The following is a 110169-nucleotide window of genomic DNA, read 5'->3' as shown; positions in this document are numbered from 1 at the left end:
TAAAAAAATTATAATAATTAAATAAGATAAATAAAATGAATTAAAATGAATTTGAAGACTTTGTATTCAAACTAGACCTAAATCAATATGATTAAGATTAAAAACTTTATATATAATTATTTTTATGTATCATTTATACATTCTATTAATATAATTAATTAATTATTTTTAATATAAAATAATTATTTTAACGAATCACATCACTAACCCTTTGAAACATAACTCTTTCAGGAAACCGCAACTCCTATAATTACACGTATGACACTGCTTGTCTACCTCAAAGATCATGGCCAACTTTTCAGCACGTGGGCTCCACATGCAAAAACAAGCTAGCTTGTGTACTCTACGAATTTTCCTTTAAGGTTGAGAATTTAGATTGTTTTAACTTTTCACCACGTGTTTCGACTCTGAAAATTTTGATAATTTAATTTTTAAATATCATTTACATTAGGGGTGGGTAGCGTGGCGGGACCTCTGCTGTCCCACCCCGCTTCCGCTCCGCCCCAGCATGACTGGACGGGTAACCCTAATCCGCATCTAAGACCCCTAACAGGGGGTGAGTGGCGGGGAGGGCCCAACCCCGCCCAACATTTCCCCAGCCCCGCTTACATTTATATATATATATATTACATACATATATATAAATATAAATATATATTTATATTTTATAAATTGTGTATATATAAATATATATAACAATTTGTTAGATTTGTTCACAAAATATGCATTAACAAATTTAAAAATTACGTAATTTAAAAACTAATACACTATAATTTCACAAAATATGCACTAAAAAATTTAAAAACTACATAGTTTTTCAATTATAGTCATATTTACAAAATTTAAATTTATAATTTGGATCTAAAAATGTATTTTTAATTATTTTTACACTTAGAAATAATTTTTAAATCAAATAAATGTAATTTTTTTTTTAAGTGAAAAGAGGCAGAACGGATTGAGAATCTACCCCGCACCCCGCCCACCGGGCGGGGTGCCCCGCCCCCGCATCTCGGGGGTAGGGGACGGGGGTGAAAACCCCGCACCCCTGCGGGGCGGGGAAGGGGTGCCCCCGCCCCGTAGAAGGCGGGTAGCACACCTAATTTACATATAAAATATTTTTTAATTTTTAATTTTTAATTTTTTTTGTCTAATTATTACATAATCATTATTCAAACATAAATATTAATACAACTTTTATAAATCTAAAAATAAAACATAAAAATCAACACAATTTTATAAATTTTAAAATAAAAACTATATTAAAAAATTATATTCAAATAATTTTATAATATTTTTATTTAACTTTTTCTCTATCATTCCCATAACTCAATAAAATATTTTCCCTAAAGCATTTTACTATTGTTCACAAAATTATAAGATACTTAGGTCTTGTTTGGTAACAAGATATTCTCGGATATTTTCAAAATTTCTCATAATTTCCTTCTTAAATATTACTCAAATACAAAACATTTTTTAATTTCAAATCTTCAATATTTTTATTTAATCATTATCCAAACATAAAACCTAGGGTAGTGCTACATCCAGAAACTCGCTATCAATCCTACACCACAATCTGGGTCCCGAGACTTATAATCCTTTTTTTTTTTCATGCATTTTTTAATCTCATTAAACATTTTAAAACTTGCATCGGCCATGTCAGCCATGCACCAGTGGGCAGTACCAACAGGCAGTAGGGGTGCTACCCGCCCCCTTCCCTGCACCCTGCCCCGCATGGGGCGATCCTGGGGGCGGGGTGCGGGGAGGATTCTGGAATCCGCCCCGCCTCTTTTCACTTAAAAAAATACTATATTTATTTTATTTAAAAATTATTTATAAGTGCAAAAGTAATTAAAAATATATTTTTAGATCCAAATTATAAATTTAAATTTTGTAAATATGACTATAATTTAAAAACTATGTAATTTTTAAAGTTCCTAGTGCATATTTTGTGTAAATTGTAGTGTATTAGTTTTTAAACTATGTAGTTTTTAAATTTGCCAATGCATATTTTGTGAACAAGTATAACAAATTGTAATATATATTTACATATACACAATTTGTAAAATATAAATATATATTTATGTTTATATATATGTATATAATATATATATATAAATGGGGGCGGGGGCGGAGCGGAAGAAATGCGGGGTGGGGTTGGGCCCTCCCCGTCACCCGGCCCCGCTAAGGGCCCTAGATGCAGGGCCGGGGGGGGCCCTCCGGCGTGGGCGGAGCGGAAACGGGGCAGCGGGGGTGGGGCCCTCTGCCCACCCCTAACAGGCAGCCCCACACCCAAGCCCATGCTTAGGCCATGCCAACCACATGCACAATGCCCATGGCCCATGCCAGGGGCCAGCTTAGGCCACCAAGGGCCAATGACGTGGGCTCCACACTACTATCACTTATTTATTTAATTATTTATTTTATTTATCAATGGACCTATTAGAGTTTCCACTTTGTAATCTCTATAAATAGGACCTTTAGCGCCTTAGTTTGCATATTTTGGCAAATTTCCTAGGTGGGCAGATTATTTGTTATTGAGATCACATTTTCGGTGCTTGGCACTTGGGTTACTTGGGTGACATTCGTGAATCTCTAGTAGATGATCATCACCTTGCAATTCGTGAATAGGCGTTGTCCATTTACCAATCTTTGATTCATCACCTTGTAATTTATGAATAGTTGTTGAATCGTTTATCTATCAATCTTATGAGTATTTCTTTTGTTCCATTCAACTATCTATCCTTGTTCTTAAATTTCCTAGCTTATTCATGTATACTTTTTTGCATATCAAAATATCCATATAAACCAAAAAGAGTCTTCATATTCCTTTGTTGAGTCCATTCATCCTTTGTTTATACAATTTTCTGCGTGTTCATAAATATTTCCATTGTTCATACATTGTCTTACATTTTCTCATCTCCCAAACACTTCCCACGCCCACCTCATTGTTTACCCTACTTTTCATATTTGGCCATATCCCATATTTACCCTTGATTCAATCCTCCATTGACCTAGCCGAAATCCCTTTGTCTCCATCTTTCCATAATAGACCTAGCCTCAATCATCTTCGTAAACCCTAGCCGAAACACTTGTCTTTTATAAACCCTAGTCATCCCTCAAGAGTCTCACTTGGCAATTTCCCTAATTTTAGGAAAGTTGACTCATCTCAATCGCACCCCTTAATTCTAGGAACTTCCTTAGAATCACTTCATTCCTAAAATCCCTCAATTCCTAGAATCTTTTAATTCAACCAAAGACTTCCATCTTCTTGCCATATTCAAATCTCATATACCATATCCAATCCCTTAAATCTCTCATTTCTTAATATCATTCAATTCTTTAAATCTCTCAAATCCTTCAATCCATCTAGTCAACCAAGACCTTCTTCCTATTGCCAAAACTGAACCACCTTCCCATATTTGATCCTACAATTTAGGAATCACATTAACTACTCCCCAAAGTCGACCAACCCTAGCCTCACTCTTCCACATCATTCTCAAACCCTAGCAACTCATCCTACACTTCAACATTAAGCCAACTCTTCCCAATCTCGAAATCATCCTTAGCTACCACACAAAACCCTAGCTACACTTCACCATACCAACCATAATCATCATCTAAGTGGCCCCAACATTAAGGGCACCTTCAAGCCGTCCACATTGCATCAAACACTCATAATCATCACTTAAATCATCCAAACTCATCATCATCATCATTCCATCACTAAACACCATACATTCATCAACCTAAAACCCCCATCATACGTGCCACTATTGCTCAAAGACCAAGCAAGAGGGCTAAGGCATTCGGTCATCACAAGGAGAACCAAGGCGAGGACAACACAACACAATGTTTAGGGACTAGACCAGGGTCCCTAACAAACTGCTCCTCCTCACGGAACACCAAGATGTCTTTGCCTGAAATCATGAGGACATGCCTGGAATCGACCCAGAGATCATGTAGCACCACTTGAGCATGGATCCAAAAGCCAAGGGAGTAAGGCAAAAACATTGAAACTTCAGCACTGAGAAGAATACCGCCATCGCCATAGAAGTCAACTGATTACTCACGGTGGGCTTCATATAGAAGGCACATTATTCGGATTGGTTGTCCAATGTGGTGTTAGTAAAAAAACAAAACGGAAAATGGAGAATGTGTATTGACAACACTAACTTGAACAAGGCTTGCCCGATAGACAGCTTCCCGCTATCTAACATCGATCTGATTATCGACTTCACGACGGGTCATTGCATGCTTAGCTTTATGGATGCCTACACCGATTACAACCAAATCCGCATGAAGCAGAAGCGAGTCATTGCATTCATCACCGATCAAGGATTATACTGTTACTCTGTCATGTCGTTTGGATTAAAACACATAGAGGGCCACCTACCAGCATCTGGTTGACCGCATGTTCAAGAATCGAATAAGAAGAAACATGAAGGTCTAAGTCTATGATTTGCTGGTCAAAAGTAGAGCTCCCAAGCAACATCTTGACAATCTCTGTGAAGCCTTTACAGTATTGAGGCAGTACTAGATGAAATTGAACCCCGCGAAGTGTGCCTTCGGTGTAATCTTCGGGAAATTCTATGGGCGTCAAAAAAGTAAAGGTGCGAGTTGATTCACAGGTAGTGTGCTCAATTAAGTACGAGGGGAGTTCGCTATGAAAATCGAGAAATTGAAAAAGTATCTTAACACTGATGGAAGGCGAGCGTGCCCACTTTAGATACTTTCAGATCCAACAAGTGTCGAGAGCCAAGAATCAAAAGGCAGATAAGTTGGCGTGAGCGACATCCAGGCAAGAAAATTCTCCTCTGCCAGAACAAACGGTGATCAGGACTGTCGAGATACCCATCGTGAGAATTGAAATTGTAGAAGTAAAGCCGGGAGCTCTAGAATGGGCATTAAATATTATCAAGTACAGAGATGCCAATGAGTTACCCGACAACAAAAGGGGAAGCTAGAAAGATAAAAAAAAAAATAGAGTAGCATGTTACACTCTACTCGAGGGGATCCTGTATAGAAAGGGGTACTCCACACCTCTCCTGAGGTACGTCTCATTATAAGAGGCCCAATACGTGCTAACAAGAGTACACGAGGGAATCTGCAACGACCACTCTAGGGGAAAGGTGGCAGGCAAAGTAATTAAGGCGAGATACTACTAGCCTCACGCCCTCCAAGATGCCGAGGAGTACATGCGAAAATATAGGAATACTCCAAAGTGCCTCATTGCCAACCAGAGGAACTAACGTTGATCACATCACTACGGCCCTTCGCTCAGTGGGGAATTGACCTAGTGGGTCATTTCCTAGTGGGTCATTTCCCAAGGGTAAAGGAGGGGTAAGATTTGTAGTAGTGGCGGTGGACAACTTCACTAAGCGGGGTAGAGATCGAGGTGTTGACAACAATCACGGCAAACAACATCACGTGTTTCTTATGGAAGACTGTAATTTGCAGATTTGGCATCTCCCGTATCATCATATCGAATAATGGAAGACAATTTGATTCTGACCACTACCGAGATTGGTGCCGAGAACTAGGGATCAAATTTCGATACTCATCTCCAGGACAACATCAGTCCAACGGGCATTTGGAGGCCGCCAACAAGACATTGATGGGTATACTAAAAAAGAAGCTCAGCGACAAAAAAGGCACCTGGGCAGGAACTGTTTGAAGTTTTATGGGCATATCGAATCACGGTAAGGACCCCGACGAGAGAAACCCCTTTCACTCTCACATACGAGCATGAGGCGATGCCACCGATCTAGGTCAGGATTCCTACCTATAAGGTGCAACACTTCAAGCAAAACTCTAACAACAAACGACTAAAAGAGTAGCTTGACTTGTTGGAGGAGGTTAGGCTTGAAGCAGAAGTAAGGACAGCCATTAACAAGAGGAGACCGAAACGATGTTGAAATGGGTATGCCCAAAGGCATTCAAGATAAGGGATCTCATGCTAAAATAGACGGAGATGACCACTCGAGATGAAATGGGTATGCCCAACAACAGCCCGAGCTCCTACTAGCTCTGAGACTCCCAAGGGAATGAGTTGCACACCCCTAGAACATCGTCGACTCCTCTAGCAACGTAATCTTCATTGCCCACAACTTACCTCTTACCTCCGTGCGAGGCCTCAAAGGGATGGATTATGCTTAAAGGCTGTTTTATCCCTCTCACGGTGGAAAGTGGGCCTACCCTCGGCTGCCCGATATTTACCTTCCTCGTGAGCATTAACAAGTGGGAGTGTTCTAGTCCCAAACTACCTGATAACTTACCTCTTTGTGAGGCCCTAAAGGATGAGGTCATCTTATTCCTCCCGCGACGTAGAGCAGGTTCAGCCTCTCGATTACCATGAAACATACCCCGACCTCCGCCACGATGTAGAGTGGGACCAACACCATCCTGACTTAGCACTTACATTCAGTGTCAACGGGCGGGAGCAGGTCCAATCCCAAACTGTTCGGCAACATACATTCTCGTAAGACTTAATAGGTGGGCAGGCAGCTCTCTCCCTCACGTGGGAGAGCAGGTCCAATCTCTAGCCACCCAACAACTTACCTCGACCCCCATCACAACGAAGAGCAGACCGGCTACTCAGCTGTCCAACACTTACTTCCCCGCAACATTGATTACTTTAGCGCTTCAAAAGAGAGCAAGTAAATATCTTTGGGTACTTTGAGAGCAATTAAGATAAATGTAAAGAAGCCTTAGTTTGGTAGCCAAGACAAGACTTACAAGAGTCATACATGAAGTATTTTGAAACCTAATTAAAGCAAAATGTGAGATCTTAGATAAGAGCTAGACTCATAAGAAACATGGCTTCAAGAGTAAGAGATGGGTTCCTGCTCCGTTACTATGTGAGCTGAAAAAGTAGTGGTTTTCCCAATCACTACACCTAAAGGGGGGTGAATAGGTGTAAACCAAATTTGTTGGTCTTTACAAAATTATAAACAAACAAACAGTTAATCAGATAACATAAATAATCAACACAATGATTTTGGTCACGAAGTGAAAACTCATTTGAAGAACGTCTTCAAAATCTAAAACAATTCCGGGTGTAAGCCACCACCTAAAATCTACTATAGAAAAAGTTTATTACAACCAATTTAGAGACACTCACAAAACCTTTGTAGTTCCTAAACTTGGCTTGCAATATCATGAGTGACCCACTCGATCTCTACACGCATGTAGTGTCGAAACTCCGACCTTTCTATAGCATCCCACGAGAACCTCTCGATCTCTGCATCAACAGCAGCTGCGGAAACCTTCCGGCCAAAACAAAACGTCCACTTCAATGGACTTTGAATAATATTTGATCTTGAGTGTGGTGTGGTGGAGATGTGTTTGTCCAAGAGGATTCAACAATGTGGAAAAGCTTCTCTCTATGGCACTTGAGGCAACTAGGGTTTTTGCTCTATTTCTCCACACCAAAGAACAGAAATAACCTATTCTATTTATAGTCCCAGCAAGACACGACGCTCAAAATTAGGTTGTCTTGAACATTGGCTCGAGCGAGGTGTCGAGTGAAGGTCGAGCGCACGTTATCTTCTGAAACCACTCGAGCGAGACGTCGAACGCACATCGAGCGAACCTCTCTGGATGAGTTCTGCTCGAGTGCCACGTCGAGCTCACCTTGAGCGAACCACTATGAATGGGTTCTGCTCGAGCGCCACGTTGAGCGCACCTTGAGCGAACCTCTCTGGATAGGTTCTGCTCGAGCGCCACGTCGAGCGCACCTTGAGAGAACCACTATGGATGGGTTCTACTCGAGCACCATGTCGAGCGCACCTTGAGCGAACCTCTCTGGATAGGTTCTGCTTGAGCACCACGACGAGCGCACCTTGAGCGAACCACTCTGGATGGGTTCTGCGCGAGCTCCACGTCAAGCGCACCTTGAGCGAACCTCTCTGTATGGTTCCGCTCGAGCGCTGTGTCGAGCGCACATCGAGCGAATCACTCTGTATGGGTTCCACTCGAGCGCTGAGTTGAGCGCAAGTCGAGCGAACCTCTCTGAAAGGTCCCGCTAGAGCGCCAGTCGAGCGCCAGTTGAGCCATGTTGAGCACACTTCAATCTTTTTCATATTACACTGATTCAACACTTGTTACAACTCAATTTTACACAGGTTTTCACAAGAATATGACAATCAACTAATTTTTCCCTCAACAATCTCCCCCTTTGGCATTTCTGTGACAAAACCTCTAACCTCTATACATAGGACCTAATCCTGACACAACCCAAATAGGATTCCCATGATTTAGACAAAATCTTGAACATGTTGAGAAATTTCTGCAAACACTTAGCAAACGGTTAAATGAACCACAAAAAATATGCAAGAAATAATCTCATAAGCATAAACGATGTCAGTTGCACAGTTTTCATAAAAAACTTTTCATTAAGAAATTAATCAGACATTGAGTTCAATAGACAAACAATAGCAGCATGCAATTAACAACAAAAGCTGCTCTCCCACAAAAACAATGTGATACCATTACTGTTGAGGGAAAAATGAGTTAATTGGTATATTCTTGTGAAAAACTATGTAAAGTTGAGTTGTAACAAGTGTTGATGCATTGGTACATGAAAAAGATTGAAGTGTGCTTAACATGGCTCGACTGGCGCACGAGCGGAACCTTCCAGAGAGGTTCGCTCAATGGGCGCTCGACCTGAACCTTCCAGAGTGGTTCGCTCGATGTGCTCTTGACTCAGCGCTCGAGCGGAACTCAGGCAGAGTGGTTCGCTCGAGATGAGCTTGACGTGGCGCTCGAGCAGAACCCATCCAGAGTGGTTCGCTCGATGTGCGCTTGACTCAGTGCTCGAGCGGAACCTAAACAGAGAGTGTTTCGCTCGAGGTGAGCTTGACGTGGCGCTCGAGCGAAACCCATCCAGAGTGGTTCGCTCGATGTGAGCTCGATGTTGCGCGTGAGTAGAACTCATCCAGAGACGTTCGCTCGACCTTCGCTTGACACCTCGCTCGAGCGGTTTCAGAAGATAACGTGCGCTCGACCTTCGCTCGACACCTCGCTCGAGCCAATGTTCAAGACAACCTAAAGATTCATGTTTTGAGCGTCGTGACTTGCTGGGACTATAAATAGAACAAATCATTTATGTTCTGTGGCGTGGAAAAATAGTGCAAAACCCTAAGTGTTTCAAGAGCCAAAGAGAGAAACCTTTTCCTTCCTTGTGAATCTCTCTTGGACAAACACATATCCACCACACCACACTCAAGATAAAATCTTATTCAAAGTCCATTGAAGTGGACGTGTTGTTGGCCGGAAGGTTTTCGAAGCTGCTGTGATGTAGAGATCGAGAGGTTCTCGTGGAAAGCTATAGAAGGTCGGAGTTCCGACACTACATGCGTGTAGAGATCGAGTGGGTCACTCGTGATGTTGCAAGCCAGGTTTAGGAACTATAAAGGTTTTGTGAGTGTCTCTAAATTGGTTGTAATAAACTTTTTCTATAGTGGATTTTAGGTGGTGCCTTACACCCGGAGTGGTTTTAGAATTTGAAGAAGTTCTTCAAATGAGTTTCCACTTCGTGACCAAAATCATTGTGTTAATTGTTTTTGTCCATTGATTAACTGTTTATTTGTTTCTAATATTGAAAAGACTATCAAAATTAGAATACACCTATTCACCCCCTCTAGGTATAGTGATTGGTAGAACCACTGCTTTTTCAATTGGTATCAGAGCGGGTTCACTCCGCTGGGATTAAATTTCTGAGTGTGATCCTGCTGTAGTGGTTAAAATGGATAAGTCACAATCTCTCACATCGCCACCTTATTTTGATGGAAACAACTATGCTTATTGGAAAGTTCGAATGAGAGCTTTTCTAAAATCTGTGGATGAACGAGTGTGGGTTTCTATAACAAAGGGATAGAGAGAACCAGTCACTATTATTGAAGGAGTTCAAACTCCCAAAGGTGTGGATAATTACTCTAGGGATGAAATTAGTGAGTGTGGTTGGAATAGCAAAGGCCTGAATGCGATTTTCATGGCCGTGTCCCAGGAGGAATTCAAGCGAATTTCCATGTGTGAGAATTACAAAGAAGCTTGGGACATTCTTGAGGTCACCCATGAGGGTACCAAGGCTGTAAAGAATTCTAAACTTCAAATGCTGACCATAAGTTTTGAAGAACTTAGAATGAAGGATGATGAAACCTTCGATGCCTTTTATGCCAAACTAAATGATGTCGTCAATTCTCGTTTTAATCTAGGGGACAGAATTCCTGAGAACAGAATTGTGAGAAAAGTTCTCAGATCACTCCCTGAGAGGTTTCGTCCTAAAGTTACTGCTATTGAAGAAAGTAAAGATCTAGACAGTATGAGAATTGAAGAATTGGTAGGCTCTCTACAAACATATGAACACACTTTTCTTGTGGATAAGAAACACAAGTCCATAGCCCTCAATACCATTAGAGAAGAGTCAGATGAGTCATCCGATGAGTCAGCTATGAGTGACAGAGAAATAGCATTTTATGCTAAGAAGTTCAGGAAAATGTTTGTGGCTAGAAACAATAAGAACCAGAGGCCAGAGAAGAAAAAGTTTGTAAGATATAATAGAGGCTCAAGTTCAGGGAACAAGGAGAGAAGCACTGAGAAGTACACTAGAACAAATAAAGACAAGGTACAATCAAGGGTGCAGTGTCATGAATGTCATGGATTTGGACACATTCGTCTGGAATGTACAAATTACAAAAAGGCAAAAGAAAGAGCTAAGATTGCATCTCTAAGTGAGAGTGAATCAGAGTGGAGTGAATCATCAGATAACTCTTCTCCAAAAAGAAATCTTAACTACATGGCATTCACTACCTCTATCAGCAGCAAAAGTCAATGTAGTGAATCAGTGTCTGATGATGGGAGCATATCTGGAAATGAATCTGGGTATGAAGATCAGTTGCAAGAAGTCTACGAGAAGCTGTACAATGAATGTATTAAATTGAGAAAACGCAACAAAGCGCACATTGAGGAGATAGACTTCAGCAAACGAGAAAATGAAGAGCTTCAAAGCAAATTAAATGAAGCCATTGGTTTAACTGATCAGTTGAAAATAAGGAATGTTTCTCTAGAAGAGGAATTAAAAAATCAAGAAAGTGAGATGATTCTGTTGAAGGATGAACTGAAATCCTTATCCACTAGGAAAGAAAAGCTGGATGAAATCCTGAAGTCAGGAAAGCCTCCTGGTGACAAGAGTGGACTAGGATATAATACAGAGAAATCTGATGCAGCTACTACCTCAAAAGTCTCCTATAAGAATGAGAGGAAAACTGTGTTTGTTCATGAGTCAATTGCAAAAGCTAACCCATCTGACAAGGGTAAGAAATCCTCTCATGTAAATATGGGTGTTCAGTCTCATGATAAGTCAAGAGTTCGAAATACAAGTCCTGTGTGTCACCGCTGTGGTAAGACTGGTCATGTTGTAGGAGACTGTTTTAAATTGAAGAGATACACCATGTATGATCATACACGCTCTCAAAGTAGAAGTGTGTACTCACCAAAAATGGGTAAAAATCCCATAACTGCTCCTAAGTATGCCTCATCCTTCAGGGGACAAAGAGATCGCAAAGAGAATTATGTGTGCCATAATTGTGGTAAGTCTGGTCACATTCGACCAAACTGCTATGAGCTTAGGAGGAATCCTATGAGAGATGGAAATAGTAAATCAAGAAGAGGGCATTTGAATCTTTGGAGTCAAGTCAGGGCCCTAACTAGACAAAATGAGATGCTCAATGTCAAGATAGACCAACTGTCAACTAGCAAAAAGGACATCTCTCCAAAAGTTAGAAAAATGTGGGTCAGAACTGGAAAAAGACACACTTGCCATGTGCCACACATTGCTCTAAAGACCAGAGACACCTACATGTGGTACCTTGATAGCGGATGTTCTCGCCACATGTCAGGTGATAAAAGTCTATTTAAAACAGTTGAAGAGTACAAATGTGGAACAGTAACATTTGGAGATGGCGGAAAAGCTGATATAATAGGAAGGGGTGAAATTGAAATACCTGGACTGCCCATCTTGAGAGAAGTCCTATTTGTTGATGGATTAAAAGACAATCTCCTCAGTATAAGCCAAATGTGTGACAATGGTGCAGAAGTCCGTTTTTCAAAAGATATGTGTATTGTTTCAGATAATAATGGAAATTGCATGATGCAAGGAACAAGGACATCTGATAATTGTTATGGCATTGTCCCTAAACCTCAGCATAGTTGCAATAGTGCTAAGAATGAGGCTACTGACCTCTGGTATCAAAGACTTGGACATGTGAATCACAAAAATCTGTCTAAGATTGCCAAGAAAGAGATAGTGGTAGGATTGTCTAAGCTGGGTAAAGTAGAGACTCCTGTTTGTAGGTCATGTCAGTTGGGAAAACAAGTTAGAACAGCTCACAAGAACACAACGGCTATTCTGACCGAACGATCATTAGAGTTGCTGCACATTGATCTTATGGGACCCTCTAGAACTGAGAGCCTGAGGGGAAAGAAATACATACTGGTAATGGTAGATGATTTCACCAGATACTACTGGTAGAATTTCTGAGAGAAAAATGTGAAGCACCTAATGTGATTAGAACTTTGTGCAAGAAACTTCAGAATGAGCAAGAGAAAGCAATAGTCAGAATTACGAGTGATCATGGAAGAGAGTTTGAAAACTCAAATCTTGAGAGTTTCTGTGATGAAGAAGGTATCAATCAAGAATTTTCTGCCCCTATCACTCCACAACAAAATGGAGTGGTCGAAAGAAAGAACAGAGTTATTCAAGAAATGGCACGGGTCATGATTCACAGTAAAAATGTACCTACTCACTTCTGGGGAGAAGCTGTGAACACAGCATGTCATATTGTGAATAGAGTCTATCCACGACCAAACACTTCCAAAACACCATATGAGATGTGGAAAGGAAAGAAACCAAATGTGAAATACTTCCGAGTGTTTGGTAGTAAATGCTACATTTTGAGAGATAGGGAAAACTTAGCTAAGTTTGACCCTAAGAGTGATGAGGGAATTTTTCTTGGATATTCCAAAAACAGTCGTGCGTATAGGAGCTACAATCTACGCACCCAAACCGTCATGGAATCCATAAATGTGGTGGTCAATGATGCTCCTGGAGAGGAGTTGAACAAGGAAGAGCAAACTCACACACTGAGTGAAACTGGACAAGAAGATTTTGGTACTCTAAATGAGAACTTAGAGACCTCATCAAATGAAAAAGTGAGTTACCAAAAGGAGCCATCTTCAAGAGTAAAGTTAAATCATCCTCAGGATAACATCATAGGACACATTGATGAAGGAATGAGGCTGATGAGGAAAGTGATAAATCAATTGGCTTACTCAAGCTACATCTCACAAATTGAACCAAAAAGAATCGAAGAAGCCTTAAATGATAAGAATTGGTTGAATGCTATGCATGAAGAAATAAACCAATTTGTGAGGAATAATGTGTGGTACTTGGTGCCAAGACCAGAGAATCACAATGTCGTGGGTACTAAGTGGATATTTAAGAATAAGTCGGATGAGAATGGTACAATAGTGAGAAATAAAGCAAGATTGGTTGCTCAAGGGTATGCACAGATGGAAGGAATAGACTTTGACGAGACCTTTGCTCCAGTTGCCAGACTTGAATCTATCCGGATATTATTAAGCATTGCATGCCACATGTGTTTCAAGCTGTATCAAATGGATGTCAAGAGTGCATTTCTGAATGAGATCCTCCAAGAAGAAGTGTACGTCGAACAACCAAAAGGTTTTAATGATCCAAAATATCCTAATCATGTCTGTAGGTTGAAGAAAGCCTTATATGGTTTGAAACAAGCTCCTAGAGCTTGGTATGAGAAGCTTACTTTATATCTTGAAGATCACAATTTTCTGAGAGGAAGTGTTGACAGAACACTGTTTATCAGAAAAGTTGGAGAAGACATAACAGTTGCTCAAATATATGTGGATGACATTGTATTTGGATCATCGGTTGACGCCCTGGCTCTTGAGTTTGCTGAAGAAATGAAAAATGAATTTGAAATGAGCATGGTAGGTGAACTAACCTTTTTCTTAGGACTCTAGGTGAAACAGTTAGACAATGGGCTGTTTATATCTCAATCCAAATATGCAAAGGAATTAATCAAAAATTTGGATTAGATGGGAAAAGCCATGCCAGAACCCCTATGAGCACGAGTGTTAAGCTTAGTACTGATGGGTCAGGCAAGAATGTTGAGCAATCCTTGTATAGGAGCATAATTGGGAGTCTACTGTATCTCACTGCAAGTAGACCAGACATTGCTTTTAGTGTTGGGGTCTGTGCTAGATTTCAAGCTAATCCTAAGGAATCACATTTAGTAGCTGTCAAACGCATACTTCGCTATGTAAATGAGACAGTCAATTATGGGATCTGATATTCTAGAGACTCTAATACTGAGCTTGCAGGCTATTCCGATGCTGATTAGGCAGGTAATGCAGATGATAGAAAAAGTACTTCTGGTGAGTGTTTCTATGTCGGCACAAACCTTGTTGCCTGGATGAGCAAGAAGCAAAATTTCATATCGCTGTCCACGGCTGAGGCTGAATATATTGCTGCAGGCAGCTGTTGCACGCAATTGTTGTGGATGAAGCAAATGTTGTGTGACTATGGTATTACTCAAGCTATGATGAGCATTTATTGTGACAATACTAATGCCATAAACATTTCAAAAAATCCTGTCCAACACTCTAGGACCAAACACATTGACATTAGACATCATCTTATTCGAGAGCTGGTAGAAACACGTGTGGTGACTCTTGAGTACATTCCCACCGAACACCAACTAGCCGACCTTTTCACTAAACCTTTGGATGGGCTTCGGTTTGAATTACTTCGAAAGGCTATTGGTATTTGTGCATTGACCTGAGGGTTGAAACATGCATAACATGCATTGCATGCTTTACCTGCATTTTTTTTGTTTTGTTTTTGTTTTTGTTATTTTATGATTATTCGTCCTCTTATACCTTTTTTTTGGTATTACTGCCTTTACATGCTCTCCTTGGTTGTGATATTAGTTATTGGTGGTCTTAATTCTAAAAATCTAGATGCATGTGTCTTTTGAGAATTGTATCATATTTCTATGGCTTACAAAGGTTTGGAAACATGAGTATCAGTTGTAATCTATGACTAGCTTCACACACTTCACTCCATGCTTAGTCAATCGACGTTTCACCATCGTGAGTTTTTGGGGAGGTAATCAAAAGTGTTAGGAAACTCTACCTACACACAGAATTGATCACGGGCTAGACAACCTCATTATTGCTCCCTTGTGCAAAAAGAAAAGAAAAGGAGATGATGTTGTTTATCAAAGAAAAAGAAAAAGAGATGATGTTGTATGTCACTGAAAAGAAAAAAGGATGTTGTTGCATATATATATATATATAAAAAAAAAAAGGGTAAACAAGTATCTTAACATTGATACAGATAATCAAACAGAAGCATCTAGGTTCTAGCAGCATTGGGTTTGACTTTCTGCATCTTGGAAGAGTTTCTCAAACACTTGTGGTTTCTTGTACAGCCCAACCCCGCTCACACCTTTTGGTTGAAATTTCTTGATTGAGCAAGGAATATGTTAACACAGCTGTCTTTATTACTTGTGATACTTTGTGTTTATTACCTGCGTATTTTATAAGGACATGATGCCTTTCTACATTTGATGTGTGTGAATGATTTAAAAATTAACTTCATTAATAGTTGGATCACACTGAATTTCTATAGGCAGAAAAGTAAAATTTCTGGGCATCCGCTCGAGCGAACTTAAAAGCCGCTCGAGCGAACGTGTTTTAAAAACCCAGCGCCCCTTTTCTTTTTCCCCAGCCCGTGCGATAGCTTCTCTCCCCACCCCGTGCGATAGCTTCTCTCTTTCTCTCCGTGTGGTTTCATTCATTTTCTCCCAAGAATCTTGCTTCAATCACAGTAAGTCTCTTATTTCTCCCTCTTCTCAATCATTTTTTGTCATTTTTTTTTCCATTTTGCATCATACATCTCCATACATATGCATTTCAGAAATTAGGGCTTTAGATTTGGGGATTCCGAAATGGAACATTTTTGTTGGTTTGTTTGGTGTTTGAATGGACCTCTTGGTTGTCCATTCCTCTTCTCTTTGTATTTAGGAGGTTCTTAGAACCCCCAAGGGGTTTTTCATTTGGTTTGTACTTGGATGCACTCCAAGTGCTCGGTGAATTGCTTCAATGAAGTTTGATTTCCTATTTTCATCATGCTTTGGTATTGCCTTGTCCCCATGGTCATTTTTGTCTATTCTAGTGTAGGGATAGTGTTTGGCATTGAGGCTTGGGACTTCCATTGGGTTTAACCAACATTGGCTTAGTTGCACTTGAAGTGCTCAAAATGCCAAATGGGTTGTTAAATTGTGTTTTTGGGCATGTGCATTGTGCATTTTAAAATGGTTTTTGACAACATTCATGACTTGTTTTTGAAATTTTTTTTAACCTAAGTTTGGCTTGGTTCAAAATTAGGCATGTGCATTCATCAAGCATTGGGCATTTCATATTACCTTTAGCCTTGTCTAACTGTCACTGATTTTGTCCAGCTTCTGTCATGTCTCGAAGAGTTCGTTCACGCCAAAATCCTCCAGCCCCCGCTCAAGCACATTTCCGCAATCCTCGTGCAAGAGAACTTTACACTCAAAATTTTTCTACCCGTTCTCCTATTGTCTAGCGGGAAGTTCTCCTTGGTGAGCTTTCTGAGACTGTTATTCCCCTCATTTTTTAGTCTCGCCAGTGGCTGGCCTTGACCATTGGTCATCCCACTCTTTCTGTGGAGTTGGTCAAGGCGTTTTACTCCAATATTGCTGCCATCTCTGATGATGCCTCTTTTGAAGTCAGTCTTTGGAACATTGTCTTCCGGGTGACTCCGGGCATGGTTGCGGACTTTCTAAATGCCCCGCGAGTGGCAAACCCCACATATCCATATACACGGACTTCTCCTCCTAGTCCGACTGTCATTGTTGAATATTTAATCGGTCCATTTTCGAGTTGGGATGGTAAGTCACCCATTCTCACCTCACGTTTTACACCCGAGTTTCTCATTCTCAGTAGGATAGTCCTTACAAACCTATATCCTACTGGTCATCAAAGTGATGTCGGTCCTGACCGCGCCACTTTTTTGTATGCATTGATAAATGATGTCTCCATTGATCTGGGGAGTCATCTCTGTCGGGTTATGCTTGAGGCGTTTAATTCCACGAAATTACGGACTGGCTTGCCTCTCGCCTGCCTCATCACTAGGATAGCCCTCTCTCAGGCTGTTATGCTTCTTCCTAATGAGCCTAGAGTTCCTCTTAAGGCTCCTATTGGGCGTAGGACCATGCAGCTGAGTCGTGCTCACACTACCCCTCACCCACTAAATGTTGAGCATCCTCCTGCATCCTCCTCCCAGCCATCCACGTCTCAGCCATCGAGCTCTCAGCCTTCAAGCTCACAGCCTCATAGCTCGGTACCATACATATCGGCACCTGGTTTGACCGAGCCCAGCCTTCAACAGGTCGTTGAGTATCTTGCCCGTCTTGAAGCCCGGTTTGATGCACGGTTTGATAGCCTTGATGCTAAAGTTAACAACCTGCAGCAGCTTGTGACTCAACGCTTCAACGATATAGAGGAGCGCTTTGATAATGATGGCAGTCAGCCTGATGGTGATGATGATGGCAGTCAGCCTCATGGTGATACTTGATACCCTTGGCGTTTGTGACAAAAAGGGGGAGTATAGATTAAGGGGAGTGGTATAGAGATTTAGGGGAGTAGCAAGAAAGCTGTTGGGGCAGCTTTTGTTTTTGTTTTGTGGGGGAACAGCTATTTTTATTTGTATCACATGCTGCTCGTGCTAATATTGTTTGTCTAAATTGAAAACAATGTCTGATTTAATTCTTAATGAAAAGTCTTTTCTGAAAACTGTGCTACAGATGTTTATGCTTATGATTATTTCTTGCATATTGTTATTGGTACGTTTAACCGTTTGCTAAGTGTTTGCAGAAATATCTCAATGTGCTCAAGACTTTTTGCCTGAAAAATGGGAATCCTGATTTGGGTGTGTTAGGATTAGGTCCTATGTATAGGTTAGAGGTTTTGTCACAGAAATGCCAAAGGGGGAGATTGTTGAGGGAACAATGAGTTAATTGGCATATTCTTGTGAAAACCTATGTAAAGTTGAGTTGTAACAAGTGTTGATGCATTGGTACATGAAAAAGATTGAAGTGTGCTCAACATGGCTCGACTGGCGCTTGACTGGCGCTCGAGCGGAACCTTCCAGAGAGGTTCGCTCGATGGGCGCTCGACCTAGCGCTCGAGCGGAACCTTCCAGAGTGGTTCGCTCGATGTGCGCTCGACTCAGCGCTCGAGCGGAACCCAGGCAGAGTGGTTCGCTCGAGGTGAGCTTGACGTGGCACTCGAGCAGAACCCATCCAGAGTGGTTCGCTCGATGTGCGCTTGACTCAGGGCTCAAGCGGAACCTAAACAGAGTGTTTCGCTAGAGGTGAGCTTGACGTGGCGCTCGAGCGGAACCCATCCAGTGTGGTTCGCTCGATGTGCGCTCGATGTTGCGCGCGAGCAGAACTCATCCAAAGACGTTCGCTCGACCTTCGCTCGACACCTCGCTCGAGCGGTTTCAGAAGATAACGTGCGCTCGACCTTCGCTCGACACCTCGCTCGAGCCAATGTTCAAGACAACCTAAAGATTCATGTTTTGAGCATCGTGACTTGCTGGGACTATAAATAGAACAGATCATTTCTGTTCTGTGGTGTGGAAAAATAGTGCAAAACCCTAAGTGTTTCAAGAGCCAAAGAGAGAAACCTTTTCCTTCCTTGTGAATCTCTCTTGGACAAACACATATCCACCACACCACACTCAAGATAAAATCTCATTCAAAGTCCATTGAAGTGGACGTGTTGTTGGCCGGAAGGTTTCCGGAGCTGCTGTGATACAGAGATCGAGAGGTTCTCATGGAAAGCTATAGAAGGTCGGAGTTTCGACACTACATCCGTGTAGAGATCGAGTGGGTCACTCGTGATGTTGCAAGCCAGGTTTAGGAACTACAAAAGTTTTGTGAGTGTCTCTAAATTGGTTGTAATAAACTTTTTCTATAGTGGATTTTAGGTGGTGCCTTACACCCGGAGTGGTTTTAGAATTTGAAAAAGTTCTTCAAATGAGTTTCCACTTCGTGACCAAAATCATTGTGTTAATTATTTTTGTCCATTGATTAACTGTTTATTTGTTTCTAATATTGAAAAGACTATCAAAATTGGAATACACCTATTCACCCTCCTCTAGGTGTAGTGATTGGTAGAACCACTGCTTTTTCAATTACTAACAAAACAAAAACTGCCCCTACAGCTTTCTTGCTACTCCCCCTATATCTATACCACTCCCCCTGAATATGTACTCCCCCTTTTTGTCACGACAAGCCAAGGTCTCAAGTATCACCATGAGGCTGACTGTCATCATCATCACCATCAGGCTGACTGCCATCATCATCAAGGCGCTCCTCTATATCGTTAAAGCGTTGAGTCACAAGCTGCTGCAGGCTGTTAACTTTAGCATCAAGGCTATCAAACCGTGCATCAAATCGGGCTTCAAGACAGGCAAGGTACTCAACGACCTGCTGAAGGCTGGGCTCGGTCAAACCAGGTGCCGATGTGGATGGTACCGAGCTATGTGACTGTGAGCTTGAAGGCTGATAGCTCGATGGCTGAGAAGAGGGTGGTGGAGGATGCTCAACATCCAGAGGTTGAGGGGCAATGTGAGCCCGACTCAGTTGCATGGTCCTACGACCAATAGGAGCTTTAAGAGGGACTTTAGGCTCATGTGGAAGAAGCGCAACTGACCGAGAGAGGGCTAACCTAGTGATGAGGCAAGCGAAAGGCAAATCAGTCCGTGTTTTAGGAGAATTAAAAGCCTCAAGCATAACCCGGCACAGATGACTCCCCAGGTCTATGGAGACATCGTTGATCAGTGCATACAAAAGAGTGGCACGGTCAGGACCCACATCACTCTGATGACCAGTAGGATAGAGATTTGTAAGGATTATCCTACTAAGAATGAGAAAATCAGGTGGAAAACGTGCCGTTAGACTTACCATCCCAACTAGAAAATGGACCAATTAGACACTCAACAATGACTGACGGACTAGGAGGGGAAGTCTGTGTATAGGGATACACAGGATTTGCCACACGCGGGGCATTTAGCAAGCCCGCTAACATGCCTGGAGTCACCCGGAAGATAATATTCCAGAGACTAACATCAAAAGAGCCATCATCAGAGATGACATGAATGTTGGAGTAAAACTCCTTAACCAACTCCATAGAAGGAGTGGGATGACCAGTGGTCAAGGCCAGCCACTGGCGAGATTCGAAAATATGTGGGATAATAGTCTCAAAAAGCTCACCGAGGGTGACTACCCGCTCGACAATAGGAGAACGGTTAGAAAAGTTCTGAGCGTAAAGTTCTCTTGCACGAGCATCGTGGAAAAGTGCTTGAGCGGGGGCAGGAGGATTTTGGCGTGGACGAATACGTCGAGACATGCTTTTGGCTGTGGACATAATCAGTGACCGTTAGACAAGGCTAAAGGAAATGTGAAATGTCCAATGCATGTCTAAAATGTCCAATGCATGATTCAAACCAATGTATACTTTGCCAAAATTAGGTTATAAAAACCCATTTCAAAACCAAGGCATGAATGTTGTCAAAAACTATTTTAAAATGCACAATGCACATGTCCAATATCATTATTTAACAGCCCATTTCACTACCCAACAAAATAAAATTCCAAGGTTGGGTTTTAAAAACCCAATGGAAGTCCCATGACCCTCCTAACACTAGGATAGACATTAAATGAGTATGGGAACAATGTTACGTTGATGCATGATGAAAATGAGAAACCAAACCTCATTGAGGCATTTCACCTAACACTTGGTGTGCATCCAAGCAAAAATCAAATGAAAGACTTCTAGGGAGTTCCATGATCCTCCTCAATACAAGAGTGAGAGAATCATTCTCTACACCTAAATAATAATCAACAAACACCCCAAAAGAAATTCTCCATTTCGAAATCCAAAACAAAAATCCTAATTTCTGAAATACATGTTTATGGAAATGCATGATGGAAATGGAAAATAAAAAAACCCAAAATGATTGAGAAGAAGTAAGGATGAGAGACTTACCGTGATTAAAAATAGATTTCTTGAGAGAAATCAAGTGAAATGTACAGGGAGATCAAAAAGCAGAAGTCGCACGAAGTGGGGAGAGAAAAAGTCGCAGAGGAGAGAAACAGGCTGGGGAAAAGAAAGTGAAGCGGGGGTTTTTAAAACACTTTCGCTCGAGCGTAGTTTAAGTTCGCTCGAGCGGAGGACCAAAATTTTCAATCTTTACTTAAATCAGTGTGATCCAACTATTAATGGAGTCAATTTTCAAATCATAAGTACATGGCAAATGTAGAAGAGCATCATATTCTAAAAAATACGCAGGTAGTAAAAGCAAAGTACCACAAGTAATAAAGACAGGCGTGTTAACAGGGTCCTTGCTCAATCAAGAAATTTCAACCGAAATGTGTGAGCAGGGTTGGGCTGTACAAGAAACCATAAGTGTTTGAGAAGCTCTTCCAAGGTGCAGAAAGTCAAACCTAATGCTGCTAGAACCTGGGTTCTTCTGTTTGATTACCTGTATCAATATCAAGATACTTGTTTTCCCTTTTTTTTTTTTTTATTTGCAACAACATCCCTTTTTCTTTTCAATGATATACAATATCATCTCTTTTCCTTTTTCTTTTCACAAGGGAACAATAATGAGGTTGTCTAGCCCATGGTCAATTCTGTGTGTAGGTAGGGCTTCCTAACACTTTTGATTGCCTCCCCAAAACTCACAGTGGTGAAACGTCGATTGACTAAGCAGGGAGTAAAGTGTGTGATGCTAGTCACAAATTACAAAAGATACCCGTTTCAAACCATTGTAAGCCATAGATATATGATACAATTCTCAAAAGACACATGTACCTAGATTTTTAGAATTAACAGCACCAACAACTAATATCACAACCATGGAGTGCATGTACAGGCAGCAATAACAAAAATGAAATAAGAAAATGAATAACCACAAAACAACAAAAAATAAATGCATGTAAAGCATGCAATGCATGTTATGCATGTTTCAACCCTCAGGTCAATGCACAAATACCAATAGCCTTTCTAAGTAGTTCAAACCGAAACCCATCCAAGGGTTTAGTAAAAAGGTCGGCTAGTTGGTGTTCGGAGGAATGTACTCAAGAGTCACAACATGTGTTTCTACCAGCTCTTGAATAAGATGATGTCTAATATCAATGTGCTTGGTCCTAGAGTGTTGGACAAGATTTTTTGAAATATTTATGGCACTGGTATTGTCACAATAAATGCTCATCACACCTTGAGTAACGCCATAATCACATAGCATTTGCTTCATCCACAACAATTGTGTGCAACAGCTGCCTGCAGCAATATATTCAGCCTCAGCCGTGGACAGCGATATGGAGTTTTGTTTCTTGCTCATCCAGGCAACAAGGTTTGTGCCAACATAGAAACATCCACCAGAAGTGCTTTTCCTGTCATCTGCATTACTTGCCCAATCAGCATCTTAATAGCCTGCAAGCTCAGTATTAGAGTCTCTAGAATACCAGATCCCATAATTGACTGTCTCATTTACATAGCGAAGTATGCGTTTGACAGCTACCAAATGAGATTCCTTGGGATTGGCTTGAAATCTAGCACAAACCCCAACACTAAAAGCAATGTCAGGCCTATTTGCAGTGAGATACAATAGACTCCCAATTATGCTCCTATACAGGGATTGCTCAACATTCTTGCCTGACCCATCAGTGCTAAGCTTAACACTCGTGCTCATGGGGTTCTGGCATGACTTTTCCCATCTAATCCGAATTTTTTGATTAATTTCTTTGCATATTTGGATTGAGATATAAACAGCCCATTATCTAACTGTTTCACTTGGAGTCCTAAGAAAAATGTTAGTTCACCTACTGTGCTCATTTCAAATTCATTTTTCATTTCTTCATCAAATTCAAGAGCCAGGGCGTCAATAGATGATCCAAATACAATGTCATCCACATAGATTTGAGCAACTGTTATGTCTTCTCCAACTTTTCTGATGAACAGTGTTCTGTCAACACTTCCTCTCAGAAAATTGTGATCTTCTAGATACGAAGTCAGCCTCTCATACCGAGCTCTAGGAGCTTGTTTCAAACCATACAAGGTTTTCTTCAACCTATAGACATGATTAGGATATTTTGGATCATTGAAGCCCTTTGGTTGTTCGACGTATACTTCTTCTTGGAGGATCCCATTCAGAAAGACATTCTTGACATCCATTTGATACAGCTTAAAACACATGTGGCATGCAATGCTTAACAATATCCGGATAGATTCAAGTCTGGCAACTGGAGTAAAGGTCTCGTCAAAGTCTATTCCTTCCATCTGGGCATACCCTTGAGCAACCAATCTTGCTTTATTTCTCACTATTGTACCATTCTCATTCGACTTATTCTTAAAAATCCACTTAGTGCCCACCACATTGTGATTCTCTGGTCTTGGCACCAAATACCACACATTGTTCCTCACAAATTGGTTTATTTCTTCATGCATAGCATTCAACCAATTTTCATCATTTAAGGCTTCTTTGACTTTTTTTGGTTCAATTTGTGAGATGTAGCTTGAGTAAGCCAATTGATTTATCACTTTCCTCCTCAGCCTCATCCCTTCATTTATGTTTCCTATGATGTTATCCTGAGGATGATTTAACTTTACTCTTGAAGAATGCTCCTTTTGGTTACTCACCTTTTCATTTAAAGAAGTCTCTAAGTTCTCATTTAGTGTACCACAATCTTCTAGTCCAGTCTCACTCGGTAGGTGAGTTGGCTCTTCCTTGTTCAACTCCTCTCCAGGAGCATCGTTCACCGCTACATTTATAGACTCCATGACGGTTTGGGTGCGTAGATTGTAGCTCCTATAAGCACGACTGTTTCTGGAATATCCAAGAAATATCCCCTCATCACTCTTAGGGTCAAACTTAGCTAAGTTTTCCCTATCTCTCAAAATGTATCATTTACTTCCAAACACCCGGAAGTATTTCACATTAGGTTTCTTTCCTTTCCACATCTCATATGGTGTTTTGGAAGTGCTTGGTCGTGGATAGACTCTATTCACAATATGACATGCTGTGTTCACAGCCTCTGCCCAGAAGTGAGTAGGAACATTTTTACTGTGTATCATGACTCGTGCCATTTCTTGAATAACTCTGTTCTTCCTTTCGACCACTCCATTTTGTTGTGGAGTGATAGGGGCAGAAAATTCTTGACAGATACCTTCTTCATCACAGAAACTCTCAAGATTTGAGTTTTCAAACTCTCTTCCATGATCACTCCTAATTCTGACTATTGTTTCCTCTTGCTCATTATGAAGTTTCTTGCACAGAGTTCTAATCACATTAGGAGCTTCACATTTTTCTCTCAGAAATTCTACCCAAGAGTATCTGGTGAAATCATCTACCATTACTAGTATGTATTTCTTTCCCCCCAGACTCTCAGTTCTAGAGGGTCCCATAAGATAATGTGCAACAACTCTAATAGTCGTTCGGTCAGGATAGTCGTTGTGTTCTTGTGAGCTGTTCTAACTTGTTTTCCCAACTGACATGACCCACACATAGGAGTCTCTACTTTACCCAGCTCAGGCAATCCTACCACCATCTCTTTCTTGGCAATCTTAGACAAATTTTTGTGATTCACATGTCCAAGTCTTTGATGCCAGATGTCAGTAGCCTCACTCTTAGCACTATTGCAACTGTACTGAGGTCTAGGGGCGATGCCATAACAATTATCAGAGGTCCTTGTTCCCTGCATCATGCAATTTCCATTATTATCTGAAACAATGCACATATCTTTTGAAAAAGGGACTTTTGAACCATTGTCACACGTTTGACTTATACTGAGGAGATTTGCTTTTAATCCATCAACAAACAGGACTTCTCTCAAGACGGGCAGTCCAGGTATTTCAATCTCACCCCTTCCTAATATGTCAGCTTTTCCACCATCTCCAAATGTTACTGTTCCACACTTGTATTCTTCAACCGTTTTAAATAGGCTTTTATCACCTGACATGTGGCGAAAAACATCCACTATCAAGGTATCATATATAAATGTCTCTTGTCTTTAGAGCAATGTGTGCCACATGGCACGTGTGTCTTTCTCTCGTTCTGACCCACATGTTTCTAACTTTTGGAGAGCTGCCCTTTTTGCTAGTTGACAGTTGGTCTATCTTGACATTGAGCATCTCATTTTGTCTAGTTAAGGCCCTGACTTGACACCAAAGATTCAAATGTCCTCTTTTCGATTCACTATTTCCATTTCTCATGGGATTCCTCCTAAGCTCATAGCAGTTTGGTCGAATGTGACCAGCCTTACCACAATTATGGCACACGTAGTTCTCTTTGCGATCTCTTTGTCCCCTGAAAGATGAGGCTTACTTAGGGGCAGTTATGGGATTTTTACCCATTTTTGGAGAGTACACACTTCTACTTTGAGAGCGCGTATGCTCATACGTGGTGTATCTCTTCAACTTAAAACAGTCTGCTGCAACATGACCAGTCTTGCCACAATGATGACAGATAGGGCTTGTATTTCGAACTCTTGACTTTTCATGAGGCTGAACATCCATTCTTAAATGTGAGGATTTCTTACCCTTGTCAGATGGGTTAGCATTCCCATTTGCGGTTGATTCAGGAACAAACAAAGTTTTCCTCCCATTTTTATAGGAGATTTTTGAGGTAGTAGCTCCATCAGATTTCTCTGCATCATATCCTAAGCCACTCTTGTCACCGGAAGGCTTTCCTGACCTCAGGATTTCATCCAATTTTTCTTTTCCAGTAGACAAAGATTTTAGTTTATCTTTCAGCAAAATCATCTCATTTTCTTGTTTTTTTAAATCCTCTTCTAGAGAAACATTCCTCGTCTTCAACTGATCAACTAGACCAATGGCCTCAGTTAATTTGCCTTGAAGCCCTTCATTTTCTCGTTTGCTGAAGTCTATCTCCTCAACGTGCGCTTTGTTGTGTTTTCTCAATTTAACACATTCCTTGTACAGCTTCTAGTAGCTCCATCAGATTTCTCTGCATCATATCCTAAGCCACTCTTGTCACCGGAAGGCTTTCCTGACCTCAGGATTTCATCCAATTTTTCTTTTCCAGTAGACAAAGATTTTAGTTTATCCTTCAGCAAAATCATCTCACTTTCTTGTTTTTTTAGATCCTCTTCTAGAGAAACATTCCTCGTCTTCAACTGATCAACTAGACCAATGTGCGCTTTGTTGCGTTTTCTCAATTTAACACATTCCTTGTAGAGCTTCTCGTAGACTTCTTGCAACTGATCTTCATACCCAGATTCATTTCTAGATATGCTCCCATCATCAGACACTGGTTCACTACATTGACTTTTGCTGCTAACAGAGGTAGTGAACGCCATGTAGTTAAGATTTCTTTTTGGAGAAGAGTTATTTGATGCACTCGACTCTGACTCACTCTCACTTAGAGATGCAATCTTAGCTCTTTCTTTTGCCTCTTTGTAATTTGCACATTCCAGACGAATGTGTCCAAATCCATGACATTCATGACACTGCACCCTTGATTGTACCTTGTCTTTATTTGCTCTAGTGTACTTCTCAGTGCTTCTCTCCTTGTTCCCTGAACTTGATCCTCTATTGTATCTTTCAAACTTTTTCTTCTCTGGCCTCTGGTTCTTGTTGTTTCTAGCCACAAACATTTTCCTGAACTTCTTAGCATAAAATGTTATTTCTCTATCACTCATAGCCGACTCATCGGATGACTCATTTGACTCCTCTCTAATGGTATTGAGGGCTATGGACTTGTGTTTCTTATCCACAGGAAGAGGTGTTCATATGTTTGTAGAGAGCCCACCAACTCTTCAATTCTCATACTGTCTAAATCTTTACTTTCTACAATAGCAGTAACTTTAGGGCGAAACCTCTCAGGAAGAGATCTGAGAACTTTTCTCACAATTCTGTTCTCAGGAATTCTGTCCCCTAAGTTAAAACGAGAATTGACAACATCATTTAATTTGGCATAAAAGGCATCAAATGTTTCATGGGTGACCTCAAAAATGTCCCAAGCTTCTTTGTAATTCTCACACATGGAGATACTCTTGAACTCCTCCTGGAACACAGCCATGAAAATCGCATTCACGCCTTTGTTATTCCAACCACACTCATTTAATTCATCCCTAGAGTAGTTATCCACACTTTTGGAGATTTGAACTCCTTCAATAATAGTAACTGGTTCTCTCCATCCATTTGTTATGGAAACCCACACTCGTTCATCCACAGATTTTAGGAATGCTCTCATTCGAACTTTCCAATAAGCGTAGTTGTTTCCATCAAAATATGGTGGCGATGTGAGAGATTGAGACTTATCCATCTGAACCACTACAGCAGGATCACACTCAGGAATTTAATCCCAGCAGAGTAAACCCGGTCTGATACCAACTGAAAAAGCAGTGGTTTTCCCAGTCACTACACCTAGAGGGGGGTGAATAGGTGTAAACCAAATTTGTTGGTCTTTACAAAATTATAAACAAACAAACAGTTAATCAGATAACACAAATAATCAACACAATAATTTTGGTCACGAAGTGGAAACTCATTTGAAGAACGTCTTCAAAATCTAAAACCACTCCAGGTGTAAGCCACCACCTAAAATTCACTATAGAAAAAGTTTATTACAACCAATTTAGAGACACTCACAAAACCTTTGTAGTTCCTAAACTTGGCTTGCAACGTCATGAGTGACCCACTCGATCTCTACACGCATGTAGTGTCGAAACTCCGACCTTTCTGTAGCATCCCACGAGAACCTCTCGATCTCTGCATCAACAGCAGCTCCGGAAACCTTCAATGGACTTTGAATAATATTCGATCTTGAGTGTGGTGTGGTGGAGATGTGTTTGTCCAAGAGGATTCAACAATGTGGAAAAGCTTCTCTCTATGGCTCTTGAGGCAACTAGGGTTTTTGCTCTATTTCTCCACACCAAAGAACAGAAATAACTTGTTCTATTTATAGTCCCAGCAAGACACGGCGCTCAAAATTAGGTTGTCTTGAACATTGGCTCGAGCGAGGTGTTGAGCGAAGGTCGAGCGCACGTTGTCTTCTGAAACTGCTTGACGAGACGTCGAGCGCACATCGAGCAAACCTCTCTAGATGAGTTCTGCTGGATGGGTTCTGCTCGAGCGTTCACCTTGAGCGAACCTTTCTGGATAGGTTCTGCTCGAGCGCTGCGTCGAGCGCACATCGAGCGAATCACTCTGTATGGGTTCCGCTCGAGCGCTGAGTCGAGCGCAAGTCAAGCGAACCTCTCTAGAAGGTCCCGCTCGAGCGCCAGTTGAGCCATGTTGAGCACACTTCAATCTTTTTCATATTACACTGCTTCAACACTTGTTACAACTCAATTTTACACAGGTTTTCACAAGAATATGCCAATCAACTAATTTTTCCCTCAACATGAGCCCTAATGCCCTAATGGATCAATAAATCAATCAATTCCTATGCCATTGAACCATGTCATGAGATGAAAACCTAATATCACTACTGTATCATGTTATCTCAGGGTCACAAATAATACGATTTTGTTGAATATATTTAGGGAATTGGTCTAGTCTAATTGAGTTGACAATGAGTGTTATTTTATGACTCAGCTTGTACGAATACATCATTTTGACGATATATTATAATACAAGATCGATAATTAGTTATAAACTCGTGAGTGATTAAGGATCCTACCATAAACAGTCTGTGGCACGAGTGATCTACTATGTTAGTTAGATGGTAACTTAATATATAACTCTTACCATTTGCCTTATCTGAGTCGCACGCTTCATTTTTTGTACGAGGGATAATTGGTTGAGAGATCGGGAAGAGATTTTCAGTGGGGAGCACCCATTGTGGACAAGTGAGAGATATATTAGTAAATGAATACCTCATAATCCATTTGAACATGGGTGGGGGAAGTTGCAAGTAGCTAATTAACTCCCACTACAAGAAGTTAATTAGCTCCCCACCAAAAAGAGTTAATCAAGTCCTCAGAAGTTAATTATCCCATAAGAAACATAGAGTTTAAGGTTTAAGTATTAGGGGTTTAGGTATTAGTGGTTTAGGGTTAGGGTTTAGGAGTTCAGGGGATTAGGGTTTAGGGTTTAAAGGTTTTTGGGGTTTAGGGGTTAGCGGATTTAGGTTTTAGGGTTTAAGGTTTTAGGTTTTAACGTTTAGGGTTTAGGGTTAGGTTTTAGGCTTTAGGCTTTAGGCTTTATGGTTTAGGCTTTTAGGGTTTTATGGGTTTTGGGTATATGGGGTTTGGGATTTTAGGGGTAAGGGTTGAGGGTTTGGGGTTTGGGTTTCGGGGTTTCTAAGTTTCGACCTTTTTGGGTTTCCAGGTTTCGGGTTTTCAGGGTTTAAGGCTTAGGGGTTTCGAGGGTTGGGGTTTTGGGTTTAGGGGTTCGGGTTAGGGTTTGGGGTTTGGGGTTGCGGGTTGAGGTTGTGGGTTTGGGATTTTGTTTTAGGGTTTAGAGTTTAAGGGTTTGGAGTTTAGGGTTTGGGGTTGGGTTTTCGGGGTTAGAATTTGGGTTTTAGGATTTAGGTTTTAGGGTTCAGGTTTTAAGGTTTGGGTTTAGGGTTTAGGGGTTTAGGTATTGGGGTTTTCGGGTTTCGATTTTGGGGTTTTAGGGTTTTAGGTCTTTAGGGTTTGGGTTTGGGTTTTGGGTTTTACAGTTTGGGGTTTTTGGGTTTGGTTTGTATTTTGGGTTTTTTGAGTTTTGGGTTTTAGGATTTTAGGGTTTTAAGGTTTATGGGTTTGGGGTTTTAGTGTTTGGGATTTTAGGATTTTAGGGTTTAAAGGGTTTAGAAAAAGTGAGTGAATATAGACCTATCATTTCCCTCTCTACAATCACAACACAGTCACAACATAGTCATGCACCTTATAACCACCACCAAGGATCCTCACCGAGAAGGCAGAATTTGTTTTTTTTTTTTTTTTCAATTTTTTTTTTAAATCCTTTAAAAACTTAAAAAATTAAAAATTAAAAGGTTCATTCAAAAACACTTAAGAAGATCCTCGGTGGCCCAAGCAATATTCTTAACTAAACCTAAATAATCAATTTTACGGCACTTAATGAAGCAGGTAAATGGGAGATTTTACAGACCTCTGCTTTCTTGTAGTTTGCAAGTAAATCTACACTCAAAAACTGCAAGCGAATTCTTTTTATCACAGCTATCTATGTCAAAAACCGGCTCTTCAGCTCTCTTCCATTTCTACCTGCAGGGATTCAACTGTTGCACAAACCGAATTAAACCATCAATGGGATTCAAACCGAAACTTTTACATAGAAATTGCAATGAAGAGGTTGGAACGGGCAGAAAATACCATCCGATCGATCTCCTCCAGCATTGCTTCTGTATGTTGCAGAATCATTGGCACATCAATAGACGCCCTATAGTCTTCCACATCTCTTATGGTGCAATCTTCAGACTCACTATAGTTTTGGACCAACTGTTGTGGTTTCTTAGTTTCCTAAAGCAATCACACATCAATCTAATCTTAAATCAACCCTATGCGCTTAAATTAACCATCTTTGATGTATACAGAAATAAGACATCAGGTATAAGTTGCTCCTTGTTGGACATCTGGGCAGCAAACTTACTGAAATTAAAGGAAACCAAGCAAAATTCAAAATCCGAAAGAACAAAGAAATCAAAACTTTTTACTTAAGATACATTTTAGAGGGGATAACTAACCTTTAAGTTGTAATTGGCCGATGTGCCGGAATTGAGGGTTTCTTATTGCGATCAGCATCTTTTCTGGTGACCAAGCGGATCGTCTTATTTAAGTTTCCTACTTATATTGAATTGATCGACTATGCAAAGTAACAGAAAACAAAAAGACAACATTTATTCGAGTTTTCCCACAGCAACCATATATACATTAGGGAATGAGAACCTACTCTGAAAAGAAATTTTTGTTGACAGCATAAGGATAAGGAGGCGCTCCTATTATATTCCGGTCAATGCTGCTCAGCGCTCGCCGGTTGTGTCCAACGCCCAAACCCCATTTTCCACCTCCAGCACGAAATTCAACTTCTAATTTCCACATGTTTAAAACACAAAAACAAATCAACCCAGGGTTTCCAGCGTAAACTTGTAAATTTCACAACCAAATCTGGGTCAAATACCTTGAAGATTTGAGAGTCCGATCACGCCCGGATTGTTCTCGTCTGATCCAACCATTTCTCTATTAATAAAAAGAGCAACCACCATAACAAAAAATCAGAATCCAATCACAATCACAGACCCTAATGCCAATCACCAATCGCAGAGTTAGGAAAAAGAGCACTGAAGCCCCTCGATCGAAAACCAAATAAAAGAAAGGGAAAAGAAACCGCTCAAGAACTGAGATAAAAAAGCAATACCCAGGTCGTAAATTGCAAACCCCACTAACAAAGACCAAGAACTTCACGGATTACCTTTCCAGCAGAAGATATCCCAAATCATGGTACACCTTTCTGGCCGTAATACGATCTTTCTTGAAAAAAAAAAAAAAATGCAGAGAGAGACTAGTCAGAAAACTCCATTGAGACACGGAGGGATCTCTCTCTCTCTCCCTTCAGCTTTTTAAGGGTTAATACGAAGGAAAAATAATTTTTAGAGGAAAAAGGGACGAACTGCATGAGGGAAATTGTGACCGAAACAGCGGATATGTCCGGACATTGGTCCTCTATACCATTTTTAAATATAACGGCTAGTGAATCGTTGCCGTCGGATCTCCCATATGAAAAGTTGCGTTGTTACGTGTCCGCCTTAACGGCTACCTTCGCATGTCATGTGCTTTGAACCAAAATGCATGCATGAGTAATTAAACTGTTGAAATCATTAGCAGTACTTGGGATTTCGAAGTGTTGTTTTTTCTATGGATTATCTTCATGATCACCTGCTTAAATACAATCACAATGCTTGAAATTGCAATTTCAAATGGTCATGATGTCAACTCCACAAATTAATTAAACAAAACCCAATCCATCTGATCATATGGTTGCAGATAATTTGGTTATCCTATGTAAGTACTTGTCAAGCCATGCATTAAGCCTAGCTCTCTGCCTTCTTTGAATAGTTCCATCCCAGTCCATCATATATGGTTGCAGATTTGGTTATCCTATGTATGCTGGCATACCATGCATTAAGCCTAGCTCTCTGCCTTCTTTGAATAGTTCCATCCACTCCCCCGTGTTCCTGGGCTGGAACCATATATTTGATACAACAAATATTTTGCCAGGGTGAACATGTTGGAAGGATATAAATGACATCTTTGAACACTTGGAATTCTTCAAGATTTTGTTAATAATAATGAAATAGTTCGAGTGAAGATGTTTTATTAGATTTCAGAAAATGATCAGAGATAAAAAGTTGAATAAAAATCTTATAAAGTTAAAAAATTGTATTGATTTATTTTAAAGTTTGTAAAAGTTGTATTAATTTTTAGATTTGAGTAATGATTAAATACTGATTAATGAAAAATTTGAAATTGAAATGAGTTTTATATTTGAATGATGTTTGAGAAAGTAATTATGAGAAATTTCGAGAATTCTCATAATGTCCAAACTTGCCTAGGCTTAAGTACATGAATTATACAAACTGAGTGAAGAACATAGCTTTCTTATGTTTTGTCATGAGATATATATTACAAATTGAGTATTCTACTCTCGAATAGCACCTTATTAATTGTGTTCTATATACTGATTTGATAATATAATTTTTCTTTTACATTTAACTAGTTTAATAATTGAAGATGTTTGAGAAATTGGATGAGATAATAAATCTATGAATAGTAGTAACATGGTTTCAGTTAAGATATTTTATTATGATTAGGAAATGAGAAGAGATAAGAAATTTGTTAATAGTAATGAAATAGTTTGAGTTAAAATATTTTTTTACTATTTATAGATTTTTCATTACTATTTATAAATCATTTCATTACTATTTATAAATTTTTCATCTCATCTCATATCAACATCTATGCGATGCCAAATGTATCTTACCCATGTTCGAAGCATTGCAAGATCACCAAAATTTGAAGATATTAAAATGTTGTGTGAACGTTAGTATGGAGTAATATTTTATTAAGTAATTTTAAACTGCTCAAAAATCTAAACTAACAAAAAGAAATAAATTTAATAATGTGAATTATATTTTTAACACTGGTCTCACGTGTCGACAGATTCTCCTTTAATAATTTTAAAAGAAATACTACATCTACAAATAAATTACACAAAAATAATTATACAAACTGACATGACTTCATCTGATCCGTTAGATTTATTTTATAATAAAAATAATTTTATAATCTAACAAATTATATCAAATTATATCAATTAGTGAGATTGTATTTGTATAATCTAAAATATTTTCCTAATTTTAATAATTCAGTGCCTCATATTTACTCACAACTATCTAGCCGTTGGTACGAGACTAGCTAACAACCTTTCAAAAAAGTTGGTTTCTATTTTAGGCTCCGCGGAAAGCATCTCCTCACGAAAAGAACAGAAACCCGAAAAGCCCGCGAAAACCTTCTTTACCACCCACCAAAGAAGCACCGCTGCCCTGTAATTACACACTGGATATTAGGGTTAGGGTTTTCTTTCTCTTCTCGTTTCTCTTTCCCTCAACCTTCCTGACCACGGCCATTATTATGCTGTGGTAGAAAGGAAGGAAAATAATTAGAACATCTACTTCAGTGGCAGAGTACTTGATATAAAAACCCCAGAAACCCCAGCTTTCTGGGTTGTCCATTGGCTGTAGATCCATGACAATGGATGCCAAGCGAAAGGAGGGAGAAGGAGGGGTAGTGGAAATTGTAGAGGAAGGTAACGTGCTTGGCGCTTCGAACCAACCGGACAAGTTGGATGTGGTTGAAGAACTAGTGGGGGTGGTTGAGTCAGTGGCTCGGTTTGGAGATTACCGAAGGACGCAGAGGAAAGAATGCTGTGGTATAGTTAGGCGCATGAAGGTCTTGTTGCCGCTTTTTGAAGAGATCAGGGACCTCGAAAAGCCGCTTCCGGAGGCTGGTGTTGCTTGGTTGTGCAATTTGAAGAAGGCTTTTCTCATGGCAAAGAAATTATTGAAAACCTGCAATGAGGGTAGCAAGATCTATCTGGTTAGGACTTTGAAACTTTTTGAGAATCTTCTTTCATAGAAGGTGTAAACAAGATAATTGGGATCCTTTTTCTCTCTTGTCATTTTTTTCATATATTCTGGTTTGCTGTCAATTTAGGCATTGGAAAGCGAGGCGGTCACAGTCAAATTTTATGCCGTTTATGAAAAATTTAGTCAAGCTTTGGATGGTTTCCCTAGCGAGGCGCTTGAGGTCTCGGATGAAATGAAAGAGCAGGTCTTTTCCATCAGCATCGCCCTTTTTTTTCCCAATATGAAATTATATTCTGTCAAGTAATAGCGTACATCTCGTTCTTATCTTTGTTGGCTTGGTGAGAAATTATGAGCCTTCGGTCTTCGAAGAATTATCCATATAGCCTATAGGCTACTAGTTATGATTTTAAAAGTAGCTCATCTGTCGTCTGTTCTGAACTCTGTACAAGGCAATGGAATGTATTTTACATAGAAAAAGTTAATTTATTGTCTATTATTTGTGTTTTCAATTAATACTTTCGCTAAAATCTTGAAAAAAAACTACACAAATCATTCGAAGTATGTAGCATAATCTGTTCAGAATATTTGCATTGTCAAGGTTTTTCTTTCTTCTTTTCCCCTGTTTTTCTTCTGTAGGCCCTTATAGGCTTTCGATGTTGGGAACTGAAATGTAATTGAGAGATACAAAGACATGAAAGGGTTTGAAGAGATTTAACAAAGTAGTTTGATTGCAATGATGTAGATCATAAGTTTATATAATCTAAGCCAGTTCTTTTAACATTGTGTGAGATAATATTGTTCTTCGCTTCAAATTTCTAAAAGTTGTGCTTATGCTGTGGTTCAGATTGAGCTAATGAGTGTGCAACTTAGAAGAGCAAGGAAGCGAACGGATACACAGGACATAGAACTAGCAATGGATATGATGGTGGTGTTTTCTAAAACGGATGACCGGAATGCTGACAGTGCCATAATAGAACGATTAGCAAATAAACTGGCGCTGCATACCATTGAGGACCTCAAGATAGAGACAATAGCTGTGAGGAACCTTGTTAGAGAAAGAGGAAGGCAAAATGCAGAGACTACCCAACAGATCATTGATCTTCTTAACAAATTCAAACAAGTTGCAGGCATGGAAGTCACAAATGTTCTTGAAGATCCTGTAATGCCTAAAATGCTTGAGAAGTGCACATCTTTGATTATCCCTCACGAGTTCCTTTGCCCGATCACACTTGAGATAATGACGGATCCTGTTATTGTTGCAAGTGGACAGGTAATCTCTAAGTGCCTAATCCCCTTGTATTTGCATTTTCTTTGTTTGGGCAAGTAGAATACTTTAATTTACCATTTAACCAATAGTATTCAATAAGTTACATTAACATGGAATGTAAGTGGCACAAGTAGATAGGAAGAAAAGGGCTGTATTCAGTTGAATTCATTTTTTTTTTTTATGGAAATTAATATTTAGTTTCTATTTTTGTACCGTTGTCTCTCTGGCTATTAATCAAAGACATACGAGAGAGAGAGCATACAGAAGTGGTTCGACGCCAACCATCGGACCTGTCCGAAGACAAGGCAAACTCTGGTTCACCTATCTCTAGCACCAAATTATGCTCTTAAAAATCTGATCTTGCAGTGGTGCGAGAAGAACAATTTTCAGCTTCCTAAGAAAGACATTTGTGAGTGCCAGGAGGACTCCTCAGCACAACTCAAAGAGGAAGTCATGTCTTTGGTTGAAAGACTATATTCTAATCTGTTGGAAGTGCAGAGAAAGGCTGTAAAGAAGATCCGTATGCTCTCAAAAGAGAATCCCGAGAACAGAGTTCTAATTGCTAAGAGTGGAGGAATCCCGCCATTAGTGCATATCCTGTCCTATCCAGATTCTAAAATTCAAGAACATGCTGTAACAGCTCTGTTGAATTTATCCATTGATGAGACTAATAAGAAACTCATATCTAGAAAAGGAGCCATTCCATCTATAATAGAAGTCTTGCAGAAAGGAAATATTGAGGCCAGAGAGAACTCTGCAGCAGCTTTGTTTAGCTTATCAATGCTGGATGAGAATAAAGTAACTGTGGGGTTAGCAGGTGGCATTCCACCACTGGTTGATCTGTTGCAGAATGGGACAATTAGAGGGAAAAAAGATGCAGTCACTGCACTTTTCAATTTATCTCTCAACCAAGCAAATAAGGCCAGGGCCATTAGTGCTGGCATTGTGCCCTCCTTACTCCAGTTACTCAAGGACACAAACTTGGGCATGGTTGATGAGGCCCTTTCCATTTTCTTACTTCTTGCATCACATCCGGATGGAAGACAAGAGATAGGAGAACTCTCATTTATTGAAACTCTTGTCGAATTCATCCGAGATGGAACCCCCAAGAACAAGGAATGTGCAACATCAGTTCTTCTTGAGTTGGGATCAAACAATTCTTATTTCATATTGGCAGCACTTCAGTTTGGAGTATATGAGCACTTGACAGAGGTTGCAAAGAGTGGAACCAATAGAGCTCAAAGGAAAGCAAACACATTTTTACAGCTGATAAGCAAGAGTGAACAAATTCCATAAAATCTCCAATGTGGTTATTTAGCTTTTCTTTGATTGAAGTACCCATGTTCGTATGAATGCCTGCAGAGAGCATTTGTTATTCAGTGTGTTATGTATATGAAGTGATAAGAAGATTGAACATATTCCGTAAAGTTACAGTAGTTCTTTTTCAATTTGGTGATTTTTTGCTTTTCCTTGATTAAAGTATCCTTGTTCATATTGAATGATTGCTGTGCGCATTTGTTATTCAGTGTGTGATGTATATGAAGTAAAGAGCCTAAGATATGTAATGATTAGGTTAGATGAGATGAGATTGATTGCGTAAACAAACGAGGCTTAAGATTCACAAATCCATTGTAGTCTTATACATCAAACTATTTTCTTTTTTATTTTTGTTGCCTTTCTTATATTTGACAAAATCGTGTGTAACAGTGTTTTATATTATCTCTCAGGGATTCACATCGTTTGACAGCAGAGTACCATTCATTCCCTTCAAATTACTCTCATGTTATCTCTCATGGATGTACGTAATATATCGAGATCATTGATTGTCATCCTGCACATCATAATTCACAGCTAGCGACATTCTTTTCCTACGACTGCAATGTTTTGCACCAACAGAACAACAGTTCAAGAGACGTTTTAATGAAAACTGATCCTTTTAAAAAAGAATTGAGAACAATTTTATATTATCGGCCGGACGTAGCCCAGAAGTATGCATGAGATCCCATTTACCTGCATTTTCACCAGTCCCTACAGCTTTTCTTGTTACCTTGTCCCCACATGTAGACCCATCTGTTTCTATATATGCTGGTTCTGCATCCGAGGTTCGGAGAATCACTACGCCTGTGGAAATGAAACCTTCGTATCTGCGGAAGCTTCTGAAGCAGTAGTACTTGATGGGCCAGTGGTGCTGCTTTAGAACGTTAATTTATCTATTCTATCTACTTCTTTTTCAGTTCTGATCAGAGTACTAAAAATTTTGCTTATAATTTTTTCGGTACCTCGCCATTTATCTCTTGTTCGAGACCTTAGCAGATGTGCCGAGGAGTTGGAGAAAAGAAACATTTACTATCGGCATAGAACCATCAAAAGCGCTATGTTCAGTGCACAGTACTTGCCTGCCCGTTAGACACGAAGGAAGCTTTTGAATTGAAATCCCTCGTCTTCAGGTGGCTAAGTTTTATCGAACAATGACGTTACTTCTTTTGTTAGTAGGGGCTAGTGAAATTATAATTTGTCTGGACTCGGAGATATGAGATCTGTTTTATGTGTAGAAATTTCAATCTCGACGCTGTCAAGCTTCCCAATTATCAGCATCTTTTCATTAAATAATTAAAAATTATTTATTATATTTTATTTATAAATCTATTATCTAATATCAGGAAAGATAAGAAGAAGATAAAAAAAAATATGATTTATTCCGTATCTACTACAATCAGACAATGTACATGTTGGAGGTCCAAGCCAATGCACAAGGCCCTACACCTCGTCAAGTGGACGCAAGCTTCTCGATCTATTTGGACAGTAGCTACAAGTTTGTCTGTACGAAGTAGTGCACTGCTAGATGGTGCGTGCCAGCTCACTTTGTCATAAAATAAATAAGAAGATGGGATTAGACTCGGCAACTGAAAAAGGCATCTTAACATGGCATCAAGTTGAGAATATTCGAGATAGATTAATTAAATGATTAATATTATATGTAATTGTAGAATATATAAATATTGTATAATTATTTTAAAAAATATATATAATTTATTATTAAAAAATTAATTTTTTTATGTGAATCTTGTATATATATATATTTTTTTAAATGATTATATAGCACTTACACATTCACGACTGTTACTATTATTTTTCTTATTAAAAAATATGTATACGATTTTTATTTCCTTTAAGAATATTTGAGATTTATATAAAAAAAAATTATATTTAATAATGGGGTCACACTTTTATTTTCTAAATAAAATGCATGTAATTTGCACATATCAAAATTACATATAACACAACTCTTATTTATTTAATCTCAATTGATTGACAGTGATAGAACGCAATATGTTGGCAACATCACCCTTAATTTAGCATTGTATCAAATGTGGATACTTATATTATTCCCAAAAGACGCCTTGCCATATGTGACATCTCATCGTAACCTAACTTCAAATGATTATGGCATCCTTAATCGCCTAAATCCATATATGATAAACAGAAAATCAATTTAATCATTCTATATTTGGCATCTATTCTAATTCTCTATATTTTCTTTTGCTCCCTGTTATCCCTTTAATAGTAAAGTGTTCGTGTTCAAAATGAGATTATAACTTAATAATGTTATATATAATTTTAAGATGTATAAATCTCATGTACTCTTATTTTTAAAAAAAAAAGATTTATTTTTGAAAATATGATTTTTTTATTTTTTTTACATAAGCTTTAAATTTTGTCAATAGAGTGTACAAAATTTACATACAGTAAAATTACAAATGTTATTTTTTAATTTAAAAAGTATTCATCGAACTCATCAATTTAAAAAACAAAACTAAAATCAGTTTAAATTCAAATAAAATGTAGAGAATCTAATCTAGACAAAAACGTAAGAGTGATATTGGTTTTTAAAATGAAAAATAAATGAAAGAAAACAGCCGAACGAGAATCGGTGGAGTCAGGATTCAACGATTTGTCCTGGTTATGACCCAGTCAAGTGGCGCGTTGTCACGTGGTTTGAAATTCTAGCTAACCACCAAAATCAACCGATAACCAGCCTTCAATCCCCACCCTCTCCACTATCTCCACAAATCTCTCAAAATACGGAAGAAAGCAGCACGTGTCTAAAAGTGGGGCCCTCTCCATATTTTTTAACACAAAAAAAAAAAAAGAAAATCAAAGGATAAGGTTAGACTTTGCTTTCTGCGCAGGATAAGGTTACTGATGCTGTGAATCTGTCGTACATTAGTCAAGAGATTTTTAGATTATTTATTTCTGCCGTTTGGGACAGGTTAGCGAAACGATAATAAAAAAACAGCGGTGGGGTCCATTAGTGAATTATTTCGCTCTCCAACCAGTACGTTTCTCAGTTGAGTGGGGCCACTCAATTATTCCAACCCCAAACACAAAGGGTAAAAGATAAGGAAAATGACAGATAATCGATTGAATTTTTCATTTTTTTATTTATTAATTAAAGAAGTGAAAATAAATTAGGGTTAATCGTCGCTATCTTATTGGTCCCAAGTCACGCGTATGAAAATAGACCATCTCAATTATTTCAACAAAACTTTCCTCCTTGCTCATGCAATTTGGATTATAATATCAGCCTAAAAAACACTCCGTTTCTAATTGTGGCCCTCTATTTTATTTCTGCATGCAAGAAATTTGTGCTTGACAAGTCAAACTTCTATTATAAAAAGTTATCTTCTTATATATAAATTTGAGCGTTCCTAGGAAGCCATTTGGAGTACTAAATTAACTATAGATGCTAAGATAATTTTTTTATAAAAAAATAAAAAAATAAATAAAAATTTTAAGAGAAGAAGAAAATATTTTTCGTATAAAAATTATTTTCATCTTAATTTATATCATTTCAATAAATAAATATTTTATATGTCAGTATCGATATGCGGTTTGGTACGCGAATTCTCTTACAAGAAAACTTTTTATAGAAATTTTGATTCTCTATTTTTGTAGGAAATATTGATATCTATGCAATATATTTCATAACATATTTTACAACATATATTTTAAAATGAGGGAACTAAGAAGTAAAATAGGAAGATAGTGCTTTGAAAAAAAATATATTTTTTTGACAATTAAAGGAATTCGTGACCAGAATTTTGAGTTAAGCAATTCTAGATTTCATTAAAGATTTGGATTAAATTTTCTAGTTTTGCAAAATCTCTTTATAGAATTTCTATTATATTTTATGAGATTTTTCAGATTTTTTAGGCTTAAGTAGTTATTTTAATTCTTGCGAATAATTATTTTTTTAGGGTAGAGGAGAGAGGAAAAATAAATGATATTATAATATTGTCGAGTTGCCTAGTTATCAAATGAGGTTGGGGGCCAAGTCCGGCTGCTACCTTAACATGTTAATGATTCGTCTAATAATTCTAATGTTAATATATTAATAATTTTTAATAGATCTAAATTATATTTAATGGGCTATATTGGATAAACCCATGAGCGATATATTATTAAAATTGATTACAAGTTTTAATTATGCTCAATAACTAGGTTAAATTTCATTTCACTATAAACAATTTTTCTCAGTGCTAAAAATCACCAAAAATAACCCCTAAAATCATCGGATTTGATTTTTCTCGACGATTTTTATTATGCTGCATATTCATTGCAATTGTCTGCTCAATTATAAGTTAAACCATCGAAGATAAAAAATCGCTGCAAATAGTTACTTTTTTCTGACGATTTTTTTCCCACTGCAATTATTCAAAAAATCTCTAGGAAAAACCTTCCTGTTTAATTTTAAATCGTTGAGAAAATTCAATTGCGGTGATGTATTTCGTAGCAAAAAGTTTAAAAATCACTAGAAAAGTTGGTATTTTTCCAGCGATTTTCAATGATTGTTGAAATTATATTTTCCAGAGTAATTGTTGCTGCAAAAGAATATTTGCGGCAATTTTTGTAGCTGCAAATAAGCTTATATGAAGAAAAAATTATTTCCAGCAAATTGTATTCGCCGAAAATGATGTTTCAAAAAATAAAATAAAAATATACAAAATAGAATAAATAAAAAATATAATGCACATCCAAATTATATTCACTATAAATTTCTAAATTTGATTCCCACATCTTTTCTTTTTTCATATTAACTAGCTCTACTCAATACATGTGCAAATTACTAAATCAAAAAAACACCCAAAAAAGAAGAGTGAAATGGTGCTCACAATCATCACATCAAATGGTAATAAAGAAGCAACCTAACTTCCAATACTGACACAAATTTGATGAATTTATGTATACGGATGTTTTTCAGTCATCATCTACGTGCTTCAATTTTCCTAGTAATTTTAACTTTTAAGCGTTCAAGACTAGCTAAGATCCAATAAAAAAGTGTTGGATCTAAAATCACAGTAAAAAACCTTATTTTTTGTAGTGTTTATTATTTATTAAACGAGTTAGACTCATTTTAAAATTTAAATATCGGTCATTAGAAATTATTTTAATTGAAAATCTCACTGATTGAAGTTCCCCACGCAGTCTCAGTCACTGTCAATCTTATATTGAATGAACTACTAGATCATATTTTTAAATTCAAACTATATTCTTTAATGATCATGATCGAGTCCTACTCGAACTTGAACTCGTCGGCATCCTATTCCAACATGGATACAACTTTATTAGTCATTTTCATATTAAAACTCTTTAACCGAGTTCAATTTAAATTGGTGGTCACCTTTTTCCAAATCTCTCTATAAATATCTTCTTTCCGTGTGTTATTTGAAAAAAAAAAAAAAAAATCACAAACCTCCCAGTCCAACACTGCGATCTATTTCGTGCCGAGAGTTTTAGGAAGCAACACTACAAGGTAAATAGCTTGATCATAAATTAGGATTAGCATATGTTAACTAGTTATATATATTATTATTAAAATCAATTCTTTCGAAGCCAATGTTTACATATCATACATGTCATGATATTTGCAAGCATGTCATTTATCATATTTCATTTCGTATATTATAATTATGTATGTTTTATGCATCTTATGCATCTCACGTTGCAAAAGAAACGTAAGTTTTCAAAAGATGAAGTGTAAGATAATCTCATAACAGTTAATCATATGGTCATTCATATGTATTGTACCAATGTGATTTATGGATAGATGTGCAAGCCACAAAGTTACGTATGGTCTATTATAATATACTAGAATACTACTATCAGCGGCTCCCCTTGCAGCAACAAGATGAGAGGCCAGTGCACAACCTTGTACACATGGTTAAGTGTGTGAGTCAGTAAGATAAGTGTGATAAGTTAGATAATTCAAGACAACGCATACATGACATAAGCATACGTACGAATGATCATAATTTTAAGTTGTCAGCATAAAACATTTTTTGAAAAATCTTATGTTAAGTATGTTTACGTTATGTTGGGTTTCTTGCTGAGTTATTGACTCATTTTAATTTATTTTTATGTTTTTAAACTACCTCAAGTTAGGATAATTATGACAATAGAGCGATAGGATGAGACTTAGTCTAGAGAGGTGTGACAGTGGCCTATATCATGTATAGAGATTTTAAGTTATGATTTTTATGGTATGGATTTTGAGAAATTTTAATAAATACTTCCGCGCACTTTTTTTATGATCTCATTATTTTATTTATAGAATCTTTGTACCTGACGCTTTCTTTAAAATAAAAGAAAATATTTTTAAGTCAATGTTTAGTAACAGCACTTCGGCTCCCTGAAATTTTTAAAAGTGACTTTATTATTAAATGTGGGGAGCGGGGTGTTACAGTTAATATTAGAGCCCAAGTAGAAAATTTTGTAGACTTTTCTAAAAAAAAAAAAAAATCTACAAGGAAAAACAAAATTTTGAAAGTTGAAAGTGCAAAAAAGAAAAAAATAATAATAATAATATAGGCCAAGGTCCCCTCAAGGCATGTCCTGTTCTAAAGTAAGTAGTTTTAGCTTTTACATTTTATTGTATTAATGAAAATTTTCTACATACATATATGTCAAAGTTCACCTACTATGTGAAAGAGTTTTTGCACATAAGGTGAGGAAGTGTCTAAATATAACTTAGGAACCTTTGGTTTTAAGATTGATAAAGCATATTGTTCACGAGAAAATAGTCTTATATTTTGTGGAGTTTGATACGTGGAAATTAGGAATAAATTTAGTGGATTTTAGACTTATGACATAGACTTATGTATAGTGTATAGTATTTCATGATGATTGGTAGAAAATATCTTATATTCTATAGGTAACACGATTCTATCACTAAGAACGAGATGTAAAATTTGGGATCCGGGCTTTAGAGAGTTTTAGGTAATAATTTATTGAGATTATTATTTTAGGTGTATAATTTTTTTATTATTTCATATGGAGAGTTTTATTTATATGGAGATCGTTAGGTACTATTATATGTAGAGTTAAGATACTTGTTGGGTTAATTTATTATTAGGCTTCTAATCAATCCCATTATTAAGGCATATACTTGTTTAGGTTTGAGTTTAATTTGGAGTGTATGATGATTGACACGTAATATGCCAACGTTTATGCTTAAAGGTTTAGTAAAGTATCGGGCCAAAATAGAGGACAATTATAATTGTTAGAATATTAAGTTCCACTAAACTATTGAGGAGTAAAAGAGACATAGAAAGAATGTAGGTTGTTGGAGGTCTAGAAAATTTCAAGGATGGAATTTTTATAAGAAGGGGAGTTTCTAACGACCCGGCCCAACAATTTTAACGTCGAGATATTAATAATTTTTATTGGTCCTAAATTATATTTAATGGGCTGTACTGGATAAGTCCACGAGCGATAAGTTATTAAAATTGATTATAAATTTTAATTAGACTCAATAACTAGGTTAAATTTAATTTATTATTTATTAAACGAGTTTGACTCCTTTAAGAATTTAAAGATCGGCCGTTAAAAAATTTATTTCAATTGAAAATCATCACTGATTGAAATCTCCTATGCAGTCTTAGTCACTGCCGATTCTACATTGAATGAACTACTAGATCATATTTTTAAATTCAAATTCTCTTCTTTAATGATCATGATCGAGTCCAACTCGAACTCGTCAGCATCCTATTCCAACAGGGATACAACTCTACTAGTCATTTTTATATTAAAACTCTTTAACCGAATCCAACTCAAACTAATAGTCAACCTCTCCCAAATCTCTCTATAAATATCTTCATTCCGTATTATTTGAAAAAAAAAAAAACCACAAACCTCCTAGTCCAACACTGCGATTAATTTCGTGTCAGGAGTTTTAAGAAACAACACTATAAAGTAAGTAGTTTGATTTTAAATTAGGATTAACATATGTTAACTAGTTATATATATTATTATTAAAACCATTTTTTTCGAAGTCAGTGTTTACGTACCGTGCATGTCGTGATATTTGCAAACACGTCATTCATCATGTTTTATTCCATATATTATAGTTATGTATGTATTATGTATCTCATGTTGTATAAGATACGTAAGTTTTTATAAGATCAAGTGTAAGATAAACTCATAACAGTTAATCAAATGATCATTCAGATGTATGATACCAATGCAATTTATGGGTGAATATACAAGTCATGGAGTTAAGCGTGGTCCACCATAATATGCTAGAATACTATTAGCGACTCCCCTTATGACCATAGGATGTGGGGTCGGTGCATAACATAGTTAAGTATGTGGACCAGTAAGATAAGTATAATAAGTTAGATAATTCAAGACAATGCATACATGACATAAGTATACATATGAATGATCATGATTTTAAGTTTTCAGCATAAAATATTTTTTGAAAAATTTTATGTTAAATATGTTTACGTTATGATGAGTTTTTTTATCGAGTCATTGACTCATTTTAGTTTGTTTTTATGTTTTTTTAAACCACCTTAGGTTAGGATAATTATGACAATAGATTTGCAAAGTGAGACTTAGTTTAGGGAGGAGTGACAATGGCCTAGATAATGTATAGAGATTTTAAGTTATGATTTTTATGACAGAGATTTTAAGAAATTTTAATAAATACTTCCGCGTACTCTCTTTTATGATCTCAGTATTTTAATAAAAAATTATTTTATTTATAAAATCTTTATACCTGGCACTTCATTTAGAATAAAAAAAAAATATTTTAAAGTCAAGATTCAACAGTATGATTTCAACTCTCTCGAAATTTTTTAAAAATAACTTTATCATTAACCGTAGAGAGCGGGGTTTTAGAGTCACCATCCTTCACCAAATCTTGCCATATACTCAATATATTAATTATCGATGTTTATAACCCAAAATGGCACTCTTCCTTTTATTTTCTCTAGTTAAGATTACTTGAATAAGTTTACAAACTACGACGTGCATGAGTCTCCATTTTATCAACCTTTTCTCCTTTTCTATTTTCTGTTACATATAATTAATTATGCCTAAGCGATTTTTTTTTTCTCTTTCTTTCCAAAATATAACAATTATAACTAAAATTCAAGAGATTGATTACGAAAATGCTCCACAATCACATGCAGCTCATTTATCTATCTCTTCAAAATATACAAATAGTTAATTTATATGTTATGATCTAGAGGTCAAGATATTCGTAACTATTCTCATTTATTTCTTAGATCTAGTTATTCAAATTTTAGATGGGAAATTCTCATAATTTATAATATTCATTAATGAATCACAATAAACTGTCTAGTTTCATCAGTTATATTATATCATGATCGAATATCACTTCTACCTAACTTTTATGATAATTTCTTTATGGATTTTGATAATATTAACATGCACGTTCCATTCCAAAGATCAAATATCCAAATCCTATTCCAGTAGAAGAAACAAAAAAGTCAAAAAAAAAAAAAAAAAATCTTGGGGGATGTCCGTCCGTCGAGAGAAACAGACAATACGGCAGGCATACATCAGATGGACGAATATTGAATAGTCTCAGTGGACCAATACCTATTGCAGTAGCCTTGCAGATGTCCTTCTACCGGCTAGCTTTTAACCCCCCCCCCCCCAATTCTGCGGCGGAAAGATTAAGCCAATTATAATGTTTATACTTTCAATAATGTTACAGTAAAATTAGTAAATTACACCAAGTACGTAGAAAGAGCGTCTGGGCCAAGGTTTTCTGTTTATAAATATTTCCCAATCAAGAGCAGCCACTGCCACATTCAGTACTATACTTCTTTTCCTGATCATCTCTCTGTCTCTCTCCTCTTGACACTTGCACCATGGATCCCTACAAGGTATACTACTCAAGCTAGCTCCCATTTGATTCTGTTTTCCTTTTATCTGAATTAATTGTCCACTTTCTTAACTAATAATTCCAGGGGAGTTTGATCTTGGGTCTTCTTCTTTTTTTGGTTTTTTTTTGTTTTGGTCTATTTTTTGTTTTGTTTTTGTTTTTGCGGATCTGGTTGCCAGAAGATCCAGGAAACAAAGATGCTATGAAAGCAAAATAAAATTATATATGGATACTGATTTTTTTTAATGTATAAAAAATTCAGACTGATTGAGAAGGTCCAAGATCATGTCACTAATTAATATAGTATATGCATAAGCTTTCAACTTGAGCAGTTTCCAAATAACATATTAAGATCTCCCAGAAAGATTCACTGGGGTGCTAAATTTTAAATTTCCCGAGTGTTGAATGGTATCAAAGTTGTTGATCATTCACTTTCCAAAAAAAAAAAAAAAAAGCTGATGATCATTCGACAGGATATTTAAAAGGATCTGATTCTACGAGACTATGTAAGTAAGATCGATCTCGAATTTGGAACACATCATCTATAATATTGTTGTGGGATCTCCTGAGATTCTTGATCGGCCTAATTTAGCCGTACGTGATGTATAGAGAGTACGTACTGGACTGATTAAAAGAAGCGTGTGGTTTGCACGCACAGTTTTGACCATTTGGCTCAGCTTGACGGTGACACTAGATATGCTGTGAAAGACTCATGTTTTTTTGTGAGAATAGAATTAAAGGCGTCCCTGAGGCTGAGACATGTCATTTTTAGCATGTTTTAATCTAAATACTTAGCAATTAAGCAGAGGAGTCTGTTTACTTGATTAATGTTTCGGATATTAATTTTTTTGTTGTTGTTTTTGTATGATCTTTAATCCCTAAGCTAAGAGGTTGTTGAATATGGTGTTTGTGTTATATGATCATCGCAGTACCGTCCCTCAAGTGCTTTCAATACTCCCTTCTGGACCACGAATGCTGGTGCTCCGGTTTATAACAACGACTCCGCCTTGACCGTTGGATCCCGAGGTATTTTTACCGTCATAAAGTTGCTACTATTTTTTAGCAAATTTGAACAATCTTATGGACCACGTTCGCTCGATCTTCTTCCTATTTCTTGTTTTTAGCTTCCTTGTGCCTCTTTCACGAGATTCCAATGAGACATTCACTATGGTCACTCTGCGTTCTAATGCAAATCATGCAATTTTGGGTCATCTTGGTTTCTTGGTTTTTTTCTGTACACCTTCTTCATAGCTCGTCTTCGTATGTCTCAGATCCTTCTTTTTGTGGAAACAGATCGAGTTGAGAAGCGTCATGTTAAAGTTTTGACTCTGTTTCTTTCTAACAGGTCCAATTCTTCTCGAGGACTATCATCTGGTGGAGAAACTTGCCAACTTTGAGAGGGAGCGGATCCCCGAACGTGTTGTCCATGCAAGGGGAGCCAGTGCCAAGGGGTTCTTCGAGGTCACCCATGATATTACTCACCTTACATGTGCTGATTTCCTGAGAGCCCCCGGAGTTCAGACTCCTGTGATTGTCCGTTTCTCCACTGTTATCCATGAGCGCGGCAGCCCTGAAACCATTAGGGACCCTCGAGGTTTTGCTGTCAAGTTTTACACAAGAGAGGTGAGGTTTTCCTTTGATGTTTCATCGTATAACTAAGCAAGCAGATGTGTTTGACATTAATGATGATAGCGAATAGCGATGGCCTTTTTGTTAATATCTTGATCATTTTGTCTTTGGCGCTCAGGGTAATTATGATCTTGTGGGAAACAATTTCCCCATCTTCTTCATCCGTGATGCAATGAAATTTCCAGACGTGATCCATGCCTTCAAGCCCAACCCTAAGACGAACATACAGGAGTATTGGAGGGTTCTCGACTTCCTCTCCTACCATCCAGAAAGTTTGAACACGTTCATGCTCCTGTTCGATGATATTGGTATTCCACAGGATTACAGGCACATCGAAGGTGCAGGTGTTCACACCTATACTCTGATCAACAAGGCTGGGAGAGTACATTACGTTAAATTTCACTGGAAACCCACTCTTGGGGTCAAGTGTTTGTTAGAGGATGAGGCTATTAGGATTGGAGGAACTAATCACAGCCATGCCACCAAGGATCTCTACGACGCGATTGCAGCTGGAAACTATCCTGAGTGGAAATTCTACATCCAAACAATGGATCCCAAAGACGAGGACAAATTCGACTTCGACCCACTTGATACAAGCAAAATCTGGCCCGAGGACATCATACCCCTGCAGCCAGTCGGCCGCTTGGTCTTGAACAAGAACATCGACAATTTCTTTGCAGAGAATGAGCAACTTGCATTTAACCCTGCCCATGTGGTTCCTGGCATCTACTACTCGAATGATAAGATGCTCCAGGGTCGGATTTTTGCCTACTCCGACACTCACAGACACCGTCTCGGACCAAACTATCTGCAACTCCCAGTTAATGCTCCCAAGTGTGCTCATCACAACAATCACCATGAGGGTTCCATGAATAACATTCACAGGGATGAGGAGGTACTTAATTGAGCTGGTTACTGCATGATTTTTTTAGTCAAATCAGCTTATGCTCGTTTAATTATTGTATATTTATTCTGATCGGATGCTACAAATTTCAGGTCAATTACTACCCCTCGAGGTTTGATCCTGTTCGTCCTGCTGAGAGATTCCCCATTCCTCGTGATATACTCTCTGGACTGCGTGAGCAGGTAATTAGTTGATCCGTTCGTCTTTTGTCGAGATGTAACTTCGATATGTCGTTGAATGTTCACCTCTGATCATGAAAGATTGGTTAATGCAGCGCGTCATTGAGAAGGAGAACAACTTTAAACAACCAGGAGATAGATACAGATCCTGGGCACCAGACAGGTACCTTCGGTTCCCCGTTGTTTTTACCACAGACGTGAATTAAATAAGGTGTCTCAAAACTAATACGTGCTTCGATCTTTTGCATCTCTGTTGGGATGTTTTCTCAGGCAAGATAGGTGTGTCCGCCGATGGGTTGAGGTTTTGTCTGACCCACGTGTCACCCATGAGATCCGCAGCATCTGGGTCTCATATCTCTCTCAGGTGAGCCTTTTATCTCTCTATCCTTTAAAGATTATATATGGCAGGTCTTTAATGGTATGTTTTGCTTGATTTTTAACGTTCTATCTTCGATTGGCTGCAGGCTGACAGGTCTCTGGGTCAGAAGGTGTCATCTCGTATTAATGTGAGGCCAACGTTGTGAAGAGTGATGCAAGCTGCTGCATCAATCTCTTTATAGCTAAAGAGACTTGTCGAAATAAGAAAGACTAAAAATGGGAGAGGAGGACCAAATCACTGTTGATCCTATATTTTCTGTTTAATATCGTACATATACTAAAACCTTTGGCGTATTGTCGTGTAATGTTTATGTTTCAATCCAATAAATGCATAGGTTGTATGTGCAGGTTCTGTTTATGTCCTGTCATTTCCCTGTAAACCGTATGGTTGGACTAAGTAATTATTTTTATGCTTAATATGCAAGCGAATTCTACCATATGCCAGGCCTTAATGCTCCAAAGGTCATCACTAAGAAATGTTTAAGCTTTGTTCTCATGGAAAAATATTATCAAGGAAAGTTGAAAGGTTTCCAAGTTCTGATTCATAACCCAATGAAATATATCCAAAAGAGTCAAACCTAATATGATAAGCCCAATATGTAAGCCCCACTTTGACAAAGTAAATCCGAGACTGAGAGATCTTACCATTTGCATGCATTTCCAAGCGCAATGCATGAAAAGAGTTCGTAGGAGAGAATCTTACATAAAAACAAATTTATGTATAGACACAATTTCATATGATATGCTAAATCTATTTTATAATTTAGTATATCATATTAAATCATATCAATTTATGAGTTTATTTTTATATGATATTTTAATAACTGTAGCACTTCTATTCTTTTATGGGACATCTAACATAGAAATCTTACACGGCATATTTTCATCTAATTAATACGTAATTTATTATTTTTGTCACTTTATCTTAATACTTAAATATGTGTGTTTAAATAGAATATATATATATATATATTAATTAAACAGAGATGTGAGGTGTAACCGTGTAAGACTTCCTTCTCTTCTTTAATTATAGAGGCTTAAGCTCTTAGTTCAGTGACTTCAGTCTTGTGTAGAGTCCTAGGCATGACTTGGGCTCTTATTCTAATCTTTATACTTGGGTTCTTGAATTACTTTGATGGGCCGCTTTTTTATGTACTGGATTCAAGATATCCCGAGCCGATACATTAGTTATTTCTCCGCCTACTCCTTTTCTTGTTACGATGGAATTCATATCAAAGGTCGAGGTTTGCGATAAGTTTTTAATTTTTTTCAGAGATAACCCTTCACGCCTCCATCCGAGTCTACGTTTCCTGCCTCTTTCCGAATATACAAATTACAAATCTGAAATCTTTCTTTTTCTCGCTCCCCGTGGAAGATTGCGAAACCTGCGCTGTTTTGATGGTAATTCTTCTATCTATCCAAACTTTTTTTTCTCTCTTAGTATTTTTCTTTCCGTGAAGCTCCTAACCTTTTGGTTCTCCATAATTATCTTTCACCTTCGGTTTGGGGGTTTTCTCTGACGTTTAAGGTAGAGCACACTACTGCCTACTGGTGCATTATAAGTTTGAATTCGTGAATACTGCATATGAGGTTCTTTAAGTTAGAAGTCGTTGTTTTCATTATTTATTTATTTATTTATTTGATGTCGGGGGATCTCTCTCCAAGCAGGGTCCTTCGAACCTACCTTGCAGTGTAAATTCCGGTCGCTTGCACCGCACCATCGAAAGTTTTCCTATATAAAACTGGTTAAATTGCTGGGTTTTCACAGGGTGTGACTCCAAAGATTGTTTGCAGCGCTAGGGAGTGTTTTCAACTTATAAAAAAAGAAGAAAAGTTTGAATTCATTATTTTCATCTTTTTAATTAAAAAAAAAAAAAAAAAACCAGATGAACTGCAAGACAGTATGAATATATTACCTAGTTCGAAGTTGAACCTTATATCTATGTCGATATTTCCGCGTTTACTAATTTAGAAGTGAGTTGAGATGATAAAATATTGTTAGAACATTATTTTTTAATATTATTATTATTTTAGAATTTGAAAAAGTTGAATTGTTTATTATATTTTGTGTTGGAATTTGAAAAAGTTATAATGATGAGCTGAGATGAGTTGAGAGGAGTTAAAGATCCAAACGAAGCAGATTTTGAATAATTCTTCAGCTCTAAATTATTGGAATTGCCAGTAAAATATTGTATCTTTGAAAAAAAATTGAGTAGCATCCTCGTTATAATTGGAATACGTCAAAAGCAAATACAATTAGTCCTATGTTGTGACGTAGGACAATTTTGGGCAAGTTTTTTCTCTTCTACTTTGGGTTTTCCGAGAGTTAAGGGAGAGATGTTTCATTTCTACCACTTCCGCTATATCAGATGGACAACTTGAACACAAAATATAACTTTCCCAGAAAATAAATTTCATTCATGGGATTCACCTCATGCTTTATTTCTAATTCAAGATAGTTTTTTTTTTAATAAATATTTTACCACATCACTCGGGTAATGATGTTTGAAATGATACCATTATGAGTGAGTCCCGCCACCATTAGTTAAGTTATTCAGCCAAAGAAAGAGTATTAATTGGTAGTTATTCAGCCAAATAAAGAGTTTTAATTGATAGTTTTAAACTTTTTTTTTTTTTTATAAGTTAATTGATAGTTTTAAACTTGTTATACCATTTTTAAAGTGATGTAAAATGGCTATCTTGGCAGCACCAAAGCATATATCGGGAATCTATTGATACCTCTATAGAGAATTTCATCTCACTTAGACTTGATTCTTGGTCATGTACCTGTGTAGTCCTTATCAGTATGATGTATGAAGTACTTGGTGCAAGGGTATTTTCATATTTATTCATTAGGAATTTTTCCCAAGTGATTTAAGCTGGTTCCACAAATGATCAACCGTAATCTCAAAATTGGGTGTAATTGGTCCGGTCTGGTTTGGGGTCACAGACCGAAAATTTCAGTCCATTCTTTTTCCAAACCGGACCGGACCGATTACCCTTAAGGACTGGACCGTTAGCTATCGGTCCGGTCGGTCTGATTCGGTCCATATGAGCCAAGAGCTTTTTTTTCTCTTTTCTTTTTTTTTTTTGGTAAATAAATTAATATAAAAAATTAATTAGATTAGTAAAATCAAAATTAAGTGAGCTCTTTAATGTGGATTATGTAACTAACTCATTAAAAAAATAATTAATTATAATTATATTTATGATGTCAATAGTTACTAACTTAGTACTTTAGTAGAGTATGTATCTACATATAACAACATATATTATCATATGATTTATTGTATGTTATATTAGTTAATTGATAGCATATATTATTTTACATTTTATATGGTCAATGGTGATAGATTAGAGAAATTTACATAATCAACTTATAAAACTACTATATAAATAATATATTATGTATATAAAAAAATATTTACAAAATTTATATGTAAGTGATTCAGTCGGTTTCGGTCCGGTCCGGTCTAAAAAAATACACCCCGGGACTGGACTGAAAACCAAATTTTAGAGACACCATGGACTAAGACCGAGTAGGGGTGAATTTGGTCCGGTCGGTTTTTCTGGTCTGAACTGAAAATTTTTCACCCTACTCAAAAACAACGGGCTAGGAAAACATTGGACCAGTTTTCCGTTCACAATAAACAATCACCAATTGCCATGAAGAAGATACCGTTAGAGATGTGCAAAATGACATTAGGAGCTCAACACAGAATGATCCCTTGAGTTGAATCAGAGACTTTTTTTTATGAGTGAAACGGTTCTGGGAATAAGAGACTTACCCCTAAGTGCCCTTTAAACTTTATTGCTTCAAGTCCTGGAGAAGTAATGGTGCAAATTAAAACTTCACATATGCTGATAAGAGTTTTGATGCAGAACTAGGGAAGAGTTGAGTACAAGAAATGCCTGTCAGAAAAACTGATTTTTTTAAGTCGAGAAAATATTTCCCGAACCAGCTGGAACTGCCCCAACAACATCCTGATGAGCAGGAAAAAAATACATCTTATGTATCTGCATCTGCATCAACTCCTATAGCTTCTCTGATAACTGTTTTGCCCGGTAGACCACCAGTTTCTATTTTTCTTAAAGAGCCTGGCAATTGTTGTCCAGCTGCTGAATCCAATCACCTTCGGTTTACTTCTGAACATGGCATTCCTCATTCAGCTGATTCTAGGGGGAACACTGATAATGAAAGGAAAGAACAGTTACTATATATACAGAAGCTTTTGAACCTCCACGAAGAGTATGATAAGAGGGATAACATTCAAAGTAAGACACTGTAGCCCAGTGGTGCGGCTTTAGAACTTTATCCAATTTCTGTTCTCCATTTTTATTCTTTTTACTTGAGAGTTCTGAAAATATTTTTTCTTGTTTGTGATTACATCAGTGTTTTGTCATTTATCATCTGTTGAGCTTAGCAGATATGCCGTCAATTTGGAGAAAAGATCAATCCAGCTATCAATCGAGGAAGGTAGGTCTATTAATTTGAGACAAAATTTCAATTTTCAATGGGAGTCTGTTATTTTTTCAATACTATGTTGTGTCACTAAAGGTAAGAACTTGACAGATGGAAGTATAACATCTTATGCATGGAACTTTCTTCTTTTTTTCCTTGTGGTACATCTGTATGGGTATGCATTTTTATTTCTATATACATGTGTGCGTTGAAGTGAAATCAGCATAGAATCTTAAATAGCACGAAGTTCACTGCACACTGCAAGTTAAATATGAAAGGGGCTTTTGAATTGAAATCTTTATCCTGCATTTACATCATTATGTATGCGACTGCAATGTAAAATGTATCTTTTAGTTATGATAGAACACTACTTTGGCACAATCTCTAATGTGAATGAGTTATTTTATAACCAAAACATGATGTCCTGTAGGCTGTATCACATCTTATCAACCTAACTTTCAAAGTGGTAGCGACACCCTTACCCAAGCACCATATGTAATGCATGCATATTCTGCACATTATTCCTTAGCCTTGAAATACATTTTTGAGTTGCTCTTTATTTAGGATTGTAGATATATAGCAAGGCAGGTAAAATGATCATAAAACAAGGAGATAGGTTAACTTGCCGAAACCATCTAGTAAAATTAGACAATGAGAAGGGTTTGCAGGTGTCTGGTTCATGGAAGTCTCCTGTACATATGAAATGCTAAAATTGCGATAAGTTACCTAAAATGTACAAGTTGAAGATGAGATGAGAATGTGATACCCCATTTTAATAAGTGATAAGGGTGTGTGGTGTATGAGATCCCATATTGGTTGGGAATGAGAAGTTCTTACTCTTTATAATGTTTCAATGAGACTTCAATTGTATCATTGACTAGTTCTTTTGGAGTATAAGTCATGTGGCTTGGGCATTCCATTGGGGTGTAACAGAGAAGATAACTAGAAATTGCATCCACTGACTATTATATTTGTTTGATAGGATATTTCATTGATTGATTTTTTTATTGGGAAAAAAGAAAGTTTGTATAAATTGTATGTTGACTTGACGTCACTTACTCAAAAAAATGTTGACTCGAGTTGTCTTTCCTTTATCTGAAGAAAGTGCATTTCAAACATCTTCCTTCAAAGAAAAAAAAAAAATTAAAACTCAAGGGGTTGGCTTAAGTGGTGAAGGCGTTGGTCTTGGGGTATCACTCCCTTCAAGGTCCAAGGTTTAACACCTCATGGGTGCAAACAATCCTTTAGGGCTACACTTCTGGTAAAAGGCCAACAATTTAACCGGTTCCGTGTAGGGAAACTTCCGAGGGTGCGGTGCATGGAATCAGGATTTACTCTGTAGGGGGTGGGTCCGAAGGCCCCTGCCTTGGAGAGGTTCTCTGACATTAAAAAAAAAAAAAAATTATGTATGCAACTTTGCCAAGACCACAGACCTCATTAACTTTTTTCTGTTCCTCCTATTTTCTTTGCCCCATTTGATATTTGCTTGCTTGAATTATATTGTTCAATAAAGTTTAATGGAGTCTTTCATACCAAAGGATTTTAACCAACTATAGAAATCAATGGTATTTGGTATGATGAAAAAGGCAATTAACTCTACTCCATTGCAGTGAAAGAGATCAGAAGGATGAATGCTTTAAATATATTTGGAAAGTCTTCACCAACCAGCCATCCCTCGCCAACATTTCAACAAGTTCAAACCAAAAGGTGAATGGCGATTCGATATAAATTTGTTAAATTCTAGTGATTTTGCTGATGACCAGGTAAATTTTGAATCTGCTTCAATTTCTTCATTTTTCCTTTCCATCTTTTTGGTTGGCCTGAAACGATTCTACCTCTTTTTGGTTACTGAGAGCCTTGCGCTTAGGATCGGAATTTACTAATTATAATCTGTCATCTTTACCTTTGAGCGATAGAATTAGTGACGGATGGGGAATAATTTTCAATATGACCCCTTCTTTCACGGTGGATGAAGAAAGTCTTATCAAATATCAGTCTCTGCTGTTTCCTTAACTAGAATGAAAGGCGTAGTGAAATGGTTTGAGATAATATGCTTGATTGGATTTTGGGAAATGAGTGGAAAAAAATTGAATAAAAATATTATAAAATTAAAATGTTATTAGAATATGATTTTTTAATATAATTTTTGTTTTGAAATTTGAAAAAGTAGTATTGTTTTTTGTATTATGTTTGAAAGATTGAGAAAATTGTAACGATTAGATGAAAAAGTTGAGATTTGAAATTGAAAAGTGTTTATGTTTGAGTAGTGTTTGTGAAAGAAAGTATGAGAAGTTTTAAGATGAGATAAGATGAAATCATCTCTCCCTAAATCTAATAGCATTAGAAATCATGGGTTTTAGAAGAGTAATATTACATGTAAGAGTGTGCAAGTGCCATACAATTGTTTTAAAAAAAAGAGGTCTATTATTATTATTTTTTTATGTGGATACTGTATTTATTTACTTTTTTTAAAGAGATTGTATAATACTTGCGCACTCTATGACTGGAAATATTATTTATCATACAACAATACCTGCCAAAAACCAAGAAGCGGGTCCAAAAATTATAGGCAAAAAGCTTCTCATGGGCCTTAAAAAAGAGGATTTTATAATATAAATGGTACATGTCGTTGACCACTTATATATAAAGAGAAATTGATACTTTAATAGAGATATGATATAATTCTGATGGTCTAATTTTTCCTCATTGCCGCCAAATGTTGTGTTATCCCAATCATAGGTATAATCTAGATTTCAAAAGCGAGCTTTCTCGCCCCCACCATGTTTCCACGCCGCCAAGAAATTTCCGACCAACACATTTTAAACATAAATAAACTAAAAATTCCCAAGCTACAAGGCATGCAACGATGTGGCAGATTTTGATTGTTTCATTGCTAGGGCTAAAGTAGCTGAAAATGACCCATTGATTCGAAAGTTAATGTAATGTCAATAAAAAATAAATATACCTTTTTGTCCTCGTCTTTCCAACGTGTGTTGTAGATTTCTTGTTTCCTCTGCCATGATGTATTTTTCATGACACGAAATAATTATGTTGACCCATAAATAACCACATTATTACTCACGTCTGTTTTTCTGTCTCAGCAAACTTGCCATAGATTATAAGGAAAAAAATGAACATTTGGGTAACAAAATTAACTCGGTCATTTTTTATTGTGTGAAATCTCAATCCCTCTGGTCGGGTGGGCATTGGCCGACCCGACTGCCCACTTTATCTCTCTTATTTCTTCTACTTACAGAAAAATAATCTTATAAATTGATGTGATTTCATGTTATCCATCATATCTACTTTATAATAAAAATAATTTTACAATCTAATAAATCATATCAAATCATGTCAAGTCACATTAGTTTATGTGATTACTTTTGTGTATCACTTTGTGATTAGAGTATTTCTCTTTCTTCTATCTTCTATCTTCGTCTTCTATTCTCTCCTCCATTTCCTCATATTTTTCTCCCATTACCTTTTTATTTCTTTTGTTTCGATGTAATTAGTTGGACGTTGCTTTTCGCATATCCCCTAGCCAGCCATGATCCTGAGCCTTTGCTCCACTAGTTTTAGACTTTTGCTATGCCATATCGACAACAAATGAGGCTTACATGCCGTTGTTGTTGAACGACGTGGGTGGCTCTTGCATGAAATCTATTTTCGCTGCCTCTCTATTTGTATGTTTTACTAATAACAAGACGGCTATCGAGTGATGAGGATTAATCGTAGTTGGGGCATGGAGCAGTGGTTGGCCATGCATTGTGGAGACAATAGAGATTGAGAGGAGGAGCAAACATCTCAAGATCTCGAGACTTTAGAAATGGAACGTGAAAATATGAAAAATCCTAGCTTCTAAACGCAATTTATTTAAAACTCTAGTAACAAACAAGACATCTTTTTATTCAATCCATCATTGCCTCTCTTTTTGAGAATTTAAATACTTACTCATACAAGGATACTGTATAAATTTTGCATATTCTTTTTTTAAAAAAAAAGACAAATTTAAAATTAATATAAAAAAATCTAAGTTTTAATAATGAATTTTATTTTATTTAAAAAAATATATGTAAAACTTGAACACTATAAAACTTAACGTATTATTAGCCTTTATTAAGCAAATAGTAAAGGGGCATTGAACTGTGAACGAATTTGGCGAAAAGTGGACGTGGCATGCTTTTCCACCACCAAACATTTGTGTTTAAGCATTCGGTGAAGTGACATTCACGTGTTTGTCATGATTTTGTGGAGAAAGAGAATACAAATACAAATTTGATGCGGGCCCAGAAGTCTTAAGTCTTGTGGCTAACGCCCACCTCACGGTCACGGCCCATTCTAATTCAAACGGCATATTTTCCTTTCACACTTGCGTTCCCGTAAAACTCCAAAACGGGGTTTTGGCTTTTCGAAGCTTATCAGGAATATTTTCTGCGGCTGAGCAGGCACACGTATCAACGCATTTTTGGGGGCAAACATGGCAAGTTGTCAGTGGCCCAGACCACAGACTCCCATAAGTGGTTACGAATAAATAAGAGGAAGAAGCCAAAACCAGGATAAGGAAGCATCAGTCCTTTACATTCTCAATTTTCCCAACAAGTTTTATGATTTATGTCATCCTTGGAACACAACAGCCCCTATCTCCAAATGGGGCCCTTCCCCTTCCCCTTTCATTTTTTCGTTGATTTCAATATATCAGCCATTCTTCACGATAATTTCAGGGATATCCACTTTGTTTTTCTAGCGGACCTGAAAAATTGATATCTAGAATTCTCTTTAGAGTTTTTCAACAATTATAAAAATATAAAAAATGTTTTTAAAATATTTTTTAATTACTAAAAAATCCATATATAAATATATATCTTATTCAAATTATCATTCTTTTTCAACTTTTTAACATTTCCTTTACACTACCTCTTTAAGTTACTTAAATGCGTGGAACACATCAAATGAAATAACGAGCTTAGAAACATTAACTATGGACGATAATAAAAATAATTTATATTCCACAATTTTCTTTAATATCATTTTTATTATTGCTTTAAGCTCCATGTTATATCTTATGTTATATCTTTTGAAAACTAAGTAACATATATTTTCTAGAAAATGGTAAAAATACCTTTAGCCCAATTTCTTTTTATATCATGCATGATTGCTTATGAATATTTTCAATATTCATATATAAGCTGAAATTTTTTTAGAAGTGCTAGATCTATAATCAGATTTTATAAAAATAAATTGATAATTTAACTTAAAAATAAGTTTATAAATAGAAAAATTTTATTCATAATCATTTTTTTCATCATTCCATGATGTGATGTGACATTAAAATTATAGATTTACAAGTAAAACATAATAAATAATTTATAATCATCTAATATCGTATCATAAAATTATGAGAAAAGAAATTATGAGTAACATTACTCTTATAAATAAGATATATCGGATTTATTATATAATAAAAAATTTATAATAAAATATGCCAAATTAAGCCAATTTATTTTTTTCATAAGATTTTTGTCCAAACATTTCCGAATAATGTTGAGTCGTTGACAGATCAAGCGCGAGACGTTAAATTGGGTGGATGTTCTCTCTCGAGTCTCGACCGCATTTTTGGTTGTCTGTTGGGAAAACCGAGAAGATCAGGATTGGTGAGATGAAATTACGGAAATAGGCAACAGAAAAAGAAAAAAACCAGCACAAAAAGCGCGAGCTCGAGTTTCTCTATAAAAAGTTCCGAATCAATATCCAGACCCCACTAATTTGCCCACTGAAATTTCAATCCTACAGGAACCTCTTCCTTCCTCTTCCCTCTTGACCCATCGGCATGGATCCTTACAAGGTACTACTCTTTTGAATTTGATGTTCCTCTTTCCTTTTATCATCAATTGCTTTGGTACCTCTTCTTTATTTTTTTCGCGTTGGATTCGTTTCATTTCTGGTCGATGGTTTTTATTTCATCGATATTCTTAGCAATCGAGTGGAATCTTATCGTTGCGGACATTATTTTTGTTGGATAGTATTTTTTAATTAGCCTAGAGCTGGCTGAATACGTTTTGTATGGTGCAGTACCGTCCCTCAAGTGCTTACAACTCACCCTTCTGGACTACGAACTCCGGTGCTCCGGTTTGGAACAACAACTCGTCCTTGACCGTTGGGTCCAGAGGTAATTGGCTCTGTTTTGCGCTGAATTTTCTGAATGATTGACGTGGCTGTTGTTGCTGCTATGAGGATATGAAATAATCGAGCCAGCTCTGGATTAATTAACGTTATTTTTTGTTATGAATTTTTGTCAAATTGAAGTTTGTGAATACTTTCAAATTGGTTTTCAAACATAAATCTGATTTTGCCTTTTGGTCCCTGTGCAATAGACCGTTCATCATCCGTATCGTTGTTTATTAATTACGTAGCTTTTGTAATTGTTGTTTCTTTCTTATACCATGACGAATATTATTTTTGCTTTTGCTGTTGTTTGGGTGTTGGAGTTTACGTGATGAATGTATTCAACGTTGTGACGGACCAAAATTAAGCATCTTATGAATGACGGACCAAAGTTGGACCAAGTTTGAGATTTTAGAATGTCTTGTGTTTCCAAATCGTGTGACTTTCTTAAATGGTGTGTCTTTGGTTTATTACCGAGTAATCTCGTTGGATTAGCCAAAGTTAAAGGACATTTTTTATGAATGTAAGAGAAATTTGATTTTTGACTATTTAATTCACATAAATCTTCACATTGGAATAGCTATTTTTTCATTATATAATAATAAAATAATATAAGATGAATTTAGTTTTGATTATTCATATCAAATCTCTACATTAGATTATACATTTATTCATTATATAGTAATGAATAACTAATAATTTCAAAAATATTTAATTTTTTTAATATTAATTTAATTTATTTTATCATATTTTACTATTCTACCTATTATATATTAATTAATAATTATATTCTTATTAAATTAATATATCACTAACTCAAATTAATATACCAATTGTGATAAAATATGTGATAGAAAGAAAGAGAGAGAGAAATAATTAATAAAATATATATTTGATGTATGTACAATAACCTTCAAATTTGGAAAAAGTTTTGAAAGTCACTGTAACTAAATTCCAAATATTTGAAATTTGGCTAATCCATTGTGAGTATATTTTGCTCTCTAATAGCTAAATACTCATTGGATTTAACTTTTAGCTAATCCAATGAGAGTACTCTGTTATCTTTTTCTAAACAGAAATATATATTCATGTTAACTCTAATTCTTCACATCACGTTATGTAATCCTCATTGGAAATTTTTTGTTCTTTTTGGGGATATAAAGACATCACAATAGCGCCTCTGCATCCTATTGCAATTTTTTATCATATTGGTTTTGCGGTTATTTGGTGTAGGTATTTGTACTGGGTTCACATTTGTGGACTTGCAAAGAGGTTAGACAAAAAGGATGAGTTTGGTACTGGTAGAAAAACCATATCACTTTATAAATTTTACAGGAAAACGACCTTGAATAGAGCTGGAAGAATATGATTTACATCAGTTGCCCAAATGATTAGATAGGCCGTCTCCCTCTCTCTCTTTTTTTTTTAGGTTGACAAACCTTTTTCATTTCTTCATGCAAATTTATTTCTGCTTGTGTTCACTCTACAAAAGGCATAAAGTATTGGAAATTATGTATTATCAGCATGAAGCTGGTCATTATTAAAATTTGGTTTAGTCTTTCGAGTTTTTTCTCCATAAACAAATAGAGTTGGGAAGCTCTATTTAATTTAACTCTCTCTCTCTCTCTCTGTTTCTATTTCTTTTCCACAGGACCAATTCTTCTTGAGGACTATCATCTGGTGGAGAAAATTGCACAGTTTGATAGGGAGCGGATCCCAGAACGTGTAGTCCATGCTAGGGGAGCCAGTGCCAAGGGGTTCTTTGAGGTCACCCATGATATATCTCACCTAACATGTGCTGATTTCCTGCGTGCCCCAGGAGTTCAGACACCTATTATTCTCCGTTTCTCAACTGTTATCCATGAGCGTGGTAGCCCTGAAACCCTGAGGGATCCTCGAGGTTTTGCAGTGAAATTTTACACCAGAGAGGTGAGGTTCACCTAATATTGGGTGAGTCTAAAACGTTGACTGTATTGCATGGTATTCATGCGCTGGGGGGGGGGGGGGTGACTTTTTTCAAAGGGAATGCGCGAGCTATAAACAGCCACTTAATTATAAACCATATTACTACCATCTCAATTCTTTTTGGCCAACAGATTTGTAGGGGGCTGCAAGAAAATGGTTTTTACAACGTATTTAATTATTCTGTAAGAAAAAAAAAATTTGACGTCGTATCTAGGTGCAAAACATTTCCTGGAACTAGTAGCTGCTTTAAAATATCTCAGAAAGTTTATTTCATGCAACTGAACTAATTTCTCTCGACTCTATAAAGGTTAAATGGCTCTAAGCTTTCAAGCTATTTTTGTTCGTATCTTGACCTTTTTTCTTGTGCGCTCAGGGTAATTTTGATCTGGTGGGAAACAATTTTCCCGTCTTTTTTATTCGTGATGGTATGAAATTTCCAGACATGGTCCATGCCCTGAAACCCAACCCTAAGTCTCATATCCAAGAGAATTGGAGGATTGTTGACTTCTTTTCCCACCATCCAGAAAGCCTGCACATGTTCACCTTCCTTTTTGATGATTTGGGTGTTCCACAAGATTACAGGCACATGGAAGGTGCAGGTGTTAACACCTATACCTTGATCAACAAGGCTGGGAAAGCACATTATGTGAAATTTCACTGGAAACCCACTTGTGGGGTTAAGTGTTTGTTGGAGGACGAGGCTATTAAGGTTGGAGGAGCTAATCACAGCCATGCCACACAGGATCTATATGACTCAATTGCAGCTGGAAACTATCCTGAGTGGAAACTATACATCCAGACTATTGATCCAGATCATGAGGACAAATTTGACTTTGATCCACTTGATGTAACCAAAACCTGGCCCGAGGACATTTTGCCCCTGCAACCAGTAGGCCGCATGGTCTTAAACAAGAACATTGATAACTTCTTCGCTGAGAATGAACAACTTGCATTTTGCCCTGCCATTGTGGTTCCTGGTATCTACTACTCAGATGACAAGTTGCTCCAGACTCGGATCTTTTCCTATTCTGATACTCAGAGGCACCGTCTTGGACCAAACTATCTGCAGCTCCCAGCTAATTCTCCAAAGTGTGCTCATCACAACAATCACCACGATGGTTTCATGAATTTCATGCACAGGGATGAGGAGGTACTTAACCTGGTTATACTGCATCTTTTAGTCATTGAGACCTGTATGCAACCTCAGTGCCTTATAACCTTGAATGGTATAAGATGCTAAGGTGGTCTTGCAATTTTATGTTTTTCCATTTCATGTAGATTTAGTCTTCTTAGATGCTGTGATGCTAATTTTTAGGTCAATTACTTCCCTTCGAGATATGATCCTGTTCGTCATGCTGAGAGGTTCCCCATTCCTCCTGCTGTCTGCACTGGGAAGCGTGAGAAGGTCAGTTTTCATTAATTTCATCAACCTTTTGTCAAAATGAGACTTTCACATGTAGGTTGTTGAGGTCGTTGAGTTCACCCATTATGATGAAGGTTGTGAGAGCCTTACATTTTTATTTTTATTTTTTTGGTTTGGCAAAGCTGTTACCTTCTTGGTAAGATCTCTCTAATTCTTACAGTGAAGCTAGTGGTTGATCTTCTTGATACAGTAATGAGAAACATAACAATAACAACGAAAATAACAATAATAATTAATTGCCTTTTTTCTCCTTTTTCCCAGTCGTTTCCCCAACTAACAGGAATGATTTATTTTTCATGGATTTTACACATAAATATTAAGTAGATGGCTGAAACATGAGAATATGCATATTGGAATTCACACCGAATATGTTGGTTAATGGTTAATGCAGTGCATCATTGAGAAAGAGAACAACTTCAAACAACCCGGAGAGAGATACAGATCCTGGGCACCAGACAGGTACCTGGGTTCCTCCATTGTCTTGACTCCAAATATAAATATGCCATATATCTCTGTTAATTTAATACTGTTTGTTTGCATTTATGTCGTGATATTTTTCAGGCAAGAGCGTTTTATCTCCCGATGGGTAGGTGCTTTATCTGATCCTCGCGTCACCCATGAGATCCGTAGCATCTGGATCTCATACTGGTCTCAGGTGACTCTCTCTCTCTGTCTCTGTCTGTTGCTTCCAAAATTATAGCTGTGATAGTTGAAAGGCCGAAATTGGAACGGTTTTGTGAAATGAATTTGTTATATTTTGCTGATTTGGTGTTCCTGCTGCTGGCATTGGCTACACAGGCTGACAGGTCTCTGGGTCAGAAGCTAGCATCTCGTCTTAATGTGAGACCAACCATGTGAAGTAGGGATGCAAGCTGGAACTTTTGAGTTGGAGAGAGTAAAGAAAGGAATGTGAGAGGATGCCTGGTCATTTGGAAGGATAAAATCAGTGTTAGTCCAATGTTTTCTGTGTAATCATATGCTAAAACTTGAATGTTGTCTCTTTTAACCTGATGCTTCGATCTAATAATGCCGGTTGCATGTGCAAGTGCAAATGCTATTTGAAATGTCATCTGTTGATTTACCCTGCCATTTTGGGATACTGTTGTGGCTGTATGTTTAATATTATTTACCAATACATTATGCTTTATATTCTCGTGTTCCAACCATCTGCCCAGCATTCGAGGGTTTGGTAGTCACATGGATTGGCATCGAGGCCCAATTGAAAATTATGTGGACTAATCAACTTCCATCATCCTATGATGTGGTATTAGATGATTAGAAATTATTTATTATATTTCATTTGTAAACTTATTATCTAATGTCACATCATGGGATGATAGGAAGATGATGAAAGTTAGGATGAATAGATTTTTTCTTTTCCTTTTTCATGCTCAAAACCATTGTGATCATGAATGGCATTTCATTCCCTATTCCTCTTCCTAAAATCGGCCTTGTACCACCAAAGCCTCAAAACTCTCCAACTAATTACTTAAAAGTAATGCTAGATACAAACCTTTTATAAAACAACGGGTAATAAATAATAGTTTTTTTACATTTTTTTAAAGTGGGGTTTATTTTTTTACAAAAGTTTGTATGAGGCTTATCTATTTGAAGTTTGTACAAATCATTTCTCTCAAAATTTATGCAAAAAATAAGGAATAAAAGTTACTTTTGGGCCTAAGCCCAATGAGTTAGAGGCTGGCTTTCCATTTTTTAAGAAAATGTGCGGTGTGCCCTCTTCAAAAACTTCATTAGAAGGGAAGAAAGAAACAGCTCTTTCCGGTTTCTTCCAACACAAAACAAAATGCAAAAACACTGTACGAAATCTGGAAATGTTATGATGTTATCTTATGGTATAACATATGTAAGCTTGAGCTATAAAACATCATTCACTGCTTGGCTCCGTTACAATCCTCCAGCCTCCTATCTGTAGACTGTCTCGCATGCAAACTACAGTGTTTGGGCAACCTTAAAATGATTTCCACTTGGTACTAAAAAAAAAAAAAAAGAAATCATCTTGGTCGTTTGATCATTAACTTGGATGGTGGGTTTATGAGAAAATGGAGACACGGGAGTGGAGTAGGAAACTTACAAAAAGTGATGGGTCCCTGCCTTGTCCAACCTTTTGCATTTGTTTGTCATAAAGTAAAACTTTGCCTGCAATTTGATCCACTTTGGTCGTTGAATTGAAAAATGAATGAATGTGTTCTACGGCTTCACGTCTCTACTTATGCATTTAATTTGGTCAAACTACTTTTTTTTTTTATTTGTATGACCTGGATCTGAGATTAATTAAACCAGAATATTCTATGATTTATTATTTATTCACCATCTTTAATGATGCTCACTCATATGATACATTTTTTATTAATTTCATAAATTAACAATCTATATAAAAAAATCGCTCGAGAAGATTCGAATTTTTCAGCTTTGAGTATCTTTATGGAATCATATTTATTTGATAAAAAAAATTTATTCATCATCTATTTTCTCATCATCACATGATATAACATTAGATGATAAGTTCACAAGTGAAAATAATAATTTCCAATCATCTAATATCACGTCATGGAATAATGAAAAGATGATGAGAATTGAGATTATAAGTAGCATTACTCTTCTTTTATTAAGTCATTGAGATTGTTGTTCACATTTGTTAACATAAAATATAAGTTTTGAATTCGAATTTTAATTCTACATTTTATCTCGTCTAATTAAATATTTTACGCGTTGGACTCATTTATTAAGAAAGTTTCATAAACACGTAAATGAGAATATTAAGATAAATATAAATAAATAATTTTTTTAATTTATCATTATTAACTTAAAATTTTTGAACAAGTATTGATTTGACAACGTTCTACCAAGTACTTTTTTTTTTCTCATTATATGAATCCGTTGATTTCTCACATAACGGTACGAAACTTCGTACTTTTCAGTGAATGTCAAAAATATTTTTACATCATAATTAAGTTTTATTTCATACGAAATATTTTCGTACATTTTGTAGGGCTATTTTTTAGTGAGTCCTCTCGTTTCTATTGAATCTCAATCATGTCCACTAGTCACTAAAACGAAAATAGAGTTATACTATTTAAAACATTTGTTAATTTGTCTATAAAAGTAATACGTCATCCAAGGGTTTAAGATTTTTATTGCTTAAATTTAAAAGTACAAGTAGAATTCCGAGTCATACCATTAATAAGAGTCAAATGTTTATTATTTTATAGAAATGAAAGGTTAAAATATAATCCTTACAATCCATCATAGAAATATTATTAAAATAAGAGTTTTACTATTCATCACCCTCACACACCACTCACCACACTTTTTTTTTAATTTTTTATTTATTTTATTCTTTTTAAACTTATTGAATTATTCTACCCATCATTCATATACCGCACATTTGATAAGAGAAAAAATAAAATAAAATAAAAACATGGTGTGTGAGATGATGAATAAAATTTGACTATTTTAGATATTATGATTATCAGCAAGAATAGATTATAGATAGATAAAGCATCAGTCCAAATATCTTTCTAATCTTTAAAAGATCATTTATGACTGATTACGTAGTTCAGATTAGATATTTTGAAAAAGTTAAATTATTTATTATATTTTATGTAAGAATTTAAAAAAATTATAAATTATATAAGATAAAATGTGATAGTTTGATTTGGTGTAACAAAACCAGCCCATTCATCTTTAAATTATCAAACATCATTATTGATATACCTATTTATACCGTTAATACTAATATAATATTATTTTTTATTATAAACTTTATTATTTATAATTATAATTATACATTTTAAATGATTTTATAAACTAATTATTTAAATATAAAAATCACTTAAAACATATTCGCCGATATTATTTTTGCCAGCATTAACAGACTGCGTCAAATGAATCTTCACTTTGTCGTTCAGGTGTCTTAACTCCATGGAATCCTGAAAGTCAATCTTGTTGGCCGTGAATCCAAGTAAAAGTTAAAACCCTATCACTATGCAATACAGAAGAGTAGCAAGAACCAAAAGATGAAGAAAAGGACGAGTGAAAGACAAACTAAATTCATTTAATCGTAGAAGCGAGCACCAGTGGTTGGCTATCCGTTCTAATTTTATATGCAGACAAATCAATCAGAGCATCTGACAGCAGTTGTGCAAAGTGACAGGCACAAGCCCCCCATTTTAGATCCCCCCTAAAAAACTAATATTTATTGCTGATTCCATCGCTAAACAACAAATACATTAACAAAGCTATTATACTACTAATACCACGCCATTGGAATTCAATTCAGCAAACAGCAGCATCATGTATTGATTGCATCAGTGGTGATAGAGATCTCTCCGCCCCTAAAACGCTTGGCTGTTAGTTGACTTTCAGGGCCCAAGAGCCAGCCTCTGCGTGCGTGTGCAAGTGTGTGTGTGGGGTCGCCCTTTTGGAGAGAGAATCTTCTTCTCTAACTATGGCCAGGAGTCATAAAAGACTGTGAATCACGCAGATTGTACTGCGAGCGAATAACTTGGGGGGAAAAAAGGGTTGTGTCGTGTCTTGTGGAGGAAATATCATATAAGAGCCAGGCTGTTAAGAGTTCGGTGGAGATGATATCACAAAGTGCAAGGCTCCTGAGAGCTTTTGTGAGTTCCGTTGTTTCCCATGTTGCTGTCTCTGAGTCCTGAGACAGTTTTTTCTTGGGGTATTCCAGGAAAAGTGTAAGAGTGAAGAGAAAATAAACAAATAAACCAACCCAACTCAAGAATCTCCTAGAATCTTTACATGGTATGGAGTTCTTATACTTATCCTTTTCCCTTTCTCTTGTTTTCTTTTCTTGTATTTCATCTGCTTTTGTGTTTTGAGTCGTAAAACTAGCTCGGTTCTGATTTCTTGAAACGCTATTTTATTTTTTAATCTATTGATGGAAATGAATATTGGGATTTTTCTTTTGTTGAAAAATTGAATCTCGAAGAATCTATGCAGAGTGAGTTTTCATTTAACTCGAACTTTCAGGATATGGGGCTTCTCTGCTAGTTTTAACTTATTCTTTTTTGTGTTCGGCTTTTGATTAGTGAAGTTTCTTGGTCTCCATTCTCTGAGAAAAAAAACTTGTTGGTTATTTCTCCTCTAAATTCTAATTGTCCGTCTTGTTTGACTATGTTTCACCAATTTGAACAGAGTAGTGTTTGAAGTTTGAACTTGGAAGAGTGGAGACTAGAGAATCCCCACAACTCCCTCAATTGGATATTCTACCTCCTTTAGATAATTTGCGGAACCTCGAACTTCTAAAATTCAGAGGAATAAAATCTCAAAGCAGTGGGGTTTTGAAGAAGGATCAGAATGGAAGATGGCGTTTTATCACCCGGTACCATGCTGGATGCTCTGCCCGATTCAGGTATGGATTTGGACTTCATGGACAATCTCTTTTTCGATGGATTCTGGCTGGAAGCGACAGATGGATCTGAATTCCTTCATCAGAGTCCCTCTAGTTCCGGTGCCCTCTTAGTCCCTTCATTTGAATGGCCTACTTTGGAGGTTAATGGCAACTTGAGAGCCAACCCATCCCAAAAGGACAATGGATCACAGGAAAGAAGTTTGGTCAATGCCATATCTCTCGAACAGAATATGATTAATGTTGCTGGGTGGTCTCGTGAATCAGAAAATAATGTAATTGAAGGTTCTGAACGGGGCACGAGGTGGTGGATTGCTCCCAGCGGGAATCCAGGTTGTACTATTTCTGTAGCACAGAGATTAATCAAGGCAGTTGAGTACCTTAGAGAACTAACAAGAAATAAAGATGTTCTTATACAGATATGGGTGCCTGTGAATAGAGGGGGTAGACGTGTTCTAACAACCAGTGATCAGCCTTACTCTCTTTATTCCAGCTGTCCAAGGCTTGCAAGATACCGGGACATTTCTGGGAAGTTTCATTTCTCAGCCGAGGAGGATTCTAAGGAGTCGGTGGGATTACCTGGTCGAGTTTTCTTGGGTAAGGTTCCCGAGTGGACGCCTGATGTTCGATTCTTTAGAAGTGATGAGTACCCAAGAGTTGGTCATGCTCAAGAGTTTAATATTTGTGGAACTCTTGCCCTTCCAATCTTTGAACAAGGTAGTAGGACTTGCTTGGGAGTTATTGAGGTTGTGATGACTACACAGCAGATCAAGATTCGTCCTGAGCTTGAAAGTGTCCGTGAGGCACTTGAGGTCTGTTTTCTTCCCTTTTTTCCTCTTCAGAATTTTGTGTTCTTGTTGTGATCTCCACATGAAATTCTATCCATCTTCTTGTGAAAGTATATTGGAATTTCCTAGGGAATCGTAATATTTTGTAATACTAACTATGTGCAGAAGAACTTTACCAATGCAATTCTGATATAAGTTCTTTAAGGACGAAAATGTGAAGAAGACTGCAGAACTCACTAGAAGATACAGGACAGCTTAAGTAGTGATCTTTGGTTTAGCTGTGGAGATATCTTGTTTAGCTATGCCCAGTAAATAAGGACTTGTGTATTCTGTTGAGGTCGTGGCATTTAGGAACTTAAATCTAAAATTTGATCTACACTTATGGTTGCAGATGAGTAAAATCTAGGAATGAGTTTGTATTCAATGGTGAATATCAGTGACTTGTCTCGTGTTGGCCATCTCCAGGAGAGAACTGTACTGTTACTTATTGTCTTCATTTGTGTTGTATTCTCTAAACCAAAGATAGATCTCAATCTGAAACTACAGATAGATTATAGCTTCTCTTGTATAATTAACTGGTTTTTATGCTTAATGTGCAAGTTCAATGCAGAACTCACATTACTGTTTTTTCTGATTGGAGCAACTTGTTAATTTGCAGGCTGTTGATCTTAGGGGTTCTGATGCTTTGAGCACTGATAATGTGAAGGTACCGGATAATTGTTGCAAAAGGAAATTAGTTAATAGAAATATCCATTTTTTTTAATGTCATTGTTGGGGTTCTCTTTAGCAGGCATGCAACACGGCCTACCAAGCTGCATTACCTGAGATTCAAGAGGTTTTGAGATCTGCTTGTGAGACACATAGCTTGCCCTTAGCTCAAACTTGGGTTCCGTGCATTCAACAAGGTAAAGAGGGCTGCCGGCACTCCGATGACAACTATGTGGATTGTGTTTCCACAGTGGATCATGCTTGCATTGTAGCTGATCCCAATATGCTGGGTTTTCACGAGGCTTGCTCTGAGCATCACTTGTTAAAGGGTCAAGGCATTGTTGGGGGAGCATTTAGGACTAATCAACCATGTTTCTCAACTGATATAACATCATTTAGCAAGACAGAGTACCCTCTGTCTCACCATGCAAGGGTGTTTGGATTGCATGCTGCTGTTGCAATACATCTGCGCAGCATCCACACTGGTACAGCTGACTTTGTTTTGGAGTTCTTCTTGCCCGTGAATTGCACTGATCCTGAAGAGCAAAAGAATATGCTCAGTTCATTGTCCATTATTATACAACAGGTTTGCCAGAGTTTACGGGTTGTAACAGATAAGGAGCTACAGGAGGATACTTATTTGCCTGTTAATGGCAAACCCGGTACAGAAGATATGTTACATGAGAAGTCCAGAGAGTTTTGGCCATGTCAACCGGATTCTAGTCTAAAACGAAATGTTGAATTTGGTGAAGAGTGTTCTGCATATGACGAGGGTAGCTTCCCAAGTATGGGTATGGGTATGGGTATGGGTAAAGCAGGAGAGAAAAGACGCACCAAGGCGGAGAAAAACATCACCTTGGAAGTTCTTCGGCAATATTTTGCTGGCAGTCTAAAAGATGCTGCAAAGAGTATTGGAGGTAAAGCTTCATTGCAACTGAAGCTATATTTCATTTTGAAGCTTTATTGTGGGTGACTTAAAATGTTAGAACAAAATACCAAACCAAAAAATAAAAAAAGAAGTACCACTTATCCTCAATAATGATATGAATTTAACCCAATAAGGGAGAAGCAAGATGGAAGGCACTATGAATCTGTTCTGCACCTGTCCTAGGTAAGAGGTCTGTTGCATAAGTTGTGTGTTTGGATACAACAAAGTAACTTCTCCCATATATAGAATCACTAGTATTAGGTTTGTTGGCAGTTGCATTGCTCAATACTTTATTGGTGTTTCAGAATTCTAGATATTTTCCCCCCTTTAAGGTAGGTTGTGTCAACAAATTCCACTATCAGTCTCGAGTTTGACATTTTTAACCATTATTTACTTCCAGTATGTCCAACGACTTTGAAAAGAATCTGCCGACAACGTGGGATTAAACGGTGGCCTTCTCGAAAAATTAAGAAGGTTGGTCACTCCTTACAGAAACTCCAACTTGTAATCGACTCGGTCCAGGGTGCATCTGGTGCTTTTCAAATAAATCCCTTGTACACAAACTTCACAGAGCTAGCCTCTCCAAAATTATCTGGAACCTGCTCATTTACAGCTTCAAAGCTCAGTGATCACCTGCAGCCATCAAGCGTAAAGGCTGAGGGTGAGTTTTTCAGCCCTGAAGCTGTAGCGTCAAAATCACCCTCCTCATGCAGTCAGACTTCGACATCAAGTCAGTGTTGTTCCAGTGGGGCACAGCAACATCCTCCTATGTGTAACGTTGGTGGTTGTGAAGTGGTTGGAGAAAACCACGGTGATGGTGTGCTAAAGAGGATCAGTAGTGAAGCAGAGATCCAGGCCACAAATCAAGGAACAAAGCTCCTTTCAAGATCCCAGAGCCATAAATCTCTCAATGCCAAGAACCTTACATCCTCACCGAAAAATAGTGCTCGGGTATTTCAACAAGGATTTGCTCAGAAAGTAAAAGTCACATATGGAGAAGAGAAAGTCCGTTTTCGCATGCAAAACAATTGGAGTTACACAGATTTATTGCTAGAGATTGCCAGGCGATACAATATTGAAGACATGAGTAGATTTTATATCAAGTACTTGGATGATGATGCCGAGTGGATCTTATTAACATGTGATGCTGATTGGGAGGAATGTATTGATGTCTGCCAATCATCACATAGCCACACTATCAAACTCTCCCTCCAAGTTTCTCAGCATCATTTGGGAAAGTCTTTAGGCATCAGCGGCCCTTCTTGATTGTAAAATGCCTGAGTAGTCATGACAAGGTCTGCAGAATTTCAAGTTCAAAATGGAAGTTTCTCATCATTAGTTAGCAAATTCCTTAGACTACAGTAACCAACCTTCATTGTAAAATGATCCGAGTATGATGATGAGGTCTTCGGAAATTCCAGTACACGATGGTTCCAATCCTTACAGTAATTTTGGGCTGGTGACTAGAATTAGTGGCCATAGAATGCCCGGAGGGAAGGGGTGGGCGAGGGAGGGAGGGGGGGGGGGGGGGGGGTGGTGTTGGGGTTGGAAGCAGTGAATCTTGATTGTTCACCGTGAGCCACAACAGCTGTGGTATCTTAATAAGATACCTCAAGAGTCAAGACTCAAAATCATAGCATATCCTCGGTAATGTAGCATGTAGAATCAAACATTCTTCTTTTTTCTCTACCGAGAAAAGGAAACTTAAATGTTTTCTCTTTACCAGTTGATGAGTTATTGTATATTGTAATGGGATGGTGTACTAGTCGAGAATTGAAATGAAAGTGAAATCTTTGTCTGTTTTGGGAAATGTAGACGGATGTAAGTGGAAAGTCTATCCCCTCCCCCCACTTTTTTCTCCACTCATTCTTACTTTTTAAAGTCTCCATGTTGCAGGTGAACATTTTGTACGTGTAAGAACATGGAATGTGACCTGACAAGTGGTACACCTGGAGTGTAACTTGAACTCATATATATTTGTTTTCACTCTTACGTCAACCCCTTCAATTATGCAGTATAGTGTAGGTGGGTCTGCCCTTTCAAGAAACAACTGCTGATGCTGATTAGCATTTTGCTTTCTGGGTCTCTTGGCTACCTTTTGTTTCCATTCAAAGCCACTTCTTAAAGAAGACCCATAATTTGATTGGTTGGTTGGTTGGTATGATATTAGACACGGCAGTTTGCAGTTGGGTACTCATGAAAGTGATCTTCCAAGCCTGATTACACTGTCTTAGATCTTACAAATAACATAAAATAATGCTCACACGTCGTCAGAGTGCACTGCCTCACGCATACACCATTTGTTTACACAGTGCTGGAACTGCTCAATTTTCATGATTCCGTCATCTTTTTGTCTGTTTAAAATGGGTCAATTCATTTTTTGGCAAAGGAATGGGCTAACGGTATGAGTATAGATTTTCAAGATGAGAATTTTGGAGGGAGACGTTTTCGTGGCCTTGTGTGTACGGATAAATGGGGTCTTCCCTGTATTAGGCGCTAGTGTCTTTCTGATTGTATTGATGGCTTTCCTCCGTCTTAGTGAGGTTTTTTAATAAAATTTGGGACTTCTTTTGCCTCTTTTAAAAAAAAAAAAGGGTCAATTCATTTGAGCTTTGAACTTTGGATGGGTCAAATAAGTGCAGGAGATCTTGAATAGAATATGAGGACCAGCTGTTCGTTTAGTCTCACGAAACTTTTACTATCTCCAAGGAAAACTAAAATGGTCCAGCAACTGGAATCTGCCTCTACTTATAAAAAACGTACCCAAAGGGCATCATTGATTTAAACCACTTATCCATAGTTGCAAGAATGACCTAATCAACATTAAACCCCAATCATCAGAAACTAATGTTGAGATTATGAAGAAATATTAATCCGAATTTGCCCGCGGTGCTCCGCCATGGAGGGCATAAATATATGATTATTAAAACTAATTACAATCACACAAGTCCACGGCACCAACTTAGAAAGGATATAGAACAACTTGAAACTGAGAGAGAGAGAGAGACAGAGAGAGAGAGAGAATTAAACTCACAATTAAACTCATTCTTTCAATGTTCATTTCTGAATTCTTTAATCAATGTTATAACAATTTTTTTTTCTTGTTCATCTTAATTGTATATCAAGAAGTGCTCTAATGGCAGTCTGGATCAGTGCACGTCACCACCATGAGCCGTACAGAAAAGAACCTATCAACCTTGATGGACCAAAAGCCAAACAAAAGTTACGGATTTCTCTTTCCATAGCTCACATTACTAAAGTGACATGAAGGAAGGCAAAGTTCGATGCCTTTTTGTCCCCTTTTCTTTTTCAAACGTTGTACACTACGTGTCAGAAGCACTGGAGATATGTTTTTGCACCAATGATACATGCAATTTCAGTACAAAAGAGAAGAATATTAACCAACAAAAGGTCTGCCTATAGCTATGATGAAGAAGACGTATCATCTAGCTGCTCCAAAAGGGTTGTTATTTTCATACTAGTATCTGAGAAATGAAAAATTCGATATTGGTGGTGACATTGTAACATCACCACCAAGATCGTTATTCAACATATTTGATCATTCTAACTTGCACTATCACATTCTTGATGCCTATATCTACAATAATGTAAAGGCTACCAGTTCCCATTCCCGCTCACGTGTTAGGCGAGAGCTCGGCTTAAAAGTTTATATTACTGATTGCCCATCCAGAAATTCCTCTAATTCGAACCCTGCTGTTGTATCATTGCCTAATAAGGATCCGAACTTAACTCATGCACATGCCCAAACAGTTCCAAGTGCAGTCAAGATACACGTTCCATCATCCCCCTAACCCAAATCACCAAGATCATCAATCTTTTGTTCCATAAGTTCCCCATCATTCACCCAAGTATGGGGCCAAGGAAATGAAAATGGAACCATGGCCTCCAAACCTAGTACTAAGTGTACGCAGAGGCATCGTCCCGTGTAATGTAGTTTCATACTAAGTGTGCTACTTGTCTATATAAACAAGTGTAGAGGTGTATTATGAAATTAGCAATTACCTATAAGAAAAATTTTCCAATTTTTACTGTTTTTCTTTCTTAAATCATGATTGCATATTAAGGGTGAACTTGAACATACTCAAGACAAAGTAGCACACCAAGGAATTGCACCACAAACGTGGATGATAAGGTCTTAAAGGTTTCTTGGGAAAAATAAATGTGCGAGGGAAATAAAAAAGATACTCTAGGTGAAACACCACGAGGAGATTATTGTACCAAAAGTTGAATTAGCTGTATAAGTTGCAGAAAACATTAATGAAAATAATTTTTTTCCCCTGAAAATGATAGTTGGGTACAGAGGGGGAAGACAAGAAATTATGTTTCTGTCCATTCAAATTCTACAGAATTCATTCACCAGTAATCTTTGCAGGAACACAAACCATTAGTGAACCTGTGAAACCTATTGACATCTCTTAGAATAATCTCTCTCCCAAATATCTCTGAAGCAAACTTCATAACTGTATGACAATCGCCGCAAGTCCTCAGATTCTTTTTTATTATAATTGGAGCCCCAGCTGGAAGGGCCAGTAGCCCAAGTGCAAGGGCAAGTTTCTCGCTGTGATACCATAAGCTTTGCTCTTTGTATCCTTCCACACTGTTAACTGCAAATTGCGTTTCAGGCTTATAACCTTTCCTAATCACCAACTCCTCCAACTTTCTCAACATCTCATATATCTCGTCTGTCCTAGAATGTGATCTGTCATGCACTGTAAACACAGATGTAATGTTCTTAACATCAATCCAGCTACATCCTGGTTCCTTTCTTACTCCATTGACCCCCATCGACCTCCTAACCTCATCAGCTTCCTCAATCATCCCTTTCCGTGTGAGCATATTAGCAAGCAGCACATAATTCCCCGGATTGTCTGGTTCCAACTCAAAAAGTCTCTTCGCAATCTCTCTTCCTATTTCAAGATTGCCATAATTCCTACAAGCCCCAAGCAAGGCTCCCAAAACCGATGAGTCAGGTTTGATTGGCATTGACTCAATAAACCCCTTAGCTTCTTCCAACTTACCGACACGACCAAGCAAGTCAACCATGCAGGCATAGTGTTCAGGCCCAGGATTCATGCCATGAACCTCAGTCATGGAAGAAAAGTAAACAAATCCTTCTTCGACATGACCAGCATGGCTACAAGCTGATAGAACAGATACAAACGAAATGTAATCAGGTTCAATTCCCTTCCCAAGCATTTCCTCAAACAACTCAATGGCTTGGTTTGCACAGCCATGTTGTTGGCAAGCAGCAATCATCGCTGTCCAACAAACCACATTTCGTTCCTGAATCTCTTTGAACACGCGATTGGCATCAACCAAGCTCCCACTTTTTGCATACATTGTAATCAATGAGCTTGCAATGCATGCATTGTTCATAAAACCTGTTTTTATGGTCTGATCATGGATCAAAGCGCCTTGATTAAGTGCTGAAAGACTAGCAGAAGCATGAAGGACAGAAGAGTATGTAGCCTCATCAGGTGCTATACCTTCCGTCCTCATGAACCAAAAATATCTGCAAGCCTCCTCAAATTTACCACTGTGGACACACCCCGTTATCATCACATTCCATGCAACAACATCTCTGTCTCCTATGGTCTTGAACAACTCAAGAGCATCACCAAACAATCCACATTTACAGTACATATCCATTAATGAGTTATTCACGTAAGTCAATGCTACCAAGCCATGCTTGAAAGCAATTCCATGAACTTGTCTCCCAAATTCCAAGCAGCCCATATTAGCACAAGCACTCAGCACACCCGAGCAACTCACTTCATCAGGACCATCCGAAACCTGCCTACGAACTTCCCTGAAAATTTCAACTGCCCGATAATATAACTTTTTCTGCAAGAACCCAACAATCATAGAATTCCAAGAAACAAGGTTTCTATCAGGCATTTCAGCAAACACTCTCTCCGCTGAGGTCATATCAGTACACTTTGCATACATGTCAACCAGTGCAGTGCCAACAAATATATCGGTTTGGAACCCATGTTTCCAAATTAAACAGTGCATTTGTTCACCATGTTCGACCGTCATGGAGTCAGCACAAGCAGGCAAGATGGCAGAGAAGGTAAAGTGGTTTGGATAAATACCAGTGCTCCTCATTTTGTTGAAAAACGTCAAGGCCTTAAAGGGTTTACTAAAGCGGGATAACTGGGTAATAAGAGAGGTCCAAATGACAACGTTTTTAAACCCAGCATGGTTAGTTGAGAATAGCAGTATGCTTCGGTTGATGTTACCACATTTAGCATACAAGTTGAGGAGGTTGTTAAAGAGGAAAGGGAGACAAGTGTAGTTGTTCGTGATGATCTGGGTGTGAATTTGGGTGGTATGTTTGAGGTTCTTGGAGTGCAGAGTGGCGTTTAGGAGATTGTTGAGATGAGTGGAACGATGGGTTGATGATGTTTGGCGGTACGATTGGTGGGAGAGCTTGAGAGGAGATGGAGTGGAGTGGAAGATTGCGTCGATTTTATTGGATTTTAGACGGAATGGAACTTTCATAATAAGACTACAGAGTGAATGAGGGCCGCATTGCATGAGATCAGTTCAGGGCAGGGCTCTACACACCTTATTAGACAAATTTTGGACATGGCTCGTTTGTCTGGAATAAGTTGAGATGATTTTATATAAGTTGAATAAAATATTATTTTTTTAATATTATTAGTTTAATGCAAAACAAAACTAATGAGTTGAGAAGCATAAGGACAAATGAAGGTCCAAATTGCTTCATTTCAAAACATGAGGCCATTGAAAACAGTTAAAAATCGTGTACCTAAATAAGAGGGATGGAGGAATTGGGTTATCCGGACCTGTCCCGCCTGTGCAATGGGCCGGGCGGGCAGATTAAAAAGGAAAAAGGTAAAGTGGGTAGGTGTGTGTATCCCAGTGGTCTTGCTCGAGTTGTATGAGACTCGATTTTAACTATTTGTGGGGTTGAACAGAATTCCTTACCCCCTTGTTACACAGTTGGAAATGCCATGGTTACATGATGAACATGGTTGCAATGATTGTACCCAACTCGATTAGTGTGTGATCATCATCTGCAGCCATCAAGCATAAAAAAGACTGAGGGTGAGTTTTTCAGCCCTGAAACTGTGGACGTTGGTGGCTCACACAAGCACTTTCTTAGATCTTACAAACAACATAAAATAATGCCCACACTTTGTCAAAGTGCTGTGCCTCACGCATATTCTACTTGCTTACACACCGGTGGAACTGCTCAATTCATCATGAGTTTTGTCAAAATGCTGTGTCTCAAAACCGTTGTGTTTGACTACTTCACGATTATTCACAAACAGTTCATTACTACTTACAATCACAAACTATTAATTACTATTCACAGATCATCTCGCATTTGCCTCTACTTATTTAAACATATCCAAAGGGCATCATTGATTTAAACTACTTATTCATAGTTGCAAGCATGACCTAATCAACATTAAACCCCAATCATCAGAAACTAATGCTGAGATTATAAAGTATTGTTGATCCGAATTTGCCCGTGGTGCTCCACCAAAGTGGGTCTAAAAAATAGTTGCGATCATACAAGTCCATGCACTAACTCAGAAAGGATATAGAAAAACTTGCAACTGAGAGAGAGAGAGAGAGAGATTCCGGCCAATTAAACTCATTCTATCAATGTTCATTTTTTAATTCTATCATAAATGTTATTACAATTTTTTTTTTCTTGTTCATCTTAATTGTACATAAGAAGTGCTCTAACGGCCATCTGGATCGGTGCATGTCACCACCATTAACCGTACAGAAAAGAACCTAATCAACCTTGATGGACCAAAAGACAAACAAAAGTTATTTACTTCTCTTTCCATTCCATAGCTCACATTACTAAAGTGACATAAAGGTAAAATTCGATGCCTTTTTGTCCCCTTTTTATTTTTCCTTGTCGAAAGATCCTTATATACCAGGTGTTGTAAGCTACTGGAGATATTTTCTTGCACTAATGATACATGAAATTTCAAAGGGAAGGATTATAACCTACACAAAAAAAAAAAAAAAAGAAAGTCTGCCTACAGCTGTGATGAAGAAGACGTATGATCTTCTAGCTGCTCCACAAGCACGCATCTTGACGGTGGACCAAATATGCTCAAAAATACCTGTGAACATAAAAAGCCAAGAAGAGACATGACTTCCTCGCATTATTCATCTCTCGAGATAGGTGTTTCACTGCAAATCAATAATCACTTCAATGGTCTGGATGGTACAATTGAGGTCGACTAAAGAAAAGTAGACTTCCCCCCTTCTTTCATGTATGATATGAGGAACAACTAAACTCATGCACATTTCATAAAAGCAAAACTAGAGGGACTTCCATGCAGTACTTATCAGCCAGTTAAAACATCAAGTTAATTTTGGTATATTTTTTTTTTAACTGGCTAAAATGATGCAACATGCATTTTCTCGTTGCTGTCTTTTATTTAAGTTACTTTTCGGTCCATCTATAGCTAAGCAATGCCAATTGGGGTCTAAAATTGTTCATGATTTCAATACTCCCCATGGGTAGACTGTAGACAAATGGGAATCACATCAGGACAAAAACATTGTGGTATTGTAATAAGGGCAATATTATGGACATACGGGTAAGAAAACAAGTCCATGCAAGAAACCAAGAAGGACCAATGCGAGGTACATTTGGAAGTAATAAACCTGCAATGACATAGGCAGAGAACATGTTAAATACAGTGAAAAATATTGACCACAAAAACATTAAGAGAAGCGAAGTTTAGAGAGGGATTAATACCACAAAAATTTCTGTCCTTGAGAAACAAAGAACGATCACCCCAACTAGCTTTGTCAGCGTAATTCCACTGCAAAATTATGTTGAAGACAGATTATTTAAATTTTGAGATAGTTTCTGGTTGACCGAAAACTTTATGTTGGAATTGTGGCATGTAAGATAGGGCAAAACTCATTTGGCAGCAGTGTCAAGAAGACAACAATGACATTGGAGCTGAAGTGTCATTATCTGATAAACCATGGTTTGAAGGTAAATGACAAAATAGCAGCTTAGATTACAATTAGAAGCTGAATTCATGTCTACAACTGTATTTTTTTTTTTTTAAATAGAAATATGGAATACTACAGTTATTTTGAGAAAGTACACAACAGTCCATTTATATATGTCAGAGAGTAATGCGCAGTTCTTAGGGATCCTGGACATTATCTCTGTTGCCACGGAAGAACAAAAATAGCACCTGAAGACAGATGCACCCATCGTACCCAGAGCCTCCTTAGTGCGTTGTTCCTTATCCCCACTGCTTACCTGCACAAGAAATATATGAGTAGACTAAAAGAAGAAATTTCCTTATCGTGGCACTAAAGAAAACTGTGAAGCCGAAGAAAGAGACAATGTCCCAACATTCAGAAGGGGAAGCCATCGATGACTCACCAACCATAACTCTCAAAACAAATTATTTTTTTCCACCACTACAAAAAAGAGTTAAAATATTCAAAGTTCTGCTACTACACTCCATTTTTTAACACTTTGTATTCCACGAGCAAAAAATGTGGTTGTAGCGATATTGAAACTCAAATCAAGTAAACCATAATCCCAACTAATTGTGGTTGATAAAAGGATTCTTTAGTGCCGCTTAGCTCCATCTAGGCCATTCCCATTTCCTTTTTAAGTGTAATGATATCAAGCATGGCGTTTTATTTTGTTCTGATTTTGTGGCTTATTTAAAATGGTATCAAGTATATGCTTGGCCTCTCTCCCCTTGATATTAAGATTCAAGTAAACCATGTGTGGGAAAAGGAATAGATTTCAACAAAATGTATTTTATACATTGAAACAAATACATAATGTAGTATGGAAAAAATTAAGTTTGCACAAGTCAATCAAGCACCAATGGGGAAATGTCTTTTACAAGCAGAAAGTAGAATGAAAGAGTGATACTGACCGAGAAAGCATGTGTCATATGCACACAAAACTCAACAGCAATGCCCACTGACATAACAAGGTTAACTACGGAGACTGCATTCAATTGTATATCCAGAATTGCCATCACACCCTGTACAGTGTAATCTTGTAAGCGAAGCAAAAGGAAAACAACAAATTAATTAAGCAATAATTAGCATCACCATTTCAAAGTTAAAAAACCAGGTATAAAGGAAAAAAATTACCATGAGATCTACGAGAATCATTGCTAACACCAGAAAAATAATTGCTGAACTCCAAAAACTACAAATGATAAGCCAAGAACAAGAAACAGGATCTCTAAGTTATTTCAGAAAGAATAGAACATCACTGACAAGTAGAAAAGAAGGCTATTATCTAAAGCATAACCTAAAAGCATTAATACTCACCTGCATGTGATGACTAAGCAAACAATAAACACTGCACCTGTTTACATCAAACATATCTAATTAATTCTTGTTAGTCAATATAACCATGAGTTGAATCATGTACATTTATGCTAGATTATTTAATATCACTCTGAAATCCAAATCTCATGTAAAAAGTCAAATTATCAAGATAATTTTTTTTTTATTTAATTCAAGAAATAAAACAATAGTATCCTCTTCAAAATCTCAGCCCCAAGCTGCCTGATGGTCAAAGGGGTTAGACAGCTAACCAAAAACTTTTACTCATCCCTTGCCTCATGCTTGTGGTTTTAACTTAAATAAAAAGGCATTGAGTCATTATTCTATATGTAAAATCTACATGGCGGGAGAAGAATGATGTTATAGCCTACAAAACAGCCTCTTCCACTAAGCATTAAAAAGTAAAGTTAAATATACAGAAATCTACAAAAAAGGGGGGAAGTAATATTTCTTGAAACACAAATATGCCAAATGTTATCATGGCAATAATATACGTAGCAGGCAATTAAATATCCGTAGCTTCTAGATGGTCAACCAAGTCCTTTGTGCAAAAACAAATGAGACTATTGAAACCATAAACTTAGTAGCATAGCTCATAGATCACATTTATGTGTCCTGATAACATAAATACACGTCAGTTTTTCATTGACAGTCCTCAAGTTCACTTACCAATAGCTATAGCGAGATTGATCAGAGCTGTCCTCCATATATCAAGGTATTGCTCAAAAAACATATAAAAGACTGAATATGGGAAGATTTCAATCTGCAGCAAGAAGAAATGTCATTAACAGATGCAAGATAAACTAGTACACGGTGCATTCTGCAAAAAATATTTTTCTTGCATAAGGTGAAAAGAGGCTTATATGAAATGTTGTAGGGATTCTTGTTTATTGTAGGGGTCAAAGTGATTAACTATCATTGTATTATACTGTCAATAGTATTGGTGAGAAGATCCGCCCGACAATGGTGCAAAATAAATTTAATACCTAACTAAGAATTTTTTTTTCATAATTAGTTCCAAAAAGATATATGAAAGAATTGAGACAGGGAGCACTGATATTACCTTCAAAGAATCAGAAATCTTTGATGTGAACTCTCGAGCAGCCCTCATTGAATTAACATAGTCGATCTAAAATATAACAAAGTGGGGCCTCTCTGTAATACAGGATTAAAAAAGACAACAAAAAGCAGTCTGACTCTCATGATAAAAGACACCGTCGTACCTGCCTGTTGAGGGGTGTATGATATGTACGGAATGAAGATGCGGGAATTACACTATTCTCATATCCTGTTAATATGCAATTAATAGCAATTATATAATTAATACCAAATTTAGATTTTGGGCCACATAGTATGAGCTCAAAGAGTAAACCATTACATGTCTAAACACTGGATATTTTTTAAAGAAGACAAATAATGGAAGAAAACATTCGATCCTACCTACCTTTCAGTTCCACACTACTAGTGTAAGCCCCATGGCCACCTTTGGCACAAGCAGCAGAGGGTAGGGAATTCAGGAACCATGGGAGTTTCTCCTTAAATTGTACTGTAGATGGACGGTCATTATGCAAATCTGAGTGACGAAAGCACTGAACAGCTCCAAAACCGTTAGTAACTAAGACCCCTCAATTTAAAAATGTCAATTTCACAAACAAAGACTGAGTGATAGGAAAAATCAAAGATGCAGAAGATTCATTCAAAAGATTTTTCTGCAATCTATAGTCTGTAAATTACCGTGGTACAATCTTTGCATACTCCATCCAGGCCACAAGAAACTTCATTAGGAGAACAGCAGGGAGGCTGGAAGAGAACTTACTTCAGTGATTACAAAGGTGTGAAAGCAACACAGAACAAAATTAATAATAGTGGCCAAGTCCAGAAACCGACAGGAAAAGCATGATTTGATTTATTGTATGATCACCATTACCATGATGTGGGTCATACATAGTCAAGCAAGATATTTAATACAAAAGCCCAAAAAATGTAGGCCTGTTACCAACAATGTTAGAAAACTGTGATCTATATTTTTGAAGTGGAAAGAGTTTTCACCGTTTGAGAGAACTAATTTTGACCTGAGCCTTTCAAACCTATTCAGTCCAAATACCTCAGTGCATCAAAGTCTAATGTTATAGACATGAGTAAGCCTAATCTAAAGCAGTCTAATTAGAAAATAAAACCCCAAAATTTCATAGTAATGTTAGAAAAAAGAAGCGATAACTCGAAGAACGATTGACCCGTCAAGACGCAGCCTAGTAATCAAAGGGCAGGATTGAGATGAGATGTAGACTCAGACATCTTGGGTTTGATTGCACAGTGGGAGTTCCCCTAGATTACATGATACACAAATTTTGATATTGGGGGGAGGGGGGGCACCTTGGTGAGATTCCACATCAACAAAAAAAAAGTCTTGAGAATATTTGGATCAAGACCTGATCATCGGGGGGGCAATAACTCTGATTCGTGAACTTTCGACAGCACCCAAATGCTTCTGGAGACATCCACAGAAGAAAATCATCAAGCCATGAAGCAGCTGGCTTAGCAATGTAACTCGAGTCTGGTGTTAAGGATTCTCTGGCAATCTACAGAAGCAAAAAGACAAATAATTCAAATTAAGAGGATGAACTAAGTGGACAACCAAAGATAAATGAGTAGCAAATGCCCAACAAACCAAACTAGTCAATATCTCACCTTTTATAAAAGATTCATATTCACATGAATGTGCTCTATGAAATAAATAGTGTGGGTCATAACAATAACACATTGAACAATAATACATTAATCCCATATTTTCATGGTCCTAGCAGATAATGAATGAATTAAAATGAGTAACATACAACCGTATTAACATGTGATATCCAATACCATAGGCCCTTAATATCATTTTCTAAAAAATGGCTGTCAAACTTGTGCTTTTCCACCCGAGTTCTGATATAGTTGATAAATATAATATATACTCACATATATTTTTTGTAGGCATACTTTAATATATATTTAATACGACATAATTAGCTAGATAAACTATATGTGTGTGCTATCTTCATCTCATATTGTCTATTATTCTGTTTTGGGATATCCCAAGATATTATCCACTTAGAAGAGTCAATAAACACAATTCTAATAACTCTCCTTACCCTTTCTTTGAAAAGTCAATAAACCTATTTATTTGCTTTATTTGAGTTTAAATTAAGGGGGCCTGCTCATTTAAATTTGTGAATTTATTTCAAAGACAATGCATTAAATGATTCCCCTTAAAAGGCCAACATTTTAAAGGTGGAAAAACAATACGATATGGGGAAATCTATAATAACTATAATTTTTCTTCAAACAATTGTTCAATACTAAAGATAAAGGATAAATTTACAATCAAATGAAAAATATGCCTCCCTGCATATATTTGTTTTTTTTTTTTTTATAAGAAATTTGGACCATTTCTCAATTTGTGCAATTATATTTGTTTAGAACTATATGGAAAAGTAATTTGCTATTGAGCCTCTAGAATAAATAAATCTTTGAAGAAACTCAGCTTCTAAAATCATACGGATAGAAAGCCAAAGAGAGTTTAACATGAATATATGCGGGAGTTTTTTATTGAAAAAGGTGGAAGATATATTTTCTTTATAAGTGAGAAAGTGGTGAAAGAAATTGAGGAATGTAAAAGATGTACCGAAAAGAACAGGCTCAAATAAGTAGAATAATATGAACCTATATGTCACCTTGCACAAAAGTTTGAGGATCAGAAGAAATTATCTAAAGAATATGGGAGGCATTTGATATGTAGATCAAATAGCGCTTAAGACATTTGTGTCAAAAGAGGAGGGTTACCTCATTTAAAAGGGAGTCTGAATCACATTGGCTGATGGAGCATAACTGGTTTGTATGTCTTGATTCTGAGCTGAGGAGTAGAGCAACATCAGTAACGCAGTCTTAACATAGTGACAAACATCAATCAAAATCAAGTTTCATCCCTTGACACCTTTTCTCCCACGAAGGCACATCATGGAGACATACAGGTTAAAATCAAATAGTATCATGATTAAAAGCTTAATTTCCTCTTCATCATATTGTATAAAAACAAAACAGGCACCTCGAAATTGATCCCTTCCTCTTTTCATCAAGATAGAGAACCAATGGTATCATAACAAGAATAATGATAGAGCTACAAAAGAGATCAACTTGGCAGCAAAAGGGAATATAAGGACAATAAGATACCTATAGTTATAGTTCTTCACAACAAAATATAGTGGGGGTCCAATTCTGAGATACTCTGAAACATCATTCAAATATCCCTGTAGAAATATAAATGTAGTCTTAGCATACTGAGTAAATACTTCTGCTCATGATTCATTTGTAATGAAAACATTTCAATTACTTCAACCTGAAGATAGGAGTCTCGAGGAAGAACAATCTTTTGTTCCAAACCAGGTTCAATCCTAGTGCATAATGCCTGAGATTCAGAGAGAAAGAGTGAGGCTAGTTTCAGACGTGTAGGAGAAACAGACAGATAAATCCTCATAATCTCACAGAATGCCAAAAAATGATCGAGGAAAAAAGAAACTTACAATACTAGCCAATGCATATCCAAGAAAGACAGAAATGACCACTATTTTTACTCCCCAAAGACTGAGGAAGGGTGCGTGGACTTCCTGAAATGAACATTGGAACCCAACAAGATTAGAAAGTAGGGTAAGCAATAAACACCAAGATTGTAACCAGAAAGAAAGAAATTCAAACCACCAGGCAATCATGATCCTTTTTTAAAAGGAAAAAAAGTTAGCATGAACGACTCCTGGAATTAGTAGGGACAATGTTTACAATAGTAACTGAAACTACAATAACATTTAGCATGCTACTCAACAAAGCCTCGTGCCCTTTCCCTGACTACCTGACCTCGAAGCAATCATACCCTTTCCCCAACTGCCTGAGCTCGATGCAATCATTCGTGATCTATTTGTCACCACATGAGAAAGCTGTAAACTTTTAGAGCCTTTAGTGCTTGAGTTTGATATTGAATAATACGACTAGAATTAATGTTTAAAAATTATGCATTTTCATTTATGGTTCCCTACAGATATATAGTATAAGTATGTAAAGGCTTCCACATCTAAGTGAGGCACGCTAGCAAAAACCTCCACTAGGATTGGAAAATATCTTTTTTTTATAAGTAGGATTGGAAAATATCTACCAGCAGAAAACTTAATATTATCTTTAGGATACACAATAAATTCCTTTGAACTGCATAATATTGATACGTTGAGCAATATCAGAAACTTATTACACATGCCACACAAACTGAATGATCAACCAGGCATGAAAAGAGTTATGGCTTATGCTTAAGGAGCATGAAAAGCCTACCAAACTAGAGACTACTAACTATACTAGACAAGCTGCAACCGTTCAAAATTTGACCTGGTTCCGTTTGGCCCAAGGATGGATACATACCATGAGGCTAAAGAAGGAGAGGTAAGAGCGCTTTCTCCTTGGTTATAGGAATCCCATGTTAGCAAAAGATTTCTGATATATTGCAGTTCACAATGTTTTAAGCAACCCCTGAATATTCTTCTCTCCTATTACTTAATCTATAATTCCTTTCAATCCCAAATTTTATTTATTTTGGGGCACTATTATCTCCTATTTATACATTCAGATTATACTTTAGCACAATTTTATCAAATAAATACAATTTCCATAATTTTTAAAACCCAATTACCTTCATATAACGAACCAGCAATCCCGGCTTTCTCTGCCCAATGCCTATGTTTCCATAAGAAAGCCTTCAATTAGATTTAAGTGTACAAGAAGAGGTAAACCACTAAAAATGAAAAGAATCTAATATTTTGCAATCTACAATCATCTGAGAGAATCAGGATAGTCCGTCAATTAATCATAAATTATAAAAGTACCAAGGATACCTTTATCGGAGTCCACATCTGATGAAGAAACTTTTATACAAGGAAAACAATCAACCCTCCTATCCTCAGCTCGGAGAAAGTCAAAAACAATTAAAGCAACGAAAGCTGTAACTTGCAGAAGGAAGTCGAGAAGAACAGCCAATGCTGCAGAAGAATGTGCGAACAGAGTTTGAACAATTTGCCAGGGATGAAATATCATGATATGATAAACTTAAAAAAGCATACTCGCAGGTGATATTGAAATGATTGAATACTTTTAACCTGCAAACATGGAGAACACACGGCAAGCCGGCATAGGAATAAAACTTCCAACTGCAAAAGCTAAAACCTCCGAGAGACTGGCTAGTGTTATGGATGGCCCTACTTCCACAAGTGCATTGCTTATCCGTCCTTCTAAAGGCAACTCTAATGGTTGCCGCTTAACAGCATGCACCAGTATACACATATTATCCACCCCCACCTGATATTAAAAAACGATCAACCATATAAAGATGATGTTGACACAACAATGGGGAGAGAAAAATGGTGAGGTTCATCACCATAAATTGATGAATTGTGGATTGACATTCAAATAACTATAACAAGGGAAAAAACTTGTATGGATACTAATAGATGAAAAGTTAACTGCAAGATGAGCAACAAATTTAATGAACATTTTGCAGCTACTGCACAACAAAACAGGATTGAGTGTATCCTTCCAGTCAAGAACATGGTAATCACAATGTTGTAGAAAAAATGCATGAAATTTAAAAGATACAGGTGGGAAGGAACTTACAGCTAGAACAAGAAAAGGAATAACTTCCATGATGATCAGTGTCGATTTTACTCCAATGACGCTAAAGAATCCAACTGATGCAAGAACGGACAGCATGACAAGAATGACTCCAGAGAAACCAAGCAACATCTGGAATTCACCCATCATATGATATCAATTATATTAGAGAAAGGTAAGCTTCCTACGCAGATATTCAGCATTCCAAACACTAGAGAGCAGGACTCCAGAATAAACAAAAATTCCATCAAGATAAAAGAACAATTAAACCAAGGATGAGACCATACCTTGGATGAAATATAAAAAGAAGATAAACGAGGTGTATCACCCAAAGTAAGAGAAATGTAAGCAAACATCACGAGATAGCTTATCTGCAAAAAATAAAGTAATAAATATAGACAAGAAATTGTAACTTGATTAAAAAGTACATATAAAGATAATAGAAGAAAAATGGCTCAGCCACAAGACTATTCAATGAAGAGAATAAATGAGTTTGGGAATATTTTGAAAGTTGTTTCCACATCTTTCCACGCTCAAGGAAAAAAGGGGGGAAAGAAAAACCAACCAATATAGTAATGGCATCTGCAGTACTTTCTCTTTTCAATTCTTCCTCAATAGAGCTTTCCGAGGAAAAAGAAAGTGTTAAATTTTGAGACTGCGCCAACGGCAACAACTCATCCTAACAGAAACAAGTAATTAAGAAGAAGAGATTAAAAAACAAAACAAAAAGGAGTTCCAACCACCAACAAATTAGTAATGCTTATGCAGGAATACGTATCTAATCATATCACATCAACAGTTCAAAATCGGCAGCCTTGCTTTTTAAAGCAGCATAGCAAGATGATAACACTATCCCAACAACTTGGGTCAGCAAACTAAATCCATTTCCACTTATTTGACCACTTAGGGCCAGATGTTTTTATCATAGGCTGCCATGAATTTGCTCATAATCATGGCACATTTCCTTTTTGCAATGCAGAAGTTGGGATGTTTACATTTAAAGTGCAGAACTTGGCTATGCCCACACGTCCATATCTTATGTCCAATTGCAGGCTATGATGGCACTAGCAAATCCAAGCTTTGTTGCTGCAATTGCTAGAAGCCATATTTATAGTCTTGAAAAAAGTTAAATATTTAACCTGGATAAACATGGTTTTAACTAGCTATTCTAACTTATTCTCAAAGATGACCTAGAAAGTCACTAAAAACCATATAAACAATAACACCCTCACTAATAAATTTCTTAGACTAAGCAAAAGATAAATTAGGACTTACAGATATAGTATTACAACGCTAACACCCACATTTCGTCAGTTTTGAGGTGGGAAATTGATTGAAGGTTAGATTTTGGTATGACGTTTGATATGGAGATCAACCTTCAAAGGTAGTATTCCCAGTTTTGTTTAGCATTTCAAGCTGTAAGGATACTTCGGTAGCAGAACTTATGCAATTTTCTGACAACAAACCGCAGTGAAATATTATTTTTATCAGATCAGCATATGATTAGGAGGTGGAGGAAATCTCTTCATTACTGCATCGAGTAATATTCTGTAAAAAAAGACGTTCGAGGTTAAATTTTCTACCATGCACTCATCCTTCAAGCTGGAGGTTCATTCCTTTGAAAGAGCTTACGGAGGCATTTTTTGTTAATAGAAGCCCTTGAGAAGATTCTTATGGAGGATAACTTGAGAAAAAGACTGATCACCATAATGGGGTGGTGTTGTATGGGCAAACAAAGCAAAGAAAGCATCGATCATCTCCTAATTCAACATGAGGCGGTTATGGAGTTACGTTTTGATCTTTCATCTTTTGGATACAACTGGATCATGCCCCAGCCGTGTGGTGGAGATGCCGGCCTGTTAGAAAAACCTTTTGGGGAGCCACAGTAACATCAAAATCTGAAGGATTGTTCATTTGTGCTTAATGTGGTGCGTTTAGTAGGAGTGTAATAATAGAACCTTTGAGGATGGTGAGAAGATGATACAAGAGTTATGATTATGCTCAAATCTCTTCATAGTTGGGAATGGCTGCCCACAACAGTTTGCAATTTGCTAGCTTTGTTGATTTTATGAACTCTTGTGTTCTTTTTCAACTTCTAGTTAGTACACTTCTCTGTACACAGGTTGCACCCCTCTACGCTATTATTAATATTATTAAGATTAACTTACTTAACAAAAGAAATAAGAAACCCAATACTTCAGCGTAGCACATAAGAAAAAACACTATTGCACAAGAAACAACCATTGAAGGGAAAATTGTACCAAGAACAAACCTTCACTAACTGAATAAAAGCCTTCTCCCAAGCCACTGCTCTTTGAGTTTCATTTCCTTCTTTGTCAATAGCATTATTTACGGGATAAGTAACTATGAATGCGGAAGCCTGTCACAGAATCATCACCGTAGGGTTATCACATGCTCCCCCAATTAAGTTGCCAAATTAAACGGGATGGAAAGGATTACTACCTCGGAATAATTGTTTGCGGGGAAACCTCCTAATGCAGTGCTTGGATCTAAAGGAGCTTTAAATGCACTCATACATTTGTCTGCAGAGGAATAATGCTGAAAAAATAGAGGTACAGATTGAGCAAAAAAAAGTTTAGAGCTCTAGTCATGATGTCAAATAATTGTTTCATCATGGCTAAGGATCAAAATCTAAGCACACTGACCCTACGAATATAATGTCAGCACATTAGTGTTTGAGGCTGGTCAATCTCACATTATAGCACTATTTAAGCTCATGAAGATCATAACTTAGATGTTCCATTCGTCCCATAATCTTTTGTCACCTTTGAAAGCATCACCTTTGAAGGCATCATGTCTCCAGAAGAAAGTTACTACTTTTGAACAACTAATATACTGTGTTTAAACACAAATGAAGCATATTCACCTATGCCTTCTCTCTCCTATAAGCTCCCTGCACCTGGTTTTTGGAGCATGTGTCTGCGTGTGTGCGTGTACGTGTGTATTTGCTATGAAGAAAAAAAAAAGATACGTATTCGCTACTACGCTAATAGTAGGTAAGTATCAGAAACAATTGGATTAAAAAGAGTTCATGAAAACGCTTGGAATGTATGTGTAAACAGACAACAGCAAAGCCAAGCTCTACAGCTTTATACAAAATGAAGATGGAAATTACCAAAAAAGCATACCTGAAAACAATACTCAAGGTGTTCAACTCCCCCATAATTGTCATAATTTTCAGGATCCATTTTAAAATACTGTCACCAAGAAGAGAAGAAAACAAGAAAAAGTAGGTTAATACATTAGATATACTTGTAAAAAAAACCAATCGTGACAGTAGATATAAAGGAGCTTTAGCCATAACTAGAATTAATATAACATGGCACTTCAACAAAAACAGATCACAACAGATGAAAATCTTAGCAAGATGCAATGCCAAATTGAAAAAAAAGATATGTTACTGTCACACAATGAAACAATAACACAGGCAATATCAGATGGAAGCCCAACAACAATTTGAAATAGCTACCTTATATTCTAAATCATAAATTAACTAATTAATTTTTGCTCGCCAATGCCAAGTGTCCTACACAAAAACTTGCCAATGTATCAATAAGAACAGAAGGAAAAGCAAATGAATAAAGAAATAAAGGCCTTTAGGTCAGTTCTTTTGGCATATATATATGTATAAACGAAGAACTAGGTTAGTGAAACCATATCAAGTCTTTCTACTCATATTAGACTTCCTTTAAAGCACCCAATAACAAACATGGCAAAAAGTATTATTAAAATGGACTTTAACTACACAAACATAAAAAGAAAAAAGATTTTACGAGTTCCATCATTAGATCCAATAGTGTGCAGTACCCAAGCACAGACCACCAAGTTTACCTGTAAAACACTTTGAGTGGCACAATCCTGGTCCAGTGGTTTCATACAAATATCACCGAGGCTTATCATTGATCCTGAATAATTTGCATGAATTCCATCAACCTGGAAAAAAAAGTAACATTGGAAAAAATTACATGGCCACACTCACAAATGATTTATAAAGAAAATGAAGAAAAGGATATCTAGAAAGAAAAATAAAATAAAATCATAGTCCATTGCAAGTCACATCTAAAAAGAAACACCGCAATGTATACCTTCTTTTGTATCTCAAACAGTAACTTAATGTTGCTTTCAGTCACTATACTTGGTGATCTACCATCCATAGCATCTGGGATTGTTGCTAATATAATCTGGAAAGAAAAATGCAGAACATTATTAGCTCTTTGAAGTGAAGAAAATGCTACAATCCCCCACCACGGTGCTGCGTAAGAAATAAAAAATGGCCAGCACTGTTATCAACTCCCTGGTCAGTGGCGGAGTCGGGATTTTTCCATTTCCAGCAGAAGTGTTTTTTTTTTATAAGTAATAAAAGATTTTATTCCCAAGAAATAGGCATAAGCCCAAGTACACAGGACGTATACAAAGGAAATACCTACTACTTTCCAAAAACGAAAGGAAAACTAAAACAGATTCTGGAAATTATCTTCCATTACAAAAGTTTTAGCCCACAAATTCAAAGTACTAAAGAAAAAATCCCCAAGTTCTCCCAATGAACATTCTCTGTCTTCGAAGCATCTCTCATTCCTTTCAAGGCATAGGCACCACATGAGACAAGAAGGAATCATCTTCCAAACATGAACAGCATTCTTGCTACCCTTAAATCCTTTCCACCCTACCAATAAATCCACAACTTCCTTGGGCATTACCCAAAGTAAACCAGTCCATTCAAACCCTCATTCCACAAGAACCTGGCCACTTCACAATGAAGAAAGAGGTGATTAACAGATTCCCCATCCTTCTAGCACATGACACACCAATCAGCAATGTACATACCTCTCCTTCTAAGATTTTCAGTTGTCAACACTTTGCCCAAGGATACCACCCAACAGAAAAAAGCAACCTTGGAAGGAACTTTCACTTTCCATATGTTTTTCCAGGGAAATTCACAACTCCTGTGACTGGTTAATATTCTGTAAAAAGAGAGACTGAGAACTTAGAATTTCGTGCAGGAATCCACAGCATGCTGTCCTCCCTACCTAGCATCAACTTTGATCTGTAAAGTCTTTCCAGAAAAGCCTTAAGATCATCCACTTCCCAATCATTAACATCCCTGATAAAGATAACATTCCACTGATAAAGATGACATTCAATGCAACAAAAATAATTTCCTACAGCTGCATTTTGATCCCTTGCAATTCTAAAAAGAGAGGGAAAGTCCAGCTTAAGGGAAGAATCCCCACACCACTAAGTCATGCCAGAAAAGTATCCTCTTCCCATCTCCCACCTTCAATCTAATATGATTTGAAAATACCCCCCATCCTTTTCTAATGAACTTCCACAAACTCAGCCCATACGCACCACTAGTATCTTTAGAACACCAACCTTCCCACAAACTACTACTATCTTTTACATTAATAACATTATTTCAAAAGGCATTACTTTCCAAGTGGTATCTCCAAAGCCATTTCCCAAGTAATGCTCTATTAAACAATCTCAAATTTTTTATCCCCAACCTACCACAATCAATCAGTTGACAAACTTCTTCCAACTAACCAAATGGAATTTTTTTTCAACTCTCTTACCACCTCATAAAAAATTCCGAAATAAACTCTCAATTCTTCTTTCAACCCTTGCCGGCAACGGAAAAAGAGATAAAAAATAAGTGGGAAGGTTAGACAAAGTACTTTCGGAAATAAGTGAGAGTTCGCCATTTGATGAAAGAATTTATTGCACCTATCTCCTTCCTTCAACCACAGCACCCTGGATTTTTGCCTCCAAGAAATTTCCTCCATTAACACTATATTTTCCAGTTCAGAAACCACCCCTATTTTTCTTATTCTGTCCTCCCTCGATATCACCCCTTGCACCTCCTTCTCATCCAAACCTCTCAATTCTTCCAAAAGAAGCTTCCTCTTGCTATCCAAATTCCCAAACTCCTCTTCATTCCATCTTTTTATATCTTAAGAGATTTCAATTTTCCAGCCAAGACAAAACTAGGAGTGCCAGAAAAATTATAGGAATTCCACCAACTTCTCACCCTATCCACGAATCTCCCTCATCCTTCAGCCACCTGTTTTCAAATTTAAAATACCTTCTCCCCCCCTCAATTCCACCACAATACAACATGATAGGATAATGATCAGAACACAATCTCGGCAATAATTTCTTACTCAAACCAGAAAAATGTGCCTCCCAAAAGGCGAAACCAGAAACCTATCCAGCCTTGAAAATGACCTACCATTAGACCAAGTATTATCTCCTCCCACCAAAGCTGAAAAAGTAGACATTGCATGTGAAAAATATGATTCCCCCGATCTCTCACTAGGGAAACGAGTGAGATTAAAATTCTCACCAAAACACCAAGGTAAATTCCACCAACCACATACACCCAACATTTCATCCCATAATAACCTCCTATCCACATTAGGGCCATACACTCCAGCAAACGCCCATTCAAACCCATCCTCAATATTCTTAAAATGACATGCCACCAAGAATTCCCTCACAAAATGATCCCTCAACTCCACCACCCTCCTATTCCACATTATTATAATTCCACCCGAAACCCCATTAGACACCAACTCTACCCAACCCACACTACTACAATTCCACAAACTCTTAACAATAGCTTGATTCACAAATTTCAGTTTACTTTCTTGAAGGCAAATCACATCCACCCTCCATTTTCTAAACCAATTTTTCACCCGAAGACGCTTTCGAAGGTCATTAAGACCCCTTACATTCCAAGAAATAATCTTTGGCTTCATCTGGAATCTATCACAGCCTTTCCTTTCCCTTATTCCTAACTACGCCTCCTCCCTTCCCATCATAGTTTACTGAGCATGACAACCCTTTCAATTCCCTCTCCTTCTTTAAGACAGATCTGGCCAATGAAGGCTGACCAGCCTCAATAGCAATCAATAAAGCTCTAAACTGTTCCTCAAAACCATCACAAGACACACCCACACACTCCTTAATCTCATCCACATTTCTCAACACCCAATCTGAAGATTTTGAATTCCACTCAATATCAGGGAAAACAGAACATAGGCTGTTTTAATCCTCGGTTGATCTGGGTGTGCTGTTGAGGGTAACAAAAGGCAAAACAATAGGCTGGTTTTATATTAACAGTACAATTAGTTCAACAATACATCAAAAAGTCTAAAGAATGATAACATTTGAAACACCAAATTTGAGCTAAAGTTTTGAAAAAACAAGTTTAAAGCAACAATTGAAACTTATTTTCCTCCCAACCCTTGCTCCACCACTGTCCATGGTGTCGACTCACAATTAAATTGCCTTTTCATATATGATATCTCAAAATTGAATAAAAAGACAGAATAAAATATTACCATTACTACAGCGAATTCCCTATATGCTGGTTAAGGCACAAAATGCATTGTAAGGGAAATGAACATTTAAGAACTATGCCTTTTGCATCATGTTCTAATACATCATGGTTTGAAATATATGTTGCATTGGTATTATTCTCCGAAAATACAGGAAAGGAAATAAACAAGAGAATAGATGTATTTATCTTGTATGTAGTTGAACACGATACGTTAGGAAAAAAAACACTATAATATTAAAAAGAGAATACAAGATATTTACAGAGCCAAATGACCAATAGACTACTTGTGTGTTTGACTCAAACGGGAATTTAACCTATATAATAAGAAACAGTGATGGGAAACATTCATGAATAGCACCAGTGAAAACTGACATTGGGTCTCCTTAAGGCCTTAAATAAAGTATTTCCGTGTAAATGTATAGTTATTAAACCTAGTTAAAGTATAACAAAAGACTAGATAAGGTGACAATTTTTTTTTTTTAAGAAAGATAAAATTTTATTGAATCAAGTAACCAGGCATTGCCCAAGTATACAGGGAGTATACGAAAAAGAACACCTAGTTACAAGTTAGGAGCTAGAAAATGAGACAAGAAAGTCATGAAAACTAGATCCATTGAGTACAATGGCAGAAGCCCAAAGAAAAAAGGTGTGAAAAAAGAAACTCCTAAGCTCATCAAAGTAGAACCTGTTCAATTCTGTAAAAAGGAGCTAGGTGGCTGTCAAAAAATTGCTTCTCTTCTGCAGCTCTACTCCCAGGCCCAACCCATAGCTGAAACAGTGCATATATCAAATGACATAAATGTAGACAACACAAATATGGTAATAACAGTAAAATACAAGTAAAAATTTTGTACTAGATAGTGGAAACAGCCAGTCCCTTCAGGAAGCTAGAGGTAGGATCAAGCAGTTAATGTTGAATAAAATATTCCAAGAAGCCAAATATACACTTGAGAATCCATGTATACAGAATGAAATAATGAGAATATTAAATCCACAAATTCAAATAAATTTTACAAAGATGGTAGCCCACAGAAAATAAAGCTCATTTAAGTGCCAAACCAGTACCTTCTCAGGCCGTGTCTCCACCTTGAAACGGATTAGACCTAAACAAAGCATAAGAACTATAGCCAATGATGAACACAAAACTAAGGTCGGATTTCTAGCAACCCATGTTCCATATCTCCTGAACATGAAAACAAGTACACGATGTCAAAAATCATTCTGCTTTTAGAATCATAAGCATTAGTGGAAATGACAGTGACCTGTAAAAGTTTGACATGTATCCTTGCACGACTGAAAGCCGGACCCCATTTCTAATTTGAGGAGAATCTTCAAGCATCTGATATTCAAAGAAAACATGCGATAAGATTAGCCAACAAATGAAAGGAACAGAAAGTACACTTCTTAAAAAATCGAGCATAAATTCTTTTTGTAGGAAATACAAAATGGAGGAATAATAGAAGAGAGTTATGTCCGAGTCCATCATGAGCCAGATAATGAGCATAGCTGAGCAGTATTGTGGTTGCTAGTACAGTACTTATTCAGTCAGACAAAAAAACGTTAAAAAACAAAAGCATGTAAATGAGCGTGGCCAGTGAATTCAGGTTCCTTTCTTTTTGGTCCTTGGCTAGGAAAATCTATATCTATTAATAAATTAATGAGTCTAGGATTATAAGGTGGCAACTCAAAACTTTTGTTTCTGCACCCAGTTTTTAGGATTTTCTCGTCATTCTCTTTTACTGCTTAGGTGTACATCTTGTATACTTCCTGGGTATATATGGCTTGAACCTTTTTCGAGTTTGAATAAAATCTACCCTATTTATCAAATATACACACACACACAACACATACACTCCTCTGAGAGAAACAAGCCACAGGATTTTTTTTTATCAGTAAATAGGAATTTTATTAAAAATAGGTGAGGCCAATGAATTAGTATTTTTTCTTTTCATTGTTTAAACAGCTAGCAACCAATGAGCCTTGCACTCAAGTTATATTATTAGATCTGACTAATTTAGCAAGGATGATTATTTAATTACTGGGAATGGTAGGTAATCAGCATGTACCTGCATGGGGAAGTTCTCATCCTTTTTCCTGTTAACAGAATGGAGTTGACCAACATCCATTGCATTCAACACTGGTTTTGTTCTAGAATGTGGGTTCCTTTCTCTTGTATGATGAAATAAACCCCATCCTAAGAATATAGAAACCAGTACGACATACAGGATTGCTAATGCAAAGTCAATACATTTGGCCTGCAGTTGCCAAACAGAGAAACTATATTAGCGAAGTCATCTCTGTTATATGAGGTTACACGACTTAGTGCCAAAAAGAATTTGAATTGGAATGCATATAAATCAAAGCAGCTGCCAAGGTTTGGAACTACAGTACAATAGGCTCTCACCTTAAGAGACCCAATTCTCACCGAACAAGAACCCCTTTTGTGGGTAGCCGGAGGAGAAGTATTAGTACATACTGGAGATGAACGGCAATCACCACAAGAACAGCGCAGTGAAATATCACCACATGAATAAGAAGTAACATTCATAGGTTTCATTCCAGATGACTCGGCAGCATTTGAATGGAACATAATGGCATATGGCGAACCTGGCAAATTTAGCCCTGCCCGTCTACCAATAAATGCAAACCACTCTGCCACAAACATTATAGTATGAGCAGTACAACATATAGAACAGCATGAATAATTACAAAACATGTAAAAGCACTTAGCACCTCAAAGACCAAAACGTCTTCCATGCCACTAAAATGATTAAAATATAAACAACTTCATAAGGAAGTAATGGCATGAAGGAAGAAGAAAACTTAAATGTCAATATTGCTCCTGTACATGCAGAAAAAGTTTTTAAAACTATATTGTACTTCCTTTCTAAAACCTTGCATATTTTTTTATTATAAAATGTGGGGGTTTCCACCAGTTTTTCATCCATCATTTGAGGAGAAAAAATAAAAAACCCATCGGCAATAATTTTTCCTAGTCATGGAGGCCTCATAAAACCCAGAAACAAATACATCTCTTCCTTTCTCAATAATTATATATTTGCCTCTATATATCTAAGCAATCACATAAATCTTAAAAAACCCATTGATGAGATAGGATCCAATTACACTCCTTTTAAAGAGGAAGTTGAGCAAATTTCCAATCTAAAATAAATTTTTAAAAACTGTGGGATTTATAGACAGCAGCCAAGCTATTTACAATAGTCAAGGATATGGATACCCTTCAAGATTTCACATTCACAAACATGATTAATAGATTAGGCATCTTATTGGATATTTGTTATTCAACCCCACTATGGTAGAAAACTACTGCATACAACGTATGGCGCGCACACACACACACAGGTTCCAATTTCAAAAGGATCAGATACCTTTAAAATTTTGAGCACCAGCACCAATAAATTCTAGAGCTCGGGAGTTCATGGTACCATACTTTACATCCTTGCAGGAGTCATATAATCCTTCACCAAAAGCATCAGTTATATAAAAATCAATCCCATCCACGGTCAAATTGCTATTAACCTGAAAAAAAAAATTAATAAGTTTACATAAATAGAGATACACTTTCATATATACCATTGTGTGCCTCTCCAATAAGATATATACACCTCTGGAAATCACTTCCTCAAATAAACACCAATTGTTTAAAATTTGCTTTAGCAATTTCAAACTTGTATCCAATAGAAGATACTGCAGCGAGCAACAAAAAGATAGAAAGGGAAGCTACATGGATTACTATAGATATTGTACACGTCATTATCTATACCTAAGGAGAATATCAAAGATCATAGGATCACTGGTAAAACTGGTGCTTTGGCAACTCAAACTTTGTAAACAAGAAACTGTTTATAAATAACAAGATTCCAAGTAAGAGCATAACATTTTGCCAATATTATAAAATGGTACTTGTTGCAAAATTATTATCCTTTCCAACGTTATGAAAGACAAGATTGCCTGATGAGGAGCACAACAGAATGACAACAATAAGACCCTTTGCAATTATTACCAGGAAGGATAAGTGGGAGTTCCTGACCTTGGAAACAGAAGTCACATTGATAAATAAACTCTGATTAGGAGAGCAGGTAAGCTCACAGAACAGATTCAAAAAGTTTCTCAAGCATGCTGGACAACCTACAAGGAAAGGAATTGCCTGCAAGAAAAATAATTGTTATAAAACACAACGACATTATTTTAGGGGAACTGAAGAGCTTAAAAAAGAAAGAGCAAGATGGACAAACATATCTGAAGAGCTATAAAACTCAGCAGACCTCAGGCTCAATTACCAAAAAATTTACAACATATGCTTCATGAACGAGTGAGAAATATGGATTATCACATTGAATACCAAATAATACAGGAGTGGCCAATCTTAGCCAAACTAACAAAATTGATTAAAAAAAGAAAGAAAAATGAGACAGGGCACAAATGGTAGGATTCAATAAAAATCTTACTTGCTGGACTTGGGTTCGTAATGTGTCAAACTGAGCTTCTGTGCAACAAACATTGCCAGTGATTGTTGGGCATAAACTTTGGATCTTTGACGAAAGCAACTCATCTGGCTGGTAAGCATGACAACATATTACGTAATCATCAGATAACTACAGCTTTCACGGCTTCAAAAAATATAGGAAAGAAAACTTGAACTAGCAGAACTGGAGGTAAGTTAGACTGGTACCTACCCTGAAAACAGGGATCAACCCAGTAATCAAACAACGCCAAAAATGTTGTATAATAAAGCGAGACATATGCATACATATGTACACAAATAGATATAAGAAAACAATAGTTATATCGGTCGCTGTGGTAATAGTAATCCAGCCGAGCAAACGCTGGGACGGAAATAGACGATTATGCCATACCTTCACAGCAGGGGAACCGAAAGGACAGTTCAAAACTTTTCCATCCGTACGTTTTCCACAAATGCCATACATCGTACAATGGTCTTCAGTATGTCTTTCCCTGAACAACATCGAGAATTATAAATTCTCAAAAATCCAGATATAATAAAATAAACATAATCAAGTTCTTTTCATCAAGTTTAGAAAAGTATACGGTAAGGAAGAACAATTCGACTTTTCAGAATCGCAAAGAAAGAAAACGCTCGTTAGTTTCGACCGCAAATAATTCACTTCATGTCAGTATACGCAACACTGAGTATATACCATACAGAAGCAGGGCGTGCCGGTATCGCAACTTTTTGTTATATCCTAAATCTAACCATTGTGATGTGATTGTATATAATCTGCGGTGATTGAACATAAGAAATTATCTCCTCACCCTGATGTGGCAGTGGACGTCAAAAGAAACCGCGCGTCTGACGTCTCTGCGTTCACTACAGATAAGGTAGTTAAGACCTGCACATAATACCCATATTCGGACAAATTAATCAAAGAGAACGCCCCATTCCCTTGCATATCTACATCTTATGAATAACTCTATATCTATATCTTATACTTAAAATCAAACCTGCCTAAATTAGACAGTCAGGAGTTACACATAATTTAGAACTTCGTTTGATTGCGAAGAAGAGAAAAGAGAATAGAAGAGGACGAAAGAATTCTAAAAATACATGAAAATTTGACAAATTAGACAGGAAAAGAAGAGAGGGAGGAAAAAAAACTGGCTTCTATCATCCGCTGTCGCTTAAAAAATCGAGTAGAGCTTGGCAGAGGTAAAATTTTCCGTTTCCTTCAAAAATAGGAAAAACATCTTCCAATATAAGAAATAAGAATTTTTAATTTCCTTCATAGTTTCCTTTTCCATGATATCCTCTTAAAACGAATAAAGGAAGAAAGCTACGAAAAGAAAAAGGAAAAAAGATCGAGGCAAAATGGGGGAAAAAGTTGGGAGAAAAAGTAAAGGAAGGGAGAGAAAATGGAGAAGGGAGCATGAACAGAGGAGTTCTTGCCTGGAACAAAGAAACAGAAATGAGAAACCCTAGAAGAAGCCACATTGTTCTACTCCTGCACCAGAGTTCCATCTGGGAGAGAGAAACCGCGAGCTATGCGTATCCTTCTGTATCTCTATGCGAGCGAGAGAGAGTGTCAAGTGCGTGAGACTGAAGTAAAAGCGAAGAGCCGTTGCGGTTGTATTCAGAGTGGGAGAGTCAAACTCCGTATTTATAGTTACCTGCCCAAGCAATTAGCTGTCCTTACGACGTAGGTATATTAATTCATGTCTTGCTTTCCTATTTAACGGATTCAATTTCAATAAATATTGAACCTCTCTAAGAATTGAAACCTAGGCTAGGTTGAGATATAAACTTCATATTTAATAATAGATTTAATAAATGAATAATAATACATATGCAACACATTTTTACAATATATTTTATAATTATATCGTAAGATAATATTTTAACAATGATGCGTTTGGATGATGAGTTAGTTTAAGATGATAAAATATTATTATAATTTTATTTTTTAATTTTATTATTATTTTAAAATTTAAAAAAGCTGAATTATTTATTATATTTTGTGTTATAATTTAAAAAAATTGTAATGATGAGTTGAGATAGGTTTGAAATCCAAACTAGTCAGAATATTCTCAAATTGATATTTAGAGTACACAATACATATTATTTAAATAGTAAGATTTGATTTAAAATAATAAGAAGTAAGTGACTATAAAAAAAAATTTATAGTCTTATTTGTTAAATTAAATCCTCTAAAAAATGACGTAGATAAGTCTTTATTATTTTATTTCTTTATCTCTCACTTACTTCTAAAATTTCATAATATTAATTATATTATAGGGAATTTATATATTTTCCACATGCTATATTGTTTACAATATCAGCCTTTGCTTTCAGACGCTATGTCGGGGTGGTTTATTGCTGTAACCGACCCTTGATTGAGCTCTTTGAGTACTTAATGTATTGTCAATTTAAGGGTGTTCGTGTAATTCGGGGTAGTAGTAATGGTGGAATTTTTCTTTAGTAATTTACAGACGACAATTAGGGAGACCGAAACTATGTAGACAGAATCATGCGAGCTTTAAACGGTGCAGTGCACTACGTGGCACAACAGTTCTCTCGCACGGGTATAAAAATAATAAAAATATAGATAATGCTAGGTTGCACACCAAATGTGCCTCACATCAATTAAAATGGTTTTTTTTCTTTTTTCCTTTTTTTTTCTTTTTCTTTTAAGCAATTTTTAAACATTCTTAATCATTTAGAAAAAAATATAAATTCATTAATAGTCACTTTCTTAATTATTAAAAAAAAATTAAAAATTAAAAAAAATATATGAGTGGACACATTTGAGAGTTATACTATTATTTTTCTAAAAATATAGAGAAATTCTATTTGCAATCTCTACTTAAAAACTGTATATGCATACCATTTATTAAATGAGAAAAAATATCATTTTAGAAGGGATATTTTTGTAATTTTAAAAATAAAATTATCTAAACTTGCATTACAGTCTCAAAATTGAGAACTGCACGTAGCATTGCTCAAAAATATATAAGATAATGCTAGGGTGCATAAATATGCACACTAGTGCAAATGAGTTTTTTTGTTTTCTTTTTCTTTAAGCATATTTTAAACATCCTTAACCATTTAGAAATAAAAAATAAAAATATATATAAATTCATCACTAATAACTTCCTAAGAAAAATAAAAAATAACAATATATGAGTAGATGCATTTAGATCCCGTTTGGATAATAAGATAAGATGAAATTACTTTAGATAAAAGTTAAAAGTCAAATAAAATAATATTAAAATAATATTTTTCAATATTAATATTATTTTAAAATTAAAAAAATTTGTAATAATGAGATAAAACCGTTGTTTCTGTATGTGAAAGGGAGCTTAATAAATATATTTAACAGTCATGCTATCAATTTCCAAATATCTATACGCACGGGATGGTGACTTGATTTAAACGACTTATAGTACCGATCGAATGAATCTCAAAATGAGACAAATCTTATAATATTTTAATATTATAGTTCAATCAGAAACGATTACGATTGCCCATCTCCAATCGTTGTCATTAGGAAGGAACTAATTAGTGTGGCCGGTAAGCGAAAAAGACATGTCCACACGGCCACGGCAACTGCGATGCATTAGTTTACATCCATCATCTACAACATTAACATCATGAAAATTTGAGAATTTATAGCACACAGTACTGAAGGGTTTTGTCTGTGTCTTCATTTTCAAAATTAAATCACAAGAAAACGAGCTCTCACACATAAACAGTCAAACAAGTACGTGCTAAGTTCTTTTCGTAATTGAATTAATTTCCCATTTCACCGTTTAGGGAACAGGGTTTGTAACTAAACGACACTGAAATCGACCGAAGCAAGCTAGTCATTAGATTGTCATCCAAGATCATAGCCATCGTGATCTTAGAAAAAATCTAATTGTAAGTAATTTTAAATATTAATACACACACTCATTTAATATAATTGGTCAGAAAGTAGATTTTCTTTAAAACAGTGTTAATTTAAATTTAAAATATGGAGACAATAATATTAATATGCAGATTGGTACGCAAATTTACTTATAAATGATAAAATTCTAAAAAACAAGTACCAGCTATCCTCCCCGTAAGTACACACAGATTGAGCTTCCTTGTTGCAAGGAGATTCCTGGCTCGACTCCAATTAAGAAGTGGGTCTCAACCATTAATTAATTCAACCCATTTTCCTGATTTTTTGCTAACTTAATAGACATTCTTAATTATCAATTGTTCATGTTTCGATTTAGACACGAATTAATAAACTTTTTCTTAATTTCCAGAATTAAAAACACATGAATTTACGTAATTATTTACTTCAAGCAAGAAACAAATAATAATAATATGCCCGACTTAAAGGTATCCCATCACTGATAATGTGTTAGCAATATTGCCATTCCCAATCATTGAAGACACTCTCACCCAATATCAAGAAAAAATCAATGTTAGACATAATTACACATGATTCGTTTACACAGTAGAATTGAGCAGAATACTTCGTTAGTGTTGCCATTTTCACACGGGCCTCGCTTGTTTGTTTACTCATTTGTTTTCTCAGAAGGGATAAATTAAAATTTAAATAAAATATTATTTGAATATATTTTTTAATATTATTTTTATTTTAAAATTTAAAAAATTAAATTATTTAATTTATTTTGCATAAAAATTTTAAAAAAATTATAACAATTAAATAAAATGAAATAAAAATAATTATGAAAACAAGCAATCTTGTCCAACTTCATTTTATTTATTTATTTATTAGGTATTAGGCTGATGAGGATGCTCAATGCGTCTCAGCCTGTTCCTTTTTGTTCTTCTCAAACAGAATATCTAAAATAAGCAATTAGATCACGTCAGTCGTCACAAAGGATTCTCCTTTCCGTTTCAGATTCTTTCATCTGGATCATGCACATTGGCTTTTAGCTAGTAGTCTTTTTCTCTCTTTATTTCTTTCTTAAGATCTTTCTTTATACAAGCCTCTTTACATCGGCCACAAATGAAAGCATTGATTTTCACACCAGAATCCAGATGCATTCCTGCGTGTCGGAGTTGTCTCCGTTTCACATACCTTTGTTCCCTCCCGTAGACGAAAATAAAGTAACGAAAGGTATTTCTACCTAACATATATTTTTGAAAAATAATTTGTATGCAATCTTTCCCCATCCCATTTAAAAAAATAAACAATTATAATTATAAAATGAACATAAAAAATTATTTTTTAATTGTAGACTCCAATTTTTTTAAAATGAGCACGAAACATTGAGGACTGGTCTGGATAGTAAGATAAGATAAGATGATTTTAAATGAGTTGAATAAAATATTATTTTTTAAATATTATTATTGTTTTATGATTTAAAAAAGTTAAATTGGTTATTAAATTTTGTGTCGAAATTTTAAAAAAATTATAATTATGAGATGAAAAAAATGATATGAGAGTGTTTCTATATTTAAACGGTGCATGAAGCTTACACAACCTAATTTCATATTTACTATTATTTATTTTTTACAATTTTGTTTTAAATAGATGGAATTTTTTATAAAACAGAATTGTAAGAATATTCTCTTTTTAAAACAAAGTAGTAAACAAATTATAAAATATTTACGTTTACAAAATGTAATTTAAAAAAAAAAAAAGGACCGGAAAAACAATTGTATAGAAGTGCTGTACGTTTCTTTATATCTTTCAACCATTAATCTTTAGGAAACTAGCACGACCAGATTAATCTCGGTCTGATTTATTATTTGTTCAAATGATGTCTCCAATGAAACAAATTATTCTGGGTCTAATGCCCCACTCCGAGAGTGGGTAGTTGGATTTGCTGTCGTGTGCAGCTAGGCCTGCATTGAAGTGGGTTCAAGAGTCCTTCACGGCTTCTAATAATATAAAAATGAGGAAAAGTCAAATATAGGCAGTGAAATCATAAGAGTTATATCCCACGGCAACTACAAACCCATCATTGTTAATAATCTTTATATCCCCAGTCTATCATTTGCACCAACTTTCGTTTTCGTTTTTGTTTTTTTTTATTTGGCCACTAGCAATATCGATTCTCGTAGCCCATAGCCATAGCTATCTGAATTTAGTCACAGCTATCTGAATTTAGTCACGCAAGAGGTGTGTACAGAATGAGTCAACCGCTTTTCATTCTTCCAAGCCAAACAGTTTCCCTCTAGTAATGATGGAGGAATGTTATACATTAGTTAATATTTATTTTTATATTTTATATTTATAATTTTTATATAAAATATAAAAATATTATTTATAAAGTGTATAAATATTTTTATAAGATAATAAATAATAACTGATAAGAATAATATTTTATATTAATAAATCCACGATGGCAAAGTAAGGAAGCAAAGAACACTACTACTTAAGAAGGCAAGGGCAATAATTCATTGGATCTTAACATTTGATTGCTCATTTCATGCGTCTTTTACCTCGAGAACAAAAACATGCACAATGCACCCCATTTAGATGTTTCGATCTGAAATAGGAGAATTCAATGAAAACAGTCGCTTTATCAATCATTTTGAGCTTTTAGTACGATATATGTTTTTTTTTTTTTAAATTTTTATGGGGACGGGAGTTTTTAGAAAAATAAGAAAGAAAAGCTGGATGCAATTGAAGAGACATATTAAATGGGGTAATTAGAAGTTCGGGGTTAAGTCAGTGGGAGTAATGATGGTGATTGTGATGGTGGGGACTAACTAACGTACAAAAGTCATTGGGGAAGAGATTCTAGACGTGGGGCCGGTGGGCAGGGAAAGGGAAGAAGAGGCACCTCACCCACCGTAGAACACTCCCCCCGCGGGGCTTGGCCTTTTGGGGTGGGGTGGGGTGTCCTTTAGATTAGCCTAAAGCGAGAGAGAGAGAGAGTCGAGACCACCATCCATTGTCATGATTGTCACTCATCTGCGCTCATCATCATGCTCGGCGCCACGCCTCGATCATACAAAACTGCCACACGCCAAATGGACATAGACATGGTCTTAAAAAATAAAGCAGATTCTCTCTCTCTCAAACGGGTCTCAGACTCTCAGTTTCAACTTTCACACACAGTGCAAGTCAAAAGTGGGAATGCCAGACGGGTTTTTTTGTACGTACTCTTATTTTTTATGGACTTCCCATCGAAGATGGATTTAATATGAGGCCATGGAGCTGTGATTATGTAAACTCATCCAAGTCCACATGTATACAGTACCTCAAAATCTTTTACTAATGGCCGGATGGTATTTTTATAGTTTTATGAGCGGCGCTACGCTGTCGTTTGAATAGTATTACTTAGTGTTATTGTTAGTTACAAAAGTTTTTTCTTTATTCATCATTTTTTAATATTTTTAAAAAATAAAAAAATATAACAATACATTTAAAATCATTTCTATCATTATTTGATAAAAAAAAAAAAAAAAAGTACTGAACGATCAAACCAAGCGATATATTTTGAACGGCATCATAACATTTTTCTAGTTTTATTTCCTTGCTAGCAGAATCCATCCATCCACCACCCACCTTTAAACCTTTATCACTCTACTCCAGGAGAGGAGGGTAAAATTATTTCAAAATTATTTCGTGAATGACTACTGCAGTTTCAACCAAATCCGATCGATATCTTTCATCGCTCCACATTTATGATTTATGAGATATGTGCAATAATATTGTGTAGTACAAGTGCTTTACCTCTCTATGCTTTAAGAAAGCTCTAGTTTTAGATCCGCAATTTCTAAAATTCAGACCCTCTTTCCTTTCCAGCCCAACGTCCTTTCCTAACAATTTAACACCTTCACATCGCCCCTACCTCTCCCCTATGAACTGTCGTTCTAATTAATTAAAGCCTGCTGGCACGACTTCTGCGCTAACCACCACATTTGATTATTTCGGATTCGAATTCACAAGAGAAAAAGACTTGCGAGTACTTGTGAGATTGGGTACAAAATTTTTATAAGAATAAATTTACATAATTTATTTGATAGATTAGATTATTTTATAATAAAAATAATTTTATAATTTAACATATCGTATTAAATTATATTATTTTATAAATTTTATTTTGTAAAATTTGTTTTTACGCTAAATCATTTTTTTTATTATATATATTTTTCCTAGAAATTAGTATTATTTAAAAAAAATATTAAATACCATCGACAGTTATTTATAAATTTTAATTGAAGATCTTGATTGTAGGCAAGGCCTTTACATTGGCACAAAGGGTTCGAAATAGGGACTACATTTCCTCGAGGCCCAACCATCCACATTTATGGTGTTCTACTGTCTTAAGTTCTTAACATTCGTCAGCGAGGAGGTGAACATAGATCGAGGCTTATAAATCTAATAGACGACAATAATCAGGCCATGTCTCTGTCACACATTTATGGTGGTGATCGTGTCTTGATGTTAAAATAAATTAAAAAAATTTAAATTTAAATAAAATATTATTAAAAAATATTTTTTTAATATTATTTTTATTTTAAAATTTAAAAAATTTGAATTATTTATTTTATTTTTTATAAAAGTTTATAATAATTAAATAGATGAGATCATTTCAAAAAGAATTACGAAAAGAAACGACTACGCCTGTAAGAAAGAAAAGTCCTTGGTCTAATGAAACGTAAAATCAAAGTACCTGCGTTTGGGAACTGTCAGTTATAATTTATAACGAAAATGTTAGATGTTCCCTGGAGGCTCCCGTTGGATCTAACAATATACTTTTATGTGTTTTTTTATATTTTTTTAATAATTTTAAATATTTTAAAAAATAAAAAATAAAATAATATTATTAAAAATTATTTTCTTAATTATGAAGTAAAATAAATTAATTTTTTATTTTACTTCGTGATTAAGAAAGTATTTTTTAATAATTTTTTTTTTAACTTTTTGATTAAGAAAGTATTTTTTAATAATATTTTTAATTTATTTTATTTTTAAAAAATATTAAAAATTATATAAAAATAACTTAAAAATAAACACGTGTAAAATAATACTATACCCAGCGGAGCCCAGCGGAGATGTAGCATTGTCCTATTTATAAATAATTTGTTATTTATTTATTTATTTTTATTACTGTTCAAAACATCGTCGCAAACCAACTTGATATAAAATTCAGAAGAAGTCGGAGAAAATAATATTTTTCCTCGTATTTGATGGGGGGGGGGGGGGGGGGGGGGGATACACAGAACAGAAGGGTCCCCACCGACTCCCCAGCATCATCAATTGCACGTTCAACCGTGACGACTTTGACCAAACGCAACCTATTAATTTTACAGTGTGAACGCAGTAACGCAGATGAAGACAACCGGCCCCCTTCTGTGCACTGCTTTAAAGTGGTTCCCTGACCCGATGCGATTGTACACCGTTAAAATTTCCAAGGATTTTATTTGAACTTTTATTTTAGCCTTAAAAATGATCACTATCCAAGCCGGACGGCCAACGGAGACCGAGGACAACTGCGCCACTCAACTTGACGCAGACGCCTACGACAATAAGAAGTCAACGTACTTGCCGACAACTTGAGAAATTTGTTTAGGAATGAGTAATGTCCGCACACCACATTTTATACTATATTTCATAATATATATTATAAAATAAGAATATTTTTATAAAATAATATTATGTATTTTATAAAAATACATCCCATTTTAAAATATTATT

At 36.6% G+C, this 110169-nt stretch overlaps 7 protein-coding genes and 2 long non-coding RNA genes across 16 annotated transcripts; 6 read left to right on the top strand and 3 right to left on the bottom strand.

The window, feature by feature from the left end:
* Positions 1 to 30939: 30939 nt before the first annotated feature.
* Positions 30940 to 31806, bottom strand: LOC121260040. The gene is made up of 3 exons (XR_005939672.1): positions 31573 to 31806; positions 31282 to 31340; positions 30940 to 31189 (listed from the first exon to the last, which is right to left on the bottom strand). It is a non-coding gene; the product is annotated as an uncharacterized LOC121260040 (long non-coding RNA).
* Positions 31807 to 33641: 1835 nt separating this feature from the next.
* Positions 33642 to 36957, top strand: LOC121259965 (U-box domain-containing protein 15-like). Its single transcript, XM_041161806.1, has 4 exons — positions 33642 to 34256; positions 34374 to 34490; positions 35091 to 35516; positions 35754 to 36957. Exons 1-4 carry the CDS (start codon positions 33906 to 33908, stop codon positions 36807 to 36809), a joined length of 1950 nt encoding a protein of 649 aa, XP_041017740.1. The 5' UTR covers positions 33642 to 33905; the 3' UTR covers positions 36810 to 36957.
* Positions 36958 to 46413: 9456 nt separating this feature from the next.
* Positions 46414 to 50237, top strand: LOC121259981 (catalase isozyme 3-like). The gene is made up of 8 exons (XM_041161823.1): positions 46414 to 46711; positions 47640 to 47736; positions 48056 to 48333; positions 48458 to 49234; positions 49336 to 49425; positions 49518 to 49585; positions 49693 to 49786; positions 49887 to 50237. The coding sequence occupies exons 1-8, from the start codon at positions 46697 to 46699 to the stop codon at positions 49944 to 49946; spliced, it is 1479 nt and encodes a 492-aa protein (XP_041017757.1). The 5' UTR covers positions 46414 to 46696; the 3' UTR covers positions 49947 to 50237.
* Positions 50238 to 50984: 747 nt separating this feature from the next.
* Positions 50985 to 56387, top strand: LOC121260026. Of its 3 annotated transcripts, XM_041161886.1 has the most exons (5): positions 50985 to 51201; positions 53683 to 53865; positions 53971 to 54075; positions 54194 to 54277; positions 55873 to 56387. In XM_041161886.1, exons 2-5 carry the CDS (start codon positions 53709 to 53711, stop codon positions 55971 to 55973), a joined length of 447 nt encoding a protein of 148 aa, XP_041017820.1. In that variant the 5' UTR covers positions 50985 to 51201; positions 53683 to 53708; the 3' UTR covers positions 55974 to 56387. The 3 variants fall into 3 exon arrangements, 2 of the variants coding, with proteins under 2 accessions (XP_041017820.1, XP_041017819.1); XR_005939670.1 differs by having other exon boundaries at positions 53683 to 54096; XM_041161885.1 differs by having other exon boundaries at positions 50986 to 51201; positions 53683 to 54075; positions 55873 to 56339.
* A 307-nt stretch (positions 56388 to 56694) lies between these two features.
* On the top strand, positions 56695 to 58174 carry LOC121260048. Its single transcript, XR_005939680.1, has 2 exons — positions 56695 to 57404; positions 57775 to 58174. It is a non-coding gene; the product is annotated as an uncharacterized LOC121260048 (long non-coding RNA).
* Positions 58175 to 59911: 1737 nt separating this feature from the next.
* On the top strand, positions 59912 to 64861 carry LOC121259982 (catalase isozyme 1). The gene is made up of 8 exons (XM_041161824.1): positions 59912 to 60104; positions 60332 to 60428; positions 62076 to 62353; positions 62763 to 63539; positions 63705 to 63794; positions 64204 to 64271; positions 64374 to 64467; positions 64611 to 64861. The coding sequence occupies exons 1-8, from the start codon at positions 60090 to 60092 to the stop codon at positions 64668 to 64670; spliced, it is 1479 nt and encodes a 492-aa protein (XP_041017758.1). The 5' UTR covers positions 59912 to 60089; the 3' UTR covers positions 64671 to 64861.
* Positions 64862 to 67923: 3062 nt separating this feature from the next.
* LOC121259953 (protein NLP2) lies at positions 67924 to 73435 on the top strand. Of its 5 annotated transcripts, none has more exons than XM_041161790.1 (5): positions 67924 to 68594; positions 68993 to 70013; positions 70648 to 70695; positions 70777 to 71614; positions 72026 to 73435. In XM_041161790.1, exons 2-5 carry the CDS (start codon positions 69150 to 69152, stop codon positions 72889 to 72891), a joined length of 2616 nt encoding a protein of 871 aa, XP_041017724.1. In that variant the 5' UTR covers positions 67924 to 68594; positions 68993 to 69149; the 3' UTR covers positions 72892 to 73435. The 5 variants fall into 5 exon arrangements, with proteins under 5 accessions (XP_041017724.1, XP_041017721.1, XP_041017726.1 ...); XM_041161787.1 differs by having other exon boundaries at positions 68988 to 70013; XM_041161792.1 differs by having other exon boundaries at positions 67927 to 68594; positions 68988 to 70013; positions 70780 to 71614.
* Positions 73436 to 75833: 2398 nt separating this feature from the next.
* Positions 75834 to 78217, bottom strand: LOC121259963 (pentatricopeptide repeat-containing protein At5g40410, mitochondrial-like). The gene has a single exon (XM_041161804.1). The coding sequence runs from the start codon at positions 78184 to 78186 to the stop codon at positions 76000 to 76002; it is 2187 nt and encodes a 728-aa protein (XP_041017738.1). The 5' UTR covers positions 78187 to 78217; the 3' UTR covers positions 75834 to 75999.
* A 1233-nt stretch (positions 78218 to 79450) lies between these two features.
* Positions 79451 to 102158, bottom strand: LOC121259944 (NPC intracellular cholesterol transporter 1-like). 2 transcript variants are annotated; one of them, XM_041161765.1, is made up of 39 exons: positions 101961 to 102157; positions 101330 to 101406; positions 100912 to 101011; positions 100504 to 100611; positions 100086 to 100202; positions 99424 to 99574; positions 98439 to 98686; positions 98101 to 98289; positions 97297 to 97373; positions 97100 to 97217; positions 96720 to 96803; positions 92778 to 92873; positions 92524 to 92625; positions 91821 to 91889; positions 91135 to 91230; positions 90944 to 91051; positions 89237 to 89350; positions 88959 to 89042; positions 88675 to 88803; positions 88161 to 88359; positions 87900 to 88043; positions 87698 to 87741; positions 86550 to 86633; positions 86366 to 86434; positions 86200 to 86276; positions 85813 to 85882; positions 84420 to 84569; positions 83725 to 83790; positions 83435 to 83579; positions 83214 to 83278; positions 83054 to 83119; positions 82660 to 82753; positions 81973 to 82009; positions 81790 to 81847; positions 81567 to 81677; positions 80862 to 80929; positions 80408 to 80474; positions 80245 to 80313; positions 79451 to 79763 (listed from the first exon to the last, which is right to left on the bottom strand). In XM_041161765.1, exons 1-39 carry the CDS (start codon positions 102030 to 102032, stop codon positions 79677 to 79679), a joined length of 3909 nt encoding a protein of 1302 aa, XP_041017699.1. In that variant the 5' UTR covers positions 102033 to 102157; the 3' UTR covers positions 79451 to 79676. The 2 variants fall into 2 exon arrangements, 1 of the variants encoding a protein (XP_041017699.1); XR_005939654.1 differs by lacking the exons at positions 79451 to 79763; positions 80245 to 80313; positions 80408 to 80474 and having other exon boundaries at positions 80892 to 80929; positions 81567 to 81691; positions 101961 to 102158.
* Between the last annotated feature and the right edge of the window lie 8011 nt (positions 102159 to 110169).

Source organism: Juglans microcarpa x Juglans regia, chromosome 4D (assembly GCF_004785595.1).
Source record: "Juglans microcarpa x Juglans regia isolate MS1-56 chromosome 4D, Jm3101_v1.0, whole genome shotgun sequence".
Lineage (NCBI taxonomy): Eukaryota > Viridiplantae > Streptophyta > Magnoliopsida > Fagales > Juglandaceae > Juglans > Juglans microcarpa x Juglans regia.
Note: the sequence above shows the minus strand (reverse complement) of the source record. Positions and strands in the feature narration are given on the sequence as shown.

Coding starts and splice junctions, on each gene's coding strand:
- LOC121259981 (XM_041161823.1), top strand. Junction 47,737..48,055: donor CTTGACCGTTGGATCCCGAG/GTATTTTTACCG, acceptor TCTTTCTAACAG/GTCCAATTCTTCTCGAGGAC. Junction 48,334..48,457: donor TCAAGTTTTACACAAGAGAG/GTGAGGTTTTCC, acceptor TTTGGCGCTCAG/GGTAATTATGATCTTGTGGG.
- LOC121259982 (XM_041161824.1), top strand. Junction 62,354..62,762: donor TGAAATTTTACACCAGAGAG/GTGAGGTTCACC, acceptor TTGTGCGCTCAG/GGTAATTTTGATCTGGTGGG. Junction 63,795..64,203: donor GCACTGGGAAGCGTGAGAAG/GTCAGTTTTCAT, acceptor TGGTTAATGCAG/TGCATCATTGAGAAAGAGAA.
- LOC121259965 (XM_041161806.1), top strand. CDS start 33,906: ATGACAATGGATGCCAAGCGAAAGGAGGGAGAAGGAGGGGTAGTGGAA. Junction 34,257..34,373: donor AGGGTAGCAAGATCTATCTG/GTTAGGACTTTG, acceptor CTGTCAATTTAG/GCATTGGAAAGCGAGGCGGT. Junction 35,517..35,753: donor TTATTGTTGCAAGTGGACAG/GTAATCTCTAAG, acceptor TATTAATCAAAG/ACATACGAGAGAGAGAGCAT.
- LOC121259944 (XM_041161765.1), bottom strand. CDS start 102,032: ATGGAACTCTGGTGCAGGAGTAGAACAATGTGGCTTCTTCTAGGGTTT. Junction 86,277..86,365: donor CTCGAGACTCCTATCTTCAG/GTTGAAGTAATT, acceptor ATATTTCTACAG/GGATATTTGAATGATGTTTC. Junction 82,754..83,053: donor AGATTTCTGATTCTTTGAAG/GTAATATCAGTG, acceptor TTCTTGCTGCAG/ATTGAAATCTTCCCATATTC.
- LOC121259963 (XM_041161804.1), bottom strand. CDS start 78,186: ATGCAATGCGGCCCTCATTCACTCTGTAGTCTTATTATGAAAGTTCCA.
- LOC121259953 (XM_041161790.1), top strand. CDS start 69,150: ATGGAAGATGGCGTTTTATCACCCGGTACCATGCTGGATGCTCTGCCC. Junction 70,014..70,647: donor GTGTCCGTGAGGCACTTGAG/GTCTGTTTTCTT, acceptor GTTAATTTGCAG/GCTGTTGATCTTAGGGGTTC. Junction 70,696..70,776: donor TGAGCACTGATAATGTGAAG/GTACCGGATAAT, acceptor GGTTCTCTTTAG/CAGGCATGCAACACGGCCTA.
- LOC121260026 (XM_041161885.1), top strand. CDS start 53,709: ATGCCTGTCAGAAAAACTGATTTTTTTAAGTCGAGAAAATATTTCCCG. Junction 54,076..54,193: donor TAAGAGGGATAACATTCAAA/GTAAGACACTGT, acceptor TGATTACATCAG/TGTTTTGTCATTTATCATCT. Junction 54,278..55,872: donor CCAGCTATCAATCGAGGAAG/GTAGGTCTATTA, acceptor ACTCCATTGCAG/TGAAAGAGATCAGAAGGATG.